Source organism: Cheilinus undulatus, linkage group 9 (genome assembly GCF_018320785.1).
Source record: "Cheilinus undulatus linkage group 9, ASM1832078v1, whole genome shotgun sequence".
Classification (NCBI taxonomy): Eukaryota; Metazoa; Chordata; class Actinopteri; order Labriformes; family Labridae; genus Cheilinus; species Cheilinus undulatus.
Window position 1 is genome coordinate 23,375,311 of NC_054873.1, and position 142,287 is coordinate 23,517,597.

The following is a 142,287-nucleotide window of genomic DNA, read 5'->3' on the forward strand; positions in this document are numbered from 1 at the left end:
TGACTGAGTAGATTTAAGTCATTTAATCCAATAAACAAATGTAATACTATATGCTACTTATGCTGACAAGTGTTTTATAATTCATTTCCACAGATTCCTTAATTATATGCCAGCGGTTTCTCCTCCGTCTAAATGTATAAAACAAAAAGGCTTCAGCTGCTCTAAAGTAACAAAGCAGAGGCAGAAGCTCTGGCAATAGTTTAATGCTGTACACAAAAACTAAATATTTTTGTTTTACATTTAATTGTGACATTTTTGGGTCATGAAAATTTACAAGAAAGAGATAGCGAAGAAAGGGGGGTTAGGCCAGGCCACAGGGAAATCATTATAACATATTAACTTCAACTTATTCCACAGAAGAAGAAATAAACAGCGACTTTAATACAATACAAACATGTAAGTCACACTTTAAAAACTTAAGTCCTAGCAGCGCAGATGGATGGATGGATGAATAGATGGGCATTTTGCTGCTTTACCCCAATTTTTGCCACTTCTCTTTGCCCATTTTTCCCTCCTCTTTTATCCTGTTGCCATTTTCGCATGTTTTTGCCAATTTTGCCTCTTCTTTTTCCTTTTTGTGACACATTTTTTCCCATATTGCCAATTCTTTGGCCCTTCGGACCAATTATGTCACTTTTTAACATTTTTTCTGCTCTCTCTCCAATTTTTGTAAAATCTTTGCTGCTTTTCTTCAAATTTCTGTAACATCTTTGTCCCTAACCCTTAAAGCTGTCAATGCCCTTTTCTGCATTTGTTTTTTTTGTTTGGCCTTTATCCCCCCTTATGAGCGGCCTTGCACTGGACCACACGATGTAAAGGTTTTCATTAAAACATAGACTCGGTTGTTTTGTCCAGCATTTCCTTGTTCTCTTAACACTGAAAGTCTCCCACACATTTTATTTGCTTTATTTGTTTGTTTATTCTATATATTTTTTATTTTTCAGATGTAAATATGTAAAAACAGCTTCAATAATTTTTTGGGTTGGCTGGGGTCAAATGTTTCCAACTTTTTACAAAACCTGAACCAAACTAACCCAGCTGGCCAACAGGCATTTCAAGCTATTTTTAGCCACATATTCACCGAACAGAGATGCAAGTGTTAGTATGTTTTCATTTTGCTGATGAACAGTAAGCAAACAAGTCTTAACAGGAGGCAAATCTATATTACAGTCTTCATTTGCGGTCCTGTTAGCATACTACGGCTTTGTTGGTATAACTCAGTGATGTTTGATAAAATCTTGATCAATTCATAAGTTGTGGCCTGAATTTGTTTAGGTGAAAAGTTGATTTAAATTGACTTTGAACAGTATAAACTGATCTGGGGATTGAGTCAGCTGTTAAAATCCAGGAGTTTAAGTTGAGTCACAGCTGAAGGAGGAAATGTCAGTGGCCGTGAGGCAGCTCATACCAGAGCTGGTGTTTTCATAAGAGCAGAACAGAAAAGCTCAGCTGAGGCCAAGGACAATGAGAGGTCACTGAGTGTTAAGCACCAGTGAGTACACAGTCACTTTACTCCTCAAGTGTTTCCCTATCAGGTGTAGGAGAGGAGCTGTTGAAGCAAACAGCACCATTTTAGTGTTATTTTGGGTACAGCTTGTCATTTCTGATGAAGTTTCAGTGATTAAGTCAATAGCTTCTTTCTGTGAACTTTCATTGGGATATCGATCTCTAAATGAGATGCCTTTAATAGCAGAATTAGTTATAAAAACACACAAATCCGACAATTAGTTGCTTTTAAAAATATTGGGACACTTGCACACATGACCTAAAATATACTCTCGAATGTACACAGCCCCATTGACCTGCCAAAAGCCCATCCCCCGCTCTGTGTTTGTCGTTGAGAAATACCAGCTTCTCGGCTCAGCCATCTGTGACACCCTGAACTGGCTGACCTTGTGGAAAAGTCGAGCCGTAAATTAGCCTAAAACACTCGGCTGAAACCTGCCCTCCTGAGGATCAGCTGTCACACTCAATGTGCTGAGCTGTGTTTTCAGGCTGTTTCCCCTCCGTCCACACCCCTTTGCTGGCATGTGTCAGAGGGACGTGTTCAATGACGTAAAAAGAAACATTTATGTTAGTTTCCGTTACACTGTGTACTTTTGGTAAATAATGACATGGTTTCCTCTGCCTCTTCCTGAAATTTCAGAGTATTATTAAAATAATGGGACCAGATCAGCACTTATCTTTTACTGCTTCGTATTAAAATGTACAGGTCAACTATGCTTTCAAACACAGACATTTATCTAAGAGTTTGTATCTGGAAAAATAACCCTCTGCACAGTCACGTTTTATTGACTAAATGAAAATACCACAGAGAGGATGGGCCTGACTCGGGTGTGCTGCACTTACACAGTGTGAAATCATGTGTTGAACTACATTCACAGGCACTTAAACTCTAAAGAAGAATTTCTTTAAGAACATGTGATTAAAAGTGTCAGGGCTCATGGCAGAAGGAAGATTTAGTGCTGGATAAATGGTGGTAATGTTGGGTGTCCTTCACTGGTGAAATCTGCGGTGATACAAAATTAGCTGTGTTAACATTTCACTGTTACCACCTAGCCGAGCACCCACCGAAGCATGCCTGAATTCAGACCTCCTTGGAAAGTTAATGGGCTGCGGGGGAGGTTCGAGCCAAAATTAGGTTACAGAGTTTCATCTTCACTGTGAGATTTGTCAAAGTCCACAGAATCCCCCCTCCATCACCCTCCCCCCTCCACCTCCTCCTCCTCGCCACCACTACTCTTTGGGCTTTTGGCAGATTCATTTGCGCTTGACCTAGTTAATGTCTCTGGAGAGATGGAGGAGTAAACACACACAACTGCTTCTCTCCAGAAAACCTGGAATTTTCCATCGGCCACACACCCAGGTCACAGGCCAGGCTAGTGTCCACAGAGGATGGGGGGACATTTTAGGCTCTGTGACAACTACAGGAAAATTCTCCAACCTAGATACCTTCATACAGCCTTTCAGTCACCATCCTCTATTCATGAAATGCCTCCTTGGCATCTATTTCTGACTATAAGCCTCCAAATTAATAATCAACGTGGGAGAAAGATTGTAGTATTGTACAGAAATGTTACGTAGTCTCCCTTTTTTGGTTCTGATTTAAATGCACACATAGAAATACATAGATGGAAAATGAATACAATGCTCAATGTAGAAAAATGAGGCAATAAAATAACAACCTAATGTGATGTGAGGGTGGATTACACTGACAAATAATTATTTCAAATCCATAAACCTAATAGTAAGAGATGAACTGGGTGGAAAACACAAAAAAGCAACATTTCTTTCAGTAATCAGTAGGGGTGTGATGACATAAACATCACGAGATTTCTTGTGGAGGTGAAAATCATCAGATCAATATTACTCAGACACCAGGAGCAGCAGCTCACCTGACAGAAAACAATACCAAAGTGGAAGTCATAAAAGATCACAAAGATGCCCTGGAGACTTTAAGATTGTTAGTCTGACAGCTAATGAAGTAAATGATCCATGACTCATTCAGAGCACCGCTCCATCCCCCACCCTCTACCCCGTGTGCACCACTTGGGGCCGCACACAATCCACCAATGCATAATAAGTTCATCATAATGGTCCGAAATTATGAAATGCTGCTGCTAGAACCCTGTGCAGTCTCAGCAAGGTCGTATACACATGCAGACTCGCTCATAGTGCGAGTGTGTCACTGTGACTTCGTAATTTTGATTCAGTTGCTGCTTGTCATCACGTTTCCTTCTCTTCTCACCGTCTGTCAGTCACACATCCATCAGCTGTTGGCTGTGTGTATCATCAATCAGAAGCTTAACATGTGCAGCACTACAGGCCATTGTATACTGCAATGGTAAACTTAGCAAAACAAACTCAGTCTGAGCGCCATAGAGTCCACTGTTAACTCCAAAAACTTAAGTTCTAGCTCCAGTTAGATGCGCCCTGTTTGTTGTCTGACAGCAGGCAGAGCAGAGACACACTTGCTCACCAATTCACACACATTAACACACACCCTCATCTGTGCGTTGTGTCCAACACTGTCAAAGTTCATATAAGAAAAAAGACCACAAAACGCTAAAATAATCTATTTCTCTTAATTACTGTAAAAATAAACAAAAACAAAAGTGTTATTGACAAAGATTTCTTTTGAGTGTTTTAAACATGGATGTTCTTAAAGAGTAAAATAAAAATTTATAAAGTTTAAAATCTCATCTAGTCTCGTGGGCCCAAATCTCTTCTCGTCTCGTCTTGTGAGATAAGCATCTCGTCACCCCCCCAGTAATCAGGCTACAGCCTCGACAACAGAATAAAAAGCACATGAATAGTGCCAAGAACTGCATTTCTGAAAATGGCCACTTGAGGCTTGCTCTGAAAGTGGAAACTTGAACCAGCTGACACAACCTACGTCATGTAGCTTGAACAATCTTCTTTTAAGTCCAGCCACAAATCCTATATCTACCACTTCCCAACATTCACCTTGTTGTCTTTAAAGTGGGGATATTATGCCTTTTTTCAAGGCTTTACACAATCTCTCTGACACCCATGTAGTAGCTTCACATGGTTTACAGCTCAAAAAAACTCCTCATGTTTCTCACACTGGCATCCTGAAAAACCGTTATTTCAATCTCCGTCTGAAATGCTTCGTCTTTGCTGCTGTCTCTTTAACACCCCCCTGCTCCATGGACCTGCTTTCCTCCGACTGGCCGATTTTCCGGAGGCTTGCCGGCAGCAGGACTCAATGTTTTGTGCCCGCCTCTTCCAATGTGGCTAATGTTGTTATGGTAGTAGTTGAATACTTTGAATGAACCATTCCGACTGAGTAAAATACGGCAAATTTTGATATATGTCCGTACGTGTTAGACCCGGAGTCTGACCCTGATAGTTTGGAGAGAGAGGGGGAAGAAAACCAGCAGCAGCAAAGGATAGAGAAGGACGTATCTGTTTGGTAAGTGTTTAATTACTGTGTTGCTAAATGCTAAATGGCTAAAAGGCCTTGTGGGGGCGGTCTGTTCCACTTTGCCGGCAGCACGGACGAACCTCCACGAACCAGTCAGGAGATCCTATTGCGATGACCTCATCAGTTTGCTGCATCAACAGTAACTTTCTCTGTGCCACTCTCCCATAAAGCTTGGATTGGTGTAGGACCCAGGCGACAGTTGTTGTATGCAGACAGTAGCTATGAGTAAACCAGTGACTGGACCTTTCAGACAGGTGTCTTTATACGACAATCACTTGAGGCACATTTACTGCTCTCAGATGATTCCCATTTCACAAACTGTGACACTATAGCACCACTATGTTAGACTTTGTTGAATTAGGTCAGTCATTATAAAGGTGGTTAATATTAATGCAGTCAATTATTTTACATTACATACTTTTATTTCATTGACATTACTTTGTAGATATCTGTTGTCACTTTAACAATAAAGAGGGTTATTTTGTATTTTGTTTGTCAAAAAAGCCAAATCGTATTGACCTTGGTTGATTTAAAAAGACAATAAAAAGGTAAAACATCCACGGTAGTGAATACTTTTTATAGGGTGCATATCTATGGGCCAAGTTTGGACACAACCTTAGCTTTCATAAACTTAAACGCAGAATGTAGACAGTAGACAGCATGCTAATTAATTAGCCTTGAGAAGAACTGTAAAAAATGTCTAACATACTGGTTTCTAGTTGTTTACTTTTGTTCAAAACAAAGAGACAAACAAAGAGAGGATGGAAACAAAATGTCAACATTAAGTCTATCACAGTCACTAATTTAAATCTATTATTGTTTCAACACATGCTTTTCTTTGTATTAATCATCAGGCGAGTTTGACTTTCCCCTGATCTGAAATGTTTTAAACCTTGTTGTAATACCTGCCTTAATCCTATTTACAAATACACTAAGTGTCTTTTAGCATGCGACCGGTGTACACAGTATAATGAAAATAATATCTAACAAGTACTCAAATATTGACATTATCATTAAAGCCAGTGGGACAGGTTTATTTTTGTTAACATGATAAAGTAAACCATTTTAATCCGTTCCAACTGTTCTTTCCTCAGTGCTTTAATGTAATATGCTGATTGCTGATCAATACACTGATGTGAGTATCAATATTTTTAAAGACTAAACAGATTTTTATTTGCTTTAATTAGTTTGGATCTCACTCCACGCATTTATAAAAGCTGCTTTGATGTGTCACAACATAAAAGAGTGACTCATGATTGATAGAGTTAATTATGGCTCAGTGTCTTAAGGTGTGTCTGTTATGAAACTCTGGTGTGGTGCACGCTTTCACACTGTCATTCTTTTCTGAAACACGTTTGGGTATCTATTTGTTTTGCATCGACTTTGTGGACAAAGCTGCACATCCTTAACCTTGCAAAGCAGATAGATAAGCCTGTTTCCTTTGTTTCTCACCAGCAAATCCATCTTGCAAATCTCCCGTCTGAACTGTTTGGGCCCGGTTACAAAGTACAGGACCAATCCGCAACGAGGGGCAGTACTTTCAGGCGCGGCGGTGTCGTGATGTATTGTAATTACCAGTGCAATTATGGCGGAAGAGCTTAGCATGGATGCGGCTAAAGCATCAGTTTTATCAGAACTTGACGACATTTCTTCGTTAAAAGAAGAACAAAGAACAGCAGTGAGTTGTTTTCTTTTCAAAAACAACAAAAGTGGTGTACTGACATGTGTACAGTCGCCATGGTTCGCGTTATTTCTCGGTAGCTGTGCACGCGCATCTAGGCTGCAGCTATGTCACGTGTTTGTTGTCTGATTGGCCCGTAAAGATGTAACTGACAGAACATTCATCCAATCACACTCTGAGTTTTTTCCAAATCCTCTGCCCTTTCTCAAACACTTAGTATTGAAGGTTTCCCAGATGGATGTTTGAAACATCTATCTAGCGTGTCAGGTTTACACATCCTATCAGTCTGCCCAACAAATCAAACTTGTATGTTTGATGTAGTTTTTTCTCTAAAAATCTCACCCTGATTGTCTTTAATTGTCTGAAAGTCTGTAAGCTGTAAAACATTTCACTGAAACTGCATTCAGTGACAGTTTTGACAAGCATCAAGAGCACTATATCTTTTAGCTGATGGTTTGGTTTGCTTTTGTACAGTACACAAAGGCATAAACATTTAGAGTAGTTCTCTCTTTTATAACAAGCTTTAACTCGTCTCAGTACAGTCAGTCCGTTAGAAAAGGCACAAAGTAGGTGTTGTCATAACAAGGGCAATTACAGGTACTATTACATAGATAATAGCTCTGCTCCGTTAAAATTCAAGAGTGAGTCAGTACGCAAAACCATGACCCTGAAACTAAGGGAGTAAGATTTCATTTAGACTTCATTCATTTCATAATCTGCATCTCTTTAATCAGCTAGATGTTAGGACTTCCTCTAAGAAAAAAGGTCAGTTTTTCTATGCTAGTGTCCTTAAATCAAATAAACTTTCTCATTAACACCTCCATTGAAAATGTAAAGTGATGTAAATGAACAGATTTGATTCTCATGCATCAACGTTAGCATCTCCTAAATCTGACATGCTTTATCTGGATGTTTCTTCATTGGTATGTACTGTAGATTCTGAATAAAACACAAGATACTTGTGCCCTATGACGAGGGTCAGCGCTCAGTGAAGAAATCCCTAATCCATTACTATCTGCCTCCACAATTCAACTCTGCAGACCAATGGGTAGTAAGAAACCTGCACTTCACCAGGGTTGTGAAGTGGGAACCCTCCTTCGTCAGTGTTTCGTCCAGTTAGTCCCACGACACTTCCAGAGGGCAGAACAGTGATCTCCAGCGTCCCAGAGCCACCACCCACCATGCCAACACGCAGACATCATCTCACCTATCTTACCACATGGCCCACACAGCCTCAACAGCATGCCACCTTCAACAGACCCAGACTCCGTACATGCAAGATCCAGGTAGTGACGATGCTGGTACTACCTTCCTTAACACTACTCATGATTACAGTGCAACAATTATAGTACAAACATTACACATGACTAAGAGTAAAAAACAAAGGGGAAAATGAGACAGATGAGAGAGAGAGAGCAAGCTTAGCAATCGTGTGTGGGAGGTAGAGCTATGGGTGTGGTACCCTGTCGTGTGCTAACACACATCTGGCCCCACTCCCTCATGAAAATGAGAACTAAGGGAAGAGAGAGAAGAGAGCGGGTTAAGTGAAACTAACAGATAAAGAAGTTAAGGGGTTTTGTCAACCTTCATTTTTGCCCCAGCTGGCGTTACTCCTCCTCATCCAAATCCACTGACTGGCCTGAGCCTGGCCTCCTTCACTGTATTTCACAAATTCTGCCCCTGCACTCCCAGCTCTTCAAGTAATGAAACAGCTGATGTCTCTACAAACCCTCTACATCCCACTTCTGCTGGACAAGTCCTAACTTTCTGCTCCTAAATCTGCGTGTCTCAGCTTCTTCCTTTCATAGGCTTCCTCCACAGAATCCTCCCACAGAACCGTCAGCTCTATAAAATAAACTACACGCTGACTGGCAGACCACAGCACTATGTCAGGCCTAAGATTGGTACAAACTATCTCCTGTGGCACAAGTTTCCCCCCTAAATCTACTTGCATCTCCCAGTACTTAGCATCCTTTAACTGGCCTAACTGGTGCCTAACTAAAAACCTGCTTCCTTCAACCTTCTTTCCTTCTCAGACAAACTGAACCACCCTTGTTCCCTGACTATGTCCTGCATTCACCTGTCAGCTTCTGTTTTAAATTCCTGCTGCTAGACTTTTCAAAACCCTGTCATGCCTCCATGTATATCTACCTTGTGACAGACTGATCTTACATCCTGTCAAAATGTGCCTCAAGGTTGCTGTCTCAGAGCACAAAGGACATGATGGGTCCCCGTCAACTCAGCACTTTAGGCTCTGGGGTGATGGTAGGACATCATAGGTAGACCCTAGCAGGAATTTGATCAGCCTATCTTCCATACTCCATAGGTCTCTCCAACTCAGCTTCATCTTCTCTACACTCTCCCAGTTCATCCACTGTCCCTGCTTAGCCTGAGCCACAGTCTTAGTACACCTTACTACTTCCTCCTGTCTACATACCTGTTCCACTACCACTCTCCTTCTATTTTGAGGACCTGCTTTTTTTCCTACCTGAGCCAAGCCCCAGGCCTCCCCGACCTATCTGAACATTGCCTACAATCTCAGCATGCCTAAGAGCTGCTACTGCCTCCTCTACTGCCTGTCTTGAGTTCCATTTCCTTCCCCTAGTTGGATTTGAAATTACACTGCTAACTATTCTATCTTTGCTCCCTACTAACAGCAACTCTGTTCTAACCTTTGAGCACTTGAACTCTTCTGTCAAGCTAGTGATCGGGAGTTGGAGTATCCCTTGCCATACAGTGCCGCACTGCTAAGGCACCGAGGAACACCCAACCACTTCCTTACATGAGTTAATTACTCTTTCCAGCTTCTCTACCTTCGATATTGGGATCTCATAAACTGACATGGGCCACATCATTGCTCAAAAATGTTCATCATGTCTTCTTATTGATACAGGAGTTTTGAGTTCTTTTGTTCAGACATAAGGTGAAAATAAAGATGTTAGTTTTGAACTTGACACTTTCGGCGAGCAGCTCTCGCCTTCTTCAGAAGCGTCTCACTGACGGCGTGTGACGTGTCAGCTGGCAGATTTTGACAGCCGGCAAACGCGGCACGCCCAGTGGCGCTGCCGAAAATAGGACGGCGGCAGGGCCGCGGTGCGCTTGGCGGAGTGGTTGGGTTCGTTTGGGCCCGTCACGACATGCCATTACGGCGTGGGCGTGATTGGCCCGTTGGATCTGGCAGTGCTGCTGGGCGTGCCGCGTTTGCCGGCTGTCAAAATCTGCCAGCTGACACGACACACGCCGTCAGTGAGACGCTTCTGAAGAAGGCGAGAGCTGCTCACCGAAAGTGTCAAGGTAAAAACTAACATCTTTATTTTCACCAAAAGAACTCAAAACTCCATGGGCCACATCAGTCTAGGAAACAGCCCAAACTGCAAACACCATAACTTTAACCTCCCTGGGAGCCCTGATTTATCAATCCTCCCTAATCCCTCCTCTACATCTTAGATATGTATCGCTGTGTTCCCACCAGATGGTCCTGTTTTGTTGAGTTCAGTTTCACCTTGTTTAGTACAGTAAACCTTGATGTTGCTAGGGTTTCAAAAGCCAATGTCTGTCCAGTCTCACTCTTTTTTACAGATCCGGATGATTTAGCTCAGCTCAATAACTGGATCCCAAACAGCTCTTTATTTGGTACCGTTTTGGCTTTTTCTGTCTATCAAACCAGTGGTTCTCAACTGGTTGAGTCACGAGACCACCACCATCAACTCCTCAAGGAGAATGGTGACCCAAATTTTGGGGAATTTTTTGGTCAGTCAGATGTATTTAATAAAAAACAGTAGAGCTTGGGCCTTGGACAGTACAGAAGGTGTCACAAAACATTGAAAAAGGACAAAACATGCATATTGTATAGAGTCTCATAAACAATTTGGTGCAATTTTTTTCCCACACACAAATCTGCGACCCACTGAAAAGGGCTTCACAACCCAATTTTGGGTCCCGACCCACCTGTTGAGAACCACTGTATTAAATAACAAAAATGGGAAAAAGGAAACCGACTCTCACACAGGAGTAATTACCAAAAAAGTGCCATAGACCATTTTTGTCAATCTCAGTCGGCCCCCATGAGCTACAGTGCTCAGTCAGCATAATTCAATTCAAACAACTTCACTGATTTCTCATGAGGGACACTGGTTTTGAGCAGTTTTTGCATACAAGATATAAATAAAACATATAAATGAGAAAAAATTTGGGGAGCAGGTGGCCTAGTGGTTAACGGCGCTCCCCATGTACGCGGGCGGCCCGGGTTTGAATCCGGCCTGAGGCCCTGTCTCTCCCCCACTCTTGACCCTGTTTCCAACTCTATCCACTATCCTCCTCTGTCTAATAAAGGCACAAAAATGCCCAAAAATAAATAAATGAGAAAAAAATTATATATAAGAAAAAAAAATCTGAACTATGGTGACAAAAGAATCCTGAAGCTAAAGATTGAATAAAAATGATGGATTGGTCTAACAAAAGAATAAAAGATCTTTGTGGTATAGGGATGATCAAATCCATAAGGAAATATATCACCTAAAAAGTATTTAGTAATCTTTTAGAGCGAACCTTTGTGGTCATCATATTTTCTATTTAAATGTTTCCCCTAGGCCAATCAATTCAGAACCACAAAGTCTTCTCTACGCAGACGACACACAGATATACCTCTAAGACCTGAGGACCCTAGAAGCCTAGCTGCTGTCAAAGACTGCTTAAATAATATCAACTTGTGGATGGCTCAACATTTCCTCCAACTTAACCACTTTAAATATTAAAAAATACTTTTTAACGCCAGAACTCCATCCATCTCATACAATCCAGTCTTGGTTCTCTGTCAGAAAACCCCAGACCCATAGCCAGAAACATAGGAATGTTTTTCGACTCTGATCTCACCTTCACAACGAAAATCAATGAAGTTGTCCAATCATGCTTTTTACTTGAGAACCATTGCCAACATAAAAACGGTACTCACCCAGTCAGACCTTGAAAAATAATCCATGCCCTAATTTTCTCCAGACTGGATTACTACAACTCACTTCTTCCTGGTATAAATTAAGTCACTCTCGCCTCCAGCTAGTTCAAAATGCAGCAGCTAGGGTTCTTACTGGTTTAACAGACGACATCACATCACCCCAGTTTAAGCGTCTCTACATTGGCTTCCTGATAGTTTTAGGGTTGATTTTAAGATTTTACTCATTACTTTTAACGCATTAATGGGTCTGGCTCCTTTAGAGCTATTGCTCCCCTATGTGCCAGCCTCCTGCCTCAGATCCTTGAGGCGGGGGCGTCCCGGTCATTCCAAAGTAAAGACTTAAAACCTACATCTTTGGAATCAGTGACATCTTTGAAATCTTCTTTAAACTCACTTTTATAGACTTGCTTTAATGGGACACAACCTTCTCATTCCTTCTTATTCTTTTATTAATCTCCCTTCTTTTTAATTTCCTTTCTGTCATTATTGTTAATTATTTATATACTAATTATTTATTCATTTATTTGTTAGAATGTTTTATTATATTTTACTCTTTTAGTTTTAACTTTAGTTTTTCTCACTTGTTTTGTCTTTATCATTTTAATTCTTATATGGCTTTTAGTGTTTGTTTCCCTTACTCATATTCATGCTTTTACTAGGGCTGTTAAAAGATTCAAATTTTTAACTGCGATTAATCTCAGGATTTCTGTAATTAATTGTGATTAATCACATCCTTCTTATAGCATTCTAAACTTCCACTATTTAGCAGTCAGAACTGTTTGTGTATCATTTTTTGGGGGGATTTTCTATTGTTTTAAACTAAGGGTCATTGACTTATAGTTTGGATACTGAGCTTTTTTATAGGCACATTAAAGACTCAAACTAGACTTTAACCATGGAGAAAAGAACTTTTTATGAACCAAAAGAAAATAAGTGAACAGAAAAAAGGTAAATGTTTGATATCACAAGGTGAAAATGACTTTTGACTTATCAGCTGTGCTGTCTGTGAGTTTTTTAATGGTGAAATAAGACATTGGGGGACAGTGGTGGACTTATTTTACATTACAATGGCTGCAGGGAGACGATGCAGTGGCTAAAGCAAAGTCTGGTTAAAGGGACATAAAACATGCGATTAACTGCAATTTTATAAGAATGCTTGTAGATTGTAGTTATTCGCAATTAATGTGATTAATCTTGACAGCCCTAGCTTTCACCTTCCCCTTTATTACTTTGTCTTTCTCATCGTTTTAGTTCTTAATACCTTTAATCATTACTTCTTTCAATCTTTGGTCCTCTTTGTCTCAAGTTTTTTAGCTGGGTTCCTGGGTGCCTATGATGTCATGTGATGTCTTGGTTCTTATTGGGTTCTGGGATGTCCCAGTTTTTTATGCCAACTTAGGACACCTTAGTTCTTACAATGTCTGTTCTTAGGATGTTTTAGTACCAATGATGTCTCATGATGTCAGGGTAATCAGACATGGGTGAGGTTTTGGTTTAGTTTAGGTTCCTCTACCTTGGGTGTTCTCTTGTTGTCTTGTGTTTTTCTGCATGTCAATGCACTGTGTAAACCCTTATTTTTAAATGTGCTGTACAAAAAATATTATTATAAAAAGACCAAAAAACAGAATTCCTATGCTATAGATTGAATGAAAATGATGATGCATCAGTCTAGCAAAAGAACATTGTGATCAAGTCCATAAAGAAATATAAAACCTAAGATGTATTTAGTAATCTAATTATAGAGGGGATGAATAATTTAGAACAGCAGTTAATTTTAAAAGTGTCAAAATGTAACAAGATCCATGCAACAACAGCAAAAATTCACTTTCAAGCCAGAGGAAGTCAAAATACATTCAGTCTTTAGAGGATCTAAAGGTCTTTCAATCTCCTTTTTCCACACCATTCATCATAATTATAGGCTTATTCCTAACTGTGAAGGCTCCCTGATCTATGCTCTCCACTGATAGGAACAAAACAGTTGCACACTCCAGCTTACATCAGATTTGCTCTCTTCATCAGCCTCATGGTGTTTATTTAATAACAGAACATTCACACTTTTTAAAATTTGTGAAGTGAAGTGAGACAAAATGTACCCAAAAAAAGCAGTGAAAGTCAGTGAAATCATGCCTCTCTTTCCAAGCTTGATTTCAAATATGTATGAAGTACTACGAGTGGTGGTGGGGTTTATTCTTAGAAGTCTTCATGTTAAAGATCACATGGCGGAAGGATGCGGCTGTTTGCACATGTATGCGCTTGTGGGCAAGTGACACGGGAAAGAGACGGGGAGGGGTTGGAGGGGGCAAAAAGAGACAGACAGAGGTGACTGAGTGGAGGATCGCTGAAGGAATTAGAAAGGGAGTGTTTAAATGTGAGAGAGGGCAACGAGGGGGCAGGAGCAGGATTAGTGCACTGTATCTGGAGTGATAGGAGGTATGTGTGTGTTTGAGAGAGAAAGTTGGGGGCAGGGGAGTGAAAGAGAGGGAGAGAGAGAGGGAGAGAGAGAGAGTCACGTGTATGCCAGAATGAGCACAGAGCTGCACCGGGGCGATCTCTGGACACAGCAGCAGCAGCAGCAGCAGCTCAGACCCTCCGTCCTGCAGTCCACATGAACTTTTGTAGCAAGAATATTGACACCTGTCCACCACTCACCTTATTTAACTCTGCCTCCAAGGCTTCTCGTCACTGTCCAGCTCTCAACACAAATCAAAGCTGTCTTGTTGTTATAACTCAGTCTGCTCCCTGTCAGTCATTCCCCTGAGGATTTTGAATGACTTCATCTCAGCGTTCTCAGTGCACATGCTGGTATGCAGAATGGTGTTGCTGTCAAATGTATGTTGTTGACATTTCAAAGCCAATGCACATGCACTGCCTCATTCCAGGTCCCTCAGGTGTCCTAAGGGCTAAATATAGGGTACAGTCATCATACAAGTGCCACTAGTGTTTTTTCTTCTTCACAGGAAGTGATGGAGTAGAAGAAGAGAGCTGCTCGCTGCAGCTGAGGTTGAATCTCAGTGCTGCTCTTCTTGGATGACAGCCAGATTTTTTCCTTTTTTTTATACACTGAAAGGTTGGGATGACATCCAAACAAAAGAGCCGTAGTCCTAATGTGGGCCTCACAATGATGTTATGCAAGTGTATGACTGCAGTAGAAAGAGAAAAAAAACACATTAAGCCCACGTTGAAGCTTTTCTGCTCCTGTTGGTGACGAGAGCAGAGAGCTCACACCTGGGGCAGGGCCAAGGACACGTGTTAGCCACAAACACCCCCAAAACTACCAAGGATCTGTTCAGGATGGAACTGAGATCTGACTTTTAAACCACGCTGTAGTTACTCTGAATGGGTGACTAATACATGTAGAGAGGTGAGACAGAGAGGCATCTGAAGGTGAAACTGCTCTCAGACTTTATGCATCATGGATGAGGACACCTACGAAGCCAGATTAACATACCCAGGGTAACTTGACCGGCTTCACTAATCCAGACATGGGAGATCATGCTAAGACAACAAGACATAAGACAATCAAAAGTTTCTAAGAGCATGTTCATATAAAAGGGTTAAAGTTAGCTTCAAACTTTCACAAACACAAGTGAATCTGCTATTAACAGCAGATCATCCTTTTTGACAATCTCAGGGCAAATTACACCGAAGAATATAAAGAAGATAAACACATAAAAAATTGTAGACTGAGAGTGACAGCTGTGTTGACAAATGCAGGAAGAACTGGCACAAAAAAAGAGAAATGGCTGCATGTTATTGTTCAATTCAAGGCTAATCTTATCTATTTCTCACTGTTATTTCCTTAACCTTTATGTGGATAGGAACCGTATATGGTCGACTTCCTCTATGGCCTCCCCCCAACTCTCTGTAATACAGCAGAACCAGAATGATTTTTCTCAGCCAATCAGTGGAGGTCACAACATCCGGCCAATCAGCAGTGGCCCAGAGCGTCTCAAACTTCCTGATTCCTCCAGAACTCAAATAAGGCAGTTTTACGTCTCTTTTGGTCCAAAACAAACTGCCCTGAAATCACAACTACCCAAGATAATTTCATAAAACACACACATTATAGAGGTGAATAGTAGTGTTTAATCTCATGATATGTTTTCTTTGTGTAGGATTTCTAGCAATTACTGAAATTTTAGTATGAAAAAAGAAGGATGGATGTTTGCAAAAAATGAAAGACTGATCCAGTGGTAAATTTCACTCATTTATAGAAATTTTCAAGGTATAAATACGTAGTAATATAGGTGTGATTTTTTTGTCTGTTTTATAACCTTTATTTTCCTGATACTTATGTGATTTATATCAGCTTTTATTTTTACCGTCACCCTTATTTCTGCTTGAATTAATTCAGACATTAATAGTTGTGATGTTTTTATGTTTTTTGATGGAATTATAAAGGAAAATTCCTGATTTTAGTCAGTTTTACAACAGTATAACTGTTTTATTACACCTAAATGGCATAAATCACTTCATACCTTTAATCTTAGTCTTATCACTGCTAAATTTTACTTAGTTATTTAATATTTGTGATGGTTAAAGGTGTCCTGTTGGACCTATAAGATCAAACTGGTGGTACTGCAATAACCTATACACTATTCTGGAGCTGGTCATGTCTCGCCTCTAAATGAGGTGAGAAATTAGACAACCTCACCATGTATTACAGCATAAATATTCTGTGTTTAAGTTAATGTGCAATTATCATTGTGCAGTGGTTCGATGGAGTACGGTGCAAAGTAGGTGAACTGCTCTACAACTTGCATGTTCTCACCATTTACAGGCACAGATCTAATGGCATCATCTAAGGCATCCCAAAATGCCTGGTTCTTTGTTTTGGCCCAGGAGACGTGCATTCCCAACGCTTCAGCATCCTCACACAGCAAGTTCAGAGCCCCCACAAGGACATCCACCACAAGGATCACAGCATCATCAATAAAGTCTAGATCAGTGATCTGGAAATCACCAAATGACACTCCACAGTTCACTGCCCCTGTTACCCACCCCGTCATATAGTCCAAATAAGTATTGAAGAGAATAGGGCGGTGATCATCAAATGGAGGCCTGGGGGTCACATGAGGACCCCCACAGCTTTTCATTCGGCCCCCAGAGGATTATCAAATTCAGAAAATTAAGTGTGCAAAAACATAGCATGCTTTTGTTTAACTTTTTTTTAAAGTTTATATAAAACCATCAACCTAGCGACTTATCACACTGAAAAAAGTAAAACATTGTTTGGACTTTAAAAAAATGAAGAAATTAATCACACGAAACATTTTGAATTGAATCAATCACATTTTTTTTAAAATTAGGTAAATGTATGTTTAAAGGTTTAGCAAACCTAATTATTTTAGATTGTCCGAAACAAAAAAAATTCCCTTAATCAACCGATATAAATATTCCGCTTCTTTGAACTTAAAATGTTTCAGTTAATACAACCATTTTATAAAGGTTGGTGTGGGCTAGAGCCTATCCCAGCCAATTTAGAGTCCCCATTCAACCTAATGAGCATTTTTTTGGAGGTCGGAAGAGGCCAGAGTACCCGGAGAGAACCCACACATGCACAGGGGGGAACATGCTAACTCTGCACAGAAAGGCCCAGGCCAGGAAGCGAACCAGCAAGAAGGTCCCACAAGTCTTGAAAGTCAACTCAACACTTTTTTTTCCTGAAAACTCTTGCTATTTTGGCCCGATAGGAGAGCAGAAATGTATTAAAGGGGACATATTTTGCCCTTTAAGAAAAGTTTATATTTGTCTCAGAGGTCCCCAAAACATGCCTGTGAAGTTTATTGCTGAAAAACAGTAGTATAGGATTCTTGCAGGAAATGGATATCGCTCTCCAGGCGCTTCTATCCAAAGTATAGGATCTGACTGGGATTTGGACCATCAATCTCCCAGTCAAAAGTCAGCAGGGTGACCCATTGAGCTACACTGAAAGCAGGAAGGTCAGCACTCAAAATGTCCTTTTTAACATTTATTCAGGCATAACAGGCCACAACGGACGCGTTTCAACACGTAGGTCAACGCTGGATGCTTGTGCTGGAGTGTAAAGGGAGAGTCACTCAGAAAGTGACGGCTGCTGCTGCATCAAGTGTTTTTTGAATCCACTCAGGACCTACGGGATGTTGTTACGAATAGCAGGCTTAATGCAATAAAAATACATTGATCTAATTTAATTTGGTGTCCAGCTGCCAGTTTAAATAAATAATATAGGTTCAACCATTAAGATAATTTAGAAGATTTAGATTTAATGAACGAATCAGTAATTTTAGGCTGTTATAAAACGAAAAATTACATCAATCCTACAACAGTATTGTTTTACTTTTTTCAGTGCAGACAAGAAGCACACAAGTATTTCTGTAATTTTAGAATGGTAAACACATACTTATAATCATTTTCTTGATTAAAGTTGCAGTTTTTTGCAACTTTCCACATAAGGCTCTTTCAGAGTGCAAATGTCCCCCTCTGAGAATTTTACAGATGATCCGGTCTTTTTGGGCAATAACGACACAGCATGTTAGCATTAAACTCAGTGATAGAAATCACAATGGCTTCAGAAATATGCAGGTAAAATACCTCAATCGCCCCCTTGTGGCTGGCTGCAGTATAGGTGATAGGGACTGATCTCACTTTTAAAAGCTTACCTGCAATTTCCACATAGGATAACTGTGCCGCGCACCAAAGTGCCGCAGGTTTGGTCCAGCCGAAGGCGAGTGACCTCGCCCACTGGAACGAGTCTAGAGCGCTGCGCCACGGCGTACAGCCCTGATCAGCAGGCAGAGATCACGGGAGAACTGCAAGTTCACACTGAAATAGTGTGTCAACAGCGGACTAGTTTACCTTTGGGGCTTAATGTATCATCCCAAAATGCTTCCGCCATTGGGTGAGTACAATAGGAAGTTAAAAGGTTAATGTTTGCTTGAAGGATCTGTGGTTTTATGCAAAATTCTTTGGCTAAATATCCCCAAAAGTTAACTTTTCCTCGTCAGTGGTTTGTAGCTCTGTGACCCACTGACCTCTCAGTGACCCTTTGCTTTCGCTGCAGGATGAGACGTAATGTTGATATAGCGAACGAAGTGGAGCAAGGTGTCAGTCCAGGCATGTGCTGCTGCCGGTCTGGAGCACCGGCTATGAAAATGCTCTGATAGACTAGAGAGGGAGCAATTTGCTCCTCAGGACGATTTGCCGGCGGTTAGCGGCGCGTTCACTGTATGTGAATTGGAGGTTAAATTTCCATTCATTTTAGAAGAAAGTAATATTTTTACAAAAATATGTTAATTAGACAAAACTATTGATTCTATTTCATTTTTATTTCAATGTCCAGCCCCCACAGCATCAGTCAAGAAAAAGCTGGCCCTTATGAAAATGGAGCTGATGACCCCTGGCATAGGGGCTAAAATGCACACTTGTTTCACCCCAGAATCAACTGGAAAGAAGCCAGAGGTGGAGTCACCTCTTAATTATGAGTGGCATTCAACAAAACTATGGACATTATTGGCTCTAGGTAATGGTACCACTGACTGCCCAACACATGATAATCTTATGATTCTTCAATTTGCACTTTTTCAAAATCATAACCCAACTTGAAGTTTGGATTGCAACGCAATAGAGCTGCAACAAATTGTGATTTAAACACACAAAAATGATATTTTTCTCCTTGTTAGAGAATGGAAACCAGTGGATCTGCCTCCACCTAGCCTTTGGTTAACTACAATAAAAACGGCAACAGCCTCTGAAGAGTTATGATACAGATAAACGGGATTAGACATAAACCACTCTACATAAGCAAATATGCAATACAATGCCATGACTCTCAGTAAAGTAAGGGCAGATGTTTTCTGTTTCAGGTCACTCCCGGTCTACTCTAAATGGGAAAAACTATAGTAGGCATGCAGATGTACTAACATTTATTAAGGCTGACAGAATCCTTTGGTTTTATGTTGGCATTTGAGTTTCTAAAAAGCAGACAAGTAAACACCTAAATATATTTTCATCTGCAATATACACGTCTATTTGTTTATGATCCTGCTTAATTCATTTTACATGTCTAATATTATTTGTTTATTTTTGTTTGTTCTTTTGTTTTTAATCAGTGGCTCAGCCTCCTTAGACATTGTTTTCTATCATCTGCTAAAAATAATTCAACTTTCATAGAAAAAGGAAGTCAGTTTGTACTGTTGTGCTGCTTTCATTGTCATATATATTACATAAACTGTAATGGAGTTATTAACTTCTCAGACTTTAGCTTATGCTGTTAAAAATATTTTCACTACTTTTTCTTTATATAACCTGTGATTTCAGAAAATACTTCACAGTTTCACTGGTTACTAAAGCAAAAACAGAGTTAAGGCTTGCAGACCTTGACTTTGGGTGTTCCTTGACGACGACATATAGACAATATATAAAATCAACAGAAGATTATGCAGAAATTTTAACCATGAAAAATATTAACCTTAATGTATTTACATTTTTCATTCGAAGTCTCATAAACTTAAACTGCCCTAAAAGATGAAAGATGCAATGTCAGATTACTGAATAAGGGCCTGTGTCCAAAGCTGGCTTTCTCAGCACTCAGTGCCTATAATCTCATTTTCAGAGCAATTTGCACCAGTTTTCATCATGCCTACAAGAATCTAACATTGTTTTTAAAAAGTGCTTCATATTTCTGATACCAAGGAAATATCACGCAGAAACATGAAGACAATTTAAAGAAATCCTGTCCTGACACAGGCAGCAGCTGCAGACCAGAAAAATTTATCCTTGAAAAAAGACAAGTCAGATTGGTTTCTCTTCCGCTATTGTCAGAAGCCCCGCCCCTTCCTACTTTTGATTGACAAGTGAGCATGGAGTAGAAAATAACTTATTACATTTATTCAAACTAATGCAATTGAGTAGTCTTTTGTGCACTTGGGACATATTATGCAAATATATGTGCCCCTGGCCTGTCAACAATCCCCTCAAGTACCAGAAACCCCTCCTCCTCCACCTTTCAGATTTTCCCCTCATGATGTCATGTGGGGAGTTAGCAACACCCCTAGGTTCGGTTGGCCCTCCCTGTTTAGAAGAGAGTTCTGCCCTGATCCTCCTGTCAGCTGACAGGAGGATAAGGAGAACCCCATCCATTAAGATACATCCACTTCCTAAGAGGGGTGGTGTCATGGGCGGAGTCAGACAGCTCAGTAACATTTAAAGCCACAGACACAGAAACAGCTCATTCTGTGCAGGGATGAAACAGAGGGATTTTTAGACACACAAAAATCCAATTTTAGAGGTTTTTTATGTTTTGTTTTTTCTTTTCAGCAACAGACTTCACAGTCATGTTTGGGGACATCTGAGACAAATATAAACTTGTCATAAAAGGGTAAAACATGTCCCCTTTAAGCAAGTTTTAACCAGAATAACTGTATTTTTTTACTTCAGTACTATACACCTGTCTTTTTGCTGCCTTTTCTGACAACACAGTAGCACATAGCCAGAGAATGATTCCACATCACATCCTCAAACAGCACACTGCAAAAACTTGAGTGTTGTTATCTCAGGGTAAAATATTTCATATCTTGGGAGATTGTGTGGGCAGGGTTTCCCATCATGCACTTGGGGAGAGTATTAGTTGCATTTGTACAGTGATCCCTGCTGGGGTTCTTTTGCTCATGTTTTTGGTTGATTGTTGTTTTTGTTATCAAACATGTTGCAGCATGAATTAAGTTTTCCACTGAGTTATAATTCCCACATACTTCAGGTGTTCCTTAAGGATGCATAGTGTATTCTTAATCAGTGTGCATTGCTTTGCTATGAGGTTGACTCTGTGCTTTGTTCTTGCCAGAGGAAACCCATCTTGCCACAGATTTACAAGCATTACTGCAGCTCTGTCGTATTGTTAAATATTTAACACTTTCAAAAGTGTAGTCTAACTACATGTTGTGTTAAAGTGTTAAAGCTGTATAGAAGTTTAAGTAACATTGTCAATTTTGCGGTGTGTTTAACTTTGTTATAGAGGTCTGACTTTACCTGAACAACCTGGTTGAAGATCTATTCTCTTGATGTTCTTGCCAATAAGGAAATATCATATTTTATGGCATAATTCCTCAATAGTTACTCAGCACTCTAGTAAACTTTGGATGAACTACTTTTTACTTTACTTGAGTAGATTTATAGACCAGTAATTTTACTTCTACTTAAGTAAAATTAACCAGAGTAGCTGTACTTTTACTTGAGTGCAATAGTCATGTACTTCTTCCATCTCTACGAGTGAGGGAGACGTGACATTGACGAGTGCAGTGCTGTTCCAAAAGTTGAGTGGTTTTCAGCTGAGGGCTTTAAGCAGGTGACAAATCAGCTGACACTGAGGGCGTCCCAGCACAAGGTCTGGGGTCAGAACGCTGGACTACATAGGTTTTGAAGCACTGCCAGCTATAGACACAGGCCCTTAATCAAAAGAATACATTCCAAAATGTTATTCTTTTGTTATCTACAAGAGTACCTTGGTTTGACCTTGATCATGAAATTGAAAGAGTGACACAACTAGGACAAAAAAAGTTTCATTCTGAAAAACAGAAGTTATTTTTACCCTGTGTTGTTGGTACACAGCTTTTAAAAAAATATTTGCTTTCATTTTAAAACCTCTTAAAAGATGTAAAAGCACTCTCCTGTGATGCCATCAGAGGCGGCCTGTGATGAAGTTTGGGGTCAAAACTCTGCTATAAAAGTGATATTATTATCAGCTCCTCTCTGAGTGAGGTTGGAGGGTTGCCTATGAAGAAATTATCTGCCCATATCTCATCACTTCTAGATAGGATCTCACACTAAAACACCCACACAATGATCCCATAAAAGTGCTAGCAGAGGGAGCGTGGGCAGCTTCTACATTGGACATAGATTTGGCGGCTAGCCTGTTGACAGCAATCTCATCAGCTCTCCACGGGGAGGGCATCGAGTTAAGACTTGATCAGCCTATTAAAAACGTATCGGTTTCATGTCCACATGTAATGACAAACCAATTACGTGCTTATAAAACAAAACATGATCACAGCCCGCAGAGAAGTGTGAGCCGAGCAGTTTCTGCTTGTGTAAGGTTCACTTTTTTGACTCCTGAGAATTTTTTTATCTCATAAATCCTCTTATGTAACCATAACCTCCACATTAAGATTATATTACACTGCCACTCACTCAAAATGTTACATCATTTGAAATCAATATTAACTCATTTGCTGAGGGCAAAGCTACGCTGCAATAACTATGAATCACAAGAAAGTAAAGTCTGTTTTTGAAGTGGAACCTGCGGCTGAAAAAGCCAGATTCTGTGAAATGCCTATTGGCCCGAACACAAGCCGAGTGAAGGAATTATTCAATGTGCTGCAAAGGCAACGCTTGTGGTGAGCTCACAGTCCTCTGCATCATGCGTAGCCCTCCTCATCTGTGCGTGGAGAGCGCAGGCTGGAGCACTTACATAACCCAGTTAAAATATACCCCAGTCACATGTAACGTTCAGCCCTGCAGATAGATATCCCACTGTCGCTTGAGCTGCTCTGGCAGCCGTTCAGACATTAGAGAGAGTATAAACACACACACACACACAAAAGATTTGACAGTGATTCGCTGCCAGACTATCTCAACTGCATGCATGTGAACTGTGTGTGGAAAATAGTCTGGGAGCTTTCTCTCTGAGTGAAGCGCATGTGACTGAGTGGAGATGGACCGGGAAGAAGCCACAAAGGGAGAAGGGAGGGTACATGACGGGGTGCCGGAAGTCCAACCCTTTAAAGTCACAAAAATGCATCCAGTATCACTTCTCCTCCGACTACATAACCTCTAACACCAGCTCTGAAATGCTATTGGCTGAGCACAGCCACACACAACTGGCAACCCTTCCACACACACATACTTAATGTTGCTGTGTGCCCACACTACGTGCAGTCACATTTCTGCTGTGTGGGCGGGGTTAACTCTGCACAAACTAGCATTTACTGTAACAGGATGACATATCTGGAGGAGTAAGCTACACCAGTGAGAAGTAGAGGACACGTTTTCTACACCAAGTTTAGAGTCCAGAGTGATGCTTCGGCCAAATTATGCAAGAAGCCCACTTCACATTTGAGGTTTTCTGTCATGTGAAGCATATGAGGCGATTATTATGAAACAAGGGCACTTGGAGCATTTTTCAGTGTTGTAATCCTTCCTAGAGGCGGAAATGCTCAATTTATTTTAAAAAAGACGAGAGATGACTAGAAGCAGTGGGGTCCAACGCCTTAAACTTTACAGGAAAAATTATGTAATCTTATTATTCAAAGCTCTGAGCGCTACAGAGACAAAAATACTCTGCACAAACGTCAATTGTGTCCAGGAGCCAATTCATGTGTCTTTAAAGTCTGATCCACAGTGTCATGGTGCACATGTTTGTGTTTATGTTTGTGTCCCTTGCAGCAGCTTGACTTGTCGTTAACACAGTTATGCACATTCCAGTCCGTCTTCTCCTCCCTCTGAGCTCATGCTAAAACCAAAAGCCCGGGTTAGCATGAAGTGGTTGGCAGTTATTATGTGAACAATGCTGCGCTGATTTGGTGTCCGAATTTAGAGTCGCACAAACACATCACCATAGGTTTTGGGTATAGGACAGCTACTGGATCACAGCCAGGGTACACTGAGCTGAGTCATATGCACAGCTCATTGCAGAGGACAGCTGCTAATAAGAAAAGACACTCACATACATGCAGCAGTGCTAAAACACTCTCACATATACACTTGTATCTGCTTGCAGCATACTTTTAGGTAAGGCCATGTTCTATCACTTTGCAGCATGAACAGGAAATGAGGGTCAACTGAGGCTATCAGCAAACCTGCCACTCAGCTGAAGGTAGCTGTTGTAGCTGTTACATTGGACACCCTGACTGACAAAAGACACATCATGCAAATATGTACACACATGCATGAAGAAACAGGCTGCAGACGTTCTAGGCCTACTGGCTGAGGTGTGGCATTGATTTTTAGACGCGCACATGTGCTGCCATTCTCTAAAAGGAGCTGATTTGAGCAGATGTTAGCTGTATGCCCTGTAATAAAGTGGGCGTGCAGCTCTGATTCGGCTTTTATTTTTTATGAATGAGAGCGGGAGACATGCAGTCTCTGTGGGATACAGAATCAGCCAGCCTCTCTGACAAATTGAAAATCACAGTGCCAGTTTGTGTTGTGTGTGACTCATCGCGCATCCTGACAGCAGAATTCACAGATAAAAGACTTCCCTTTGTGAGGAGATTGCAAATTGTCGCTGTTGTTTCTTTATGTGGATGGCAAATTGCAGCTCAACTGAGCCGAGCTGGATTATTGTTAATGCATAAGCATTCCCAAAGATCCCACAGAAGGTATTAGGAAACATTTAGAGCAATCATGTATTTTACACCTTCAACAACAGAAATGTGGTACTTATATAAATAAAGGCACTTTATATTGTATACTTTTCCTGAACAGTTAAAATTGATGCATGCTTATGCATAAACTACCTCTTTTAGCCAAAAAAAAGTCTGTTTCCTGAGCTTTGAAGTGCATGTGATGTATTCCACGGTGACATGGAGGCCTCGAAGACAAAAAAGGGAAATGAGAGTTTGCTGGGAATATGTAGGAAGTTCTCTGTCGTCACAAAGTCTGGGGTCAGCAGAGGATCTGGTCCTGGGGAGCAGAGAGCCATGAGACTGTTTATAGGATGTTTTAAAGATTGTGACGGCCCACAGGACAATTAAAATCCAACATGAGCGTCTCTCTAAGCCAGGAGGCGTGTCACCATGACTGGTTTTTATGGGTGCTCTGGTGTGGATTCCTCACAGCAGGATGTGATTAAAGGCGCAGCAGCAAAAAGAAAACCATCCATCAGGACCCCGACTGTGGTGCCCTCGTAATGCCTGCTCCTCACATTAAATAAAAGTAGCAACATCCACTCCTCTACGTTCACATGACCATAAAGTGCTCCTGGAATCCAATCAGTGTGGCACAAGCTCATTATGGAAAAGCCCTGAAGACCATCCAAGAAGTCCTTGTGCATTTTATGTCAGACAGATTTGCACCCAGTTGTTAAAACAGTCTGGGCAGCATTTTTTGGCTCAGTAAACATCTCACAGTGCCTTTACACACGTGACCTGTTCACACTGCAGAAAGGAGGGAAAGAAATGTGTGTTGTTTTAAATCCTGTTTGTTCTCATCGTCAATTGAGGGAGACGATGAGAGGAGGGCTGGTTATGCCTTTCGAGTGGGTGTCTCCCAGTCGCACGTGATCACGTTTGCTGTGAGAGGGTTCGTGACTCACCGGCTCCAGGCTCAGGATCCTCGTCTGGCCTCTGACAGAGTGCTCCTAATCCCACCCTCTCAGGCAGTCAAACGGAGGTCCTGTGAGTCATGCCTTCACTGCCAATGTGTCTAAAAAAAAAAAACAAACAGAAAAATGGTGATAAAACACACACTGTATGTAAACTGCATACTGATTTCCAGATGGACTGGCTGCTGAAATTATACACTTATTGCATAGAGTAAAGAAATGCTTTAGGGGCATGAATGGTGAAATATAACTCGCTGTTTGTTACTGGCTAAAATCTAAGATAAAATAAAATTAATAACATTGAAATTATACCTAATGATTATCTAATTTGGGGGCATTCAGTAACAAAATTAGACAACTGTTAGTTTGACAAACTAACAGTCTTGCATCCAAAGACTCTGTTCTCATAAAAAATCTCAGTTTTAATCAACAATGTGAGATAGTGCAAGTACAATTTTGAGGTACTTAACCTAAGCCCCTGAGTATTTTTTTAAGAGGCAAACATTGTACTTTGTACTTTTTTCCACTCTAGGTTTTTCCCCCAATGCCACTGTGACTCGTTCCACCAATCAATCAATCAATGCGTTTGTTTCCACAGGGGCAGAAGAGGGATGTGTACATTTAACACAGATAAAGCACAGGCCACATAAATACTACACTTGGACCAAAACAACACCACAAATCTACTACCTGTACTTAAACTTCCTAAATATAATCAAACGTGAAAAAAATTATATGTTTAGGAATAATGTGTAAGCAGATTAAGATATTAGCAAGTATGGTAAGCAGGTAAAACACAATGTATTTAACATGTACTTTAAAGCTACTGTGAGAACTTTTTAGATAGTTAGGGGACTAACTAATATTAAAACTGATGTCTTTTTATGAGCCAAAAAACACAAAAAAGGCCTCCTGCAACAACACTGACTTTACTTTTTTATGATTTATAACACCTGAAACTGCTGCCACAGGGTAGGTGGCGGATAAATAGTTGAACTACTAAAACAGCCTTTTCCCCTACATTTTCCCTAGAGGAGATTCTTGATGAGTGATGTATTGGACTTATTTCTTAGAAAAGAAATAAGAGGTACTGCTCTGTCGACAGGGGATGCCAAAAACAAAACAAAACAAAACAAAAAGAATGCTTTTCAAAGGAGCTTTAAATAACACTCCAGTGTTGTATATCATTTAATATTACGACTGAAAAAGCAATGTGTGCCGTGTTGTAACACAATCTGCCATAAATACTTTAGATGGTTTATGTTTTATTGTTTACAGTCAAATTAGGGATGCCTGGAATTGGATTTTTGTCAATATGTTAATATTTAGAAATTCGGTTTGGCTGGTACTGACATAACCTGGGTTTCTATTACAGTTTTTTCACAAAATAAAAGCGATATTTCTTAAATTTCAGCTAATGTGTTTCCATTGAAGGGAGTTTTGGGCATGAGCCTAGTCTGCAAGAAAGCTGGATGTTCAAAACCTGTTGCGTGTTGATGCGGTTATGATTATATCTACAGCGTCTGCCTTGATAATTTTTAACAAAAGACGAAGGCAACGGATGATAGCCACGTATAAGGGTATAAATATGATGTAAAGAAAGGTCCCGTCTCCTCTTCTGTCCACACATACCGTGACATGGTGTCTCAGAGTATACTGGTCATGTGACACCATACGTCACGTCCTGTGACTTGTAAATGTGGAAAAAAGTGTTTCAGTTGCAGTGTTAATTTTGGCAGCTATTTTTAGTTTTAGTCTTTAAATGGAATGCATTTTAGTTTTAGTCACATTTTAGTCATTTCTGTCCTTTTTAGTTTTAGTCTAGTTTTAGTCGACGAAAACTCAGAAACATTTTAGTCTAGTTTTAGTCCATAAAAAGTCATCACATTTTAGTCTTTACTTTTAGTCCAAGCATTTATTTTCTTGCCTAAATCTGGTACCAAATCATGGTAGTGTGTTCTATGCATTCTGCCAAACCTGGGGTCCCTGCTTTCTACAGCTGAGAGGCAGAAGAGATACAGCTGCATTGTTTTTTTGACAGATTTACCCACAGTGGAGAAATATCATGGATTTCGAATGTCCAATGAAAACTACATTACATTTTGGTCTAGTTTAAGCCATCTTGACAAAAACTTAACTTAGTTTTTGTCAGTTTTAGTCATCACAGATCCATTTTTAAGTTTTAGTCTAGTTTTTGTCAGGGAAAAAAAGGCTGTCAACGAACATTTTTAGTCATAGTTTTAGTTGACAAAATTAACACTGGTCCGTTGAACTTTTGCGTTATATCTGTTTATCGAAATTTTTGAAAAACTTCCTCATGAGAGTGTAAAAACTTTTCAGCGATATTTGAGAGGTTTTTTGAAATTTAGGTGTTTCCATTACCAGTTTTTTATTGCACTATTTAGATTTTGCTCATTTCTAAGGGTAATGGAAATGCAGCCAGTGATATTGGGCTATAAATGATGTTTGCACCTAAGACTTCCGTCATTATGATGCAATTTAAAGTTTAAGGATGAACAAAGAAACAAACTTCAGTCCTCAAAAACACTTTAAATCTAATGAATGACAAGTAACAAAGAAAAAGATTTCAGCTTACATAGGTCTGTTACTCCAGCCTAAAGCTCTGTAAACTTATTTGTACTTGTGGTCAATATTTGCAGCTGATATTGGAGTTTATTTTCATATTTGCCATTATAAATAATGAACTTTTTTAAAGATATATTTTTGTGCTTTTTATGCCTTTATTCACAGAAGAGGACAGTAGATAAATCAGAAACACAGATTAGAGTGGCAGAGAGACATGCGGGAAAGGACACATAGGCCAAACCTGGACCCAGGCTGCCCACATACATGAGGCACAATCTACCCACAAGGCCAGTGGTTCTCAACTGGTGGGTCAGGACCCAAAGGTGGACTGTGGAGCTGTTCTTAGTAGGTCACGAAGATGTGGTTGGAAAGAACTGCCTTAAAGTGATTATTGTGATTAATGGATTGGTGTAAGCACACATACACCTGTATTTAATGTGGTTTTCCATGATAACAAGTATATTTTGGTTATTTTAGCTAGATTTAAACTTATCTCATTTTCTGGGGAAACAAATCTGTTTTTCTCATTTTAAGGAGCTAGTTTCACAGAATATCAAGGGAACAACTAAAATGTACCTCTTATCAGGAGGAAATGAATAAAATACAATATATTGCAGCATGTCAGTAACTTTTCTCAATATCTTTTGTTAAATAAACTTCAGCTGTTGAAAATTTAAGACATTTGGGTAGTGATAGCACATTCAAGGGGTAGTGGTGGGTCCTGAGGCTGGACCAGTTAAGAAGCACTATGCTAGGCCATCTGAGTGCCCCAATAATGAACATTTTAAACTACAATCTTTCAAAACCAAAGTTATGCTGACAGTATTGTGCACCCCAGAATTTTTTTTTTTTTTAAATTGAATCAGAAAATTCTTTTGTGGCTAACTTCACTGTTCACATGTTTCAATTACATAATTATGTAACAATCTATCTTCACCATGTTTTGCAAGGATTATATTTATAATTAGGTATTTCTACTTTTACTTAAGTGAATGGTTTACTTCTTCCACCTCCTAACTTAAGGGGGAAAATCTGTCTAGACCAGATAACCAGACAATCCGTGTTCAAATATAGTCTACTGAAGTGTCCTTGAGCAAACTCTAGCATGAATGAGCCCTCACAGCTGCTCCTGAAACTGCTGAGTGCGCCTTTACCATGTAGCTCTGCTCAGCTGCTCTTTGACATGCCTCAAGTCAGGCATCATCACCCTCATCCCGATGATATAATGAAGAAGAATGCCTGCAGAATGACCAAAACTATCCCTGGACTGACTTTTCGCCCAGCTGCTGAAAATGTAACCGATCCGCGTGTCCACGTGTTTGTGTCATTTCCATGTCATTTGCATATGTAAACCGGCCTCGCCTATCGCTCCGCAGCTGCACCAAAGCGAGACACCCATTCGTCAGACAGGTTCATCTAAGGGGCCAATGGGAGAACCCGTGCGCGCGAGCCCCGCCCCGTCAGACACGTTGCCTTGGGAGAAGCAACACGGGCTGATCACTGGCTGTACCTCCTCTCTCACTCACACGCTGCACGTCCAACACATCAGCTGCTCTCTCCCCGACAGTCCTGCTGGATTAACCGCCGAGCACCGGAGGAGTTCAACCGGCCGCTGCATCCTGGGAAGGTAGGTCCGACTCAGCTCCATCTTTGTTTCTGCACCACCCCAGTTAACATCACCGCTTATTATTATTATCATGAATGTATCTCTGTGGATGCAAATCCGTATGCTTTAATGTCTAAAATCATCACAGGATCTGAGTCAGACACGATGCTCTCATATTAACGCTTTACCCTTGACGATAAATTAGACGACATGGCAGGTGAATGTGCGTGATTTTAGTTATTACTATCCGCGTTTGGGGTTTTATATAATCTAACAGTGCATGCTGCCAAACTTACTATGACTGATGAGGAAGTCCATTGTGTCTGTTACCAAACTGATCTGAATGTAGGCCTATAGGCGGACTGACCGGATCACCCTCTCTATTATTTCAACTGAAGAGACTTTAGTTTCAACTTCTCATAGAGGGGTTATTACATAATGCACGTTCATTACCCTTTTTCTTTCTTTGCATTTAAATCTGATCCTGTCTGTGTGTGGTGCTCGGCATCTCTGTTCATGTGCCCCACCTACACAGGTACATGGAGAGCACAAGGGCTCACTCATGGTTATTTTGTCAAAGAAATGTGCCATATGGTACATGTATGAAGACTTTGTAAGACTCGCAGCTATAAGGTTTAATTTTCTGTCTGAAACAGTGGAAGACAGCAGGCCTGGGAGATGCTTTCAAAGGCCTGGGACAAGTGGATGATTGAACAAGTGTAGCACATGATGTGTGGTGTTTTATAGGAGATTTACATCAGATTAAAACTAAATAGGGCCTACTTTGTATCAGCTGTAACAAATGTGAAAAGTTATTTAATTCTAATGTCCTTATGAACAGGGATTTCCAGCTGGTACTGTTCTCTTGGTGTAGCAAGGCTTCTTGTGTGTTTGAGGATTAGTTTGTCATAGGATGTAGGGATATAATATAGAGTTAAAGAGATTTAGATACATAATTATATGTGATGTGTAATTGCCAAGTATGATAAAGGGCACTTTGCACTTTTACTAGATTTCTATCTCACTATTAAGTAAAAATGTCATTTTCTATAAAGATGTGGTGCGTGCAAAAGAGGTATGTTGACAGTTGTATACACGTTTTATAAAATAAACTGAGATGTAACTGAGTTAAACATATCTGAACTGTGTGTTTCTAAATTTTAAACATCTTGGGTTTGGAATTCAAAGAGAAGAAATGAGATCTTTCATCGTATCTTGATGTCGGACGTTCTTTATAATTTCTATCTGGCAGTACTTTCCTGGTAGTGTTCTTCTCTTTTCTGTCTATTTGTGATATATTGGAGCGCATAAATCTTGCACATCTCCTCCACCCCTCAGCAACAAAAGGATCAGAGAGTGTTCATCCTTGGACAAAGAACCACAGGGCCATTCTCTGTTCTGCTGTCAAATTTGACTAGAGATAGCCTAAGCAGCACTCTAAAATGCCAAAAATAGTCCCGTGTGCTGAAAACGCTCCTCTCACTTCCTTCATGTCCTAATCTGTGAGGAAACATGTTGGGAGAGATGTACAGATCTCACAAGCTTCCAGTAAGAGCGTTTGGTAGGAGGAGTCTTTATCATCCTTCTTGTTGTGAGCCATTAGTGCCAGGCTCTTATTTTGTAAAATCCTTTCTTCCCCCCCTCACAAGTGTCACTTGTGTTGACGGGCAGTCTGAGGCGCTGGTCGTCATGGTGGCAGACCCCTGCTCCCTCTGAATAAACAAGCTAACAATGTCCATGAATGATTTTGGTGGTGGCAGCTGGCTGAGCTTGAATGCAGGGTAAAAGCGCTCGAGCTGGAGAGACTGTAAAATGTATAAACTTGCTCTTGTGTGACGTCATGATGTTGAGATTTATGGTGTCAGGAGAAGATTGGAGACCTGGAGCGCTCTGTAGATCACTGTGGAGACTCAAATGTTTGGTGTTTGCTTTTGATGGTGGCTGGTCTGTGTTTACAGGCTCAGGTGTTACAGCTGCAAAACAAACAGGTCATTGTGGTCTCAACAACTGTGGTCTCACCGCCACCATCTGCTCTGCTTGCTTTCTGCCTTTATTCATGCCTGCTTGGCCTTAAATGCTGAGTTTCTGTAGGTTTTTATCCAAACTAACCTGCAGTGTGCTTACCTTCACCTTGCTGTGGCAGTTTCTCATCTTCCTCACCATGCTACTTTTTTTAAACCTTTGATATGTTGGATAATAGTAACAGTGAATCTCTGTCTGCAGGTCAGTGATGGTCAGTGCGAGTTAAACCCTGCAGCCAAGGATGTCTGCTACAGATTCGGACAACTCCATTGACTGGCTGGCTAGTGACAATGAGGACAATGAGAGCGAACGGGAGTCTGACTGTTCCGCAAAGCACAGCCAGACAGTGGCTCCTCGCTCCCCCAGCGCCGCCCCCCTACACCTGGGCCCATCTGACAGCAGCTGCCGCCGGGGCAGCGAGGTGAAGGGGGGCGACAACGACTGGAGCGAGGTCAGGGAGGCCTCCAGCCGGGGATCTCCACTTGGCTGCACGGAGACGTGGGACAGCTCCATTGGACTGTATAAAACACAACAAGGAGGAAAAACAAACGGCAAGAACACTCAGCAAGCACTGAAGAGGCCTCACAGCTTCACAGAGGAGAAAAGGCAGCTCATTTCCAATGTTTCAGACAGGAAACGGCTGCTCAATCGGAAGGTGAGCGCCTCTGTAACTTATGTCTGCTTCTCACAGAAGGTGGTTGGCAGTGTCAGCTAAACTAGAGCATGCCCTGTTACCTAGATCGTCTCCCCTGCTGGTTGTACAGAGGTCTCGTGCATGACATTTCCAGTAAAAGTGGTCCTCCCCTATAGCTCTATAGGAACAGTTAGTCATGCTTTTCTCAAGAATTTGAGTCATCCCTTCACAACTCAAACTCTGTCAATCTAAAGGACAGCAGGGGAGGTGTTTGCTTTAACTTAATCATGTTTAGTGGCTGTTAAACTCACATTTTCACAGATTTATAACCTACTTTTAACCATTTTTGGTTTACAGTGCATGGAGCTACAATGCTACATTCACCCACTGTCACTGATACTGAATGGCCTTCGATCAGGGAGATACAGAGAACGTAAGTCATTGGTTTTATCTGAAGAATCTCAGATTCTCACTTTAAATAACTATCTTTGTCTCATCTTGTCCGTCACTCTTATTGTGTGTTGGAGAAAATAACAGACTGGACAGACAGCGTGCCATACTTAGTGGAATATAAGTCGTTGAGATTTGAGAGGGAGATGTTTGAAACATGTTGTTGTGATCTATCATATAACCACAAGTATTTCCTGCGTATCCTCATGAGTGTCTACCCTTTATAATGGAGCTCTTCTAAGGTGAAAGTTCACTCACAAAGTACACTGTTTTCACATCTCCTTTAAGAGTGAAAATGAACTGCAGTTTATTTTCATGTAAGAAAAACAAATTTGTAAATGAGCTGCTTGGCTAAGATGAATGAGAATGCAGTGTACTGCAGTATTCAGTAAAGCAGATAAGCTTTATATAAAGTCTATGGGAGATAATGCTTTTGTTAGAGATAGCCTTTAAAACTGCTTCATTTTGTCAAAACCAGACCTGGTGTGACCCAACACTTCCTGCCCATAGAGTCAGGGAGCCTGCCCCCCCCCCAACCACACATTTCACACAACCCATCTGCTGCACAGACTCACCGCTGTTGTCAACAGAGTTCACGCAGCTCATAGTACAAATTTCCTCTTTTGCAGGACTCAGCAGTTTCCAGGAGAGTGTGGCCATGGACCGGATTCAGAGGATCATGGGTGTCCTGCAAAACCCCTGCATGGGGTGAGTGTTCTCAGTGTACCCCCACTGGGGTTGTCACAATGCCACAATTTCAATCTTTGGCAGTATTTTTGTAAAATCCAATTATACTGATACCTCTTATGACACCACTGCAACCAAAGAGGAGCTTGTGCACCCCATATTGGGTCATTTATTTCTTGAATTGCACAAATCTGTGATTTTTGGCCAGTGTAGTAGAGCAATTTAGACAGCTTGCCTGCATTTTGGTGGATTTATTCCCCCCTTACACAACTGTCCTCTTAAAAGAGGTAGCATTGCAAAGTTCTGGTTTTTTTTTTTGATAATACTGATCACAAAAGTAAGAATTTTGCTATTTGAAAACATTGCTGGTGTCCAGCTAAAACATTGTATCTCAATTTTTCCTTTTTTTCATAAATCAGTACTACTGGTGACCCTTTACATATGTCAGTTTTAACAAATTCTAAAGCAACAAAAAGTGTAAAAAAAAAAGCCATTCCATCTTAAATTAATTGGAAAATACAGTGTTTTTTTGCATTCACTTGAAAAGAGGTGATTTTGGAGATATGAGTTTTTGGCCTGAAGCCAGCTATATTTTATCAAAAAGTACTCCAAAATTAAAAAAATTTGACAACCTCAACCTCTATAATGTCAAAAAATGTAGCAATAAGCTTTACAAATTGCTATTCTTTAACCTGGGTTATATAGCGCTTCAGTCAAAACATTTTAGAAATGCTAGAATTGTTTTTCACGGTCATGTAGGTCAAAGTGGTCTCCATCATGTCTGCGACACATGGCTCACAGCAGGTCGCCCTGCGATGTGAGGAGCTGCTGCCCCCACACACTCAGGATAAATTTTCTGCCGAGATGGCTGGCTCGCACTTTAGCGGGGCATCTTGTTAAAAATGTATCAGGCTCCACTGTGAGAGCAGCACACTTGTGTCTGCCTGATTAGCTCTCCACTGGCCAGACGGTATAATGGAGTATGATATCACCCCTCTGAAAGAGAAAGTCTTTGTCCCTGTAATACAATCATTTTGAAATGTTGGATGTTTTACTTTTGTTTGTTAGCAAATAGCTTCCACTTTAGGGCTCTCGAGCATCGTATTCTCTTTATTAAGAGAAAGGCAATTTAGTTAAATTAAGATCACAATAACATAATATTTCCTAATACTAATATTATGACATATATATCATTTACATATAGAATATTAAAACTTAAACTGTCTGACACTAATGGTCCAGACTAATTGCTTTGATTAGGGCTGCAAATGTTGATGTTATTAGCTGTTATAATTAAGAACATGTGAAATGTCTTGTGCCCGTTGACTCTAAATTTAACAACATAATCTACAAAGTAATAGCATTTCATAATCTTATCAACCTAATATGGTTATACTACAATTAGATGATTTAAATAGTGGCTCAATGCATAATTTCTTTTAGAAAATGAAGCCGAGTCTGTCTTGCATCGAGGTTTACAGATCTATAAGACAGAGCAGTGCTGAGATGGCACAGACTAATTGGAGGCCTCACCCACCAGCTGCTGCCTTCATATGGGAGACAAAGAGTGGGTGTGGCAGACTCCCTGCAGACAGCCGGGGCAGAGGCTGGAAGGTGGACTGCGCCCCCCCTTCTCTTCATCGCTCTCTGTGCCTGCTCTGTGCTGCCAGCTGGCAGCCCCTGCAGCAACACAATGGCAGATAGGATCAAAGTGACTTTTTTAGCAGTCACTGTTGCAGATAAGCTTTCGCATGAATTTAACATGCTCTGAATGGGAGTGCAGCAGGAAGGTCCTGATCATATGACACGCTCTAATCCCTACCCACCATCTGGTTCTGACGGGTAGGAGTTAATGGGACGCTGCTGTCCGCCGTCTACCTCCGACGAGGACTGCGTCACCATGACAAGTTTATTTTCACGGTGACGCTGAGACCGCAGTGGATTTGGTGTTTATATTTAGAGGCGAGTAGAACTATTATACACTGGGCCACGTGTGAGCTCAAAACATGTGAGAAATGTTCTCCACCCCCCCCATCCATCCACACACACACAGATTGAGTACAAGCGTTGCTAAGGGAGTGTGTGTTCACCCACTGCTCAAGATTGCATATTTCCTGTGTGAGCTTGATGTTGAGATAAGATTTCAGAAAAGAGGTGGGCAAGATTTTAGAGGATTACTCAGATCAACTCGATTAAATCTCTCTCTGCTTGTTTCTTTCTCTCCTTTCCTCAGGGAAAAATACATCACTATCATTCTTAAAATGGAGGAAATGCTAAAGAGCTGGTTTCCAAATGTAAAACTCCAAGACCAACTTGCTGACCCTCAGACAGAAGAAGCCGTTCCTACCAAGAAACTGAAGGTAAGTTCGAACAAAAGCTGAAGTGTTGTGTAGGAACTCTTGGGTTACACAAGGCCTGCTGCCAAGAACATATGGTGACGACGCGGTGAAAGAGGGACCAAAAATATCTATTATTATTTAATTACAGGTGTGGGACAGAGAAGGGAGGATTAAAAGCTATTTTTGCAAAGGTATTACTGCAGTCTCAGGTTCGCTAAGAACAATGACAGAGGAGAAAAGGTAATTTTGGAGGAGTGTTGCTAAGGGATAAGAAAGGTCACAATGCTCTGGAACATTCCGTTGCATTTCATTGGAAAGGGTTTATTTCAGTGGCTAATCCCGACACACCCTCTTATAAACAGGAATGTCATGCAGCTTATTTCACAGTCACCTTAAAATAAGATGTTTTCTCGTCGTAACTGTTATTTTATAACAATATATTCAATGCGACACAATACATTAGTATAGATTCACAAAAACTAAACATAAAAAGGATGACACACATTTTTACCTTACTTGTTAGTCAAAGTTTAAGCATCCCTAAACTCACTGATTTGGGGTCATGTCCCACAGATTTGCCACTGTAAAGCCTGTTTCAGACTGGGAGCTTGTTTTGCTGCTTGCGTGTGCTGTGCGTGTCTGCACTGGCTCCTGCTGGTGCGGCTTTTAACACAGGGCGCGAGTTTGCTGCGTGTCAGCCAAATCTCCCTGCTCTCAAAGCTCTGTCCTTCTTCACAAGTTTTACCTGAATAAACCCCGTACACACTACTTGATATAGTGTATAGAGGAAGTATGTCGGGAACTATTCAAAACCAAAGCATTCTGTACAAGTGGAAGGAGTTTCTTAACAGAAATGCCGAACCAGGCTTTTAATTTGAAAAGCACAAACCAGAAAAGCACTTACTGTGTTTAACTTTCTTGTGACATATTCTACCAGTTTTGAGACAGTCTCACTAATAGTAGATCGTTAGAGAACAACTTTGTCAAATAGGCGAATTTCCGCTTGTGGCCTTCCTCAGGGTTATCAAGAAACACATTGTAAACATATTCTATGTGCATATGTGCTACAGCAATGTAAATATGACTCTCCATTTATCATTTTCCTGTCTAATATGGTCCATAGCCGCACGCAGTGTGCGAAAAAAATAGGCGAGACTTCGAATCTCTCCATGCCTGAGCCACGCGTATCAGGCGTGCGAGATGTGACACGCATGCAGGCAGTCTGAAAGCCCTGACCTGTTAACATGCAATCAAACTGAAAATCCAGGAGTGTTGCAGTCAAGACGTGCATGTCACGCTTCCAGTCTGAAACAGGCTTTGGTGTTTTTTGGTCTTATCAAAGTTGTTTTTGGCCACAGCAGGCAGCTGTTTTCTCTGATTAACCCAGTGTACACAACCCCAAACAGCAGACAGATTAAGTTAGCAACAAGCTAATGAACACAGTGGAGCGACTAAAAGCCTGATCATTTTTTTTGTAGGAGCTTGGCAAGACTCAAACAGATTAAAGGAAGGAAAATGAGCAGGGCAGTCTGTGTGGTTTTTACAAGTCTTTTTGCTTCCTCCCAGTATCTAAAAAAAGATTTTAAATGAATGAGGTAGTCTATTTTTGCTTACATCATTTGTTTATTGAAAGATGAGATGCTCTGAGTGCAGATTAGTGCTTTTTGTGTGTTTTTGTCATTGTAGTGTAGTATTGTGAGGTATGCTACTATTACTGAAAGGCTGGAAAGTTGGAAGTTTTCACTTATCTTGTATTGCTACAAGGTTTCTACCTGCTATTTTAAGCTGTAAACAGAGTAGACTTGTTACAATACCAAAATTTTGAATTTGATAAAAATAAAAGTCAAACTATATCACAGAAGTCCTAGATACCCTTTATGTGGTAATTTCTTGTTTATTACATAAAAATGGCACAAGTCAGTGGTTCTTAAATGGTGTGGCAAGGAATACTTGTGTGCCTTCAGTCAAGTCTTGTTGTGCCATGGGAATTTGTACGATGATACATAATCACTATTGTTGTACAAAGACCTATGTTACTGTAATGTGTTTTAAAGAGGGTATTTAGTATAGATATGGATATGGTTTGCCTTGAAATTTTGGCTTTATTCTAGGTGTGCCTTCAGGCAAATAAAGATTTGAAAACAACTTGGCTAACTAACTCAGCTGCAGTAACTAAATTAACTAAACCAATTGCCCAAATGTTTGGGCATGGTTTCAGTACAGATGTATTTGATTTATTCAGTTGTTTCCTATGCTGCTGTTTTTAAAATGGACTTCTCAATACCACTGATGATTAAAATAACTTGATTGAATCTTTTAAAAACCAAATCTTATCAAAAACTGTACCCCGAGTTGGCAATCTAGATAGGGAGAACATGAATGTTTTTAATTCTTTGTTTCTAGGGTGCCTTCAATATCTGGCAGAGACAAAGAAGTACTGATAGATGAATTATGGCTCATTGCATTGATTAATGGATGTCTGGTATCTTACTACTATAACTGGCAAAGTATCTGTCCGTCTGTGTTGATTTGCACGCCATATTGTTGCTGTAATTGTCATTGATACCTCTCAGAAGACTTCTTGGGTGTACTTATTCAAAACTGGTACCATAGCAAAATCACTATTATGTATAGCTTTTCAATATAATCCAAAAAAGTTGCCCCGAGCCACAGTGCTACATTTCATTTACCTCGGATATTAGAGCTGGGAATGACCTCACGCCTGAGTTGAAAGCCTTCCACTTGCTACGAGATTATAACTGGGGGTACTCAGGGTTTCTCCTACTTTACAAGTTGGAATCACGAGTCCTGGGAGCATTCTTGATGATGCCAACTCCGACTTTCTGAGTTCTGAGATTAAATGTAATGCACCATCATTCATCTTATGTAGAACTGAGCACTTATTATTGTCTTTTGACTAATGGTTGTATCACTGGTAGCTGTTTAGAAGTTTGGAAGCGGTGATTTTGTACAAAATATTAGTCAGTTTTATTTATTGTGTTGTCTAGTATAATAAATTAATGAAATTTAACAATGTTTTCCTCTGTTTCAACAGCTTTCTCCAGTGACTGTCACTGCAGCCAGGAGCCCCGTCACCATCAGTGATCCTCCAGCTGGCGCCAAAGCCCTGAGAGTCACCGACCTCACTCCACCCGGAGCATACTCCGCCAGTAACCTGAAATGGCTCCACACGTCGCCCATCTGCTCACCAACAGCAGAGCAGGCTCAGGCAGGGTCCAGGCACCTGCAGTCCCCCAGAGACAGAGACCTAACGCAGGACAACGCTGTGTCCTCCAGCACAGACAGCCACACTAAGACAGACTCAGTGCCCAGGGGCCCTCCGCCTGGGAAAATCAACGCTCCCTGCCTAGAGAGGCTCCTAAAGTCCACAGAAAGCATCATCAGCCGCAAGGGAACGGGGGGTCTGATGGACAGCAGCTGGTCCTAGTCCACACAGTGAGCTGGGTGTCCAGCTGTAAGCACCTCACAGCCCAGCCTAGCCTTTGCCCACCACCCCGCCAGGAGCCAGTCAGCTCGCTTAGCCCATTCCAGCCTTCAGGGGAGACGGAAGCCTTCAAAAAGGGATGTCACATATTCCTCTTTAATGTGCAAGGAGTGTCGACGAACATGTACTCTCTGTACGGGAATGTGCCCTCTCTGACATGACGAGTGTCTGCTTTAGTTCCCTTTTGTTGACTTCTCTTTCTTTTTTGTTTGCACTCTTGAATAGCATGTGTGCGAGTGGGAAAGGATAGATGTCACATGCTGAGGTCACCAGAGCTGGTGATCTTATAACTGAATTGTTCCCACTGGCTTGTAGATGCAATAATACAGTTTGAGTATCTGTGAAAAACGCCATTTTGCCTGAAAGGGAAAAATTGCAGGAGCAGTTTGAGCTGGAAGGGAGAATTTTAGACATCCAGACATGTCAGTGGTCTACATATTGTTGTGCTGAAACTGTGGGTGAAATGTGATGTTATTTTCTCCCCCCCTGATCCCATGACTCCACTCTTAAGTTTATTGATGTGACTGTTACTCATTTGTATACTTTATAAATAAGTCTTTTGGTACAACTGTTCTACCTCAGTGGGCACCACGTCACAGTTAGTGAGTAGGAATGTGAAAGTAAGGACACCTCACCAGATCTGCAGTGAGCCAAACGGCCTCTGACAGCGAGGTCTGCAGTACAAACAGAGGACGCTCTCTCTATTGGGGATGCTCTCGTGGCCTGACTGGTGCCATTGTAAAGAATGTCAACTGCAGATTTCTTTTTATGAGTCTCCCAGTAGATGGCAAACAGTGCCTGTAACATCAAGCTGTGCCTGTAAGCCGGTTTGATACAAAGAGAGAGAACGTTCAGAATACCTGCTCCTCTGTGGGATGTACAAATCAGGAATTCTCACTCTCCTGCCATTTTCCTGTATCGAGTAAATTATTCAGATCTTGCCAACTACTTTCTGTGGTGGAGTAGAACATTTCTTTTATTTTGCCACAGAACTGGACAGTATGTTAGACCAGCAGAGAGGGACAAGGTATTTCTCTGTGTAAATCTTACAGGAAGGTTGTTGATTTACCCTGAAAAGTGGCCTTTATAGTGTGAAATTTTATACTTTCAAATAAATGTGGTTATCTTTGTTTGATGCAAATGCCTCTGATTGTCTTCTTGGGAGTTTTTACTTATACATGAGGGTGGAAGTTTACTAAAACGCAGATACTTAACTGAGCTCCTAAAACAAGCAACAACATGGGGACTGTTTGCAAATTGAACTTGTCAGGATGACATAATACATCTTTGCTTCGTTGTTTCATTCAGTCCTTTCAGTTTAGCATCGAGTGGCTTATATCGAACCACCCTGCAGTAAGACAAAAAGCTTTTTAAAGGGTAAGACACAAGGGGATAGACCAACTATGTCAGCAAAAGAAAATCTATGAAATAGCTCTTTCTTGCTCTCAATTAGGCATCAAAGAACCCCAAAGAAAGGTTGTTATCTGATTTATATCACAGTCAGACCAATTATAGGGTGAGTCGAGCCGAGCACTCAAAGGCAGCTCACTTCTCGAAGGAATAATACGATTTATTGTTTGCGAGGCAGGATGTAATTTCCATTACTTCTCTTCTGCTGTACAAAGTTAAATTCTTGCTTTTGCAGAAGTGCAGAGAAAGTACCAGCTCAGTTTCACTTCATGTTTCCCAGAAAGCTTTGAGGGTACGGTTAACCTTTGGTTTATTCAACACGAGTTAGTCTACTTTCAAATGCCTGTTAACATGGGAGACAACAGATTAAACAACTTCCCTGCTTAACACATACAGATATAATGTGGGTTTAGTCATAGATTCAGAAGAAAATAGAAAGGAAACAATAAAGCCTTTATAATAAAGCACCACATTCAAATAAATTATTAGTACTGTTTTATAAAAGTATAACATTTGTGCATTTGCATTGACGAAATCGCTCTAACTCTGCAAATGTCGATTGTACAAAATTATTTTTAAGCAAGAGCTAAATGGAACATTTTATGTGATATACAAAATTTATTTCAGTTCCCTCAGTCAGCAGACATACACTGAAATGCTGTCTTTCAGCCATATAGTAAGATTAAAGGAAAATGAACACTGCCATCTATAGGTTAAAAGTTAAACATCTTTGATTCTCATGGATACAAAGACTTCATACAGTCACTCTGCAGTTAAAACAGCAAAATATAAACGTAGTTTGAGTTACAATGCCTGGACATCTTTTTACTTTTTATTTATTTTTATTTTTTTTATGGCTTATAGGAATAATACTTTAACAACCAAATTAGACCTGGGTGATAAAATGACTTTATCCGTAAATCACTTTTGTGGAAAATGTGATTTTTGTTGGTTGAGCAAAGGACAAATTGGTTTGAACTGCTGTGTCGGAATGAGGAACATTTTGATCGTAGGTGCGCTGGCTAGCTTAAGTCGTCTGTGGACAATGACTTAAATAGGTTGATAATTGAATGGCTTCTTTCCTTTAAATATGAAAATGATACTTCCCCTATACTAAACAGGCCTGCCCACAGAATTGGCTGGGCCCCTGAAAAACCCTGTGAATGGGCCCTCCTCAGGTGTGATTTATTGATGTGTGTTGGATCAGTAGCATTGAGGCTAGTTTCCTGGCCAACAGTTATCTCCCTTTGGAGCTAAAATGGTGTCAAGCTGTTAGTGGGTTCTGATGTTCAAAGTGCTTATTTGTGCCACTTTTTATCACCTTTTCATCATGTTCCCACCCTTGTTTGCAACTCTGTTACCTCTTTTCACCTTTTTGTGCTACCTTTACTCAATTTTTGCCACTTTTCCCCCCATTTGTGCCACTTTTAACCTATTTTTGCTACCTTTTTTGACCCATTTTCACTGCTTCAGTCACAAATTTTTTTACCCTTTTGATGTTTTTAGCCACTTTTTGGCTCTTTCTTCCACTTTAACAGCTTTTCACCAATTTGTGTTCAATTTTGACAAGCTTTGCCTTTTTGCTGCTTTTATGTCATTTTTTGTTTGCTTAAACTCATTATTGCAACTCTGTTACCTCTTTTCACCATTTTCTCTGCCACTTTTAACGATTTTTTGCCAATTTTCACCATTATCTAATCATTTTTTCCCATGAAAGTTATTTCAGTTCTACGTGACTCTCATGTATTCTGATGCTTGCGCACATTTTGGCTTAAGCTATGAAGTCGGATTTTACTTTCCAAATGGTTTAGTCAATGTGTCATCAACTCTGTTAACATTATCAAAAAAGGTCATTTTGTTTTAAGAAAAGGGGTTTACATTAAAATATATATATATAATTTTACTACAGTATAAATAAATATAATCTATTTTTTTGTTTTTCTTTGATAAGAGTGTGTATTATTCAGTGATAAATACAAGATATGGTTATTACAGATTAACTTAAAATTGGACCATGAATCTCTTCATGTTCATGGGCCCCCCATTTGACCAGCCCCAGAGAGCCCTCCACTTTATCCCCTTTTATGGGTGGCATTGATACTTAATACTTAAATGTTATTGAAACAAAAAGAACAAAACTTGCATCAGTCATTTTTAGTTTTATCTATGTGGAAAAGAAAATAGATTCAAATATAAATTAGGTTTGTTGTGGAAAAAAAATTGGAGATCTTATTTTTCGGCCCTATTGTCCAACCCTAGACCAATCTAAATGAATTTAAATATTTTTTAAACCATCAATAAACCCTTAATGTGGATTAAGTGTCAGTCAAACATGAAAGACTTAACATCTTTTCTTACAGTCACTTATAAGACCATGATGGGTTCACAGAGGGTGCAAACAGACATTTTGGCTGACATTACAATCTGTCAGGAAATTAAGGGGATTAAAACACTGGAGGTTTACAGTTTTCTTTGATTTTGCCCTTCTTTGAGTTACGCGAACAGCCACGTGTCTCTTTAAAAGATTAAAAGCAGTGACTGGCAGTGGAGTTAGAGGGGTCAATTACCCAGACTGCATTGTTTTTCAGTGTTGTCGCCCCAGATTCCATCTCCTCTGGCACGGCTAATGGTCGGCCCTCACGTGTGCAGATGAACTGACAGCATCCATGTCCAAAGACAGCTGGCACAGATCTGCCTTGCACTCAGCCTGAAAAGGGAAGCTGTTATGAATGTAAGGAAGACCTGCATCAACAAAAAGGCACTTCTCTCACTGAGTGCTCCAATAGAGACAAACTAAATCACAATGTGGAGAGAGAACGATGCCAATGGTGAACATGTGAGGTGTTAGGAAACTGCATTGAAACAAAGAGCAGGGAAAACGCAAAGAGATTAAGTGAACTTTTAGGGTGCAATAAAAACAAGAATTTGAAGCGTGAGCTTATGAAGGATAAGGCATTTAAATAAGAAAGGTCTGCAGTGAGGTTGTCTCAATTTGATGTGAGACCAATCAAATACAAGTCATACAAAATACACATTTTTTCTGATGTCAGCTAAACAAAATCAAAGTCAAAGTCACCAAGTACTATATTTCTTCTTTATCAAAAAACTGCAAGCAAGCTCCTGCTCACTATCCAAATTGCACTTGCACAAATATATTGGCTATTTTTTGGTACTGCAACAATACAGACGTATCATTTTGAGAGTTTGCAGGAGCATGTCTTATGTTCGAGATGTACGTTTTAAATGTTAAAGCACATTTTGATACTATCATTGATTAAAGTAACTCTATATATTCTGCAATGTTCAAACGAGTTAGTCATGAGTGCATAGACATTTCAGCAAGTGCACAATATGCCCACAAAATGTAATGAATTTGCAATTAAAGTCCCTATAAAGTGATGAAAAAAATGTGTAATTTAGGTTTGTTGTATGACAGGTGGCTGTGTTATAAACCAACAGACTAAATTTCAGTCATAATGAAAAAATATGAAGCCTATCATTTTATGAAGTCTAGCATTAGCTCATGCAGGACACGGTAGTCATACACCTAGCTGATCCTGATCATAGCCTCCCAGCTCCCACAGCCAATCACACCTCTTACTCTCAACACAGCAGTGTATTTAAATATGAAGAATGTCTCACTAATCCCTGCTTGCATTAATGCTGATGCACCATGCTGCTGCTGGCAAAGCTCAACCTCCTCCACCCCAGCCTCCTCCTTTATAGCATAAAGCTTGCTGCGCCCTCATATTAAGATTTATGCTGCATTAGATTAATTGCTTTTGAACTGATTCTATTGTATTCAGTATGCATTGTCATAAATGTATCTATCCATATGGGGGTTTCCAGCCATGCACTTCCTGGAAAGTCAATGCATGCTGCTTGGCTCACCCAGCGAGCATCTTTCAAGCAGAACCTTCTCTGTCAAGTTAAACTGTGTATCCATTTTGCAATAAAATGGTTAAATGTATGACGAGAGCATCCCTTGCTGAGATATTGTTATAGCGTCAGGTGGGCGGGTGATTCCCATAGCGCCTAGTGACGTTATATGTATATTTGCCCTGACCAAATAAAAACAAAAGGTAAAAACTTGAAAGGTTTAAATCCAAAATGCAGTCACATATTGTTTTCACATGTTTACAGCAACCTTGTTCAACATATCTAATGTGTTTAGAAAAAAAATTTTGGATTACACTTCACAGGGACTTTAAATGGCCCAGTTATGTGTTCAACTTAATAAGTGGTACCAGAATTACCCACTAACACTGTAAAATAATATTACTGAGGACCAGAAATCATACAGTTTCAATTTTCAAAAGGTTCACAAAGGTAATGCTTTACAAAACTGATTGATGTCCTCTTCTTTTTGTGTCCGTGGTATATGTGGGCAAAACTACAAAGACCCATCATTACTGCAGGAGCAGAGATAGGAGGCCTTTGTTGCAAGCAATCAAAGGCAATTGAGAGGGAAAAAGGGGGAGGAAGGATAAGGACAGGTCCATGGTTCCAGTTGCAAAAAAAAGCATGAAGGAATAATAAATAGAGCTTCATAGCTTCATTCTCTGCAGCTACCCTTTCATCGCAAATTAGCCTTGATTTGAGCTCCAGCTGAGTGTGAAATGACAAGGCGGTGTGGTGCTGAATCCGTGCCAAGGTGGCAGCACTTCACTTCGCTATAGTTATTTATATATGCTGTATCCATGTAATTCTTTTTCTTTTCCAGTATTTCTGGAGTAAGGGAGCCAGATGTGAAGTCACGTTGCCATGTCAAGCAACCAAACCTAGAATAAAATAAATGTAGGAACATTTTTAAGTGTGAATAAAGCTCTTCATATGATAAAGGAATTAATGAGAGTAGTAAAGGGAGAGACAAAACTGAGATTATGGTGGCATCTCCACTGGATTTAAACTGAATCCCCTTTTAAAAGCATAGATGCATTGTTCAATCCTGTGATTTTAAAAAGCAGTCACGACTACAGCCGTCACAAATATTACATAATTATATGCTCTGACCAAAACTGATTTGCTATTAGCAAATTGCAACCTGCCAACATCTCATACCCATGACAGGAATGAATCACTCCACTATTATCTCCCTAGACCTTTAATGCTTGAGTGAGAGTAACGTCCATTATTGGTCACTTGAGTTTGTGGACATGAAATCAAGGACGATTGATTCACAGTGAGAAGCTGAAGTGACCATATCTGCTCCTTCTCAGGAGAAAATTATAGATAACAGTTTGCATGAAGGGAACATGAAGAACAACATGTTGTTAGAACATCCTAAAACATATCACGAGGCTGTCGTGGCTTTTGTGAGGGATGACTCATTAGGTAATCTGGATCTGTACAGCTGATTCATTCACACCCTGCAGAGATAATGGTCCCATCTGTCGGAGGACTGAGCACCTTTAATTAACAGACCTGTGAACCTAAAATAACTGCTGCTCAATTATCAGAAGGGTAGGCTATACAAATGATGAAGCCGCTACTGCAAAGACTGCAGCTGGTTTTTGACTGAAACAGGAAATTTTAAAGGTTTTATCAATTATTTACAGTTTCATTCCTCAGTATACTGATGTGAATAAAACAGCAAGGCTGTTGTTTCTTCTTGATGTTGCAGAGGGAATATTTCAGTCTCAGGAGCTGATAGAAGAGACCACTGGCAGTGGGCTTGACAATACAGTGCAGTAAAATTGATTTTGCCAATTTTCTCCAATAGGTCATCTTCAGCTCTTTTAGGCTGGAGAACAATGTTTAAAGAGTGCTGCTGCCTGTCTGTGTGGGTTTCACCAGCAGCATTTATTCTGACTATTGCCTCAGATAAAAGCTTTGGATATTTAAAACTCTAAAATATGGTTGACATTGGTAGCATGTGAAAGGTTTGAAAACTGAATCCTTTAAGATAAGTTATTAAGGAGAATAATTTACACGGCTTCACAGAGCACACTAAGAGCAGTAAGGAAATGCAGTCATTAAGGAGATATTTTAACATTTAGTAAGAGTGAATTAATGAATGCTGGCTACTTAATAGTATGCACACATCGTATTTCACAATGTGGTCATTTATCCAACACTTAAAACTGCCATGGACTTACAGTCTCTCCTGTTCTCACTTGTTAAATGAACATGAAGATGAGGATTGTCAGAGCCTCAGAGACCAATTATCTGTGTGGCATCATCAAGCTCTCACACCATAACCATCAAAATATTGCAAGCCAATTATCTGTACGTAATCCTGGAGCAGAGGAGCAGAACTGCCTCTTATGGGCTTAGATCATTTCGAAAAACACAAACTTAACTTTACCGTAACTAACAAGAGGCACTTAGGCCAGATTTATCCTTTAGGGTGAGTATATCAACCTCAGGGACCTGAAAGTCTTCCCCATTATATCCATACCAGACGTGAGAAAAGTACACAACTATCGTACACTTACTCTGATTAAAAAAGTACTGGTTGATAAATTTACTCAAGTAAAAGTAAAAAATATTTAATTTCAAGTTTACTTTAAGTACTGAGAACTGAGTGGCTACTGAGAAGTTGTACAGTAAAATCTGATCTTTCCTTATTTGCACTAAAAAGAGAATATATCTCCAAACAGGCTGTTAAGGTAAAGTCCCACCTATATGATAAAGTAAAAAAAAAACAAACAGCAAAACTGTAAGTATTAGGTGGGCTCCTTTGGCAACAACGAAGCAGAGTCAACTTCAGCAATGCACACTGATGAAGAATATGTAGTATGTGTCTTTTAGGAACACCCAAAATTAAACGCAAAACTTTAACTCGGTGGTTAACTTCAAAATGTCTCACATAAAAAACGGCAACAATCCACCAGAAAGATATCGAAAAGAACCCCCCAGCAGGGATCACTGTACAATGGGCAACATCTAAAAACAACTAAACACATTTAAAACACATCTAAACACTCTGCCCAAAGCCATGACGGGCAACTCTGCCCAAACATTCCCCAGATTTGAAATTGAAGTGGATGGAACTTATGGTTGACTTTTTACAGAGTTCAACTAACACTAGTGGATCAACACTGTCAAATAACTCTAATGAAGACCATTTCATTTCAAGAATGCAGTTAAAATTACACGTTGGGAGTTAAAATCAACCTTAAACATTGAATCCTGAGATATCAACACTCAAGTTTCTGCTGTTTTAGGATGTGACGTGGAATCATTCTCTCACTCTGTGCTACTGTGTGGTCAAGAAAACTACAAAAGCATCATACTAGAGTAAAAGTACAGTTACTCTGTTTAAAATTATGGAAATTTACTGATTTCAAAATGTGCTAAAAATATTAAAGTACCCAAAAAACTACTCATGATGGTAATTTGAGTAAACATAATTAATTACTTTCTACCCCTGGTCCATATACAAGGGAAAAAGAAATACAAAAAATGATGTAGCTTTAATACTGAGACAGCTTGAATGTAAAGAGCACAACTTTATCAACAGCTACCTCAGACAATCAGGAATTCTTTTTTTTTTTTCTTTAAAAAGTCTCATAACATGTTACTGATTCAGAGCCAATGAATACAAAGAAAAATGCAGCTCAGTCCTCCAAGATGAATGCATTCATAATGGGGTTGTCATGACAATAGAATTTTTAACCTTCAGTGAGGAACTAACCTATACCTGTTTTGATGTATGATAGCAACAAAAAGTAGAAGTTCTAGGTATGCAACATGTGGAAACCATTGTTTAAATGATCAAAAATCATAAGCAACTACACTGTTAAAAAGCAACAAAGTCATACTGTTTATTTTACAGTATTTGCTATACTTTTAATTTTAAAACAAGTGACAAAAAAGATGTACTGTATTTATCATTATTATTACTATTGCAGTATTAAGGCGTGAGACTACTTAGATGTATTGACCACAACTTTGTCAAATCCACTTCAAACAATCAGAAATTCTTGTTTTTATGCAAGGAGCCTCAAATATTCTGTACCAAGTCATTTATTCAGGTTAATCATTAGTGACTCTGTATAAAACTAAAATATGTAGCTCACTTTTCTCAAATGAAAAAGGTCATGCTTTCAAAATAAAGGCCTGAGACAAGAACCACTTAAATGAAAAAGAAGGCAATTAAATAGCAGGCTCTTTCTTACAGAGATGTACTCATCATCCTCGGTGCCTTAATGTAAGCACCTGTCACTCTCATTGGGTCTAATCTCCAAGGTACACAAGTAAACAGCAGACTATAGCTGATGCATGGGGGATGAGACCACTAACAAAGACATGCCACTCATCCACATATCAAGAGCACAGCTCCTAAATATGGCCACCCTTCATTAAGTCTCATTTCTAAGAATAGGAGGGCAGCCTGTGCTCTTGTAGGTATGAATAATGGAAGCAGCCTCCAGGAGCTCATTTCCAGCGAGTGATCATCACGCTCAAGTACGGCCTAATGATCACACAGATAAAGTGAGAGGCTGGCATTCATGATTAATGCCCCCAGGTCTGTCTCCAGAGTTACACAGTCTCCGCCATCAGAACTTCTCTTCAGTGAGCACAAAGCATCCACTACTCAGAAAATAAGATGCACTATGAATCACTGGGATGAGCTGCAGACGTGCCATTGCGCACACAGCTGTATCTTGAACATAAAAACACCACAAAATGGGTCGATAATTTATACGACTTTCATTTTAAAGTCATTGAGACTACATTGTGCCATTAGGGCACAACAATAACTCTCTCTACAGTTACAGATCAAGTGATTCTGATTAGATATTTAAAATTTAGATTATCATTAGGACTCTAACAGTAGCAAAATGTTAAATTTGATAAGAATTTAGTAACAATCAAACAATATAAATATCTATTTGGATAGCATATAAGTACAAAACATGTCCTGTGTATCCTGTATTGGGCTGTCTCTTGTTTTGATTACTGAAAACTGCAGGAAAACTGCTAATATGTTGGGCAATTTCAACAATGCATTCTCTCTTTTTCTCTCTCCTTTACTTTCAACTTTAGATCATGACTAAAGATCTGGGCCCATATTAAGAAAGATTCTTACAGTCCTCCCAGAGAGCTCCCACCTCAGTGTTAAATCTCACAGCTCTGAGTCTGGGTTCAAAAGTGATTTAGGAACATTTTCAGAGCAGCTCTGAGTAAGGAGGTGACAGAAACTTTTATCTGTGTCATACCTAGCAGAGGGTTGACCCCATTGCTAGGTATGACATATTTTTCAGGGGCTGTGATTGGTTGTTACAAAGTAGGAGAAAAAACTGAGATAAGTGTTCTCTTAGTGATAATGGGCGAAAAAAGACTGTGAAAACGGCTGGTTTCATCTTACGATCTTGTCAGAAGCTGTGTAATCACAAACACTATAAGCACACATCTGGAATAAGTTGAAAATGCTTGCTCAACTGCACATTAGAATCTTAACATGCTGATAAAACTGCCAGAATGTGGACAATCCTTAATCAGTGATTAGATGCACATGTGGAGTAAACCACATTTAGCAGGATTCATCATTAATGACTCAATTTGCACTGAAGAGAGTCCAAAATGGACTGGAATGTCTTCATAAATATTTTTCATTCATTCAGGCCAGCTATGATTCATAAAGAATATTCTTTATTGGATGTTTGGGGAACATTTCTTCATTTTCTCCTTGAGAAATTCTTAAACCTCTCAAAATTCCTCCTCACTACTCCTCACCAATAGACTAACCCCTAAAGGTGCTGCATGTAAAACTGGATAATATAAAGCAAAATCTCAGGTCAGATTCTAGATTGTGATGCTCACTTCTGGTGGTAACTGTGGCAGTCAGAAAAATGGATTTTCTGTTGTTTGATCCCTACTGCAAAAAACATGCAAGATGCAAAATAATATAGTCTGTTTTTTTCTATACAAAACTCTTATTGAACAGATAATTCCTCTAAAATGAGCTCTTATTCTTGCTGTAGATGTATTTTTTTCTGTCCCCTAGGTGGCACCAAAGTTCAATTCTTCAATTAAAAGGTTTCATGTAAAGGGCCAATGTAATTATGTCATCACACAGTGGGGCTTTAACTGTCTGATGCCTGTGAAGTGATTTATGGTTATGAAGCTGCCTCACACTTCAGTTTTATCTTGTGGTAATTTACAGGTACTCTCTCACTGAGAAGCGTGCTCAGATTAATCCACATTTAACATTATAGTTTAGCCTCACTCACATCAGTGAGTCAAGAATTACTACATGGCCTGTCTTTTTGATGAGAGCCATGGTTTTGTGTTACTCATATACTGCGTATGATTTCTGACAGCACTCCTTATTTGTCCGTATGAACAGCTCCATCAATCACATCATCCTGCCATACAGTAAGACTGCTGGTATCCCATCATCCCACAGTCCTGTCGCTGCTTGACCGCAGCATTGATCCAAGCATACCAGCAGTGATTCTGTTACATGAGATGAACTAACTGGTACAGTAAAGGGCCGACTGGAAGGCATGTCATCACACTCTCCACCAGTGACAAAGCTACAAAGGAGTCAGCTCATGTTTCAGTGAGACATGGCTGAAATATTTACAGTCACCAGCCCTGAGGTCGGCTCCATCAGGCTGGATAAAGACGAGTGACACCAGCGTGCTCTGAATGGTTTCTCTTATCTCATCTTATGCCAGTAAGTCAGAGGCTGTCACTGAACAAAAACAAACTACTATAAACTGTAGAGTCAGTCTATGATTAAATAAGGTCATTAGATGTCTAAGATGATGTGAATGTTGTCAGATTAACCCTGACAGAGATACATGCAGTCTTTTTACTTTAGTATGAAGGAGGGGTGAGAATTAAATTGGAATTCAAAATACAGTATAACAAGATAGGAATCAATGAAAACAGTCATATCACAAAACAGTTATTGATCGATGGTGAATTGATAGACTGTTATGTAAAGTTACATAACTTCCTTTCACCGTTGTCTTCATCCTGTTATCTTCTGTTCATTTTACCCATATTCAGGTCATTACCACCACCTTAAGGAGTCATGAAGTATTAGCAGCATCAGGCAAACTGGAGGTGAAACTGTTCAGCACTCCTATTTTTTTTTAACTTCTATCAAAATATCTACATTTGGCACCAGCAATAAAAGAATCACATAAGACTGGACAACAGCATTTTGCTGTATCAAAATTTTGTTCTTCCCCTTGTCTAGAGAAGGGTTGTGACTCCAGTACCAGATTTGTATTCAATTGATATATTAGTCATAACATTACACAGTGCCTGAAGTTCACAAATACACTAACAGTGTATTTGTGCAATTAAGACAGTGTGTATGAGCTTGCTCTGTAAATTAAAATGATGCAATTCTTCCAAAGTTAAAGCACTTTTGAATGTGATAGCTCATTAAAATATCAATAGCAAATGGTTTATGGTTTAAAAACAAGTGCTGTTAAAATGTTTGATTTATTTTGATTAATTAATCACAGGGGAGAAAACGCAACTTCACATTTATGCTGTTGGGGCACAGATTGCCTAGTGGGTTAAGGCCCGTCCCATGTACATGGGCGGCCTGGGTTTGAATCCCTCTCCTGCATGTCTCTCCCTGTCGTCTTGTCCCTGTTTCAGACTCTGTCCACTGTCCTCCTCTATCAAATGAAGGCACAAGAAGCCCAAACTAATTCTTAGATTAACTGCGCTTTGATACCATCACACAACTGGCTAAAGTAGCTTTGTAACCACAATTGGAACACATAAAAATTCTCTGTGGTCCTAATTCTTTATAATTTTATGGATAAAATCCATATTCTATGGATTAACACTGTCCTAGATTTACTAGTCAGTGGACAATCTGCCCTCAATCTCCACTTCTTCTGTTTCAAAAGCTAATAAAAAGTTTGATGTCATTCAGAGAAATGTCCTTTCTGATTGTTTTGTCACTATTATCATTGAATCAACCAGTAATGCAATCTTTCTCAAATTATCTGCATATGCAAATAATTGCAATTAACTAATGACAAAGCCTGTAATTCATTAGATTATTTTTCTAAAACAAATTAATAAAAGAATCTAACAATTTGACAGCTTGAGTCTAAAGCAGCCTTTCCCACACTTTAGTGCACTGCGGTCCAGTGGTCCAGAGAACCACCAAAACCTTAAATTAACCATAACATGAGACTCAGAGTATTTGCTATCTTATTTCTATTTTATGAACAAAGTTTTTTCAATGCCTAGCTTTAGAGACATTTATGTCACAATAAAGTGCTGGCATAGTCATTAAGTACAATTAATGAGCCACCAACCTTTGAATTGTACTGAACTCATAATCCCTTTCCAAGCAACATTAAAGCAGCATAGAAGAATGTTTAATGTATGGATTTTATGAGGTAAAAGGCCTCTCATGGCCCACCTACTGTACCTCCAGGGCCCAGTAGGCCTTGGCCCATACTTTGGTAAGCACTGGTCTGAAGAATAAAAGTCAGTTTACTTTCCTGAGTAGTATCTCTACAACTGTCAATTACAGTCTGTTGTTCTGGGTGAGCTTTGTAACTTCCACTTGCTTGGATGTCTTTACAGGATATTTTACTTTTTCCTACTCTCCATCTCTGTGCTACATCTGATATGACCATTTTGGAGAGAGGACGGCATCAATTTCAAATTTAAATCAGTTCACATAACTGTTAGTTCCTCATATTTACTTTTGCTTAATTGTCCTTTTTTCTGAGTGTTTTTGGTCTTTTGTTTTCTATCAGTATGTTGTTTTTTATAATGCCTGCTAATCATAATTTAATTTTGAAAAAGGTGCCATACAAAGAAAGTTATTATCATGGCAAATATGTTTGACTCACACAAAGATTTAACCACCCCCTTCCTCATAATTCTAAACTAATGCATCATAAATACCTGTTTCTTGTAACGACATACAGAAACACAGATTCATAGATTCCCTCTTGTTGGTTCTGACTCCTTTCCTGGGTAAAAACTGGCCCAATCTGTTCCACTGGTTGCCAAAAATGCATTTAGTTCAGGTCAAATTATCTCTTCAATGTCTTTCAGCCCAACTGATCCTTAACAAAATTACTGTGGTGGAACTAATTATTGACCAGTGGCTGGAGGATTAATCAGTGAAAGTGCATTGCCACAATTAGTGCTCGCTGATGTGCAGCAAACTGATAATGTATTTACTGTCAGGCACTGTTATTGTCTTATTTTGATTTGTCAGGGACACTAAGAGCATCACATACAGTAACTGTGGCAAAAGTTGCTTTTGATAAGGCCAAAAGATGGACTGATTCATTTACATATTTGTAATCATGTATTGTTATATCTATTTATTTATGACATGTAATAAATATTACCCACAGCTGTCTTAAAGGAAAAGTCCTCATCATGTTACTGTAATTCAGGTCAGCGTTATGGTGCTAAGCTAGCAACAGTCTAGCCTGACAGAGTCGGGGGCGCGTTTGTTTGACAGTCTGTCTGCAGATCTCAGACAGCACCTCTCACAGACAGTTAATATATAACATCACATCTAAATACACACTTAAGCTTTCAAAAATTAAATCAGATGTTTTAACAAGCTGAAGGATTCTTAACATATTTTGTGGATAGCCTTTAGTACATTTAAAAACAGAGTACTAACAGTCATAACAATCACTTCAGTGTTACTCAGATGGTAGTACTCTTACTTTAACCTCAAGATCATGATCACATCTTTTACAGGAAATGAGAAAGAATATTATAGAGCACAAAACAACAGATTTAAAAGCTTCACTGCACTGGCTGTAGCCTTAAATACAAAAAGTTCTCATTTTCAAATGGTAATACATTTTTACTTTACAGCACCAGTAAATAAAAACTGCATGTTTATAATTTTATTAAAACAACAAATCAGATGACAGTTCATACAAGTTTTCAGAAAAAAAATGTGTATTTAAAACACTGATACTCTTTTTTTGTGAGCTTAACACTCAAATGAAGACATCCAGCACATATATTTATAACATAAATACATCAAAATATATCAAGGCTTTACAATGGCTTTAAAAGTGACCTGTGAAGTTTTTGCATGTTTATGTGTAACATATTTATTCACTGTATCTCAATTTACAGTAATTTGACAAACATCCTTAAGAAGATATTGTAAAAGGCTAAGGTTTCATGTAAATGATTTGTGTGGAAAATTAGGAAGTTAATGGTAAACAATGTTTGAACAGGCACTGCTGTATGTCAAGAAAAAACAACATGTAAACATATTGTAAATAAGATCTGCTTCGGTCTTTTTATGCCGTGGTGCTTTACCATCATATCTTTGGACAGTAAAACTTTCCTAAGTGTCAATACGCAACCTGCATAGACAAGACATGCATGTAAGACTGCAGTTACAAAGGGAAGCTGCCTTTGTGTGTTTGTGCTGAAAGTGGCTTCTCAGTTCCTGTCAGCAACAATCCAGTTTGATTATCTTACTGTGGTAAAGAAAAAAAAGGGGTGACTTGAGTTTTATCTATTTGCATATTGTTATCCAAAGTACAGCAAATGATCTCTGTAACATCTTTGTTTACTAATCAGTTATTGAAACACTATTACTGAATGGTTTGACAACTAACTATTGCAAAATGTGCCTCAAAAAGGTGCAGTCATTGTTTAACAACTGGAAAACCACTGAACGAAACAAACTGATGTTGGTTGTTGCTCTCAGGAAGTGCTGCTTCTCTTTCTGGTCCTCGGTCTCCTCTGGATGATTTCTTCTTCTTCTCTGTCGCTTTCACAATCCCTCTGAAAAATACGAAGCTTGAGTTAATGAGCAGCTGTCGTTTGTGTGGTGACAGATGATGACAGCACTCTGGGCCCCTCAAAATAATAAAAGGAGGGTTTAGAATAACAGCACGCCAAAACAAACACTTAAACCCACTGATCCGGTAGAGGCCATATTGCATGTTAGCCACTGCATTACTTTTTTAAAAAAATACTGCAAAAGACATCTCATCCCCTTTCAAATACTGGGTCGGTATTTTGAGAAAGACATTTATTTGCTTATTGCAGAGAGACGGTTTAGAAGAAGTTCTTACACTCTCAAACATATGCCACACTCTGGCGTTACAGCAGATGCCTGGCTCTAACTGAAAATAACAAAATGCATTTAACATCACTCCCGAAGCTTTAAAAATGATCCTTTTTTGAAGGTAAAAGCTCCAGTAAGGAAATTTTGGAAAGAGTTGATAATTGGTTTCTGAAGGAGACAGTTAATCACAGCAATAGCAGATGTCACACTGGAAATGCTGCAGGTCGAATGTTTCAGGCCTTTAGCCTCTTGGTATACAGCAACAACACCAACAACCAGTAAGATCAGGCACACTGAAATTATGCATAATTCGGAGCTAAAATGTAATCAAAATGGATGAGGTACTATCTACTTTTAGCACATCTGCTGACATAAAGATATTAAGACTTGGGTATTGTTGAGTTCTTACCCCATCCTGCTCAGGAGGCTTGTGGCCCTTCTTCATGATCTTGGTTAAGTGGTTGCACAAAGCCACTATCCTGAATGATAGCTGTTGAGTGATAACATTTAAAAGAAATATGAAATCAATTGAGAGCAACCTTTAAAAAAAAACAGAGCACAGTCAAGAACTTGAAATCCTGTATTTTACCTTCCACCTGCGCCTGGCGTACTGTCTCCTGAAGTTCTCCAAGTTGACCACTGATAACCTCTTCACCATGGCCTGTCTGGGATTCAGAGGCTGCAGAGACACAGTCAGAAACGAAACAGCAGAAATAGAACATTTTATGTCAATGTCAGATGATTAAGTATGTGAAGAACTGGTTTGATTCTGTTAATGGATGTACTAGAAGTCATATCATATCATCAGAATAAGAATAGGAAACATTTAATGATGAACATTTATTTCAGTGTTTAGACAACAGTGAAAAAAATGCATAGGTGTGACTCTATCACAGCACACTAGAAATGAGCTGATCCATTTTTAGAATGTATTCTAAAACACTTTACAGTCATCTTAAATTACATCTCCAAGAAAGAAAGAAAATTGATTTATTTCTAAAATAAATAAATTCAACCTTTAGCAAAAGTGCACATTTAAATCTACAAAGAAATCTAAAAAATAACTTCAAATGTAACTTAAAAAAATGGATACCCATTTTACAAAGCATTATTAATGCACATTCTTAAAAATCAGAATGGGATTTAAAAAGTTGATCGATAACAAAAAAAAATAATCATAAATTCCATCATATAGAAATACAGCTTAGTCCTGTGTATTTTCCCCAGAACACAGTAAATACATTCATTATCAGTGTCATTCATTACCTGTCAAAAAAAGAAAGAAACAGCTTCAACTATTGAAGCTCTCTGAAAGCACGCATCAACATATTTTAGTTTACTCCATCAACACTTCTATTGAGCTCTCCAGAAGCTGACTCATTATTACAGGGAAAGACATATATAAATCAGGACTGTAGAAAAAAAAACACAATTTATATTTAATGAGAGAAACATACAAGAAAAATAAAATGAATGGCTGTTTGGAGGGCTTCCACATTGAACAAAGTCCAAAATAAAACTAGTGTATTTGTTTGTCAAAGAACCAGTGAGCTGAATTTAAGAGAATCTACTGGCATAAATGAGTTTTTATAATAGATATGTTTTTATTATCTGTGTACAATTACCAGATTTAAATAAATGTGACATTTTCATAGAATTACAACAAGAATGCTAAGGTGAGCAATAACTAACTGGTTACAACCTGCAATCTTTTCTTGAGTTTGGCCTACACACAGGTTCATTACTGTTAAGAACATTTCTGCTATCATGCAATAAAAATAATTCAAGAAATAGTTTGATATTTATGAAAAGATATGATATGCAACATTGTAAGCATAAATATAGTAAAATCGAATATATTCTAAATAAATATTAGTTAAAGAGACTTTTTAAAAAAGAGTGAGGCAAAATTCCCTCAGCTTTGTTGTTCTTAGCTCTGGGTTCACATTGATGGAATGGCCTTCCTTCAGCTTTTTCATGAGTTGCTCAAAGGCTCAATAATGACCAATATTTTTTTTTTTTTTTTTTTTTTTTTTTTTGAGTGACCTCTCCTTTAAACATTAGACCTCCCACTTTAGAGGAAGAGAGATAGCCTTGTCTACTCAAAGGGCAGAGTTCAACTGCATTAGAACCAATAGACTTTCAGAATTTAAAAAAGACTTTCTTTGGTCTTTAAGTACTTAAAAGAAATAGGAACTGAGTCATCTTTGAGCTACATACCTGATCAGAGATCAATCTTAGAAAAGGTGGGAGGGGTCTGGCTACAGACTGTACATCTCTGATGGCCACTTTCAGAGACCGTTCAACTGAGACACAATATATCTCAAAGAGGAAGTGCAATCATTTGTTGGTGCAATGTATTTCCAGTTTTAGATTTTTTTTTTTCAACTACAACTTTAACTTCAACAAAGTCTGGCAGTTACTTTCATGAAACAACCACAATGCAAACATTACAGACTAAGAACAATTTTGTAAATAACACAGAGAAAAGGGTCAGAGGTCTAATCCAGGGTTTAATTATGTATAGACCCATTTTAGAAGCACAAACAGTGGCTCACTTCAGCTCTGTAACCTTTAGCTAAAGCTTATGTACACTGGCCTCGAATTAATGTATTAATGTTGCAAGCTGCTTCTGAGCCTAGCTTTAGGTACATTAACTATGTAGCTCTGGTATCTGTAGCTAAATTAGCTATAGCAACATGAGCTTTAGCAAATGCAGCTAAAGTAGATAATGAGCTACATAACTTATGTAGCTGCTTTGGAGCTTAGCTTCACCTACGTTAGCTATGCAGCTATATGTTAGCTATGTAGCTCGGTTAGTTGTGTAGCTATGCTATCTACATAGCTTATGCAGCTAACTGAGCTATGTAAGATAAGCTTGGTGCATTAAAATGTTTTCAATGGTGACAGTTTTTTTTCTGTGAGCAGACTGTTTACCGGGCTGTATCAAATGTTTTTAATCAGGTTTTACAGGTCAGATTTTGACTTTTAGCTCTTGGTTTTCTATCCATTACCTTGACTCTTACCCTAACCCTGTACAGAAAGTTTAATGCGATTTTATTTTGAATGCTTTAGCAAGTATTTCGTTGCTGAGATATACCGTAGCTCAGATGAACGGTCTGTGAGAGTGGCCGTCAGAGATGAGCGGTCTGTTGCCAGACTGTCTTGCAAATGGCTGCCTTCTATCAGAACACTGAGGGAGGAGTGAGGAAACAGGAAAGTGACGTGCTAAAGGAGATTTGTTTTTATCTGAGAGATTAGTGTAAAGGTGCAAAATCTACTATAACAAAATTAGCATATTATACCCCTGAAATAAGAAGTAGAAGCCTCACTACAGTTAGCTTAGCTTTAGTTAGCTCAGTTTAGGCTGGAAGCTAAGGGAAACAGCTAACCTGGGAATACGTAATAAAATGTACTTATCAGTATACTGATGCTCTAGCTACATTTATTTGTTTGAGATAAATTCATACTTGCATCTTTTTGTAAAGGGGAGCTATATGCATGACTAACAGCTTTATGTAATTGTCTCTAGCAGCCTGTAAAAACACCACTCACCATTTCTATGCTGATTTTGTGCAGCTTTGACAAAAATATGTTCAGTAGTGCCAACAGAAGTGCTTGAAGTGGTTTCACCAAGCATTAGAATAGTGTAAGGTAACCTGTTTTTGTGCTATGCCAGGGTAAGCCAAACTCTGTCCTTCGTGTAGCTTAGGAAAGCAATGAAAGCACATCAATTTACTTCACCAAGACAGCCAATACACAAGTCACTCCAAAATCAAATACATACTATTACTGCAATGTAATATCACAGTACCTTAGGTTGAAAAAGAAAAGTAAAAAGGACTAAGCTATACATTTACAGTTTTGTACAGCTGAAAAACAGCTCTGATTTTTTAAGATTTTCTCAAGCATTTAAGAAAGTGTCTCTTCATATGACTTGGACTCTGACAGAGGCTGTTTTGCCTCAGGACACAGTTCCCTCTTGCAGGACGGATGCAGCAGCTCCTTTAGCGCCTGCCTCACGTCCTTATTCAGGCTGTTGATGTGGATGCTGCCGCTGGCTCCCTCTGAATGCAAGGAGCTCATCACTTCCTGCAGCCACTGCAGCTCAGAGTTCAGCTCCAGCCTCAAAGCGTCCAGCCGACTCTGCCTATGATTGTACTTGCCGCTGATGCTCTCTAGTTTAGTATCTATAGCTTTCATGTCATCCTGCAGCAGCATCCTCGTGGCCTCTATTTTACGGAACTGGTAGTGGACCTGAGACAGCTGCTTCCTTGTGGTCTCACTTTCCTCCTTATACCATGCCTCTTTATCATTGTAGATAGAGAGTAGTGCCTCTATATCCGCCTGGAGGGTGTGTCTGGCTCCTGCCACCTCTGACAATCCCATCTCCATCAGATTGACATCCTCCACTACATGAGCAAAGCGCTCAAAGTTTGCATATGTGTTGTTCTGGGGCACACTGGAATGGGAATGGATAGTGTACTCCTTTAAACGACTCGTCTTCAGCTGCTCTGATTTTCTCTCTTCTTCTGGTGCAGCATTCTCTTCCTTGATGCAGCCACAGGACTTCAGACAGAAGGGTGGAGGGGGGACACTTAGTGAGAGGCTGTCTCATTGTTGCATCTTGAAAACACACACAGCTGTGAATATCCCAGCAGATGTGGCAGATCTGTAGAGTTAGTGTGTGACCCTACAGCGGAAAAGCCATGGCAGGTAAGAGTGCGGACATTCCTGTTGAGAGCATTATGTTTCCTGGCATCATGCTTGTATCCAAACAGGATGAAAACGCCACAGCAAAAAACAACATTCCCATGCATGTGAGCAGCAAACATTGGAGTTGACCTCCTCAACTTTCCAGACTGTTAAAAACACACTTAGTGAAATCTTGCTTCAGTTTGATGACACAATGATAACATGAAACAGCAAAAAAACAGCTGTACAGATGTGTGGAGTATAGCATCACCACTGGTCAAGGGTGGGGGAAATATCCAAGGGTGTGGTGCAATGATAGCAACAATATAACTGTGACAAAGTGTCTTTTCAATAAGCCAGAACATATGTAAAAAGTTAGTGTTTTTGGCACATCATAAAAATGGATATTTCTGTTATCTGTTTTTTAATTCAAAACAGTCATCTTTTACATGCCTGTTACTGAGAACACAAAATCATGCAATAGTACTCATAAATCGAGTGCATACCTTAATCCAGTGATGGTTAAGGGCGTCTTGTACTGTCATTCTTTTTCTAGGGTAAGGAAAGAAAAAATGCAGCTGAGTAAATACAGTCCCACAGCTCCATAAGACACAAGGTATGCTGGTGAGAAGTCATGTATAAGGATATGAACCTCTCAGGAATGGATTTAGAGTAAAGTTTCACAGGAATATTTTGGGTTTTTTTTGGCTAAGTGGCCAAGTGCCAGAGTACATTTTAGGCTACTACGCATTTTAGTCAAGAATTACCTTCTAGGTTTCTTTGGGAGCAACAAAAGTTAGAGGAAGTAACATTATAGAATTACCAAACTTAAGAAAAAAGATGCTAGGGAGTTTGTTAAATGAAGTAATTCACTTTGAGGGCAATCACAGACAACCTTGTGAAAACTGGTTATAGGCCTTTCTCCATACAGTAGTAGTGATCTTAAAGCACACAATTGCTTGGTGCCTTTGTTGTTGTCCATGTATGCATGTCAATGTTTAGTATTTCATTAAAATGTCAAAATATGCTAATTGGACAACACAGAGAGGCATTCACATAAGCCCATTTAGGGCTTCTGTTGGGAAAGAGACGCTGCTGGGCAATGCAGTTTAATGCTGTAGTATAAAATTGTTTGATCATGTAATCCTCTTTTCTCAAAAGGAACCCTGCATGATCAGACAAGTTCATCTTGTTGGATAGGTTTTTGTATCTCTTTGGACTAAAAAACTCACTAGATATCTGCATTTTGAGTAAATTTGAGCTTATAAACTCACCAGGAGGCTGCCATGTTTTGGTCCACGCTGGTAGTGTGACGTCACAGTTCTGCAGCACTCCCTTTGAGCGCTCCTCTCTGTTCCTATGCAGTAACCACTGCTTCAGACGGTTTTGCTGCTTGCAGCTGTTGCTATCATGCCAGCTTTCATGCCAGGCTGAGTTTGCTGCATGTTGGTTTTGTCTCCCTGCTGTCAAAGCTCTGTCATTCCTCCTTTTACCTCCATAAAACTCCCTATAATTGACTGGATTCAGTGTATAGTGGAAGCATGCTGGGAGCTTTTCAAAATAAAAAGCATTATGTACATACGATGGGAGTTTCTACAAAGAAATGCTAAAGTGGACTTTAACTTTGAAAAGCATAAACCGGAAGTGCTTTCATACTGTGTTTACCTGAACCGTGTGGAAACAGAAAGCTTCATAAAGAGGAGACGTTTGGGGAACAACTTCATTAAACAGATGCATTTTATCTCCTGGCCTTCATCTGGTTCATCAAGAAACAGATTTCAAACTGCAGATGTGGACATAAATATTTGCTACAAGAAGGTAAATATGGCTCTGTATTTATCATTTTCTGGTCTAGATGGAAAAATAAGTGCTCATGGTGCAAATAAAAAATAGAAGAGACTTCAAATTTTAAAATTCTCCATGTGTGAGATGCAGCCCTAACACTGGCTGCCAGTCTGAAACAGCGGTTACTGCATAGGAACGGCGAGGAGCACTGCACAACTGTGACATCACACCACCAGCGCAAATCAAAACATGGCAGCCTCCTGGTGAGTTTATACACTCAAATTTACTCAAAATGCTGATATCTAGTGAGTTTTTTAGTTCAATATACATGCAAGAGATACAAGTATCTATCCAACAAGAGGAACCTGTCTGATAATGAAGGTTTCCTTTTAAAAAGGGAAACCCTTTTAAGAGCCTTTTGTCTTTAAAAGGGGTTAAAAGTGGCAAAAATGGATTAAAAGAGGGAACAAAAGCCAAAAAAAATGGGTTAAAAGTGGCAATTAATGGCAAAAAATTGGATAACAGTGGTAAAAATTAGTTCAAAGTGGCAAAAAGATGTCTACTGAACATTGCTTCACCTGTCTCAATATTTGTCCACTGATAGTTATATTGTAGCTGGTTTAATTCGGGGTATAAAGACTAAAGCAATGTGCCTCAATCCTTACTTTAGATGTCTGGCAATTTGTTCACCTTCCATTCAAATTTTAAGATAAATGAGGCAACATTATATTAAAGGTATAATATGCCACATTTTTAACGTTACTATGGCAAACATCTACCCAAATAAATCATCAAGTTATGACCTTCTAAACAGAATAGTGTTGCTTGTTCTCCCACCATCTCTCTCCTAAAGCTCAATGGCTGCATAGATCCACCAGTTGCTATTTCCACTAAATTTGGTATGTATATTAATCATCAGTAGAAACTAGAGAAATACTGGGTTGGTGTGCATGTTTGATAAGTCATTAAGTGGAAGCAGATGGAAAGGTTGAAGTTTTTTTCCATTCCATGATTCTGGGCTTTATACTAGAGTTGTTAGACTTCACATTTGATCAAGTTATTTTACCTTTTGTCCTTCTCTAGAAGTTGTCTGATGAAGCTCTTTGCCAGCTCACTTGTACTACTAAAAAGCTCCTCGTCGAAATCATAGTTCATGGCGGAAATGTTTCCCAGTGTTTCCTGCTTTGTGTCACCAAGGAACGGTGATGCGCCACTCAATCTGAAACAACATTCACATGCTCACTTAGATAATCCATGATAATCTCTTCAGGGACATTAAAATTCCCATCCATAACTGAAAATCCCTCCAAACTTACAGTATATATGTGATGACTCCAATGCTCCTGTAACAAAAAAAAAAAACAGTAAAAGGTCAGTTTAATTTCTGCTCTGAAGCTTCCTGTATGAGAGACAGCAGAGTCAGAGATAATTAAAGGCTCTTACCACATGTCTGCCTCCAATCCCAGCGGCTCGTAGTTAACTATCTCTGGAGCTGAAAATGGAAAGTACATGCTCCTGCATCACACACAAAAACCTTATGACAAAATGCCCCACATATATCTGATATAAAAAAAGACTTACCAACAAATTCAGGGGTCCCAAAAATGTTTTTGAAATCCGCCCCTGCTTCTAATTTGTGTGCCAGTCCGAAGTCTATGAGCTTGATGTGGGGTCGACGAACGTTCCTATCAAGCAGCATTATGTTTTCAGGCTGAAGTAGAAAAGAACAAAAGACAGACATATGTTGGTTTAGCAGGTTTTACTAATACCAAGAGTGGCTGATACATAAATAATCTGAAGAAAGGTAAGTTACCTGTTGAATGCTGCCTTATGTGCAAGCATTTAAGAAAAACATGATGACAGTCATACGTGTTAGTGTGATAATTATGATTTTACATCTTTACCATTCATTTTTGTCCATTCTTCTTTGACAAAGATCAATTACTGAATATTTTCATTGAGTTCTCCATCTATTTACAATGCTTGTGTTACCATGAAAGTTGGTCAGATCTTTAGATATCAAGAAAAAGACTGGGAATAACTTGGAATTACTAGAAAAATCTGTGTTGTTATTTGGAGAATAGCAATAAATGAGTGGAGATCTTATGAAAACAACAGAATAATACTTATGGTAAATGGAATAGAATAAAACATAAAAATGTATGTCCATCCAAGGCTTCCATATCTATTCAAGCCTCACCAACTTGATAAATGACTGGTACAGGCGGCATCTGCAAGACTTTGTCAAGGATGTGGGAGCTGGGGTGTCCAAGTGTCAACAGGAAATGACTTTATTAGACTCAGAGCTAGCAAGATAACAGTTCAGCACACATCCCCTTGTAATAAACAAAGTTTCATAATTCATTTCAACCTTTAGACAGTTTAAAATGAGTAAAAAAAAAACATGTTTATTCAAGAAAGAAGAGCCATTTGTGTATCTGACTTTTAGAAATAGTTGCACTTGCAGCATAGTTAATTAAGAGAAGGTGGTTTTTTAAGCATACAACTGTGAAAGTGATAGAAATCTTCTCATATGAGTCACAGAAAACAAATGAGTCCTACTAAAATGTCAAAACCTCAACATGATTGTGCAACGTGCACAGATTCAGACGTCATCATGTTGCTCTGCATCCTGATAAATCAATATAGTCAAAAGGTCACAGGACATGCAGCCCAGACAGACAATCACATTCTCCTCAGTTAACCAATCTGATTTTACAGACAACATTCAGCACAAATGAGCACACAGATCTGCCATTGTAAACTAAAGGTCAAGGCCTCAGGCAGGTATGATTTGAATTCTTTCCTTTTTTCTCCTTAAATACCAAACAAAAAGCCCCAAAAGTGAAGAGGCGCTGCAGAAAAAAAACAGGACAGCAACTATCAGAGCGGTGTGGGCGACTGCTCTCTAAAAGTGATGAGATAACCTTTTGGTGTCTGTATCTGAGTGTTTGGATGTCTGCCACAGAAAACAGGAAGGATGTGTGATTCAGACTCTACCGGCACATACATTAGACACCTGCTATATATAATTGACATTAAAGAACTGTTACAGCCTGCATGTACATTCAGTTCTGGGTATACGATCTTCTCCATAGGACATAAATAGATTCTCATTACACAGATGTTTTTTTCTTACCTTAAGATCAAAATGTGTGATTCTTTTGGAGTGGAGGTACTGGACTCCATCAAGGATCTGTTTGATGAACTGGGTGGCCTCTTCCTCACTGAGAGATTCCTTCTGAGCCAAGAAATCGAACAGTTCTCCTCCAGAAACACTGTAACACACATACACACACAAGCACACACTTAAAAGCTCATCCTGTGTGCTCAGATTATCAGGAGCATGGGCACTCTTGAATCTTATCTTAAGTGAGCGCTAAGGATTTGGATGCTCTAAGTGCTGGATGTTTTAGATATTTGCTTAGCATAAACAATTTGAGTCTGTTGACTATGAGTTGGACTGACATATTATGGCCTCAGTCACTCTGTACCTGTTTACAACAATGTATAAGAGCTAAAACCTGATTACAAAATGTTGAATAAAGCTGAGTAAACAGTCTGCTTTACGAATAGCTTGTCCTCCATGAAAATATTCTAACGCAGCAAGCTTAGCATACACAGCTCCTTTAGCTGTATGAGTTATGTAGATAACAGTTAATGTAGCTGAAGTGGCTAAAACAAAGTTCAGAAAGCAGACACATAAGCTGCATATCAATGTTATCTATGTAAGTGTTATCTTAGTAGCTTACATAAGCTAGACATCTATATTATCTGCATAGCTTAGTTGCTTAAGCTAACTTAGCTAGTACTAACGTAGCTACATAGCTAACATAGCTATGAGGCTAAATGAGCTAGCTATGCTCACATAGCAGCTATGTAAGCTGGTAGGTATGTTATCTACATAGCTACGTTAGCTCTAACTAAGTTTTCTACCAATCACATTGCTAAAGCTTACTTAGCCCCATTAACTAATGAAGTTATGCTAAAACATAGCTAACATAGCTATGTTTGCTCTGGCTAAAGCTAACAAAGCTAAAGTGACAATTTCTAATTTCTAATTTCAGTAAATCAGACTAGTTAACTCAATTCAGATGACATTACATTTGATTCTGACGCATCTTAAAATTAGTTTTGAAGTGACTTGCTTGTGTTAGCTAGCTGCTATCCTACTAGTGGGTATCGGTGTTTATGGACCTGTTATTTCATCCTAAGGTTTGTTGGAGTCCTTTGGTTTTTTATAAAATCCTGATGCTTTTAATTTGCTCAGTACACAAAAAGATAATGAAAAAAATGACTGGTTGTTACAATCTTTAAGGAAATCCGACCAGTTCAAGTTAAGCCAACATCTTACCCACCAACAGCTAATGTTAACATTTAGCACTTAGGCTATCGATAATTAAAGTTATTTAAAAAGGTAGATGAGCTTCTCTCACTGTTTCTAATGTTTCTAAATGTTGTCTTTTAGTTCCTAGCCAACAAATAATAGCTATTGGAGTGCTAGGGATGCTAGCGTTAGCCATTGTGTGATAGTGGGCGATAGGTTATCAAATCTTTGTTGTTTTAATATAAAACCTTGGCAAAGATTTCTCCATATTTCAACTGTCAACTGTATTCTAAGTTTATCAGTTCACCAGAAGATGACAAATGATCACAGTTTTTCAGGTTTACAATAGTAAACTCATTTTTAGCTTCCCACCGTGAGCATGATGTCAGAGAAAAATGACCACAGAGTGATTATGGTGAACAAACATGATGTTCTTTTATATCCACACAATGAAAAAATTATAGGCTGAATAATGTACAGTGTGTGATCCTGAATATAACAGGAACTGCTCTGTCTGTCAGTTCACCCCAGCTGCTTAGGGCTTTCATTTAGTCCTAACTGTGTCCTCCATGTTCCCAGGCACTCTCTGGACCCGGGATGAGGCCCCTTTTCAACACAAGCTTTATTGACTGTGTGAAAGATGTTTGATTCTTTGTGGCACATGATCCCGGCAAGGGTTTTAGCAAACACAGGTTCAACAAACAAGCTATGAACACAGAAATAAACTCACGTGGACATAGCTATACAAATAATGATCAATCAATATCAATATGCAAAAAATACTTTTTGAAGATGTTTTTAGCTGTAACATTGGTGTTCACACTAGCAATTCTTAATTTGTTGTAATGTTTGGTTAAATAATGAAGTAACTTACAGTTCAAGGATAAGCACAACATCTGTGCGGTTCTCAAACATGTCGTGTAGCGAGATAATGTTAGGGTGCTGAAGCTGCTGCAGGATGTTGACTTCCCTCTCAATCTCCTCTCTCTTTACTCCACGTCTGCTGCCCCGACTCTGTCTCTTCTTGATGAACTTTGCTGCATATTCAACGCCCGTGCTCTTCTCTATACAGCGTTTGACGATTGCAAACTGCCCACTGCAGACACAAAAGAGAAGTTTTTAAGCTTAAACGTTCAGTATTGTTTTGGCTCATATTTTTTAAATACAGAATGCTCCCTCATGAAACTTTTCACAGTTTACTACAGGATGCTGTAGGGGTGAAAAAAGATGTCAGGGAGGAAGTCATGTGTCAAAACCAGATGAAAAATTGAGGTTTAGTCCACCACTTCCTGTTTCCCAGACAAACTGAGAACAATCAGCCGGCTCTGTCCACCGACTGTGTAGACAGAGCTGCTGTCCTCCTACTCCAACAACCTTCCTGCCAAATTTCAAGCCATCTTTGGCTCATCAATCCAACAAAAAAATCCCAAAACTCTTAAGTATTTCATTACAGAGGTGTGGCTGGGAGATTATCTTTCACTAGACTATTGTTTCACTTGGCTCTTATTGCATGAGTTAGTTAAATAAATGGTTGTTACATGTATTTCATGAATTTCGATCTTTCTATCTAAATCATTTATTGACATTCTTGCATAAATGACAGAACACATAAAAAAACTGAAAGCACATGACAGATCCACAAGAGTCAAGCCAATAAATTGGGAGCCTCCTCGACCAGCTGGCTGCAATACAAGTCATAAAATCCTCCTTCATGTCAGCAAATAGGACATGCATAAAAAAAAGCAATTATTACATGTAAAAGTATTTTTATGTCTAAATCATAGCTTCAGTGGAGAATTCTGAGTAAAATCAGTCAAAAACGCCTATCCAGGAATAGCCACACTGGGTTCAATACTGGGTTTTAACCATTTGGAGTACATTCACGAACAAGATGTCTTTAGAAAGGTAATGCTCTAAAGTTTCTTCTCAAACTGTGAACTGACTCACTGTAGCTTCTTCTGGTGTTGAATAACATGAGGAAAAAAAAAAAAAATATATATATATATAAATATATATATATATATATATATATATAAGTTTCCTGTCTGAATTTGTATTGTGAAACAGAGCCCTGTAGATGGCCATAACTGGGAGGTATTAGCTGGAAAACTCAACTGGACCAAAGTATGAAGTCTTAGCTAGTTCAGGTTCAAAGGCTTCATGCTTTGGTCCAGTTGACCTGTTTTTATGAGACCAGAATTTTTTCAACTGGACACTCCAAAAAGATCCAGGTTGGCAGACATTTTTCTATACAGCATTGCTAATAATTGCCTGGAAAAAAATTACAGCAAATACAGTGGGGTATGGAGAAAAACAAGGGCAAATTTGAAATTATACAACACCAGTCCATGGTTTAAGATTGTGGGGACTTGCTCTGATCTAGCAGGACTGTTTTTGATGCAATATTATGATCAGGAGAGTACAGGGAAGCTTCTAATGGTGAGCTGTGGCCCTTTAACTATTGTTTGTTTGTTTGTAGCCTGACAAATGCATTAATTGAGGCTGCTGGGGTTGGTTTTATCCTGAAACAGTTAACATTGTCAGAATCCTGAGAATCTGAACTTTGTCATTAAGTAGCTTGTGGTATATCTATGAGCAATCACTTCTTAAATAACTGAATAGTTACAAAAATCTGCAGGCCTGCCAGTGGGCTCCTCAGATTTTAAGTGGTTTTAAAGTAGGTTTTTATAGTGCTGATTTATATCCAAGAGTTCAGTTTTTCTTAGATGCTATGATGCTACATAAAAGGTCAAAATGTAATGATAGACAGCTTTGTTGACACATGGGGCCCCTGCAGTACTGGTTTAAAAGAGCAGAGGAAAAACAGCCACAGGAGACTTATAAATACCCACAACAGCCATAAGAAGATGGACACACAGTGTACAGAGGGACTGACATGGTCAGCAGCAATACTTACGTTGGCTGTGGCGTTCAGACGGTGCTCAATCAATACTAAGGTGCCCAGGATAGATCCATGCTTTTATGTTGTTTGTGCTGAATTCTGGCCCTACCATCTGAATGTCCCTGCTGAAATTGAGAATCATCAAACATTTTTTCAATCTTCTATTGTTCAATTTTGGTGAGCCTGTGTGAACTGTAGTCTCAGTTTCAGTTTTTTGAAATAAAATCCCTGCTGGATATTCTACAGTCAGCTGTAAGTGATATTATTAGAAAGTGGAAGCGTTTAGGAACAACAGCAGCTCAGCCACAAAGCGGCAGACCATCATAGAGCAGGGTCAGTGACTGCTAAGGTGCATGGTGTGTAAAAGTGGCCAACGCTCTGCTGAATCAATAGCTGAAGTGTTCTGAACTTCCTCTGTCATTGATGTAAGCACAAAAACTGTGTGGTGGGAGCTTCATGTAATGGGTTTCCATACTTGCAACCAGGTCCAGATAAACGTCAGGAAACTTGATTTGTGGCCAGAAATCAATATCCACGGACAAGGAAACGATCGAGTCCAAATATCCACAATTTAAGCAGATATTAGTCTGCTTTTCACCCGTTTTCGCTTGCTCCTCACTGAGCTGACTTCCGTGTTTTGCAGCCCGGAGCCAAGCAGCTGTGTTGCGCACTGATGTAACATCAGTGCAACCCCCTTTTGTTGTTTGTGTAGCTCCACCTTTTTGGGATGGTTTGGTGAGATTGGTACCCCTATGGAAGGGTGCCAAAAAGTGAGATGGTATATGGGTCAGTTTTTTGGGACCCTTTCCATCTTTTGCTCTATGGAAACGCAAAAGAAAAAGCGTGCTGTTCCACACCAAACTGAGCCGGACCGTTTGGTGGAAACAACCTATAACTGTGCTCCAGTGCACAAAGCAAGGACTATAAGACATAGTTTGATTCATGGAGAAACTTGACTGGCCCACGCAGAGCCCTGACCTCAACCCCAGGAAATAGATAGATACTCGCCATAGCTGCACTGTCATTTTACTCATAATTGACCCACTGGCAGACTGAAAGAGAAGTGCACAAGTGTTTTCCAGCCCTGCTGCCCAGTCAAATACGTGTGCTTAGTCTCCATGGCTTTACTATCAGACTAGCACTTGTTATCTCAGACCTGACTAAGCCCTGCCGCTTTACACACTTCCTGCTGCTGTGTGCTAACCTGCCCACGCTTTATATTAAAACAATCCTCTCAGTCAGAAATCCCTCATTAATGGGCCACTGAGGGAATGGAGGGCGATGGTGTTGGCAGAGCTGGCAAAGACTCTCTGAGTGGGGAAGATGAACATTATCTTTGACAGAGAGAAGAGGAGCATTAAGTCAAGTATGCAAACAGTTTACTCTTCACTTTCTCCCCTGCTACATTCAGGCACATTGTATTTTTAGACAGTGTGAAGAAGACACAGAAAGGAAATAGATAATAACTGGCAGGCTTTTCATATATTTGGGACATAACTGTCCTCACAGAGATTTCAGGGTGGCTGTGAGAGGCTGTCCAGTCTGTGTCCACTATCATCTCTTTGTCTAGAGGGCTAAGAATAGCTTCATCCTACAAGTTAGACCTCTACCTGCTGCCTCTTTGCTGAGCTGGAGCTGTGTCCAGATGCACCATGCAACAATAGTTTCACAAAGTTTACCCCTTTAAACAGCTGTCTTGAGTTCATTGCAAATGGATGAGACACAACACTAATAGTAGTTTTAGTTTAAAGAACCCCCTCTTACTCTTTTAAAATTTTCTTTGCTGCATTAATGTGGGATTTAGAGCCAGTGTGCTGTCTTTGAGGCACACCCTCTCCTCTTCTCAGTCAGTTTTACAATCACATCAGCGAACAGCTCCACTGGAGACTGTTAGCTCAGTTACCTCACTCAAAAACAACAAGACTAAAGGGACCTTTGACCATGCAACCCCCATATCTTTGACAACTTTTACTTTGGAGGGACAAAATGTTTGGAAGAACATATACTATTATGAAATCAAATCATGGTCTCAGTCCAAGACTCTTAACATGTGAAAACTGCCTTCGAGTTTGTTTACCTACTACAAGCAATGCAGGCCTTATTTCTTGTTTTTTTTTTAATGTACATTATTAATTGTCTTAGGACATGAGGCCCAGTTGGCCTGTATTGTAAGGCAAGATTATTTCCTTGCTGCTCTCACTGTTTCAGTCCTGAGCCCAGTTATCTTTTGTACATATGTCATCATATGACACACACAAGATTTTAGTCGCCCATGCTTTTGCTTGTGCATGAGAAGCACACTGTGCTGAATCCCACTTCTTCCATCGATGCCAGAGCCAAGGAAGTGTACATTGTTTAAACATGGTAAAGAGCACTTACATTAGTCAAGCAGGAACTTGGGGTTCAAATGTGCTTGGGCATGGCACAATTTGCATAGTGTGAGTCCACTCTAATACAGTTCCTATCAAAAAGTATTTTCCCCCTTGGATGTTTAACCCATTTATTAATGATATAAAGCTGTCATAGTCAATATAGTTAGGCTTTTTTTCCCCAAAAAAATCTCTTTGATGTCAAAGTGAAAACAGATTTCTGCAAGGTAATGCCAATTAAATAAAAACATGTAAAGTACAATAAGTGACAGCATTAATATTCACCCCCTTTAAAATGATGGACCTAATTCAACAGATGTCCAGCCAATTAGTGCTAGTAGTCTCACAATTTGTTAAATAGGGATCACCAGAGTCCAGTGATATTGTCTCAAGTGATTGTAGTATAAAAACACCTGTGTTTGGAAGGTCAAGTCACTGGTTAACCAGTATTCCTGGCAACCATTACACCATGAAGACAAAAGAACACTCCAGGCAACTCAAAGAAGAAAAGTTGGTGAAAAGTATAGTAAAGAAGGAGACTAGTAAGAGAGGCTCCAGCAGCTGAGATGGGAGAGACTCCGCATACAACTGTTGCCTGGGCGCTTCACTAGTCAAAGCTTTATGGGAGAGTAGCAAAGAAAGAGTTACTGTTGAAGAAAACTCATATCAAATCTTGACCAGAGTTTGCCATAAACACGTGGGAGACTCCATGGTTAAGTGGAAGAAAGTTCTGTGGTCTGATGAGACCAAAATGGTATTTTTTTGGCCATCTGACAAGATTCTATGTTTGGCAGATACCATCCTCACCATTCTTACTGTGAAGCACAGTGGTGGCAGCATCATGCTGTGGGGATGCTTCTCGGCAGCCAGCCCTGGAAGGCTTGTGAGGAGAGAGGGTAAAATGAATGGGGCAAATGTAGGAAAATCCTCGATGACAATCTTATTCAGTTGCAAGAGAACTACGGCCTTTCCAGCAAGACAATGACCTGAAGCTTACAGTGAAAGTTACACAGAAATGCTTTAAAGACAACAAGGAAAATGTCCTGGAGTGGACGAGTCAAATTTGTGTCAATTTGTGCCTGGATTTCAAAAGGGCTGTTCATGCCCAATCTCCAGGCAACCTGACAGAGCTTAAGCAGTTTTGCAAGGAAGATGTTACTTTAGAAAATCCATATTTACTTTGACATTAAATAGGTTTAATTTTGATCATTTTTGTCAAAAAAGCCAAGTTATATTGGCCATGATTGATTCATAAAGTCAATAAAAGGGTAAAACATCCAAGGGGGTGAATACTTTTTATAGGCACCATATGCAAACATGTTATGTAAGTGGGTAATTTGATAGTAGGAGGGTATTATGACATTTTATAGTAGAAACCATGCAAAAACACATGCTTAGGTTTGAGTTTGCAGTGTAGGACAGAGATTGATTACATTCTCCCACATATAAAGCGGTTTAAGTTGCAGAGCGCCTGCACTTGATTGCATAAGATGAACAGATGTTTCTGTTAAAATTTTATATCATGTTTGGTTACATTCCAAGTTTTTAGCAATCTAATTTGTTTCATAATAAGATAACAAAAACAATAATGAGATCAGATTTCAGTGTGAACATGTGAGGCTCTGCTAGTAACAATAGTCTCAAAGAGTCACTCATACTCATTGTGCAGAGTGTGGGTGGAATCTGAAACGCTCCCTCTATCTGTTCTATTCACAGGACATTTCCACCCCTGAGACATCCCTAAAAGACTGACCCTGTTAGACATGAGTACGATAATGTGTGAACTGAAGAGGTGGGGATGTCACTCAATGAATTCCTCCTGTAAAAACATGCATTGATCACCCCATAGGGAGCAGCTTTGACATAGTAGGAGCAGCTACAATGCCCTTGATTTGTCTGTAGATCAAGACTGAACAGAGATACCTGTCCTGGTGAGTGTTGTGGATCTAACGTGAAAAGTGCAACACCGTAAATGTCAATGCATGGACTCTATATGATGTTGTTATGAAGGGTAGATAGATCATGATGCTGGGAGTGGTATTCCACACCGGGCCGGGCGTGCCGTCTGTCTTAGCTCTAAGCCAGCCAGTGGGGCTGAAAGCACTATCTCCCCACAGAGTTTCCACTTTCAACAGCTGAAGGTCATTATCCACAGCCAAGGTTGGAGGAATTCTTGGACAAGTGGCGCCTGCCCAGATTTTAAACACATTTCACAAGTGAACAACCTTCAGGACGGCAACAAAGAAAGCTTCAAAAACTGACCAAGGCGGGTCCCCTACTGCCCCTGACATTGGTGATTAAACGTGACTCATCTTTTCAGAAAATGTATTTTCTACTGTTAAAACCAAAACAAAGTGTAACTGTCGCTTTATCTCCTTTCATTGCTAAATAACTCATCATTCATGTCATGGAAGTGAGCAGGACTCTCTGGATTCCCACTTGTTTTGAAGTTGTCCACTGCAATCAGAGCATCATTGCAGTAGCAAGGTGTCAGAAACAGGATGACCTCTGTCAGTTGGGAACTCTGGGAACAAGTCAGCGAGTTCCCTCTTTGAGACTGTACTGAATAAACGCATCTTTCACCCACTGAACAGCAGGAATGTCGGTTCCTCGGAGCCAACTCCACGCTTTCTCATTCCTCCTTGTATATTTATGCCTGCTGTCTGTGCTATACATACTCAGCATACAGTAAATCCTTTTGGAGAAAGTATAGCACTTTACTGTCTTCATCTTTAGCACCTCTCTGCATCACGACTGTCTGCTCTTTTCACTTCAACACCACAGAGTGTGAAGGCTGTGGTCTTACACGCTTCTCTCTGCCGTCATGCTTCCTGTCAACGGACAGCTACTTCTGCAAAATACAAACATTTCTCTAATTCATTTCCTTTTTCTCACATTTGCATGGTATGTCTAGAAAATAAAAATATCATAAAGAACAATTCTGGCCTATGTTTGTTCTTTCCCACAGATGGACTACAATGTACAGCCAACCTCTCTTTCCATGTACGCAGGTAATGGATGTCTATACTGTTTACCTACAAAGGTAAGAATGATGCCTCCAAGTGTCCAATGCAAAGTGAAAGTGGATAACATAGCTATGCTAGCTACATAATTAATGTTACTGCATAGCTGGTGCAGCTGAGTTAGCTCTAACAGTGTGAGCGTTAGCAAACATAGCTAACTTAGCTGTGTAGATAACTTAGTTACGTAGCTGCTTTTTGAGCTTAGCTTTAGCTACATTAGCTACATAGCAGCGTTCTCTATGTAGCTTTGCTATCTATGTAGCATATGCAACTTAATGGAGCTACGTAAGCTATGCTTGCGGCATAAGAGTGTTTTCGTGGGGGACAAGTTCTTTCCTGTAAGCAGACTATTTACAGCTTTATTAAACATTTTTGTAATCCTTACCCTAAACGAACATTTATTCCAATTTTATTTTTGAAGTTTTAGCATGTTTTTCTGCTTTTACAGAGATGGCCTCTAAGGTCCCATCAACACGGAGACGAAAACGATATATTGCTGTTTCGTTTTAAAAATTTTTTCCATAAAGACGGAATCATTTCAGGAAATATCCGCGAAAAAACACGGAACCACTGAAATGACTGAAAATGCTGTAGCACATATGCCAAGCCTGTAAGTGGTGCTGTAACGCTGCCACGGAAATGCAACAAAGGAGAAGAAGAAGATCACAGAAAACTGACACAAACTTTCTTCTAGTTGCCCTTCTGGTTGTTCTCCGCATTTGATTTAAGAACATATGGTGTATATGCTTTGCGGTGGTGGTAAAGGAGCATCAGATTTTGCTGTAAAAGCCATAACAAGCTCAGTAGCTTCTGCGGCACGAACACAACCCTGTAGTCTGCCATTATTGTTTTAGCCGGACCTGCGCAGGTACCTTAAAGAGAGCTACGCTGTGTGACGTAATCGTTCCAAGAAAGATGCGGATAGCCATCCACATGGAGACAAAACGGTAGTCATTTATGGATTTATGCACTCTGGGACCCATTTTCAAAAAGTATCTTTTACAGTCACCCAAAACACTGTTTCCGTGTGGATGAAACACTGATAGGACAAAAAACTTTTGCATATACACCTGAATTTGTTTCAGTGTGGATGGGGCCTAAGATAAATGGCCCATGAGAGTGGCTGTCAGATGCAGTCAGACCCCTCTCAGATCATCAGTGAGTCAAAGGGGTGTCATTCACATGACAGAAGTCAATGGGACAGCCTGCTTTAACATTTGGGCTGAAAAAACATAAACCCATTCAGAGACAGTGCATGTTTTTCTTCAATATACCTTCTGTTACTACTACAGGTCCCACCAAAATTCAAAGTAATGTGTTATAAATAATTTAAAAAATAATAAGAAAGGGCTGGTCCAGCCCTGCCTTTTTATACCAGCAGTTTCTGACCCAGTCAAAAGCTATCAGTTTCTTTTGGTTGATTAAAAAACAAACAAGAACAATATTAACCTGATCATGGTTCTACAGGGACCAATCAGCTGGGTGTGTGTGGATAATAAAGGTCTATGAAATATGATTGCCACCAATCTATCATTTGTTCACATTTAAAACTTGGTCCTGTGAGTGAGCCAGGTTCATCTTCAAGAAGGATTCATGATCAATATGATGTCAGCACAGGTTTCAAAATAAGGCAGAAGTTCACAAGCCTTTCATTTTTGTCTAGGCGTGTAAAGACAATGGTACTTCCTGTCCAGCTGTGCATCCTGTGAATTTCTGTCGTGACTTGAAGATGACTAAAGAAGATGATGTTTTCTCACTCAGAGCCAGTGACTTTGAAGCTTCATGCAAATGTTGCTCAGCTTCATGACCAAACATAGACAAGAGAAGAGTTATTGCTGACAGGCAGGTCACTTAGCTCACCTCTTTATAGGAACCACAGCCTTGCCTTGACGCTCACTTGTGTAACAGTCTACCAGTCTGGTTGGGGGTCGGCTGGTAGCAGCTGTGGTCTCAAGCTACAGCACTTCCTACTGTGTGTCAACATGTGTGTCATCACTTGTACAGTATCAGTAAATGCCTCACACGCTAAGTAAAGGGTTGTTCTATGGATTGGTTTACCAAATGTCTCCGTCAGAGGTGGAAAGAAACACTGAGTACATCAGCCTTTATGTTAAAATCTGTCAGCTGAAGGACAGGATGATGAACTAACTTTCCAGTGCCTCTAAACATTTCCACAGAGGAAAGGACATGTTAAATACCCCACACGGATCATTTATTGCCCCCCGTCCTACATTAAATTTCCTCAACCTCCCAAGGGGGCACTGAGTAATATTGCGCAACATTTTCTTTGTGACGTTAAATGAGAGATAAGAACCCATGATGCTCTCAAAACATGTGGGTAGGGTGGGCCGCCACCTCCTCCTCAACATATTACAGAGCTTTTAAAACACCACACAAAAACTACACGCACAAACTCCGTCTGATACTTGGTGACAAAATTCTCAGAGACCTTTTATGACTGAAAAAGCAGTTCCTCTTTCCGCTGCGGCTTTAGACCACAGAAAGTTTCAGTTTATCTTGACAGAGGTATTAAATACTAGTGTTCAAACACTACGTTTACATGCCTTTCATGGTCTGTCTAAAGATACCCCTTTTAGGGTTTAATATGATTTTAAATACATTTAAATTTTACAGAGCAATTTGATGATCCCCAATGCAATAAATATGAGGAACTATACAACATCAAAATTAAAAATGATTACATAAAATTACAAATAAGAAAATAAATATTTTTTTGTAAGCAAATTGAGCAAATTATGCTTAACCAAGAATTCACCACAATCTCTGAAAAAATATGGCTAATTTTGTAAAATGAGCCCAGTATAATGATACATATTATATATTAGGTTGAGTATCTATTTACATACCTACTTATAAAGGCAGCAATGAATGTATTTATTAAGGAAAATCACATTTATGATTTGTGTAGAGTCAGTAATAAGAATGAATTTTAATTTGAGAACAGACTGGCAATGTTAAATGTTACAACGTTCACGTAGAGCAGTGGTTTTCTATTTGTCTAGCTTCAGGACCCACCAGTTTCTTCAATTACAAATTTGCAACCCAAATTAAAAAAAAGTTTGTTAAAAAAAAGGTTAAAAAAAAAATGCTTGTTTATTTAATGACAATAAAATATATGAGTGGAAAAAGAGACAGGAGAAAATCAACATGTTTTACATCCTACTTCCGAATGAATACAGGTAATTTTTGTCAATTTCCAGAGATCTTGAAAAATTACCATATTATCATAGGAAAAGCAGCTTGATGTTGCATAAAATGGAGGTAAATGAATTGAAATACTGAGAAAACATTCAAATGTACCCATTTTCATGAAAAAAAAGAGTAAAATAAATTGTATTGGTGCATGTCCACAAGGACTTAGGTGCTTTATAGATATTTTGCCACCATTTTTCCCAAACACACAACTTGAGATTTGCTCTGCTACCCAGTCTTGGGTCCGGACCTAGAAGTTGAAAACCACTGATCTTGAGTAAATACAACCAAAGCAAAGAGTTAGACAGGAGGAAATAGAATCAGTATGTGAGATAAGCTGCTGATCAAACACAGGTGCTTCCATGCAGCAAAAAATCTTCAAAAAAAATCATGATTATATCACTGTCATCACCAATCTCTGATGTTTTACATAATTTAGAAGGCTGTTGGGTTGGAAAATCATACATTTCTGATGTGGTATTAACAAAGGATCCTTGTAATATTGCATATTTTATGTTATGGCAAATTAATACCAATCAAAGTCCATGTAAAGCCAGTTTAGAAACTGATTTCTAAACACACTATGTACAAGGAGTCTCCAATAAAACACACAGTGTAAATGTAGGGCATCAAACCCCTCTTCTGTAGATGACTAAATGCAGCTTGATCTTCCATTTCACAAGCAGGCCTTGGTTTGTCCTGTTTGGGTGTGTCATAGAAGCTGTACAGTCAATCCCTCGACACTGTGTATATTTTGACTGGTGCTAAAAGGTCAGAGGTTATACACCCTCCTTTCACAACCTCTCAATCTGTCACTAAGTGCCGCACATGCCCAAGCTGTCCCTCTCTGCAAAATGGATTTGCAGCTTCCTCAATTCATACTGCAATCTGCGAAGTTGCTTCATTCATTTCCCCAAGGGGCAGGTACCTTGATGTCTGCACAGCACACACTCCTCCTTCACATGTAACTTCAACACACTGATCCACCGCCCTGAATCAGCCTTTGCAAAAGCTGTAAATCAAACTGGATTCTCCTTCCTGGATTGAACATGGCGTGCCCAAACCCAGCCTGTTTTCTTTGAGTGCATTTGACTGTTGTACTTTATCTCTTATTGTAAACTTCAGCCAACTTAAACACAGAGACACTCCCTGTTTCATGCTTTAACAGGCCACATGCTGTTTGCATACCAAAGATCACACACGAGGACCACTTTTTCAAGGCCAGAGCTGAATCACTCTCTGACTCATACAAATTGAAGAGGATCATTTTCTCTGTATTCGCACTCACCTCCCCAGAAGTTCCCTCATTTCATAGAAGTCCTCCACATTCTGTTGTTTGAACACAGCCATGCCTGGTGTCTTCATTGACGTAGTTTTTCTCCTCAAGATTCGCCACTAAAGCCGGTCTCTGTGCCTTTCTCCACCAGTCCAACCCTAGAGATGCACAGAGGAAGTTCTGTTCACTTCTGACCCAAGCAGTGAAAATGTGCAGTGCATGTTCCAGCTTGCTGTAAAAGCATTCTTTATCAGAGTTGTACCTACTTTCACCTGCTTGAAGAGGGCTTGACAGCAGAAGAGTAAAAGTATAAGCCTTTTTCTTACACTAAAATGCTGATGCATTTTATTAAACTGTAAAGACAGGAGTGTATAACTTGAAAGAAATTAGGGAAGGACACCTGAAATGTTCTATAGTTGAAAAACATTTGTCTGATAGAAAAAGGCAGCAACATGCTTTGTAACTATAAAAACACATTTTTTATGACAATTCAAATTTCCCTTAAAAGAATGTTGGTTTATCTTGTCTTACACTGTAAACACAAGCAAATACATTGGAAAAAACACTCAAAAAACTCAAACTTCCTATCTGCTGAAGTTTCTTGTCACACTTTGAGCCGCTCCACAAGCTAGAAGCAAAGAAACCATCTGTCTCACCTTCTGTCAGAAGCAGATCTGATGCTAAACTTGCATGAGCTCCCACATCTCCTACAGCCGCTCTGCTCCCCTCATGGCTTTAGCTCAAACACAAGGCTGCTCCTTTGGGCGTCTCTGTTGTTTTCTGACACTTGCAGAAACGCCATCAGGCTTTTGAGTCGGCAGAAGTCCCTCCCCCTGATGGCTCTATTATGAAACTGCAGCATGACAGAGTCAGGCTATCAATAAATGTGACTGGCATGTCTGCTGTTTATTCTGAGCAGGGATTAAGACAACAAGTGTCACTGCAAAAAGAAAAAAAAAAAAAAACAACAGAGCAAACTCACACTCATTCAACCATTTGGTTAAAATAAATCTATATCTGTAAACAGGTAAAATAACAAAAAATACAGAAGCCTGAGGAGGACATGCTTCTATGCATTTTATTCCATTCAATTTTTCTGTGACAACTAAGCTTTGTGTGTTTTCGTGTGATCTCAAGGAATTTTTCTTCTTACTATCAATAAACAGCGCTGGTTTACCATTAAAAATCGGTTGATTTCTCAAGATATCACCAGAAAACTCATTGATTTTGAAGTAAATAAAAGATCAAGAAAACAACTGAGATGTACTGATAATTACAGGAAAAGGGTGTAAAATCAAATGTTTAGAATTGTGTCCTCTCAGGGCTTCCATAAGCAGTTATTACTACAGCAAGTGCTTTGTTTTTCTTTCTTTTAAGCACCTGAAAATGTATGGAGGAGGATTAGTACCAGTGGCGAAGATAAAAACAACGTGAAAAAGGAAATATTTTGAGAATAAAGTCTAAATTTTGAGAATAAATTTGAAATACAATTTCCATGAAAAAAAAAGATATTAAAGTAAACCCTTATTAGACTATGACAAACAACAGATCTTAGACCAGAGGATCCCAACCTTTTCAGCCTGCCACTGCCAAAATAAAGGTGCCAGGGGCCCGGGACCCCCACCATGCCTGGGGGTGGTTAAGGTATTTTTGAACATAGTCATAAACATTCAGTAACAGTTGTGCCCAGACTAACATTTTAAGGATTTTTAAAATATTTCTTTGATTTTAGTATAAATCTCACCAAATGAACATGTTTTTTACTTCGCACATTTAAAAAATTCTATATAAATCTTTGTAAAAATTGGTAAAATGTACAATTTGAGGCATTTAAAAATATTTTTATTTTTAGAGAGCATCTGGCAACCCCCTTTTCACTCTTAGACCCTTTCTAACCAAATTTGAACTTTTTTTAATACCTTGTCCTATTTATCTCAGTATCTCAAGCTAACAACACTGATTTTACCATGATAATGAGTTCTTCTGATTTTTATTTTAAGAATTAATAAAACAAGAAAATTAAATTATCATCACAGGAGGCAAGCAATGTTTTCCAGGGATAAACGATACAAGATCTGAAGAAAACAACTGAAATTCAGCCTTAATTACAGGGAAATGGAGCTAAGTAAAGTTTATAGAAGCACATATTCAGAGGGCTTTTGTGAACAGGAACTACTAGTAATCTTAAATCTTCTATTTCTTCTGAATACCACAAGAAAGAACAGACTTAGTCTTTTCAAACTCAGCCTGCCATATTTTAAAATGAAATTTAGTTGGTATAATAATAACAACTACTGAAGCCCTAGGTGAACATACAGTCACTGTTTTTATTTTACTTTGATTTCCTGTGATAATGGGTAAATTTGGTCTGTTTTTTTTTATATTTTGACTTACAAAGCTGATTCCCTTTTGTTAATTTCCCAAGATCTTGAGAAAATGACCAAGAATAACCCGTTTAGGGAAACAAGTGTTAAAAACCCAAGATAATGAGATAAATTAGAAATGATCTCCAGAGGAAAAAGTCATTGGCACTGGAATACTGAGAACATGTATGAATGCATGTCTTCTTTGAGCCTCTGTATACAAAGATTCAAGCTTTTTTCCTTGTTGCTTATAAACGCCTGCGCATGGGACAGAAGGCACTCAGAATCAAGTGAATTTTGAATCTTTCATCTTGCATAATTATAAAACACAGTGGCATATATTCAATGCTGTAAAATAAAAGCTTAGCATTTTGGCATGAGCAACTGATACAGATTAACAATGAACACAGAGATTTACACACAAGAAAAAGAAGTGCCTATCATATATATTGGACACATCACTTGTGCAATACACTGCTGTAAAGGAGAAAAATGAAATAAAATATGATGGAATTAAATGTAGCTTATTCAATATAAAGTTTCTACAAACAGCCAATATCAACAGAAAGACGCCGTGTATTAAAAGACACAGAAAGTGGCCATATGAGCAGTTTGACAGAGCAAATGGATTAAAAAATAATTATTTAAAATCAGATTTTGTTCTCCGGAGAGACCTGCTCTCCTAAGATACAGGAATTTTTTTTTTCAGTTCTGCACACTTCTTTCATTGAAACATTTGCAATTCTGCCGTTTGTTCACAAGTTCAGTGAGAGAGTCACAAACGTTCAGGGAGAGGCCTTTGCAGGCAATACTGTAACAAAGAAGTGAACTTTTTCTCTTTTACTTAAGGCGCAAAATCTGTCAATAGTTACATGTACAATTAATCCTCAGGGGATTAAAACTTACAACAAATTGAGAAAAACAAATCAGCATACAAGAGAGGGAAAAGCAAGAAACTTGTTCTTCAATACAACAGTCTAGTTTGATCTGTTTGTTGAACCAGTCTGAAACATCTTTACGAAAAGACTTTTAAATGGTAGGAACTGTTAATCAAAAACAATACGGAATGTGGTCACAATCCTTAAAAGTAAACTGACACAAGAAGTACCAAGGTTTGGATAACAGAAATGTCATTACACATGTCCAGCAATTCTACTTTAAAAAAAACATCACATCTTTTCCCCGCAGTCATACAACCAGTCTTCATCTCCAATGCTGAAAACAGAAAGAAAAAAAAACAGTGGAAATCCCACAGTGTGGAGGGTACCTGCACTGCTGTTAGCGCTGAAGAAATGCAACACTGCCACACTGAGGACGACACATGCAATTACATCACAGAGGGCTCAAAATATTAATACCAGCATAATGAAATGTAAGAACTGAAAAAATCTTTCAAATTCATCCTTTTAGTACGGAAACCCAAAGTGGACACACATATATACAAAATATTTTACTCTGTTCATCCGTTTAATTACATTTTGGTTGTTTTCTTGGGATCTTGACATCTATCTTGTTATCTCAACCCTGACTCTCCTCTGATAATGAGTTACTTGTTGCTTTTTTGTTTTTCCAAGATCAATTAACTTAAAATCAGGTAACAAACCAGTTTTACTACCCAAATTAAACAGGGAAAATACGTCAAAATCTTTAGAGAATAGTTTTAAATTTGCTTGTTATCAGTTTAGGTTTAGTCAGATTATCAAGTTTAGTGAATAAAATAAAATGTTTAGATGCATGTCCACTTAGGACTTCTGTATTTTAGGAAATAAAACCTCTGAAACAGAAAAACAAAACAATAATACTTCACAGTAGAAGTGTGGAGATATGATAAGGACATTAAGATGTCACATTTTTAAACGGTTACAAAGTCAAAGTGGAGTGACGTGGAAATTTTCAATTATACTTCAAACCAGACACCAGGCTGGTACATGTCTTTAAGTACAAGTGTAGATGCTAATCCACTTTTCAGATAAAAGTTTTTGGGGACGTTTAAGTGGCACTGAGGTCAAGAAAAACTGTGGGATAACCAATATTGTTGAAAAGAGGCCACACTGACGCAGTGTGAATCTGCTTGTTATAAATGAATCCTAAAATTAAAAAAACGTCTTGAAAATTCTTCAATAAAAATGGGACAACAGTGCAATAGGAAATTCTATTTTTGGTCTTATTGTATTTATCTGGACCACAGACACTTATTTAAACTGGAATGATAACCATGTTTGATGTCAGGTGACTTATATGGCTCTAAGACTTGAACTGTAGGTTCAAGAGAAATTGAGTCGCAGCATAAATGATTTAAGTGCATCGAGACACAAAGGGAGCAAACACAGGAGGTCGGCAAAATACTAAAAACTAAAAAGGAAATATAGAACATTTCAGAAGAACTGTATGCAGATAAAGCAGAAAAACCTGAATCATGAAAAACATACAATCAATCCTTCGACAAGCATAAAATCGCCATCTCACAGCCATGCTTTTATTTTGAAATACTGATTTGGACTGTAAGAGTGTAGTTTTAAATCAGAGGTCAAAAAGATGTAGATAAAGTGAACTATTTTGGCTGTCACATCAACACAAAAGCATAAAATAAAGAAAGTGTTTACAGAAAAGACAGGAATACTGACAAAAAGCCATTCAGCTTTGATGTTTTGGTCTTCTTATATGATACTAATCCAAAATTCTATAGAAAACTGATTGTTCCAGCTCTGATCGGTGAACAAATCCAGCAATCCGTTCTGGAAGAAATCCCTTTTACAATTTCAACACATCCCTCGTGTAGTCCTCGCTCTTAGACCTGGAAATGTTGAAATGCTTCAGGTTAGTTATCTTCCTCATCGTCACTGACGAAGCTCCGTCCATCCTGGCTCGTCTCTCTCTCCCTGAGGAAGGTCTGTCTGATGGCCTCCAGCTCGGTCAGCTCCAGGCGGACTTTCTCCAGGTGGAAGGAGCGGCGGTTCTGGATTTGCCGCATGGGGAACGGGTTCATGTCCACAAAAGCGATGTTCATCAGCTTCCTGCACAACAAAAACAGGGATATGTTCTTACTCCAGGGTTAACACTCGCTTCTTATCATTGCAGATGCAGTGCTGGAGTCAGAAATGTTGGGCTTTTTGCTGTTTCTGTACCTTGAGTCCAGGATTGTGCGTGTGAAGTATCTCAGATATTTAAAGATGGCTGTGGAGTCTTGCAGCTTCAAAAACTCTTCCTCTTTGTACTTAAAGAGAGCGAGGGCAAACCGAAATATGATCTGTAGAGAAGAAATAACCAACGCCATGAAATCTGCCTCATGACTGTGTGACCTTTTAGCATAAGACATCATCTCTTTAACATACAGAGCCACTTAAGAAGACTTAATCCAGTTATTGAAACATTTAGAGGGATGTGTGGAATTTATTCCCCATGAAGTAACAGTACAGTATACTGCTCACACCTCTAAATCAGGCTTTTAGATCGACTGAGTTCAGGTTTTTATAATAAGAAGATCAATATTTTTAATTACAATTACATATAATTAGTGAGAGTGGATACCTGTAGTAATGACCAATCTGAGAAACATTCAAACTCTTTGCTTCACTTTACATTTAAACTAAGGATGTGACAAAACCTTGAAATACAACTAAAACTTCACATATTTTCACTAGTTTTTCTTATTTTACTTCTCAAAAACATTTTATGAAAACTTCAGGAGATACACAGATGAGGAAGTGTTGTGTCTTTGAAAAAAATTTCTCTCCTTCAGTGCTTAAACAGGCTGCACCTTTGTTTGATCAAAGAGATTTTACTTATTTGTGTTATCCTTTTTTAAAAATTATTTACAGCAGGTTTTTTGGTGTACATATTACATAAACTTTTAGAATGGATTCTACATACTAAGACCCCAAATATTTCCCTCAAGAGACAGTAGAACAACCAAAAATTCTTAATAGTAGCTCTTATAATGGACTCAGGAAACACTTCTTTAGCTTGTTCATCTCTTGAAATTGTAAGTTAATAAAAACCAAAAGTTGCAAATTTGACAGTGTTCTTTCAAATGTTTGTTTCTAGCTGCCTCCAAGTGGTCAAAAACATCTATAACAGGCAAAGCGCTGCTTAAATCAGTGTTTCCCTGCCTCCATGTATGTGCTGTGGTCATTTTTTGCTTTAACAGGTACCCACTGCAGCTAAAGACTGTGTTATTAAGTACTGGAGTGAGAATTTTGGGCTATAATAGTTAAAAAAGGGATTAATACTTAAATAACTGGAATCAATAAAGATTTTTTCTTGAAGAAAAAGTAAAAGATTACATAGGCAGGAAAACCAAATTTGTGTAATTTTTTTTACATTCTAAATCTCATTTTTAGTGTCCTTGAAAACAGCAAGAGCAAACATGAATCAAAGGTATGGTTTCTGCCTGTCTTACCTTTGGACCTTCAAACAGAAAGGCGTCCCAGATCTTAAAGAGGATGTCGCTCACAACACTGTCCACAAACACCACCAGGAACCAGTTGAAGGTGATGAGGGAGAAGTCGACCTTGTACTGCTCAAAGTGGGCATGAAGCCGGGGGAGCTTCTCACTCATCAGGTCCTTGAACACTCGCTGGTCGACCTGCACGGAGGCAAACAGCAGATCTATTTTTCCAACTGCTAACACAGACCTTTATTTCTATAGCAGGAGACAGATGGGAATGAATCCATCAGAGCACAGTAATGAGCTGCATTCTTTCTACAATCAGTCATGAGCTGCAGCCTCAGTCACAAGAAAATGGCATCACTGACACCACAGAAGACTCTGCTAAGGAGGCTTGAACTTGTTTCTTGAGCCTATGTCGCACATATCTATAAAGAAATTTCATATCTCAAGAAATTTTAGGACAGGGTGCCTCTGATGTGGAATAAATAGCATGGTGCAAAAACTTCAGACGGGGTAAAAACAGTCAGATGCTACACTGACAGTTTTTTTCTTTGGCATTATACTAGGAAAACAATGGCAGAAGCAGCAAAAGAACAGAGCTGTGAGTAGAAAAGAGAAGGAAGCAGCTTCATCATTACGTGTATGAAGATAACATTGTTTGTCAGTTAGTTGAATAATTTGTCTGTTTTTAATCCTGCCATGTCACTTGCAGTGAACAATAAATGAAGTTGAGCTTGTGTTATGCTTTTCTAGCCTTTTGGCTTCTCAAGGCATTTTTACTCTGCAAGTCATTTTTGACCAATCAAACCACATTCATACATGAATTGCCAAGGATGTTATTCAAAGTGTCCATCAGTATTAACTAGTACTGTCTCAATAATGCATCCATTTAGATTAATTTCACAAAAGAATGCATCAAAAATGTACACATTTTGATATTCTGTTATTTAATCCATCTAAAAGGTCAATGCAATCTGAAACATTGATTGTTTTTCCACATCTTTTTCAATTCCATACAAATGTACTCCTGTCACTGTTTCAAAACCTTGTAAAAAACAGTTCTGAAATTGTAGAGGCCTTTTTGACTAAAATATTTTATTAACGTCAAATTGAAAACAGATTTCTACATTGTTATGTCAATAAAATAAAAATATCTAAGTGACTGCATAAATATTCAACCCCTTTAAAGTGACTAACCTAATTCCACAGAGGTCCAGCTAATTGGTGCTAGTAGTCTCACGATTAGTGAAATGGGGATCACCTAAGTGCAGTGAATGTGTCTCAAGTAACTGTAGTATAAAAACACCTGTTTCTAGAAGGTCCAGTCACTGGTAAATCAGTACTCCTGAATGAGCATGCAAGAGGGAGACTAGTGAAGGAGGCCACAAAGACACCTATGACTACTCTGAAGGAGTTAAAAGCTTCAGCAGCTGAGATAGGAGAGACTCTGCGTACAGTAACTGTTGCTATTTAAAGCTTTATGGGAAAGTGGCAAAGAGAAACCCACTGTTGAAGAAAACTTGCATTAAATCTTGATGGTCAAGATGAAAAAAGCTCCGTGGTGTGATTGGACCAAAATCGTGCTTTTAGGCCATCAGACCAGACACTTTGTTTGGAGGACACCAAACACTGCACAACACTACACCATCCTCACTGTGGAGCAAAGTGGTGACAGCATCATGCTGTGGGGGTGCTTCTCGGGAGGCGAGCCTGGAAGGCTTGCAAGGGTATAGAGTAAAATAAAGGCAGCAAAATATAGGTAAATTCTGGAGGGCAATCTTATTCAGTCTACAAGAGAATTAAGGCTTGTGAAAAGAGGGAGATAGTTGCACACAAAATTGTTTAAAGACAACAAGGGGAATGTTCTGGGATGGCCAAGTCAAACCCCAGACCTTAATTCAATAGAGCTTGTGGCTGGACCTGAAAAGGACTGTTCACACCTGATCCACGTGTAACCTGACAGAGCTTGAGCAGTTTAACAAAGAAGAATGGAAGTGAAAACGGCAGTGTACAGATGTGCAAGCCTGACTGAGACGTATCCACACAGACTCGGTGCTGTGATTGTAGTCAAAGGTGCATCTACTAAATACTGACTGGAAGGGGATGAATATTTCTGCAATAACTTATTTTATATTACATATGTTTATTCAATTGTCATTATTTTGTTGTAATCTGTTATAACTTTGACATTGAAGAGGCATTTTTTGTAATTTTTTTGGTCAAAAAAGCCAGATTATATTGACCATGGCTGATCTATAAAATCAATAAAATGTTTAAACATCCAAAGGGGAGAATACTTTTTATAGGCACTGTAATTACAGTTAATCACATACATCAACAATAGGAGAAGGACTGCATTACACGATTAACTGCATTAAGTTAATTAGTTATAGCATCACCCTTATCATCTTTGGCCAATTTAACTCTATTTTTCATGCTACTAAGAGTGAATTAACTTATTTTATCTGATCAAGTTCCTTCTTGTAAGTCCACTCTACCTCTGAGCCACAGTGTCTCATAAATATTCCTGAATATTTCTTACTGCATCCATCAGCTCACCCCAAATTCAAACAAATTTTACAAGGACTGCTGGTGGGCAAAGCCAGACTGATACATTTTGGCATTTTCATTTTATACTTGATTCCAGATGATTTTTTGCATATTTGAAAACAACTCAAGTCTTTCAGATCTAATGTATAACCTTGAATCATGTTTACCTGTGAGCCGAGGAGAGTCTTGGTGTAATAGTCTCTTGGCATGAAGACCTCCACGATGGCTATGAGGCACCAGAAGGCATCCTCTTGGTCCAGATACAGCAGAGCAATAGCTGCCAGCCTGAAGGAACCACATACAAATAAAAGTAAATGTTAAAACGAATTAAGAAAGCTTTTAAAGTAGAAAAAGCAGAAGCTGTCCTGTACCTGTTGAGCCCTTGGCAGTACCCAATGTCTGGATTCCTCCAGGAGAAAGCCATCAGGACATTCCTAAGTTTCTGGATGCCGCCTGCACTTGTGGAGGCATAGTGCTTGTTGTTTGGCAAAGTACGCAGCAAATCCAACTCAATCTGCTTAGAGGCCGGGTTGGGCTTGTCACGGGCTACATTTAGTAAGGTCTCATAATAGTCAGGTGCCAGGTGGTCCCGAAACTTCTTGACGTGGATGGAGACGCACCATCGCCACACCTTGGAGCGGTGCTCATGAGGAACACCGCTGCGGATGAGGGTTTTGAGCTCAGGGGAGCGCACCAGGTCTCTGTTCATGGTGCTAGCCAGGTAGTTTTCCCACTTCACCCCAACTGAAACCTCCTGGTCTGTCATGGAGAGAGACTTGAGCTCCAGGGCTCGCACTTTTGCAACCAGCTTCTCTTCCTCTTCCTCCTCCTCAGGGACCGTCTTGAAGCCGTACACATCGTACTCACTAAAGTCAAAGCAAAACAGATAACAAAAACAGTCATTTTGCTCAATTATGTAAAAAGGTTATTCTTGTTTTTGAGGGTTCCAAGATTTACTCACCCTACTCTGGACTCTGATTTACATTAATATCACCCCCGAATGACATGACTGAGCTTGCATTAAAAGACTGAAATAGTAATTAGCTGAGCTAGTTTTTCCAGTCAAGGATAACCTGAGTGCACTTATTACTTAAAGCAAAACTAGTCTGATGTCCACTAGTCTGAATTTATGAATCAAAGTAATAACTACACAAGATTAAAGTAATACATTTATGGAGATGGAGTGACAAAATTAGAATTTTTTAATGTTAAAGGGGCTCAGGTAGCCTCTAAGCCCATAGACTCCTCAAGACTCCCTTCTTCTGGCTAGAGAGCGCTAGGAGGTCTGCAAGACTGGGTAAATTGTGTTATTGAGCATCTCCATGCCAGGTAAATATGGTAAACTGTGAAAAAAATAATCAATTTTTTTAAAGTGTACAGATTGTATTCAATATGTAGAAATTTTCTGATGACAACTGCGTAGAGCGGACAGATCCATTTAGAGCTTTTAAGTGCTAACTTTTCTCCACTCCTATTCATTCCTTATGGATCACAAGACTGCAGACAACCTACTGGCAAGTATGATCACGAGAATGCTAATGACGTGAGCGCAAGGTGAAACAACAAGCAAGACACCCATAGTAGACACAGAAACCCATATTGTGTTAAGTATTGTTTTCCAAGAAAACTCCTACACAGCTAAATTCAAGATTTTTTAAAGGTTTTGTTCCTTTGATACAATGGTTGATTGAAATACAAAGGAGGTATCATTTTAAAACATTTCATGACAAAAAGATGAACCTTTTCTGACAATCTTAAGGCATACCTGACAGTATTTGGTTTAAAGATGGGATGGTCCTGCTGATCAGGGCTTTCAGCCTGCAGTGCATCCTCTAACAACCTTGAAATCACCTCGCGGGCTGGGCTTAGCTCTGAAGACGAACACACCGGGGTCTTCACCTCTTGAAGCAGCACCAGATACTTGCTCTCCACCTGACACAGCTTGGCTTCCAGGGCCGTGTACTGCAGCATAGACAATTAAAAAAGACACTGTCTTTATCACACCTGATGATTACAGGATTATTGTCATTTATTGTTCTGTCCTACTTTATGTTTTAAGATAAAGAGGGCACCAGTTAAGGTTAAGAGTGGACTTCCCCTAAGAGCTACTCAAGACTTCCTGTTTCCATGTGCAGAGTGAGGCAGCATTAACAAACAAAAACAACACGATACCTTCGCTTCTAAGGCTTTTTCTCTACTTTCTGCATTCCTGCGTAAGACTGTCAGCTCCAGGATCTCTTTGTTCAGGAATTTATTCTGGGTTTTGTAGCCTTGCAGACTGTCCTGAAATTAAAAGAAAGCACAGTATTATCAATCAAATCCTATACGAAAGCTACTTTCCTTTCTTAAATAAGCCCTTCTTTTTCTTATCTGCATTTTACCATTTCTCAGTACCCTCTCTCATTTACATGCTAATGTTTATCTGTTTGTCATTATATCTTTGCTACATGCATACAGTGGAACAAAACTGTGTCACTCAGGGCCACTGTGCAAAGAAGAGGACAAGTAAATATATAAATAAAGCTAGCAAACCCCTGGTCTCTAAGGCCCAGCATTCACAATAAAAAGATTTTAGTTGTTCAAATGATAGTCACTCATAGTTTTCTAGATATACAGCTCGTTGTACCTTGAGGATGTCGAGCTCCTGATCTTTGTTGGGAGATGTTGGACCTCCATCGTTTGGATTGCCGCTCTGCTCACTGTTCTGAGACAGCTTCATAATAACTTCGTCCTTGGCCTGGATCGTCTCCATCAGCATCCCCAGCTGATCGTTGATCTCCCCCACCTTTATTTTCAGGCCCTTCAGCTCTTGTTGCAGGCTCTCCTTCTCCAGAGCCAGGCGTTCCATGTGACCACACAGAGCCTGGATCTGTCCATCTTTCTCCTGAAGAAGAACCTCAGACTGGCTGATCTCTTCCTGGGTCACTGCTGAACTTGGAGTCTGTTCTGATGCTGCAGCGGGATCTGGAGCTGTGGAGGGACGCTGAAATGGCTGCCTGTCACACTGGGATGTTCTTAGGGTTTGCTGCAGGAGTCTCACCAGTTCCTAGTGGAGGAAATGAGATTTTTAAATCAGAACACTGACGATCAATTTAGGATCATGCCGTACATTTTAGTCACATCAAAAACCCTGATATTTTAAATTCAGTTTTAGTTTTTGTTGTTCTTTGTGAGAAAAAATCATAAAGGTGTTTGTCTTCTACACATAGAACTAAAATAAATTTGTCATATTTGCCCTTCTAACAGACACCTTTACAACTGAAAATCAACATATAAAAGACTACTTAAATTAACTTGGCAAAAATGTATTCATACTTTATTGTTTTTGAGCCTGTATTTCTTTAATATGTTGAACAAAAGTGTCAAAAAGGTCTTTTTGTGATGTATTATTGGTGTTACTTTTTATAAACTAAAAAAAATCTGTTATGGTGGTAATACCACCACTTCAAAATTAAAAATCATTCCTGATAAAAAACCAAAATAAGGGAATTTATATTTTGCATTTTTGTTTTCATAAAATCGATTAAAATATTAATTTCCTTCTAAAATAGACTTCAATCTGATGTCCTTGGAAATTATGAAAATGGTGATAAATGGTAGAGTAAGTCCAGTGTATGATATGTATGGTATTGTAAGTGTACTGTGTAGCCAGAGTTGATTTTTTTGTGCGTTTTATAATTAAAGTTGGGCCACCTCAGCTAAAACATCTAAACAGCATAAATCACACATTGTCTATCATATTTGAGCTTTTAATTTTGTTCAGACAGAGCTTGCGCTTCTTTTTTATTTCAGTCAGATTTGACTTTATACCCACTAAATGATAAATATCAGGATGCATCAGGATCTCAGTGATTCTCTGTGTCATCAAGCTGACCCCCACATGTAACAAATCCACCACAATGCGAACAGCACCAAATTTAAGTAATTACAGAGCTTTGAACACAAAAACAAAAGTGTACATGAAGAGCAGCCCTGCTCTGAGAAAACATGAACAATGTGTAAATGTTAGGCTCACACATTTGCAACAATGTCTGTGTGAAGTTTACACCCACACAAAAACACCCTTGTGTACATGGTCAGAGGAATGCAGACACACTAACTGTGACATTCGGTTAAACATGATTTTTTTATCGGTAACTGTCACACTTTAGAGAGACAAAATTATACAGACTCTGAACAGGGAAACTTGTTCAGCAGTTTTTTGGAATGATTCTGTCTTTCACCAAAGTTTCTTATCAGTAAAACGCCGGAGAGGGTGCCAAGGCACATTTAAGCACTGACAAACCAGGGCAAAGTTAAATATAGTTAGTTTTTCTTCAATTTGCACAATTTTATTATGACAAGTCAGCATTTAAATTATGCCATGGTTGGTCAAAAATGTGGATGGTCAAGTGGTTTAAGGCGCACACCATGTACGTGGGTGGCCTGGGTTCAAATTCGGCCTGTGGCCCTTTGCCGCATGTCTCTCCCCTCTCTTATCTCTGTTTCCAAGTCTATCCACTGTCCTCCGCTATCTAATAAAGGCATGAAAAGGCCCAAAAATATATAAAAAACAACAACAAAAAAAAAAACCATTGGCATACTAGCAGTCTTACACCAAAAGAAGTGATGAAGAAAAATCATTATCAGCTGAAATGCTAGGTTAAACATCAGTATTGGTATCAGCCCTAATTCACACAATTCCCTTATCTAAATATCTTCTTAAGAACAAATTTGAGAAAAAAAACTTTCACTAATTTCTTATACTAGTGTATTGATAATTGTCCTAATATTAGTAAAAAAAAAACACATTACATTGCTTTTTTCCAGACATGAAAACCCCAAGTGTGTTGGAATATCCGGTATCTCTCTCAGCAACCTGGACTAACTTGTCATGTAAAACATGTGTTATGTTACAGACAAATTCAGCTATTCTCAACATCATATGTGCTTTGGTCCGCTAAAACTGAACAGTGACAAAATAATTCCTGGAACAGAAGCAACACGATGACTCACAAACCCATAGTTGCTCAGTTCATTCTTGTTAAAGGTTGAGCTTGCAGTAAAACCACTTTACAGAGGAAGCACACCCACTTACATTATGTTTTCATCTGGAGAGTGTTGCTGTCATTCTGACCAATCAGCTGGTCTGAAAACGGCCAAACAAGAACAAAGTAATGGGGGACGACACAGCTGTGATATTTGTTAGCTGAACTACTGTTTCCTTGTTTACCATCTGACTGGCATGACTAATCATTTCTGTCTTCATGTAATAGTGAGAGCACTGGGATAACACCAAACCACTCAGTCAGACACCATAACCTAATGCTGGAGCTGAATGAAATAAAACAAAAACAGGGGGAATAAATACAGCTCAGAACTGACCCTTATGTAAACAATTCACACATTATAAAATTAATTGTGAGTTTTTTTATCCTTTTTTAGAAAACCGTCAAGTCTTTGCTAAATTTTAACACTTGTGAAAAAGTTTTTATAGGCACACTGACTAGCAGGCTGCATGGACAGGAGAACTTATGCACATTACACTGGAGAAAATGAAAAACTTTAGTGAGTGAAAATTAGTTTTTTTAAAGCCATACAAGATGGCACGAAAAAGAAAACAATCATTTAATCTATATATATATATACAGTGCTTAACAAATTTATTACACCACCACCCAAAGTAAGGTTTATGCCACAGCTGACCTAAATTAACAGCACTGGTAATTACCAAAATCATTTTTTATGTTTCTGCAATGGTTAATACACCAATATGTAGAAGCTCTTTCACTCTTTCACTCAAAAAAAAAAACATGAATGAAAACTTCAATAAAGCCAAAAATCCCTGAAATACAAGCTGCTACTCAGTTCATTTTTAATGATTTCCTACTTTGTGCTACATTTTAGATGTTTATTTGCTTAAGGAATTGAAATCAGAGGGCATTAATAAAATGTACAAAGACACATAAGAAAAATATTTTGCCGTGATAGAGAATTAAAAACACTGAACATTTTTTAATCAACCCTTTTATCTCTTAGCTTTTTTTTTAAAACCAATTTGTCTTTCCTAAACTTGTCTTGCTTGTAAAACATCAACCCTGTGGTGCACAGTCAAGCTCTAAACATCTTTTGTTTTCAGGACATCCTAAGCTTTGAGAATATGTGTGTTGCGGTAATGTTACTTACATTCTAAAAAAAAGTTATGGGACTAAAAAAACAAAAGAAAAAACTGAATGGAAATTAAAACAAAAAAAAATTGTATATGTGACACACAGTAAACAAGAATGAATGACGGTAAACTTGTTCTCCCATCTCTTTGGGACCAAAAAATGAAAAAATAATCTTTCTATGATAAAAGTCTTCATAATATCAACATAAAAAATCCTTGCACCTTTTTGAATTGGCTGAATTTGAGGCATTATTTAAAGCAGTCCCCATATGCAGTGACACATCACAGGCTCTCTGTTCTGTGCTATTCAGGCCTTCCCCAACAGGATCAAAAGTGTTAAGACGTGCACAGTTTGGCAAGCATGATGTCACAACGGAACAGCTTTCCATTGGTTGTCACAGCCCATGTGACAACCATTCTATAAAAACATTATGGTGGCTAATACTGAACTCGCAGCAGGAACAACTGAAAATTGGATTAAAAACGAGATATAAAGATGTTCAATATCTGAGTTACTTGAGTAGATTTAGCCCTTACATACCCTTGTAAGTCACCTAATTTCAGAATTAATATACTCTGGCTTAATCCAGCAGCATGAGGCTGATACAGAAACCAGTTTACTTGTAATTTACTTGCAATTAACAGGGATTAAGTTTTCAGAAATAAAAAAGATGCAAGTTTGTAAAAATAGGATGACAACTGGATAGACGCCATGTCGATCATTTCTGATGTATTTCTAGAAGTCAGGATATATGGGCACTGATTAACTTTAGGTAAAATGTTTAATCTAAATTGGATTATTTAGTTTACTTCAATGCAGATATCTGGTTATAGAAACAAATAAAAAATGTTCCAGCTTCAACTACATATGCACCAGAAGAAGAAAAAAGAACATTTCTGGCGCTGAAAATACACAGACTCTATGTTTTTATGTACAAACTATAGATAGAGATTATGTAGCAAGTATTACTAAGAGTGATTGACTGTACCTTCTGACTGGCCAGCTCCTCTCTGAGTTTGGTCTGATCCTGCTGCATGCGGCTCAGTTCTTCCTGCTGGCTCTGTAGGCGGAGCTGCATCTCAATAGCTTTGCCCCCATTGGTCTCAATGGGAGAGCTCTCAGCACTGCGTGTCTCTGCACTTCGTCCAAACCTCCCAGAGCCCATCATGTCACGAAGCAAAGGCCTCCGAGGCCGGGAAGAGTTGCGCACAAAGTCGAAAGTAAATGCTGATCCGAAGGAATCTAACAGAAGGAAGAATTTTATTAATCTTTGTCTTCAAAAACTGTCCATGTATTATAAGTATTGTGTCGTCAGACTAGTCAGCAGAGATTGGGCATACGTCTGTGTGTGTCTGGATGATGTTTCACTTCAGGGAAGTCCTTGGGTGGAGCGTCCACCAGCTCCCACTCCTCCGTGCTGCTGTTGCCAGTGTAAAACACGCTGCGCCTGCTCTCTCCACCTCTCCCTGGCCGCAGCATTGACATGGAGTTCCTGACAGCACAGAATACCAGATAAAGGGATGAGTAAGAGCAACACTATGCTGGTCACGAAGTGGAACACAAAGTGGAATGACAAAGGCTTTCAAATCCACGGGGAAGTCTGACTGTGTGCTACTTTTTAAAATAAAATGAGCACAAACAGGAATTGCTGAGGTATTTCATAACAGGACCTGTGAACCAGAACTGCTGCTACAGCAAGTAAACAGGAACAGCACAATATGTTAAGGTTAGGGGAGCACAACTCACAAATAAAGAGGTCATGGGGACAAATCAGTTATCAGCTAACAGAGGGAAAAACTCAAGCCTTTATTGTCACAGCATTCTTGAGTGTAAAATCAATGATTCAATCAATCTGTATTTTTAAAGCGCCCATAAATACCAAATATTAACCTGAAACACTTAACAAGAAGAGCAGGTCTAGACTGTACTCTTTAATTATTTACAAAGATCTAAAATTAGTTCACCATGAGTAAAGCACTTTAAAAGAAGTAGCAAAAAATCCTTTCTTTTCCTTTAGTATTTAACATTCACCAGCTGAGACTTAGGCTGTCAAAAATTTCCCATACTTGCATAGATTTGACCATGGCCCATCTTATAAAACATTAAGAATCACACAACAAAAACACAGAGGATAACATTATTATTTCATTATTAGTGTCTTTCTTCTCATTACCAAGAAGATGACAATGTTCTCCTGCCTAAAACCAAAGCACACTGACACAGTAAACAAAGACTGAAAGCTGTCTATAGTTTGAAATTCATCTCAGCAAAGCCCAACTTAAAAAGAATTACAAAGCAATGCAAATTACATAAAAATATGTAACGTTAAATAGTCTAGCCAACTTGTGTTAGTTGTCTCACAAATAGTGAAATGGGGATCACCCAAGTTCAGTGAATGTGTCTCAAGTGATTGCAGTACAAAGACACCAGTGTCTGGAAGGTCCAGTACCTGGTTAATTAGTATTCCTGGCTACCACTACACCATGAAGGCAAAAGAACCCTCCAAGAAACTCAGAGAAAATGTTATGCAAAGTATAAGTCAGGGGATGGATCCAAAAAGATTCCAAAGACCCTGGAGACTTAAACCGATCATCAAGAAGTAGAAGTAATATGGCACATACAGGTATGTAAATCTGCCTCAATCAGGTTGTCCTCACAAACTGAGTTACCTTTCAAGAAGGAGACTACTGAGAAAGGCCACTGAGACACCTATGACTACTTAAAGGAGTTACAATGAGAGAGTGGCACACAGAGAGCCACTGATGAAGACAATTCATATTAAATCCCCACTAGAGTTCACCAAAAGGCATGTGGGAGATTCCATGGTCAAGCGAAAGAAAGTTCTTTGGCTTAATAAGAACAAAATTGTGATTTTTGGCAAAGAGATACTATGTTTGGCAGACACCAAACACTGCATATTACCATAAACACAACATCCCCATTATGAAGCACAGTGGTGGCAGCATCATGCTGTGGGGATGCTTCTCTGCAGCTCGTCCTGGAAGACTTGTAAAGGTAGACAGGAGCATGAATATGCCAAAATTCAGGAAAATCTTGGAGGACAATCTTATTCAGTTTGCAAGTAAAATTACAGCTTGGGAGAAGATTTATTTCCTAGCTACACAATGACCTGAAGCAAACAGCGAAAGCTTCACAGAAATGGTTTAAAGACAACAAGGTGATGTCAAAGCCCAGACCTCAATCCAATAAAAAAACTGTAGCTGGATTTGAAAAAGGCTGTTCACACCTGATCCCTGTGTAACCTGACAGAGCCCGAGCAGTTTGGCAAAGAAGAATGGAGTAAAATTGCAGTGTCCAGATGCACAAGCCTGACTGAGACCTATCCACACAGACTCAGTGGTGTAATTGCAGCCAAAGGTGCATCTACTAAATGCTGACTTGAAGGTGGTGAATATTTATGCAGTCACCTATTTCATATTACATATTTTTATTTAACTGACATTACTTTGTTGAAATCTTCTTTCAATCTGACATTAAAGAGGGAGGGTCTTTTTTTTTTTTTTTTTTTGTCAATAAGGCCAAGCAATGACCATGAATGATTTATAAAATCAATAAAAGGGTTAAACATCCAAGGGAGTGAATACTTTTATAAGCACTGAGGAAAACACTATAGGGACAAAGAAAACCACCCAATTTTGGAAACTGTAAAGGAACACTGTATGGAAAAACAGTACACATACTCCTTGGACAAAAAAAAGAAAAAAGTAAACAAAAAATCCACATTTTGTCACTTTGATACTGCACGCTTTACTTTATACAACCTTTGCTTTTTATGATCAGTAAAGTAAAATTATATGTTTTTCATATAGGCAGGCAGCAAACACCTGCACACTGCACACATATGTTGGTAATGTTTCAGGGACAAATTTAAATGAATTAGCAATTATTGGGTTCTAAGAACTTAACTGTTTAGCTGCTTAGGTATCAAATCAGGCAAGCATATCATTTCAAGAGTATCAAGAATATCATGACCACCATGGTGGCGACTGTGGCTTAGATTAACAGGGTCTAAACATAAGCATATACAGACTTGTGTTTTTCACACCTCTGAATGTGAGATCAACGCAAACTCACTAATGTGTGCAGCTACATAAGTATTTTGGTCATGTTATATCTCACATATTGCGACATACTGTTACAAGAAGGCAGTCCAAAGTCTCCAGGACTCCTCTGCACCTTTACAAATAATCTTTCCTTCAAAAGGGAATAAAAAGGTTTCAAGCCATGTCACATTTAAGTCATTTCAGAGTGTTGCATCATTTCAGAAGATGTGTTGCATGGCTCAGAAGAGGAACCACAGATGGCTGCATACTCGAGCAACTGAGCAAAGCAGGAATATAATCATTTCCTCTGTGGCATGGTGAAGTCGAAGGGCTATTTTCTTCCTTAAATACAACTAAAACTAGTTGTGCCTGTTCAGCTGGGACTCAAACAAAGGCTGGAAATAGCATGGCCTTTAAAAAAAAAGTGTTGACAACAACATACTACCAATAGGGTGGCAAAGCTTTTGTTGCTGCCTACCTGAGTTCTGTACCAAAGTTTTTGAGGGAGAAGTTGAGGGTGTTTGCAGACACAGCTGATGGCCCTCTGGAAGACTGGATCCCCACGTTTCCCACGCCGTCTGATTCTGCCTCCATGGCAAAGTCACTGCGGATGTTCTCCAGGCTGCTGCTTAGCTTCTCGAGGGCTAACAAATCTGAAACAACAATAAGAGTCCGTTGGAAAAAAACCTAACACTATCCAGTATCTTATATCAACCCAAGTGTTTCAAATGAGATGACTTTTATCTATTGCTTCTTAGGGGGACGAGATTAAAGTTACTCTATTTGGATATTGAGAGTGTATTTTTAAAGTTCCCAAGAGATACCTTCCTTTTTTCTTGATTTTGGTGCCCCTGTGGGCAAGGCAGATGATCTTATCACTTTTCTGACTGTAGTGTATATGTGTAAATTGTGCTTTTAGCATCTAATTTCCTCCTGCTTTCTTAAACAGTTAAGTTGAGTCTTTGCAGAGAAAATGTAAAGAAAACAAAACAAACAAACCCCCCTCCTCAGTTTCTGGATGTGCAGTTCAACAATTCATCTGACAGCTACCCCCCAGATTTAATTTCGAGCATTAAAATAACTAGAGCGATACAATTAATGTTGTTGCTAATTGGTCATGTTTGCTTGGTGAGTCACATGGAGGCATCAGGGTTAAAAATTCCTCATAGGAGCTTTAAAGTCACTCGGATGACTTTTTATAGCTTTGTATAACATGTGTGCATGCATAACAAACATGTATTTCCCTTTAAGTATGAAATTAGCTGAAACACTGTGTTCCCTTTTTATAAACTGTGGCGTTGCCTCAGAATTCTGATCTTCACTCTGATAACCCCTCTGACTTTACATATTTAGACCAAGAAAATTCACTATTCAAGTGTGTGTTAACATGACCCAACAGTAATCAAACATGTTATTAGGCTTTTGAATGGCAAATGAGGCTGACATGTACAGAAGGGGATTAAGGCCAGAGGTGAAGGAAAAAAATAACATTTGTTTTAAAATTCAAATGATGAGAAGAAAGTCAAAATATCAAGAATTAAGTTGAAATACAAGTTCAAGAAAAAAAAGTCAAAGCTTTAAACAATCAGTGGATCTCAGACAACCGAGCTAAAAGAGAAAGAATCTCATTGTTGTTAAATCCATTTCTGAAGTGTACTCTCATATGATTGTCAATATAAGGCGATCTGCAGAGACAGCAAAGACCTGCTGTTTGAAACAGTCTGATGTACTATTCGCATGGTGTTAGTATTACATGTTGGCCTCTGATCAGTGCTTGGTGTGACAGCAGAAATAAAAACACATGGTGAATTTCAACTTCTAAATTACATATAAAAATGCAATGCAGCACCCATTGCGTTTTGCAGGTGACTTCTTCATTTATCCTATATAACACTGTTAACTACAGTTTTCAATGGACAAATGTGCCAAGGTGTTCTGTTTTTCTCCTTTTCTACACTTCATGTTTTGCAGCAAGCTATCCATGATCAATAAACAAGTGGACATGCTCCCTTTGCATCAAGGTCAAGTCCAACACCTGTGCGTATCTGCTGCTGATTAGACGGAAAGAAAGATGAAATGAGACGAGTGCTTTGTCCCTCCTGTTAATACATGAGAGAAGTAATACAGTTTTATACATGAATGCATGGGGTTCAATTTGTTTATCAAATTAGCCAGCCCAAGAATAACAAGTCAGTAAGACTAACTACCTATATTTTTTAAAAAATGGGCTTGAAATTCTGGGCTATAATGCTCTTTTAAAGCGTAATGTACCTCCTGCCTCTAGAAGCTGCTGTAGCTTCAGTTAATGGCCGCTGTTTTCCTGTCTGAGCTTTCCCAGACGTAAATATGAGATGCAGTTAGCTTCAAGTAGGAACAGAGTGGTATGACCGTTTTTGAAGTAATAAATAGAAATAAAGTTGTATGTAGGCTGTAAAGGGGTGAACTCATGCATAACTATTCAGCTGGAGTGAAAAGGCCACATATCAAAGCATGATATTAATCTCCAAAGAGGAATGAAGGCTGGCGGCACAAGCTGCTAACATTAGCAGGTGTGATGTGAGCCTGATATACTCTGAACAGCATGGCTAACACAGTGACCCTGTGGTGAATTTGACGGCTTTCTAAATAATTTCTTCTTGTTAGACTAATAGGTTAAACGCAATTTAAATAAGCGTTTAGCCGGATGGGGAAATAGAAGCATAGAAACATATCTAGTTTCCTACATTTGATGTTGTCAAAGTTACTGTGCACTCTTTCAATTTAGAATCGTTTGCCCTAGAAATTTTTACTCCTCAGGTTTCAGATATGATCAATATACACAGGATTTACAACAGATAGGTCTTGCACATTATCATAAATGAGCAGAGGTCCCTGGGTAATACTGACCCTGTGCGAGCAGGGCTTTACGCTTTGACTTTATTCTCAAAGTATTAACTTTTTCCTGAAATTGTATTTCAACTTTATTCTCAAATTTTTTTACTTAATCTCAACTTTTTGACCTTTTCTCATCTTTATTTTAACTTTAACCTTGAAGCCTAGCATCTGGTCATTTCTTGTTCTTAACCAAAAACTGTAAGCAAACTCCTGCATAAGAATTGGAAGATTTCATTAGCATCACAGTGGGACAGTGACGCTCTCTGTTTAAGGCAGCTTTTAGTTTAAAATTTGATACAAGTTCTTTATTACTGTTTTGATACTTCAATACTGTTGATCGCTAAAACTGGGATTTAAGCATTTTCAAACAATTTGTATCAAAATCGAGTTGAAAATTTGGACAACCCTGACCAAATGAGTTCATCTCCATCTCAAGCTAACAGTAGCTCATACATGATGATCCTCAATCTTGCTTTACTGTGAAGTTCAGTTAAGTGAACTTAATTCCTTACTATCCATGCAACATAAAAAGCAACATAAAACATTAATGTCCTCCTCACAGCTAGAGGGAAATTTCCAGTTAATGATACACCACTGACAGCATTTGCTGCTTTCACATTATCTTCCAGCAACCACACGTTTCATTAGGACTCACTCCTTGAAAGGTCAAGGGCTTCTGAGTCAGAAATTACACAAGATGGTAAGAAGTACACCATAATTCAATATCCAAATACTTTCAAGCACTTCTATCTTCTGAATCTTAACTTTCTGAATCAGCTTCTGATTATAGGACTTGAAATGTGGGATCATTTGTCCTGAGTGGTTGCTGAACAAGGTTGACAACTAGTGAGTGTTTCACACACTCAGTACTCCTGAAAATTTCCAAGATGTTTTTGGAATGAGCAGAATGTGTAAATGCCAAAATTGTTACCCTAATTTTTTTTTTTTCACCAGCCCACATAGAAAGATTTCCACATGAAGTTGGGCTGAGCTGATGAGTTGAACATAGTGGGTAATATTCAGCAAATTTAACCACGAGCGAGGGGGCAGAGGTGATGACGTTTACATTATGTGCAATCACCATGCATGTAGTGAAGCTGCTTCTCACCCTTTTCTCCTTGCAAGTACTCTAAGCCTTCGAGCACTTTTGTGTTGGTACTGTGAATGTGCTGAATTAAATGTATATGGAGTCATTATCCTTGGAAAACTTAAGAGCACATTTAACATTTTGAGAGCATAACATTGATTTTGAGGCTGAAATATTTCTTCAAACTATCAATTTAAATGTGCCTTTGTGCTCAAAACTGCCTCCCTGTGCTTTTTTTATGACTGTTTCAATGCAATGAGGATTTCTGGCTCTCAGACTTTTATAATGTGTATGTGATAGAATTTTGAGACTCAGTGAGGTCAAAGCAAGTGAACATTATTTGTGTGTGCAGAGAAAGTTTTAGGTTTATGCAGAAAAACTGTCGCACGCACCCACTGATACAATTCAGAGTAACAGTTCAACAAGCAAGCAAAAGCAACTTCAATGAGAGGAGAATGAGGACGAGTCATTTGAGCAATCAACCAAAGATTTAAGAGCAAGCAGATATGATAAGCACAGAGAAAATCTAAGCATAAGTGGGCAGTTTGAGCAGGTTTTCATGTAAAGTTTGGAAAAAACTCAGAGCCGAAAAATCAATAAGTCATGCTCTCAAATGTCAAAATATGCTCTTGAATTTTGCAACAATAATGACTCCATACATGCGGCATTGATTTAAAGGATAACACTGTCATTATATTGTCAAACTCTGTTGCTTTGACAGGCCTTTCTACTTCCTCCTCCCATCAGACTGGGAGTCTCCCACTATGATGTGGGTATGTTAACCAAGCAGCAGCCTCCATGGTTGAAAAATGAAGCCAATGTATTAGTGAGAAAAACTGCTAGCTATGCATTATATTGGGTTTTTGCCAATATCCAATATGCCAGTATTCACAAATTAATTTTAACAATATCAATCTGATATTTAAATGTAGTTCAGACCTAACACTTCGGTCATTAAAACACTTTAAAGTTTAAGGAATGATGATGAACAAAGAAAAAAAATTCTGACATACACTACCGCTAAGGAGTTTTTTGTTTTCCATGGAAAAGCTTGTGAAATTAGTCTCATAGGAAATACAGCAAATGAACTGGACAAGCTGACATTGTCAGAGTTAGAAATAATGATTTTAATGAAACTGTTCTTTAAACTTTGCCTTCATAGAAAAAATACATTTTGTGCAGACCTTAGGCATTCTAGCCGTCAATTTTTAAGGTAATCTGATGAGATTTCACCCCATGCTTCCTGGAGCATCTCCCACATGATGGATTGGCTTGATGGAGTCTTCCTTCGTATCATACGGTTAAGCTGCTCCCACAATAGCTCAATAGAGTTCAGATCTGAAGACTGTGCTGACCACTCTATTACAGTCAGAATTCCGTCTGTTCTTTAAATACTTCGTAGACATTTTGGAGATGTGTTTTGGGTCATTATCTGGTTGTAGGATGAAATTGGCCACAAGCAAGTGCTGTCCACAGGGTATGGCATGGCATTGCCGTCTTGTGATAGCTTCCTTCCCTAAGGTCCCTTCCACTCTATTCTACCACCTGCAAAACCCCCAGATCATCACGCTGCCTCCACATTACTTGACTGATGTTTTAAGCACTGCTCTTATTTGTTCTCCATCTCACAAATGTTCATCTGTTTGATCCAAAAGACCTCAAACTTGGACTCATCCATGCACAACACCTTATTACAGTCTTCCAGTATCCAGTCTTTTTGCTCCTTTATTAGTAGAATGTTTAATAGCTGTGTAACATGATTAACTTGGATTAGCAGCCATACTAGGAACTTGATGCAGAGGACTAACAGTTGCTGATAACCGTTTGTGGACTGCAACGTCTGTCTGTCTGTTGATCCAGCCTAAAACTCCACAAACGTATTCATTCATAACGCCAATATTTACAGCTGACATACGCAGATTTTTATAGCCAACATACCAGTTGTAAATATTGGCTGAAATTTTCATATCTGCCGATAATTCACTTTTCAGCTAATATCTGCCAACACTGATATCATACTGATATCATATTGTGCAACCCTAAAAAAATGCAGTTCCTTGAGAGTCCACTTGCACTTGATATATAAAGCCTTATATAATTTATGGTTGTCATGGTGTTTGTTTGAAAAGGTAGGATAACTTGGAGGATGAGGAGAGGCAACATGCTTAAACGGCTGTTTCGTTGAAGATTTCACTCCTCAATAGCCCTCTTATTTAACACTAGCTACAGATAAAGGATGTCACCTTATCATTACATTTGTTTATTTTGCACATATTTTTAGTGGTTTTTGTATAGTAATGGCAGTTCATTGAATTTATATTCACAGATTAATCTATTCAGTATTCAGTGGTTAGTTAGGACATTTTAGTTGTCTAGTTACTGTGAACCTTAGGTCCCTGTGGCACTAACTAAGAATAACACCACTTAGATTACAAACTTATTGGTTTCAATGTAAACTTCAAAACCATAACTTAACGGAGAACTTCCACAAAGCTAGTGCAACGGACCATAGCAAAAAAATAACTTCTAATCTTGTTTGTCATCACTGCCATTGTCTGGGAGATATCAAGCATAATTTCTGTCCCATCTACAGCCACAAGTTAAGTCTCATGTATGCTCAGAATGAAGCAGAATTCCTATATAAAGTGAAAAGTCAGAATTATTTTGTGAAACTGGATCATAAAAGCCTCACGTAATCCCCAAAATAACATTTATGAAACGTTAAAGAGAAAAAGTATTTGATAACATTTTACAGTCAAACCCCATGTCTAACCTGTGTGACTTCAGAGTTAACACTTTGATTGTTAATAGCATTAAACTGGTGTGTAATTCTTAAACATGGAACATCAGTGTTATGCTGGAATGGATTTAAATAGTTCAGCTTCTTCTATTTAGAGTTGAGATGCAGCTGAGCTGCATTCTTTTGTCCTGTTACAGTATCAGATGTTTCTGAGTACACAACAACACCACGCAGTACAGGATTTCAGTTTCTTTTAGTACACTTGGAACAAAAGAGTATTTGACTCTTCAATTTTTTTGAGACTGGTGAAAAGCAGAAGGAAGAGAGGTTCCAGAGTTACAAAAGGACTTCAACACACTGTCTAACTTGCATTCATACAATCATTTACAACATTTTGGTGCAAGAACTTTATCTGGGAAATTAACTGATTATAAATGTGTGCATTTGTTGATAAAGACACTGAAGTGCTGCAAAGAAGTACATGAAGGTGGGAATCTTTTGGCAGTTCATGACAATTTAAACTATTTAAACTCTCAGTGTTTGGTAGGTTCTTTCTTTTGCCATGTGTTTAATTCTTATATAACCAGCCTTGGCACTGGCCTGCCCTCCCTCTCTTCCAGCAGGAGCTGCCATCAAGACAGTTTGTTAATTATCAATCCTTTAGATACTGGTGTTTACTTACAGCTCATGTTTGGGGGGCTTGTAAGTTAAAATAAGCATCAAAGGGTGCATAACTCATAACTCACAATGTCCACAATTGTAACAATTTATACTGATCTTAAAAAATACAGTGATTTAATTAGCTAGGTGTGTAAGAGAGGAAATATACAGTCAAAAAATTTCAGGCAGACTTTTGCACATTGTCTAAATTGCAAAAAAAAGACAAGCAATATTTAGGTACTGATATGTTGCCAATGTTTTGACCCATTTAAACAGTGTGTATAATTTGGTGGCAAATTTTGTTACTGAAAACAAGAATTACCTGATACTGGATGACAACCTCAATACCTAGTGTGTTCTGTTTATTTGCATATATAGTACAGGGAAATTATAAAGTGGGTTGCTGTCTGTCTACATATAGGCCTGTACTCAAAACATCAATATGGCGATATAGTCTTACAGGCTCTTTGCCGATACATATATTGATATAGATGTTACAGAAATGATTTGGCCCAATACTGTGATGGCAGTTTAAAAACACACAGCCCCTACAGCGCAGTTGACAAAAAAGCTAATAGGTAGTAGTAGTAGCATCAGCTTACGGCATGATGCAGCTCACGGTTCAGATCCAAACAAACTAATGGGTGGTAATATGGATGAGGACGTCAACCAGCTGCCAGTAAGACTGAAAGCAAAGATTCTGGATTACTTCAAATTTCTTTAAACACCACAAAGTCAAAAGACTTGAACATCAGCTACTTAATATGCAAGCTCTGCAAAAAAAAACAAGGTAAAATGCTGCAGCAACACAACCAACCGCCATCTCCATCTACATGACAAGACACCAGGCTAATTGGCAGTTAGCAAACACAGCTAGACTCGTAGGCCAGTGTGTGCCATCACATCCAGCACTGACTGAAGCTTTAAAACCAAATTCCCCTCAACTTCTAAACTGGATCAGAAGATTACAAGCAGTGCTTTCTATTTCATTTGTAGAGACTTCAGTTCAAACAGCATAGCTGGTAATGAAGGCTTTCAGAAACTGCTTCTAGAGTGTGAGTCACAATGCTAAACCTCCACTTGTCAGTTCATTATAGAAACTGTGGTGTCACTTTCATTCAGATGCAAAGCAAAAAGACATCCTTGCAAATACAAGTAAAGCTTATAGGATAATGAGACCAGAATATTATTATTGTATGAATAAACATTAGTAAGAAAGACAACAGAGAAGACTTTATCAAACGTAAAAAGTTAAATATTACTGTATTTGCATTTATTAGTAGCTCAGAGATTATGAACAGGAAATTATAATTTGCTTCTTGGATCTCTGGGGTCCTGAAATTAAGTTTTCTCAGCTTTTGCGGCCATTCTCTTCAATAAAGATGAGCTGCTGTAGTGAATTCTGTGTATGACATGTTTATGATCCCAAAACAATTTGTATCGCAATTAGGGATGGGGATCAACACACAGGTCCATAAGAGACCGGTTCTGTATTTTTCAAAAACCAGAAAATCAATAACGTTTTGGCTTATCTATTTTGCTATCGAGTCTCACAGGATCCATGATGTAACGTCATTTCAAGATATAACTGGTGTAAAAACATACATCAGTTCTTGCAAGGAGAGAAAATAAACCAAAAGCACATCGGTATTGTACATCACATTAAACCAGAATGTACCTTCAACTGTCCGCTTGAGGAAGACAGACACCGCCTGCGCTGCTCCAAGACAGTTTTCTTTTTCATGTGTTTAGATGAATGCTGAAAAGTGCTCCCAAACTTTGCAACAAGTCCTGTTTGTTAAAAGTATTAACCCAGTGTAGAAACGTGAGCCGGAATCGACAGAATTGAAGTTAATTAGTGAACTTTACAAGCTGACGGAAAATATGGTGCGTTCAGGTAACCTCAGTAAATTAGACGACTGTATCCTATATGTTGATATATTCAAATGTCACATAAAAAAATAGGAAAATTTTGTTTTTGAGGAGAAACCTCAATAAATGCAGCTGTCAATATTGTTTGTATTCGGAGATATAAAATACAACTCTATTGTAGGTACTTGTCCTTATTTTGTCTTCACCCCACACTATAAAAAAGTATCGTTAGTGCTATCAATAAGGACTCAGATTGATAAGGATCATTGTTAACAGTATCACTTTCCATAAATATTAACGATCCCCAGTCCTGATATTGCAATATCTATCATATCCTTACCTCTGTATTATGATACGCATCATATCATGAGTCTTTGGAAAGTACCCAGCCCTAGTGCATTATGTCTAATCCAAAGAAAACCTTCAACACCATTCTAGTAAATACATACATATCTAATATCATGGCAATAAACATACAAGTCCTAGGCCCTTTATGCTGCATAATATCATTCAACCACCTCAAATTGCAGGCAAACTCATTCGTCAATACATTGGACACTTTTTTGTGCAGTTTGAAAGCAGTGACATGAGATTAAAAATATGACCGGACATCATTATTTTTTTTCTTGTCAATACTATTGTTTTTATTCTAGTCTTTTAAGATAAGAACTGCTGTTTACTCGCTTTCTAGTTCTATTTTCCTCTTATTTGTTTCTGTGAAACAGCTGTTCAAGTTTCCTGTAAAAGTGACCCTTCTCATCAATAAACCTGATTTAGATTTTGATTCTAATCCTGTGTGTGTCCGTTTGTGTGCGTGTGATCCTGCCTACCGTTGTCTTTGCCTACGAGGCCTGTAGGTGGGCACGCAAGGGTCGGGGAGCTCCAGCTGTCTCTCTGACAGGACCCTCGGGTGTTGCTGAACTCCCAGCGTTTCTGCTGGAGCTGCTGCAGCCAGTAATGCATCACCTGTCTGCTGGGAGCCTGAACACACAGACATATATGAAGCTGTTTACACACAATCCAAAGGCTAAAAGCAAAAAATAATCTGAACTGACTGACACTTTAGTTAAGGATATGAACTCTGGTGGATAAAATCTAAATGGCACATGAAACAATCAATGAGGCCTTTAAATAGCAGGTCAGTGTTTAGATCTGTCATGTGAACCAGGACACAGACACTAGTTTCAGTCTCATTTCCAGCCTTGGGCTCTGCAAGCTGTTTTGGTATTAACCATTCAGACCATCTGCTACAAATAATGTTGACAAAGTGAAACCAGACGCACCTGTGTTGTTGGCATAGTGGGCTTATTATATGACATTATATGACAACACAAATGACCAACAATTCATCTCATGATGTGCTGTGACCCTCTGCAGAGCTAAGAGGTCATAAGGCCTGATGAGCTCATGTCAATCAGAGCCTGAAATTATCTCCAAACACTGGACTCAGTGTGTTTGGCTATATCAGCTAAATTTTGTGCTGACTGAGTTTAAGTCTAACATAGAAACCTACATGTGGGATTGATTTCTCTGCCAGATTCTTCTTAAAGTTGACAAATCAGAGCAGAGACAAGGCAGAGAATAAATGGGTGTGTCTGCACAAAAAGAAAGGAAGTGACAAATGACAGCACAGTGCAGCTGGTGTTGCAAAAACAGAGCTCCCAAAATGCTGGAAAAGTTTCTACCTTGAGTAAAAACTCCTTTCCGGCAGTGCGGATCTCAAACTGACCCTCTTCCCCCTCCACATCGTAGCTGAAGCATGCGTCGCCAATCTCGATGTGTCCGAGCGGCAGGGCGTCCTGTTGAGTCTTGAAGTAATACAAGTAACATTTTCTTGGATCATACACGAACCACCTCGGCTTGTACCCCCTCAGTGGCCCCTTGCCGGACAGTTTGTTCAAGTAGCCGCACAGTTTGGAGGCCTGCTCCTTCGCCCCCTCGACTTCCGCCACATCCACAGACCGGGAGGAGACGATCCGAGCAGACGAGCACGAGTTTGCGTCGCTGCCATCCTCCTCGTCGTGCATCTTTCCTCGAACTTTCTTCTTCGTGCAGCAGCGCAGCGGATGCCCACTCTTGTTTCCATCCGCATGACTGCCTGCCTCTTAGCGAGAGGGAGCATGGGAAATGTAGTATGCTTCAGCGGTGACGTGGTGAAAGGGCGTGTTGTGAGGCAAGACCACCGCTAGGTGGCGGTGTTTGACCAGAAGTCCATCTAAACTACTGAGACTTAATTGCCACTACAGCGGTCGTTAACTGAACTACAGAGCATGTAACAGGACAAAATTAAGTGGAATTAAGGGGAACGTTCCTGTTTTTTTGTGTGTGTGTCTCTCTGTGTGTGCGTGTGTGTGCAGGGGAAAAACTATAGTCTTTTATGGCCACAATTCAAATTCCTTCGAGGAAAAGTCAGCTGAAATGATCTTCTATTATTTGTAAATATTAGAAATAAAGTAAATATAATATAATCATATACTATAAACTCATCTTAAGTTTTAAAGGAAGTGAATTAATCTTAAGTTTAATTTATTTGATAGATTTTTCAAAGATCAGGCAGGATGTTTTTATGTCTCAATAGTATTTAAAAATATTATTTCTGTAATACAGGTGCATCTTAGTAAATCAGAATATGTAAAATTTCATTTTTTCCTGGGATTTTTTTAGAAAGTTATTTTTCTATGTGTCCTAGATTCATTTCATCCAAAGTGCAACATTTCTATACTTGTGTAAAATCATCACGATTATGCCTTATAGCTCATAAAAATTAATATCCACTGTCTCAAAATATTAGAATATTGTGGAAAACTCCACTTTGCATGTTTCCTGAGCCTCTCACTATGGTTCAGTACACACAACCACAATCATGGGGAAGACTGCTGACTTGACCACTGTCCAGAGGACAATCATTGACATCCTTCACAGTGAGGGTGAGGGCAGGCTGTTCTCAGAGGCTGTATCAAAGCATGATCATGGAAAGTTAACTGGAAGAGAAAACTATAATAAAAGGAGCACAAGCAGCAGGGATGAGCTCAGCCTTCAGAAAATTGGCAAACAAAGCAGATTCAAAAAACGTAGGGAACCTTCACAAAGAGTGGACTGAGGCTGGAGTTAGTGATCAGGAGCCACCACAAACAAATGTGTCCAGGAGATGGACTACAAGTGGCATGTCCCCAGTGTCAAGCCACTCCTAAAATGCAGATGTTTGAAAAAAAAAAAAAAAAGCTTCTCCCCTGGGCTAAAGAGAAAAAGATCTGGTCTGTTTTCAGACAAAAGTACATTTTGAATTTTATTTGGACATCAAAGTCCCAGAGTCTGAAGGAAGATGAGAGAGGCACAGAATCCAATGTGCTTCAAGTCTAGTGTAAAGTTTCCACAGTCAGCAATGGTTTGGGATGCCGTGTCATCTGCTGCTGTTGGTCCACTGTGCTTTACCAAGTCCAGAGTCAACGCTGGCTGCCGTCTACCAGGAGATTTTAGAACACTTCATGCTTCCATCTGCTAAGGAGCTTAATGGAGATACTGATTTCCTTTTCCAGCAGGACTAACCTTGGCACCTGATTTTTTTTGATATTCTAATTTTTTGAGATAGCGCGTTTTTGATTTGTGAAAGCTGTCAGCCGTAATCGAGATTAAAGCAAAAACAGTCTTGAAAAATTTCACTGTGTTTCTAGAATATATGGAAGTTTCACTTCTTGAATGAAATCACAGGAAAAATAAACCTTTTCACAATAGTCTAATGTTTTGAGATGCACCTGTATTTAACAATCATAACTAGTATTTCAAGTCTAGCCAATTGGTGTATTAAAACCACATATCATACCTCAAAGATGTCACTAACTTTGCAACGTGTGCCACTTCCTGTCACAGCTAGGACACTCTTGTAAATGAGATCCTTGAGGTATTCCTAGATAAACAAATTCAAATGAATATATAAATGAACAGAATGAGGTGTTTTATTGCATTAAAGTTCAAACCCCAATTCCAATGAAGTTGGGATGTTGGTTGTTGTGACACAAGGCTAAAAGTTACTGGACTTCCCTGTGAGCAGTTTCGTCATCGTTGGATACAAGACCCACCATAGCTGTATCATCTGTGAACTCAAATATGGAGTTGGAGTGATGAGTGGGTGTGCAGTCGTACGTGAAAAGAGAGATGAGGAAGGGACTGAGAACCCAACCATGGGAGGTTTCATTTCATGATTGCCAGTGTCAGCGCAACGCAGGTCATCATTCACTAACAGCTGGGCATTTAGGCACAGGGATGATGGTAGCAGTCGTCAGGCATGTAGGAGCTGTGGTCTCCTTAAGTGACTTTTGCAAATGTCAGTAAAGACGGCAGCGAGCTGGTGCTTTTAATGCCAGACCTGGAACCTCATAAGGTCTAGATGCCTTCCTGCTGTTGATGTTTTGCAGAGCCTGCAGAACTTGATACTGTTAGAGTGTGATTGGCTGTCTGCTCCCATGATGAGTGGGAATGGCGGTCTGTCTTGGGTTGGAGCTTTCTTCAAAAGTGGGTGAAGAAGGAATTCATCTGATCAGGGAGGGAAGAGTCGACTGTAATTTTGTTTGGCAACACTGATCAGGTCTGCCCTGGTATTTCTGCAGGCCTCCTGGTCACCTGAAAGCAGTGCGGCATCCCGGGCATGAAGTAGTGCACTTACAGTACTATTAAGCCAGGGCGTCTGATTTGGGGACAACTTGATGTGTTTTTTCATGCCGATGTTTTCAACACTGAATTAAATATTTGACAGAATAGTGATGGTATGTTGCACGATGCCTGAGTAGTCAAAGAGCTCCTTTTGTGTGCTCGGTGCCATGTGCCAGCAGAGCAAGATCAGATAAATCCAGACCTTTGTTGAAATAGAGATGATAGACAAGGTGCATGAACTTAATATTTTTAACAGTTAAATGGATACAGAAAAAAATAGGTTTAAAATCCATTAATTATCAAGCAAAGTCAATGCTCTTACATTTTGAGTTTAATATATTGCTATAAATATGTTGTGAATTGACTTAAGCAGGTATAAAACATATTTTTTTCCCCTGAAGTGTTTCACTAACCTCATAAATCATTTCTTAAATGTGTAGTATAATTCCCTCAGTAACTCCCTGTCTCTAATTGATGGACTGCGTTTAATAGGACTGTCTTTTCCATCCTATCTCAACACTGGCACTATTTTAGGGTCAGTCTTTCTTTCCATTGCTAGCCGATATAGTGCCTATAAAAAGTATTCACCCCCTTGAATGTTTTACCTTTATATTGATTTTAGAAATCAATCATAGTCAATAAAATTTGGCTTTTTTGAAAAGAAAAAAATCTTTAATGTCAAAGTAAAAACAGATTTTTACAAAGTAATGCTAATTAAATAAAAACATGTAATGTAAAATAAATTACTACATAAATATTCACCCTCCTCAAGTAAGCAGATGCACCTTTGGCTGCATTCACTTCACTGAGTCTGTAGATAGGTCTCAAATAGATTTGCACAATGGGACACTGCAATTTTACTCCATTCTTTTCTTCAAACCTGCTTAAAGACACTTAATAAGATTGTCCTTTGGTATTTTATTATATTTTGCCATTTCACCCCCCTTGATCCCTTTTACTTTTACAAGCCATCCAGAGCTGGTTGCTGAGAAGCACCCCCACAGCATGATGCTGCCATCACCGTGCCTCACAGTGGGGATGGTGTGTTTGTGGTGATGTGTTTGTCTAATGGCTGAAAAACACCCTTTTGTCTCATCAGACCAAAGAACTTTGTTCCGCTTGACCATGGAGTCTCCCACATGCCTTTTGGCAAACTCTGGCTGAGACTGAGTTTTCTTGAACAGTGACTTTCTCTTTGCCACGCTCCCATAAAGCTTTGGCTGATGAAGAACCCAGGCAACAGCTGTAGAGGGTCTCCCATCTGCTGAAGCTGGTCACTCCTTCAGAGTAGTCATACTTGTCTTGGCGGACTCTCTCACTAGTCTTCTACGGTTACTCAGTTTGTGAGGACAGCCTGATTTAGGAAGATTTACACATGTGCTATGTTTCTTCCATTTCTTGATTATGGATTTTAACTGAACTCAAGGGATATTTTTTTGTATCTATTCCCTGCCTTATACTTTTCAATAACATTTTCTCTGAATTGCTTGGAGTGTTCTTTTGTCTTCATGGTGTAATGTAAACTAGGATCACTGATCAACCAGTGATTGGACATTCCAGACAAAAGTGTCTTTATACTTACATATCTTTATCAAATTGACATTACTTTGTATAAATCTAACATTAAAAAGCAAATATTGATCATGATTGATTTATAAAATCATTAGAAGGGTTTAACATCCAAGGGGGTGGATACTTTCTATAGGCACTGTAACAGGTTAAGCAGATGGAAAAACATTGGTTTGCTGATACACCCTTGCGCTGTGATCTAAATCCTTGACTGCAGATACATAAGCCAACACAGGAGGGTGCTGGTGTACTGCTTTTGCAGAGTAGCTCTCTGGTTGTCATAGTGTAAGCACAGGGAACACACATAGCAATGACACAAAGCTTTTTTAATGACATCCATAAGTATAGAAATGCAATCAACTTAGAATGGAGAAAATAATACAGAAACCATCAATCAGAACAAACGTGCAGGGTCAGTCAAAGTCACTTCAAGTTGAACCGTAGGAACAAGCTTTATTAATCTGTGTTACAAGAACCCTTACCTGTCAGTTAAAGAGCCCTCCAGCGTTTCTCCACCTGATTAGTTTTTCCAAATATTGAAGAAACACTGTACGCTTAAGATGGGCAATATGAGTGTGCTTAGAATAATTTAGATATTGTTATCATTATAAAAAAAATGGGTAAAAAAATTAAGAAAGAAAAACAGCGAATTTTTCAATATATTAACTCCAGAATAAAAGAGATGATACCTCTTCTATCCAGAAAAGCAAAGATATGTCTCACTTTGTTCCAAAACAGTGCCGTGACATGCGAATGACGCTACTTCTGAGTCTTGCTTAGCTCTGCTGCCAGCATTTATTGTAGTTTCGAGGCAATTAGACCATGCAAGTGTCTATGTTTGCTTTAAAATAATTGGTTTATTCTTATCATCTTTGACCAACAAGCTCCTTCTCTTTTTGCACTTGGATTGTCCCTTCAAACAGCATCAAAAGAGTAGTATAAAAAGATGCAATTAAGAAGTATGCTCAACTTTAAAGGTGACGCTGCCCTCAAACATCACCTTTCTATTGATCATTCCTGTTACATAATGTCCATTCTAAATTTGCCACACCACAGAAAGCATGACGTGAAAAGCCGTGTTAAAAGCAGCAAGCATTGGCTCATCCTCTCCTATTCTCATGGTAACTATGGAAACTATGTGTTTTAATTAAGACCTTGATTTTTGATCTTTGACACACTCTGGGATAAATTTGGGAATCACTTGCACCTCCTGCCTGCATGTTCCTAATACAATCGTATGTAATGACATGTGTTTTCATCTATAAAGGTCATGCAGAGTTTATTTGTGGACTGTTCATGAGAGAGGGAAAATCAAACACTAAACACAGTTTACCACCAGCCTTGTCTGTTTCTGATGGGTTTGGGCTGCAAGTGCACATTTCTAAAAAAAGATTGACCGCTGACGACACAAGCACAGGTATTGGAAACGAGATCACTGAGTCAATACATCTAAAGCGCCCTCATTAATTAGACACAAAGACGACACAATAAAGAGACAGGGGTTGGTATGCATCTCTAAGGGCGCAGCATGTAACCATACATATGGCTGTGGTTTTTGATAGGATCTCTGTCCTATGAACATCTGCTGCTAATTTATTTTGACACAGTCTTTGAATTAGCCAGGACCACACCGTGACACATGATGTCCTTTTCCATGGATGGCAGAGAAGATATAGAACAGTTAATGAGATATGATTACCTTCAGGGTATTGGAGTGAGAAACGGCCAGTTCATCATTTTTAAGGAGGAGGGGGGTGTGGGGGGGATTAAGCACACCTTAAACTGAGCGGGTACACATTTCACATCGTATCAAGCCAACGACAGACCACCCACAAACGCTTGGAGCTCCCTACTACCATCTGTTGCCATGTGCTAAGTGTTTACCCAGGCATCCTCTCCCTCAGACGCTGTGATATGAAAACCTGCCTCTTCAGACCTGCATCATCAGAGAATTCAGCCAACCACCAAGGAGAAGAGCTGGACATCAGATCCCATTGAAATGATCCCAGGTTGGGTTCAGGACACCTGCAGAAGAGGCCCAGTAATTAACATTTGGACTGAGCACCATGCCCACTGGGATTGGTTTGTATCCATGTGCTCAGTATGGAGCTCAGCTGTTACTATGGCTCGACATGCAGCGAAAGACTTCTGCCTTTGATTGCTGTGCATTCTTATGTCAGAGTGTTACTCACAAGATGAATATGTGACATGAAGGATAAGGCTGCAGGGCTCAAACTCTTCCAGCACAGTGTTAATTTCATGGACAAAAGTGATGACTAAAAATGCTATAACACCAGCCGAAAATAAATTTTTGGTGATAAAACTCTGATGAAAAGTACATAAGAAACTAAAATGAGACTAAAATGTTGGTGCTGTACATTTAAAATTCAGAATATTTATCCACTATGCGTTCAAGAAATGCCAGTATGTTCACTAGTATTTTTAAAAATCAATAAGAGTATTGATAGTGCATTTATGAGTGATTCAAATTGATAATAATTTTACAATTTGGCAGATTAAATAAGTTAAAAGAATATAAATGCCTTGATTAACAGTAAAGATTAAAATGTAAGGAATTTTTATTGACTGTAACTAGACTAAAATGCTTTTGATATTTGTTGACTTAAACTTAAACCTCCTGAGACCTGAACTTTACTTTGGACTAGGGGTTTAGTTTCTCCCTCTCTTCTCCCTCTTGGATCAGTTAACCTGACACGCCAGATGGATTAGTTTCACACATCCATCTGGAAAACCTTCAATACTAAGTGTTTGGGAAAGTGCAAAGGATTTGAAACACTTTGAGTGTGACTGGATGAATGTACTGTCTGTCACATCTTTTCGGGCCAATCAGAACAACAAAACACGTGACGTAGTTGCGACTGCGGTGCGCATGCGCAGCGACAGAGGAATAACACAAACCATGGCGACTGTAGACATGTCAGTACACCACTTTTGTCATTTTTGAAAAGAAAACAACTCACTACTGTTCTCTGTTCTTCTTTTAACAAAGAAATGTCATCAAGCTCTGATAAAACTGGCGCTTTAGCAGCATCCACACTAATGTCCTCCACCATAACTGCACAGGCCTCTTGTTGCTGCTTGCTTATGTCACGGCTCTGCCGCACTCTAAAGCACCGCCCCTCATCGCTGATTGGTCCTGTCACTTTCTAACTGGGCCCAAATGGTTCAGATGGGAGCTTGCAAGATGGAGTCACCAGTGAGAAACAAGGAAGCGGGCATATCCATCTGTTTTGCAAGGTTAGGGATCAGTAGGATCTGATCAGTTTAAAAGCTCTGCCTTGTCTTTGAACAGGAAGTAGTCGGGACCAATAAATATGTCCACAAATCTCCTGAAGATCCTTTGACAGGAGAAAATCCAAGAGGTGTCTGGCTGCAGACCGTTCATCTGAGACGCTGTATATCTAAGAAAGGAAGTGCTGCAATATGCCAGTACATCGTTTTATCAGGGTTTTTTTTTTTTTTTTATGCAGCTATATCCATAAACAAAGCCTGGCAGTCACATTCATGACATAACAACATACATTACAGACTTAGAAACATTTTATAAATAATGGAGAAAAAGGTCAGAGGTCTAATCCGGGATTAAATTATTTAAAGACCCATTTTATTTGCAGTTCTATGAGTGGTGGCTCGCTTTAGCTTCATTAGCTTTAGCTAAGACTAAGATAGTTATGCTAGCTGTGCAATTAATGTTACTACATAGGCCAGTGTAGCTAAGTTAGCTTTAGCAACGCAAGCATTGGCAACATAGCTAAAGCTAACTCAGCTACACAGATAACATAGATATCTATTAAACATTTTAAATAATCCTGAATTCCAGGCTGTTGGTCATATTAGGTCATTAAAAATGCACCTTGAACTTGGAATTCTGACATAAGAGCAATCCCCAGTACCCTGAGTTACGTCCGTCTAGCACACTGTAGGCATTCAACTCTGGTGCGATGTCATTCCCAGCTCTGACATCCAAGGTAAAAGGTTAATGGAATAGCTCTGTCATCTATGTAGCTTATGCAGCTATGTAAGTTACACTGACTACGTTAGAATGTTGTCATGGAGGAGTAGCTTTTTATCATAACTCTAATCCTTATCCTAACTCTAAATCTAATTAGAAGTTTTAGCATGTATTTCTGGTCTGGGATATCCTACAGATACACTGCATCTTAAGAAATCAATAAACAGTACCCTGCTTTCTTCCCCAAATGTTTCAGTTCTTTATCAAAAAGCCTGAACATTCCAACAAAAGTTCCCCAAAAATGCCATGTAAATATGTGAAACTTCTCAAGCAATTTCCCCCAAACTAACAAATACATTCTCCAGAATTACCATGAAAATGATGGAAAATTCCCCAAACAGCCAAACAAATTCCCAGGACATCCCCTCCTCATTTTCCCAATCAAATTTTCCTAAATTTCCAAATACAACGAGTCACAACATCACAGCACAAGCCAAGGAACCACTAAAATGGCTATTTCTAGTTTCAGGTGTATTGATCTTTCACTAACCAAAAGCATAAATCAGTTGACCTTTACAATACGTATGACACAAGAAAGGTAAACAAATCTGGTCAACTCATCAGTATAAATAGAAAAAAAGGACACAACTTTGCAGGCTTTTCAAGCTACAATACAGACTGTTTAACACTGGAGCAGGTAAATCAAAGTAACGTAGCAGAATGGTTTTGTGACCGTCTTGCTTTTCATACCATACCTCATCTCATTATGGTGCTTGTTAAAATAAAGTGGCTGGTAAAAAATGTGAGCAGCTGGAAGATTTTTGAATCCACCAGCCAAGTAGTAGGTAGGCAAAAAAGCCTATTTCCAACCCTGGTGTATTGTATCTAGGGCTCCAAATATTTTAATTTCACAATACTACACACTTCTGTAATCACAATGACCTCCGCACTTGCAGATGTCTCTGTTCAGCAAAGTTTGCTCCTAAAGCCCAGAGCTGTGGCTAACCACAAAGAGAGCGTGTCTGATCTAAATAAAGCAGTCAAAGAAAAAAAATGGTATGTTGTATGTCTTATAATCAAAATGAACTCATAAATATGTCTTCAGCCATGTTACAGACAGGGTCACTGGAGAAAAACATGTTTTTAAATCAATTTGTTTTCGTGCAGTCCTGACACACAATGACTTACATCAGGGACTGTATTTTTTTATTGAAACAATTTACAAATAATCAGACATGCCAATACATAGAAATGACATATAACAAGAGGAAAGAATTCACAAATATTAAGAAAGGATGAGGAAATACACAAAACATTAAACACTTGAATAATAAAGTTAAGAAGAAAAAAAGACAGAATTAGTTACAAAACAATTCTGTATAAATTGACATTGTTGACAAGGATTTGCTGTTGGAGGTTAATTTGAGAGGCTCAAAGTAATATTTAAGTCAATTAAAAATGATTGAAAGCAAGGTGCTAAGCTGGGAAATTTAGATTTGTGGATGTGAAATTTGGCTAACAAGAAAAAGAGGTTGACAATGGTAGGAAGTTTTTATAATACATTTTATTTATAAAGTGCTTTTCATAAAACTCAAAGACACAGTACAAAGCAGAAAAGATAAAATCACATTAAACAAACCATTAAAACAAACAAAGTCAATACAAGCAAAGCAGCAACAAAGGAAGATCAGAGTCACAGATTAAAAGATAGTCTAAAGAGGTGTGTTTTGAGGAGTGATTTGAAAGTAGGAAGGTCCGTGCAGTTTTGATATGAGTTGGGAGTGAGTTTCAAAGGGAAGGAACAGCTAGGTTCAGGGCTTTAATCAAAATACAAAAATAAATTTTTTACCTCAGTGTTGATCATAGTTTTGATGTACATGGTATATAATTTTCGAGGTCTTTCAAAAATATTTTACAAAGGGGACAATAAAAGAATAAGTAAATTATGATTTCATGTACACTTTTGCAAAAGGTACAACGATGATCAACATCAGTAAATCTTGATATATAAACTCTTGTTGGATAAAAAAATGTGTAAGATTTTAAGATATAATTATCTGATTTTTTTTGTAATACAAAATTTAAAGGGAACAAGACATCAGGGACTGTAGAAATACTGGACGATGCCTGAGTGAGATCAGGCTTGTGGAGCCATGCACAGTGGTCAACATATTGAAAACACCGACTCGCTGACTTTAGATTCACTGAGTGATAGGCAAGCAGGTGGAGATGAGGTTGGTTTTAAGCCTCCTGACAAACATCAAAACTGTGCTGGTCATCTTTGCTGTGCCCCTAATAAGCATAACCGGTATCCTTCTTAGAACTAAAACAGACAGGTTACTTTAAAAAAAACCTCCATACAAGTGTGTGCATTTAAAGACATGTATAATTTATTTATATATGTATAGTATATATATACATACACCCCTCATATAGTGTGTCAAAAAAGAAAGTGGGCTATTTAGACTAAAATAATTCTTTTTGTATTAGATGGGAAACACGTTTATTTTAGCTATAAAACTGAAATTTTAATATGGCTGTGTACTGGCATTCTGGCGATTTGGAGTCAGCCTCAGGTTTCGTACACACACACACACACACACCCCCACACACAAAATCTGAATGGTAGTTTGACAGACAAGCAGAAACAATTTCAATGGGAGGAAACTGGTTTCAGCACCAGCTCCGGAAATTTGTGCAAGCAATGAAAGATTTGAAGGCTAGCAGACATTTTGACTACAAGCAGAGGAAATCTGAGCAAAAGGAGGCAATTTTGAGCACACAGGCAGATTTTAATGGAAAGTTTGAACAAAAATCTGAACCCAAAATCCATAAACATGACCTCAAAACATTAAAAATTGCAAACATGGGGCACGCAGATAGTTGAGTGGTTACGCAGGTGGTCTGTGTTCGAATCTGCATGACTCTCCCCACTCTCTGGTCTCTGTTTCTGAGTCTATCCACTGTTGTCCTCTATCTAATAAAAGTGCAAAAGGCCCAAAAATAAATCTAAAAAAACCCATTGCAAACTTAAAGGGCTTAACAGTGTAGTTCTGGAAGTAAAAATCCCATTACTGGAAGATTAGATTATTTGCCATATTGTCAGAAGTTTTCAAGTTGACTTATCACAAGCTACCTGAGAATGAGAATGAAATGATATGCTTCTGTGGAAGACAAAAGTTAGCAAGATATCAAGCTCATTTTAGGAAAAACATGATTTATCCACAATCAGCCAAAAATTATTACAATACCCACAATCACTGATTGTCAGAGAATGCCTCTGATTGGTTGAGTTTCCAGTTTGTATGGAAACACCTAACGAAACCAGCAAACAAAGGCTGTTGACTGCTTATGACAACAATACATGCCACAACAGAATGAAGCAGTAAATCCACAAAGGTATATTACATTAACATTTAAATGTAAGCTAAAGGCAAGTGTAGAAAAGAGGTACATATATAGTTTGAAAGCTTCACAATCAAAATGGATTGTGGAATATGTCGTGCCTTCCTCCTTGTAAAGAAATATGTACACATTCTCCTACCTTTGCCTTTTCTCTGTTTTCGAACGCCATTTTTGCACCAAATAAAATATTTTTACAGTCATGAGCATTCAGATGGCTAGATAGTTTGGTTCATGAGTTTAAAAGCTTTGTAATAAGGACTTTTTGAAACATGAATGGTGAATTTCACTGTGGGCGGACATTGTTGAGCTCTATTCTTGCTTATGCTTCTGGTGGTCAGGAGCCCCACGAGAAGCATTTTAGGAAGCCGACGCAGGGCAAGGTCAGAAAGCATTGGCACTTCTTTCTCAATATGTGAAATTCATCCATAAAAATGAACCGTTGCTTTTCTCTATGGTGCCTACACCTTATGAGGTTTCCTATTTTAATGAAAAAGACGCCTCAATTTAAAAAAGGCAAGAAAGCTACAGAGGAGCATGGGCGGATTCAGTACCATCGTACCTTAATGCATCATTATCTAACAAAACATGCTTGATGAGATGATTGATTTTTTTTCTACTCAGAGATTATCGCCATGACAGTTGACTGTACTGCCAAGTGTCTTTTTCTATTTAAAATCCTGATGTGCTGTTTTCAGAACAGATTAAAAATTGAGCCCTGTTCGGTGGTCTTGGCTGAATGAGCGGTGCAGCGTGTGGTCATCTCACCTCAGAGACATGATCAGAGCGCAGCTTCTCTCTAATGAAGCTATTCTGGGCTGACTCACCTCCCAACTGAGAGACAGTGCTTTATTAGTTTCTACAGGATAAACGGTGGCCTTTCCTCTGCTTCCAAAGCCACATCTCAAGGGTCACTGACGGCATGCACATTTATTTGGTTTATTTATAAACCCTGTCCCTGTGCTGCACTGAGCTTCTCCACACACCAGGCTGTGCATGGCTGATGACATTGATTGAGCCAGACCTCTTCTAGTGCTCAGCAACAGCCGCGCTCCGTCAACATCCTACACTGCAAAAACGGAAATCCAGGCAATTTTAGTTGAACCATTTCTTATAAAAATCTTCATCAATAACTCTTTTTTTAAGGCCTGAAAAACATCTTGTTTCAAGAATTAATATTCAATTATTCATGGGGGTGTGACATGATCAAAACTCTACGCGCTTTCTCGTCGCAGAAAAATCAATCTCGCGAGAACAATATTGCGCAGACACTTGGTGCAGCAGCTCTCCTTACAGAAAACAATACCAAACTGGAAGTTATAAAAGCTCACAAAGATGCCCTGGACACTTTAAAACTGTTGGTGAGAGAGCTAATGAAGAAACTGAGCTGATCCGATGTCCATTAAGATGACCGCTCATAATAATGTGAAATGATTAAATGCTGCTGCTGGAAACCTGTGCAGTCTCTATGAGGAGATACAGCGTTTATTTAGTTTGTGTATGTGCGCAGACTAGTGCCGGTATCTGTGACTTTGTAACTTTGATTCAGTTGTCATGTCTTCTCGTCTCACCGTCTGTCAGTCACACATCCATCAGCTGTTGGCTGTGCAATCATCAATCGGAAGTTTAACATGAGTAGCCCAACAGGCCGTTGTATACTGCAGTGGTAAACTTAGTTAAACAAACTCTGTCTGAGCGCCATAGAGTCCACTGTTAGCTTCTAGCCCCAGTTAAACGATCCCTGTTTGTCTGACAGCAGACAGAGCAGAGACACACACTCGCTCACCAATGCACACACATTAACACATACACTCATCTGTGCGTCATGTCCAACACTGTCAAAGCTCATGTGAGAAAAAAAGACCACAAAATGATAAAATAATCTAATTCTCTAATTTACAGCAAACGTGTTATCGACAGAAATATTTATTTTGAGTGTTTTAAATATGGATGTCCTTAAAGAGGATGAGAAATAGTTTGATTTTACTGATGCAGCTCTTTATATTTAGGTCTGTTGTAAACAGTGCTTAAAGTACTTTCAAAATAATCTAAATGCTTTTATTATATATGATTAAATATGATATTAAATATGATTATTGCAGTTGTCGAGATTAGTGCATAGTGTAGTAAATTAAAGACATTTGTAGACTGTTAAATGAAAGGTTTGAATTGAAGAGCATTAAAATGTATAGTTTGAGTCAGAGTTTGACAAGAAAAATTGTTTTGAAGCATTGATAGCCTATTTAGTACAAAAGGAGTTAGATCAAACATTTTTGAATAGACCTGAATACGTTGCAATTATGACTTTGTATAAAGGACATATTATCCAACCATGTAATTTTTTTTCCAAAATTAAAAAAGTGTAAAATCTCATCTCATGTGCCCAAATCTTGTCTCGTCTTGTGAGTTAAGTGTCTCGTCACACCCCTAATAATTCATAATTCTTATTTAAAGACACTCAACAGATGAAATCTGCACGCTCTGCCCGAAATCTTATTTCTTACAAGCCTTAAGTTGTAATATCATGCAGTGCAGACCTTGTTTTTCTTATTTATTTCCTGAGAGTCTAATGAGACACACACAGCCTCACACTGTGGCCCTCTGTAACTGCTGTTTATTCAAAACAAATATTTTTCTACAAAGAATGCATTATTTAAGCAAAAGTTGGATACCTCTTTACATCATATCTATGACATGTAATGGAACTGTATTCATTCCAATGCCATATGAAAAGTTATATTGTATTTGTGTTGTGAATGAAGGCCATTTGTACTAAATCAGCTAACTGGGATACCCTTTGAGTTTCCTTTGACCATTACAGATCAGTGCAACACAAGGTATATCAATTGGGCTACTTTTTATATACTCCCGCAGGTAAATTATTTTGTCTGTGGGTTGAGCAGACCCACTTTTGATGTCTTATGTGTGAGTATTTAATATCCCTAGCAGAATACACAACTTTATTTACACCCAAATACAACTAAATCCACCAGTAGCGAAGCAGGAAAACATAGAACATCGCACACAACCAAAAATTCGGTCTGCCACACTGGCACACAGACAGATACGCCTCACACACAGAAGTAGCACACCTGCACGCACAAAAGCGATTCATGTGGTGTGTCAGAGGTAGAGCCAGGCAATTAATCGAAAAATAATCAAAACCGACATTTAAAACTTCTAACCAACATAAACCTGCCTTGGTGATTATTTCAATTTTTTCCCCTTTTCTTGGAAAAATTTGACTTTTTATGAAAAACATTTTCATTTCATCTGATCTGTGTTTTGATTTCAATTTTTTCAATAAATAACCATAAATTGTCAATCTGTGCATGTTGCTTTCAGTTGTTTGTTTTAAGATTCTACAAATATCTACAGAAGAAACCGAGTCAGAGGTTGGGGGTGGACTAATCATTCATTAATCATAATCAAGGTAATACGTTCAATTAATTGTGATTTTGATTATTGCTATAGTCGCCCAGCCCTAGTCAGAGGTTTTACTGGCTTATTATGAATTTGAGCATTGGGTTTGGGTTTTGGCTGTTTTTGGGCTAGTGTTTAGCGGCCATTGGACTGGTTTTGTCACACAGACCTGGCAACCTGTGCAGAAGCACAGAGGGCCACATCACAGGCTCTCTGTCTCTTTTTCTCTCCATTAAACAGTCCTCTGCATGATCTGCCCAGTCTGACATGGGTACAGCATGATGCAACAACATAACAGCCTGCCATTGGTGGTTGAGGCTGTCACAAAGCATTGTGGGATAAAATATTGCAGTTAACATGCACAGCTAGTGGCAGAAATGGTAGAAAATGGATAAAAAATGGATAAAAACACATTCAGTATTGGCCAAAACTGTGGATTTAATCTTTAAATACCCAGGGGAGTAACCCAAGACTTGCTGGAAAAGCTTCCATAAGGGCTACGAAGGCGTGGATAGCATCACTGGAATTGTACAATAGCTGGCTTCAGTGGGGAAAAAAGAGAGGACAGACTGTCAACATCAAAGTTATTGAGGCAGGTAAAGAGGCGTTTGCAATGGTCCAGGCAGGAAGACACAAAAGCATAAATTGACATTTCTACCACTGCTTGTGAGATGACAGATTTCAATTTAGCGATGTCTCCTAACTGATAGAAAAACTAATGAGTTAATGATTTGATGTGTCGATCAAACAGCATTGCCTGGTGAAAAATCAATGTGTACATCAAAAGGATTATTCTGTGTAAGCCAGTGTTCAAAGGGATGTCAAACTTTGATTTTGCAGTGCAAAGGACAACCTCATTCAAGGTTCAAGTATGGTTTGATTTTCTCAGTGGAATTTGGGGGAGAAATGGTCAGTTAAACTGTCAGTCACTGGTCAGTTGACTAAAGTTTACACTCAATCTTAGAATAAAGTCAAGGAAAGGGTCAATAAATGGTAATAACTGTGGAAACTGTTAAGAACATGGTGCAGACAAAAGGTAAAAAATAGGCTGATAAGAAATATGACCTAAGATGAATGAACAGCTAAGCAGCTGTTTCCTAACATGTTTACTGATGAACTAAAAAGTTCAAAGAGAAATCACAGTGGTTGAAAATTATCTAAATACAATAAAACAATATGTTGCTCTACTTTTAACCTATATATATATATATATATATATATATATATATATATATATATATATATATATATATATATATATGAAACATGGATGCATCATACTGAATGTATTAATCCTCTGGCTGTTTTTGTAATAATTTTCTTTTAGTTGACCTCATTCAGCCCCATCCACTGTCCCTCATGTGCTGTGCTCTCCAGTCGACTGTCCTGGATTGGGATTCACATAAATCTTCCCTAAAAATAAACAACACATTATTCTTGGTGTGTCTCTCCTGTTACTGTGAATATTCATCATATGCTTCTTTTTGCTCATTGTAAAAAAAATCAAATATAAGCAGGTGCTCTAAAGTCATTTCTGGTCGGCACATATTATTTAAAAGAAACCTCCTGGTTACTCGCTACCATCAATCCGGTACCTTTTTGTGTTCTATATCTTGAAATGTGATGTTTATGTGCACTTTTCAAGCAAATGCGACTCCAAATATTTGATCGTGACAAATGCGTTGTCTAGATTTGAAGTTTCAGAGTGCTCAGTTTTCATTATTGTGAGGCAAACTGAATGTTAATCTTTTATTTTCAGACATTTAAATCATGTATTTCTAAAACTGCAGTCTGAATAAAACTTGATTATTTTGTTGGAGAAAGAAGCCAAAATCTGAAAATGCTTGATATTTATGAAATTGATGTGGACCAGATTTGTATATTTGTGTTTCAACAAAGAATGAATCTTCTCTTAAACAACTTCTGTAATATGTGTCTGCCTAATAATCTAATTCACACTTATCCCTCCTTCTCTTGAATTCCGTCTGAACTGCACTCTGCCTTCTTCAGGATCACATGCGGTCTATTTCACCATCAAGGCCCATGGCATTGGAATCAGTCACCTACGTGTGTTGAAAAATAGAAATAATGAGATTTAAAAAATACAGTATACAGCATAGTTTTACTATAACATTGTTTGCTCACATTACTTGTATTTTTGTCTTTTTTCCCCATAGCTTGTATCTTCACTAATATTAATGTATTCTTATTGTTCATTTATTATGATGTTTTACTAGGTCCCCATTTTTATTTTTATTTTTTCTTTGAAGGAAATATTTCTTTTAATTTGATCTCCTCTTGAAGAAGGTCCTCACTCACATAAGCCCTATGTGGTTTTTATATCTCTCCAGCACATGTTTAAAATTTTATATTTTTGTTTTCTGTGATGAATATGAACTGTGTATGTGCAATTAAAGAAAAAAGACAAAATAGATTTAAATCATGAAATTGTGAATTTAAATAATTTAGATCTTTGCTTGTGTTGTTGTTGCTCTCGAATGTACGTCGCTTTGGTCAACATTGTAAAAAGGGTAGAAATAATGGCATGAACCTGAGTCAGATAGCATGTTGTTTAATCTTACTTTTACTTTAAAAGTCTTTTACCTTTATTGCAGATGCCTAACCTGGCACGTAGACAGTGTTTGGGAAAGGGCAGAGCCTTGAATAAAAACTCAGAGGGTGATTGGATTAATGTTCTGTCACATCTTTACGGGCCAATCAGAGCAACAAAACACGTGACGTAGACGTTACCAAGGTTTGCCACTGCGGAGGAGTAAACTCCATAGAGAGTTGCATAATGCGAACTATGGCGACTGTAGACATGACAGTAGCCTACACAACTTTTGTCAATTTTGAAAAGAAAACAACTCAATGCTGTTCTTTGTTCTTTTAACGAAGAAAAGTTGTCACTTTCTGAAAAACAAGATGGATTTGCCAGTGAGAAACAAGGAAAAGGGCAAATCCATCTGCTTTGCAAGGTTAGCAGTTCCCCATATCAGCTAAAGAACCAGTTTATATTTTACGCATGTAAATTCCTCACATTGTGCTGGGTGCAATACTACGCTTCCAGCTCGAATGTGGAAGTGCTTTTTTGAGTTCATTTCTCCCTCATTATGATAACTTTTAACCTTACAAAGCAGACGGATACACCCATTTCCTTGTTTCTCACTGGTGAATCCATCTTGCAAAGCTCCTGTCTGAACTGTTTGGGCCCAGTTAGAAAGTGACAGGACCAATCAGCGACAAGGGGCAGTAGTTTCAGGCGTGGCGGAGTCGTTACATAGGCAAGCAGCAACAAGAGGCCGGTGCAATTATGGCAGAAGACATTAGCTTGGATGCTGCTAAAGCACCAGTTTTATCAGAACTTGACATTTCTTCATTAAAAGAAGAACAAAGAACAGCAGTGGGTTGTTTATTTTCAAAAACGACAAGTCTACAGTTGCCATGGTTTGCATTATTCCTTAATAGCTGCGCACCCGCACCTCGGCAACGGCTATGTCATGTGTTTTGTTGCTCTGATTGGCCCGTAAAGATGTGACAGACAGAACGTTCATCCAATCACACTTTTGAGCTTTTTTCAAATCCTCTGCCCTTTCCCAAATGCTTAGTACTGAAGGTTTTCCAGATCTGACCTGTCATGTTAGGGCAGTTCTGCATGGATGTGAATATGATGTGCCTTGAGATTTTGGCTTGATCTTCAGTGAATCTTGAACTAGAAGAATTGAAAACTACTGATCTATTGTATTCTTTACCAATGCAATTATGCAACACAGCACAAAAAATTTAATTGCATGATTAATAATAATAATAAATTTCATTCTTGCTTGCACAAGAGTATGAGGAAAATATCTCCAGTAAGGAGACTTAAGACTTTTTTTGCTGACTAGTTCCAATGAGAATGTCTCAGTCAAAGCATTTGGACTTTAAAAGAGCAATTAGATCAATAGCATCAGTGCGAGCAGCAGGAGGAGCAGGAACCCAGCATGGCTACTTACATATTTATTTAGGGCACATCCCCTCCATCTGTGCCTGTATTAGCAGTGCCACTGTAACACTGAGTAAGCAACATCACCTCATGACTGTGGAGGTGCAGCACACATGAGTCATGACATGACAGATTTTTTTTGTCTGTCAAAATATAATAATAAAAGAATAAATTGAATGTGTAGGATTTTCGGCAAAACATAATATCAAGAGCCATGTTCAAATAACAGCAGATGAGAGTTTGTACTTAATGCTTAACTTAATGCTGTAGAAGCAGATTTAGAGGAAGAAGTGCTGGATAAATCCTGTCTTTAGGGCTGTGTTGCTGCAGCAACTGAAGAGTGTGTAACTGATTTTACATCAATGACCCAAAATCGTCCTCGCCGGTATCTACTTAGCACCTTATGTGCTAAGGCGACTACAGCTGGTGGTGTGTATTTCTAAGTTTTCTCAGCAGGAGTGTCTGGTCTAAATACAGACCGAACACACAACAGAGTTCTGCAGCTTCTGTGTTTAATAATGCCCTATCTGCTGTATCATTTCCAAGGAAACACAATTCTTTGTCCTCTTATGTGGATCAAATGTGTCGCCGTGATAAAACCACTGCAGCAGATTATGCTTTGTGACCATTTTTTCAAGACACACAGGGACAATGAAATGCATGATGAACCCTTTGATCAGTGCTAATGAAATCCTACTCCATTCAGCTTTCAATGTGTTCCTCTGAATAGAAAGAAGCATCCCGGGTTGAGTCTGAGAGTAACACATTTCCAATGTGTCGCCAGACAGAACACATTATAGATCAGTCAATAAAGGGATCGTTACGCTTTCTGACGTTTCCAAAACGCATCACAATTACCCTGTACCCTCAGTTTTACACAAAATATAGATTTTATGCCAATAATATGTTTGATGACACACGGGTAAACACAGACACATTTAGTCACTCTCACAATTTAAGCCAAATCCTTGATACGTCATACTAGAAGGAGGCAAAACATGAGAGATGATGACAAGAGTGAGTCACGATGTCCTGACACTGACACAATTATGCCACAAAAAACATCCCAACAGCATCCTTGGTGACTTCAACTCCACAAGTATGTTTCAAAAGACATGCGAGAGGAGAAGAGATTCAAGATTCCTTGAAATTTAAAATGATTTGTATGAAGGGGTGAAAAAGTAAATAAGAAAGCTCCAAAAGGGTAATCAAATCAACAATAATGTGACTGAAGAGGAGCTTCATTTGAAAGGTCCTCTGAGAAAAGATGAGCTTGATCACCTTCCTTTTATGACCCTTCAGAATAAAGTCGTGATGTTTTACTGAGCAGATTTCTCTCCTCTGTATACCTTTGAAAGCCTTTCAAAACAATAGACAAAGCCTTCATCCTCTCAAACTAGATATCGCATTTAAAATGTGCCAACTGGAGCTCTGTGTCCTATGTTTAGAGCCAAACTACACTGACTCCTCTTCACACAATCACTGGGAGAGCCCAGAGTAATGAAAAAGGCCTACATCAGTTCATCCTCCATCTGTTTCAAGACTGAGTCATTATGAAACACTTAAAGCCACAATAATCAATATTTTTCACATTAACAGAAGATCATGTTAGAAGAGGTACAACACTGAAGTTACCCTGGTATCAAAGAGGAAAATCCCTAGATTTTGAGTATGTTTGTTATTTTTGGCAAAAAAAAAAATTGAGGCAAAAATATAATAGCTAGATCCTGCCAAGTCAAAGATCATATTGTTCTATAAATGCTGTACATTTAAATATATAAATAAAACTGTGCAACCAAATGTATTTCAACAGTTTTTTACAGGGATAATGTATTAATAAATTGTGGCAAATAAACTGATTATCTAGCTTTGCTGGATGACGCTTAGATTGGTTTAAGAGATTTCTGTTTGGTAAATGTATCAAGTGCAGCTTCAGGTCATCTATCACTGTTCTGGATGTGAGATTTTTATCTGGATGTGGGTTTTTGTTTTTCTTCTAGCCCTGTCAATCATCTGTGGAAAAAAAAAAAAAAAAAGTCTGTTTTTCTAATTAAGCTGAAAAGATGAGAATGTAGAAAAAATCTTAAATTTCATAAATGCATTTCTTAAAATTATAAAATGAGGGGGTACAAGTTTAGCTTGACTGATAAAGCAGGGGACCTATATTCAGAGACACAGAGATAAAATGCAGCTGCTGTTCAGTGCATGTCAATCCCCTCTTATTTCCTGTCTAGCTTCAGCTGTCCTGCTCAAATAAAGGCAGAAAGCCAAAAACATAATCTTGAAAAATAAACTGAAAATTAAAACAAGATTCTCTGGCTTTAGGAGATAAAAAAAAAATAGGGCTGGCTTTCTGTTGTACAGAACAGCTGATGTAGAACTGGCTGGAGTTAAATTAAGCAAGAAAAAATTTCGAAATTTCCCTCCAGGTTGAAGTGCCATGCTTCACACAGATTGAATACAACCATGGACGTTGCAGTATACAGGAATAAATTGAACTCAACTGAAGCCAAAAGCAAACCAGGGTAAGGGCACTGACATGTTGCTGTGCTGATGTCATTTTAAGCAATGAAAATGTGCCTACATCTTGTTTGTGTTGTACTTGCTCTCAGATGCATGTAACTTTGGACAAAAGTTACGACACTGCAACATTTACATCTATGCATGGTAACGAGAACACTATGTAGCTAGCGAAGTTGTGTTAGCTCAAGCTAAAGCTAACAAAGCTAAAATGAGCCACTTTATCTGTACATCTGAAAGGTTTTATTTATGAAATGTAGCCTAGTCCGTAATGTTTGCTATGCAACTGAATGTAACAGCCAGACTTTGTTTATGAATAAAGTTGAATAAAAAATAAAAAGAAATACTTCTAAAATGTAGAGAATATGGAAAAATTAATAAAGCTGACAAGTGGAAATGTGACAACCTGTGCAATAAAAGCATGGAAAAGTTAAAATTAAATGAAATTATGATCGTAAATTTACAGCATATTGAGACGTCAGGTATGACATCAGTTCTACTTGCTCCCGTTGCTCTCTTTCCACGGATCTTGCAGCTTCATCATAATTGTGCACCTTCAAGCCTGCTCAAAGGGACTCCCTGAAATACTAGCAGTAAGCTTCATCTTCAAACTTTATGTCTTATCTGCAGGTCACTGTGCAGCACAAAAGCCTTTAAGATTTAGCACACGCACCTTTATTTTAAACCATTTGCTGTGATTTCCAGCAATTATTTCAATTATTGCCCATACGTGACTGCAGATAGGCATTGAAGGTGCAGAGTATATGCTGTTCTAGTGTGGTTGAATCTGGGGCCTCTGTACCTAATGGAGAGGCGGTCTCCCAGTGGGATGCAGAGTGCTGAGGCAAAGATAACAGGTTCTTATCTGGATCTGCTCAGTCAGGTGTGAGAGATGCTGGCCCAGAGAAACACCAACAGGTATTTCATCGCAGCTGGCTTCATCAGCACACTGGAAACCAGGTTGCAGATTAATTTCCCCTTCTCTTTACTGGACAGCTTTTTCTTTTAATCATGTCTGTTATCTTCCTCACATCCCAGATTTTAGCCAACAGGCTAGCAGCCAGACTGCTACATTGGTGTTTTATTGTCATGCCTGTTTTGAAGTGAAATCAGACAGGGGGATTTAAAAACAGTTGAGTTCTGATTCAAGCAGGGAGAGACCTTGCTCCTTTTACCTCCTGTGGGAAACTCTAATACGAATCCTGTCTGATCTGCACGCTCCAACAGTAGGATACAAACACAGGCACCGCTGCCAAATATGTCAACTGAGCCACCAAGATTCAGAGAAAGAGTTTAGGTGAGAGCTACATGGGATTTAAAAGAAGAATTTGTATTTAATTCTTATCTGACACTTATGGTCTCATGAGGATAGACCTAGCCATTATTCATTGATTTGTGAATGTGTGACTTTACCATTTATTTTAAGTTCACTTTTTGTATTGCTAAATAGAAGATGTCAGCATGCTAAAGTGCTATACTAAAGCCTTATTCACATGGAATTAGTCTTACCTGGGACCCTCAGGAAATTTGGGAATGAGTCCCTAACATCGGTGTTTGGTGCAGTGCATCCAGGGTATAATTTATTCGTATTTACTCATTTCAGATTGAAAATGTCGAAGCACTGCATGACATTCACATTGTCTCTAGGCAGCCTCTTCACACTTTAAAGCTGAGAATTTAATCACTTTAGGACATCTGATTCTTTTGATCTGATCTTTCTGTGAATGGGTTCTATAAGGTGCAATGAGCAGAACTGACCGTCTGTTAGTCCATAAATCAATGATTATCATCTTGAGTTTAATTAATTTCTAACATGAACATCCATTTAAAAAAAAAAAAAAAAAAAAAAATATATATATATATATATATATATATATATATATATATATATATACTTACATCTTACAGTAAATTCCGTTTCTGTTAGCAAAACTTTTGTTACTTGAATTTACTTGTATAATGTGTAACACTCGCCCAAGAGGGGAAAGGAAGAAAGAAAGTCTGTGAAAGATGTTAAAACTTGTAGCCTCTATGTGGTGCTGGTGCTTTTATTGTGAAATGCTGTTTGCCCTACTTGAAGTTACGTTCGCCACTTCATTGAAGACAGTGATGACTGATCAATAAAGTTTATATTATTTGTGAATTACCGTACAGAGGAGTGTCAGGCGTCTTGACTACTCAAATATTAACTATGCAAAAAGCTGATTTTCTTTATTTTTTATACTGATAATTTATTATCAGTGAAATTACTGGATTAAATATTATCAAAGTTATTTTTGGTCAACTGTACCCATCTCTGTAGCTCAATTTGCTCCCAAAATGCTGCCAAAACCTTTGCTTACATTCAAATTCATCCTCCAGTATACTCGACCAGAAATAAAGTGGCACAAAAAGCCGCAGAGACCTTAAAAAATTACCACTCAAAATTATTTTAGTGCAGATTTGAACTGTAAGAATATTAGCAGAGAATCATTCTGTATGCTAAAAAACAGTAAGTTGTTAACCCTGGAATTTTTAGTGTACCATTGCAGATGAGTCACATTAAAAGCACAGACATTCTCTGCAATTATCCAAGGTACACAGGTAATAACAGCTTATCCCGTGCAAATAGGGCTTATAATGGAGAACATGGTCATTTTTATAAACATCCACATGTGAGCATTGTTATATGGAAATTTCCAGCATTCAAACTGTTGCATTTAGCTTGAAACGTGTGTTTTAGTGCAGCTTTACAGAGTTTTACTGTGAAGCCAACTAAATAATGAGTTCACCATTTTGTTGTGCTATCGAAATGTTAAGTGAGAGTTTTACTCACTAATTCACACTTAATCACTTTTCTCCACAGATGAGCAGACATTTGGAAAGTATTCCTTTTTCATATCAAGTCCACACGACTTAAATTGACAGGGAGAGAACTAGAGATGTAATGGTATTATTAATATCACAGTATCGTGGTGATACTGTCACAACAAAATTATTGATAAGCGTCCCAATACTGTCAGGGACATGTAAGGATTTCAAACGATAAGTCTTCAAGGCAAAAAGTGTTTGTTTTTTTTTTTTGGCCCTAGCATACCCATCATCCTTTGTCCTCCACTCCCTGGCTTGCTTCAAGAGCGCAAAAATGGTGGATGCAACGAGTGGTGAGGGAGAACTGAGATTGTGGATGCTCTAGCGACTTTTAAATCTGATGAGTGGAAGCATTTTCATTTACCAGTAACAAGGTGACGGTCGAACAAAAAAACAAAATGCAGACGCTGCCAGACTGTGGTGACACACTTGATGGTGAATGTGGGTAACATAATGAGCCACTTTGCAAATCATCACACTAAAAGGATTTGCAAAGATGCAAGGGGCAGGATCTGGCCAGGCCAAAAGACTCTGAAGGAAGGATTCACAATCCCACTTCCCAACAACAGCATGAGGGCTCAACAGATCACAAGGTGTGTCTACAAATTTCTCACCAAAGACCTGCAGCTATTTTCAGTGGTGCAGGGGGTTAGTAAACACGCTAGAGCCATAGTAAGCGTATAGATTTTAAGTCTAATGCTCATCCAAGGCACTTTTTTACACATATTGTAAAATTCAAATTGCAATTGTTGTTTGATAAATGTAGAACTGTAACTGTTAAATGCTTTAGCAATGCTCTGTGTAACACACCTGCAGTAGCTACCTTGCAGGTATCTAGTGCTGATGTAACTCTTGTGCAAAGGTAAAAGATCAATGCAAGTTGCATAAGATTGAAGATGCTGAGCGAAAGCATGGCGGAACAAGCTATGATAAACAGCAGACACCCAGAGGATCAATTTCTAACATTAAATTTTTACCAATCCAGGGCTCCATGGATCAATCAATGCGCTTGGATCTTTGACACAAAGACTTCTTATCCGACTCAGATTGGTTTATCTTTACACCACTAGTACTTCTCAGTAAGTCACCTGTTTGTTAGTTCCCCAAGGGCTTTCTGCTAGTTAAGCTATTGCAACAAATACAAAACAAACTAACAGGTTAGCAAGCAGCAAACTGGCCCATTGTCAAATGGTGAAACATAAAGACCTTTGTATATTCACAAAAAAAAACTGTAGCCCCTAATCTGTCTTTAATGATTCTCATTCTAGCATTCACTGTGATGATATCTCTGTGATGTTTTCTTTTTCCTGTGCGTATCTGCTGTTGGGCCCAGCACATGCAGTGCTTGGTTCTTTTTAAAATTTTGTTAATTAACTGATGATAAAATTCTCTACATAGAGCTCCCAAGACACTGAGTAGGAAGAAGGGTAAGAGCGAAGGATTTCAAACTGGATGGTCAGTCTGCAGTCCAGTTCAGCGTGCAATGGCACTTTCAATTGCAAACCAGAATGTGTGAATAAAAGCGCTTAATCTCTTGGGGAGTAGAATGCACTCGGTGAGACAGCTTTCATCGTCTCACAGCTTATTTTTTTTAGCACCAGGCAATAATTACTGACTTGTGTTTGTCCTCTGGTACCTGCTTGGATCTTCCCACCTCCTGACACAGCCGAGCAGACCCAGCTGCTGGCGCCGTCTTCCACTTACCACGTTTATCTTATCAGAACCTGAAGAACAATCGCCTCTGTGAACAAAAGCTCCACTCAGCAGCCCTTTTATTGTCAGAGCGGGGTTAAGATACCATGATTAAACACTTAAAATATATATTTAGAAAGATGTTAAATTCAGCCCACTATGTGATGACAGGGTAACACTCAGTGATTAATTGCAGATGTAACAAGTGGGACATTATTTAGTCTTAAATAATAGGTGGCAGGTATCTGCCTTGCAGCCATGTTTATGAAGCTTCAGGTCTATTGTTAGTTCTGTCACTACATGAGGACTCATTTTACGGGGATCCTGTTTGGCTGTCATGTCAGATTCTGCAGATGAGCCCTGACATCCTCAGGGACAGACAGACGGGGATGATTTGACGTCACTGACGACAACAGATACAGAAAAAGCTCCTTTCCCCCACCTTGTGCTGCAGAGGAGGTGTATTTTGGTCAAAGTGCCTCATGGTGTCAAAGACGTCACAGCCTCATGGGTGTGAACCGTGAGCAGAGTGAAGTTCTCTAACTCGCTGTCAAAACATGCACTCATCCACACAGATGTACCCACGTACTCCGACAGTGCTGAACTTCTTACAGATACAGCCATGAGACAGTGTGATGAACTCACAGCACCAAAAACTGTTTGCACTGACATTTATTTATAGACACATCAACATTTTCTGCTTTTTCCTCAGATCCATAGCTATATCAAACACTATGAATGCAGTTAGTGGAAGGTTTAGATATGTGAGTAAAAAAGGCATGCAATGCTCAGTCATCTGGACACACACATTGGACATATATTGCTGTGTGTTTTTTTCGCTGTAGTGTTTCATTAGATATCTTATTTGAAAGCAGGGAGAGCTTCAGCTCAATGGGGGGCACACTCTTGATTTGACGCCGTGAACAGAGGTGTGACAGATCCCACCACAACATCAATTTTGCCTCTAATTACTTCTGTGGTTCGTAGGGCGCCAATAGAGAACCCCAAGCTCTATCTGAAACTGCCCGAGATAAATGTGGAAACACTTGTGGATTTGGAGAGATTGGCAGGACTCATGAAGAAAAATGCAGGATTGAGAATTGATTTTGAAACTCTTAATGGTGTTAAAGTGTGGATCCATCTTGACTGCTTGATTACTGACAGGCTATTATAGCATCTACCATTCCAACACCTAATTAAAAGCTCCATAACAACTCCTAAAAAGTGGGATGCAAAGTTGATAAGCAACTAATTCTGAAGCTTTAAGCCCTCCGCTTCATTAGGAGGATATTGAGCAAAAGCAGAAAATTCAACACCAAGGACATCAAAGTGCCCACTCTGCAAAATGAGTAACCAACTCCTTATTAGATATGCACCAATCTCCTAGGATACAGCCAACTTACACAATGATCACCAAGCAAAACTGTTGTCTGTATAATGCTCTTGGATAATGCTCCACTCAATTATTGCTCGCCTGAAGAGCAGGTGTTGGTTTGCATGGAGAGATGTGAAAAAACAGAGGGAGGCAGAGGGGGAGTGGAACCAGTTTTGAGATTTTTAAGTAAGGGAAAGTAACGCTTTTCAATATGAACGATCAAAGTGTCTGGAAATGTGCTAAATTTAATGGGACATAATCATGAGTATATGAGAGGGGAAAAAAATCCCTTGCAGCATATGTGAGGGGTTGCAGGTTTTTAAGCTGCAATGGAGGCATTCTGGTGAATCTGTCGAGGTAGGAGGGAGGCATAGAGCAGTCCAGTGCAAAGCTTCAGCAAGAGTTCGTGCCAGTTCATCGCTGTCGCAGCCCACACATTTGCTTGATACAATCGCATGAGACACCAAATGCCATGAGAATGTCAAACTCAGTCTTTAAAGAGACATTCAGCACGGAGGAAGAAACAAACAGCAACACAACAGCAGAGAAAAATCAAGATGCGTGTGGAAATAAAAAAGGAGATATCAAAATGGAAGAGAACGCAGAATAGCAATAGATCTCCTGAATGAGCTAAAGGTATAAAAAAGCCTCAGTGTTTGATTTGATCAAAAATCCTCTTTTAAACACAAATACAAGGGAACACTGCAAGAACTTACATTTCAACTAAAGTTTTAAAGTAATTTCTGGTCAAAAGTATCTCACAGTGCTTATTTTATGATTACTTCAATATATGAAACATAAGTAAAATCTGCACATGGGGCAATAATGTTTCATAGATGAGTGTCTACATGTATTAAATAAATCAGACAGAACATTTCAGTTTGAGAAACTCAACAAGAAAAGTTTCTTTCCTGATTGCCAGATTTTTTTTTTTACTTATTAAAAGTAATTCCAGCCTTTTGTGTTGCCAAGAAAAAATTCTTGATTATGATTTTTTTTGGAGTTGTCAGATTGCAGAAGAGGATTAGTGCCAGAGATGAAGGAAAAAATAATACACTTCAAGATTAACGCCAACATGATGACAAAAATGTCACAATTTGGAGTATAAAGTTGAAATAATGTTTAAAGATTAAAGTCACAAGTCTAGAAATAGTGAAAGTGTCTAACCTTGCAAAGCAGATGGATTTGCCCATTTCCGTGTTTCTCACTGGTGAATCCATCTTGCAAAGCTCCCGTCTGAACCGTTTGGGCCCGGTTAGAAAGTGACAGGACCAATTACCGACGAGGGGCAGTACTTCTGGGTGCGGCAGAGTCATGACCTAAGCAACCAGCAACAAGAGGCTGGTGGAGTTATGGCAGAAGACATTAGTGTGGATGCTGCTAAAGCACCATTTTCTCAGAACTTGACGACATTTCTTCATCAAAAGAAGAACAAAGAACAGCATTGAGTTGTTTTCTTTTCAAAAACAACGAAAGTCGTGTACTGACATGTCTACAGTCGCCATGATTCACGTTATACAGTTCTCTATGTATACTCCTTCGGTAGGGGCACAGGCACAGCTTGGTAGCAGCTACGTCACATATTTGCTGCTCTGATTGGCCTGTAAAGATGTGACAGACAGCATGTTCATCCAGTCACCCTCTGAGGTTTTTTTGCAAAGGCTTTGCCCTTTCCCAAACGCTGTCTATGAGTGGTTTACCAGATGGATGTGTGAATCAAATCCATCTGGCGTGTCAGTTTAGAAAGTGTCTAGAATAAAGTCGAAATTTTGCAAATAAAGTCAAACCTTATTAGACCAGAACAAACAGCCTTGTATTAACTGGTGAAACTACACTACAGAATTTTATTTAGTAATATTTTAGCTCATAAACACAGTGTAGTTGTCTAAGATCCATTGTTACCTCTGCCAAGGAGGTTATGTGATCGGCAGGGTTTGTTATTAGTTAGTTAGTTTGTTCGTTTGTTAGCAACATAACTCAAAAAGTCATGGACAGATTTTAAAGAAATTTTCAGGTAATGTTAGAAATGGCATAAGGAAGAACTGATTAGAATTTGAGAGTGATCCGGATCACCATCTGGATCCAGGAATTTTTTAAAGGATTCTTCACTATTTGGAGATAGGGTTAATGGTGAAGTCTGCGCTCTCCAAGTGCTTTTCTAATTTGTTATGGGCTTATACAGTTTTACTTTTTCATACAGTTTCAATTTCATTGTCAAAATTTTGATTTTATTATCAACATTTTTACCTTTTTTCTTCATCTTTTCGACTTGTGTACCACGTTATTTTTTATTTTCTTTTTTATTTATGTTTAAACAAGTGCGGCTAGCTTTTTCATGTTTTCATTTAACTTGCTAGGCTAATTAAAGCTACAGTATGTACCTCAGAGCAAACCTTACCATCCCTCTCATTTTCTGCTCTTTACACCTTTTTTCATGAAAATTGGCATGAAATCAGTCTGAGACTCCTAGTTCCTTTTTTTTCAAATCTTGTATGGCACTGCTATGCATACCCAGGATGTCAGTACGTTTTCCTTCAGTTTCCTCAGGGAGGAAACTTTGTCAAGGTGCTTAAGTGAACACATTATTATTATTCCTTTAATTAAAAGTCTGTTATTCTGATTATTTGACATAGATTGTCAGAATCCTTGCGTGATGCTGGCAGGATTTTAAACACCTGTTGCAGGTGCAGGCAGGAGTGGATGGCACGCCCTGCAGGAGCAAGGGGTAATGGTTAGAAATCAGCTGACGCGGGTTGGGATTACGAAACAAGTCCCACACAGGGCTCTAGTAATCATAATAGATTCATTTCTTTAAAGATTACCCGTTGTTCAGTGTTTATCTCAGCCTTTTAAAAGTGCCTTTTTGAATGGGTTTGGGAGAAACCTTGGGGGTTTTGCAGCCATTGGACAACTGAGGGACTGCAGGTTTGTGCAATAGTAGTTGCTGCTTGGTTAAAGCAAGCAAGGTGAGCTATTTCAGTTTCTTTAGTTTCCTTGCTAAGGTAAGTTTACTCTTTACTCTTTATTTTATCCCTCAAATATTTGTGATCTACCGCATACTCCTTTCTCCTGAACAATTAATGCAAAAAAGCTTTCTACAAATGTTACCATTGATAAGGAATTAAAGGCAGCTTTGTTCTGTATTTTTTTCTGAGACATTGACAGAGACTGAAAATGTAAAAAAGGCGGATAACTTTTACATGTCAGGATCTATTAATAGTCTCAGAGCTACTGTAGTCAGTTGAGTAAAAAATCTCACAATGTGGAGGGAAGAAAAGGTTATATTTAGAAAGGAGGGGTGGATGAGCAGCAGCTGCGATGTAAGATAACTGAAAATGGAAACTGCTCCCAGGGGTGACAGCGCTTATTCTCTGTACTTTAATTATTTATTTTCCCCCTTTAATATACCGCCGATGACAGCATCACTGGGGCAGAGATCATGCTGTACGAAGACTGCTGACGTTCCTGTGGCTCCTCGTGCTAATGAACGTGAGCAAACCAGCGAGCCCTGGCCTTGTTCTGGTCTGTGGTCTAGCAGGTCCCTGGGAACAGCAAGTCCCTCCATCATGCAGTGATGTAATTTCTAAACAAGCTGTCTAGATTCACCCTGCATTATACACTATTAAATTGATGTTTGTAGATTTTCAATGTCCAAAAACATTGAGACACAAAGTCCTCATTTAGGGGTAGGCCTATTTATACAAATACCATCATTCCTATGCAAGTCTGTGGTCATTTAACTGACCAATAAGACAACTTTTTTGGCTTGGTGGCTACATTATATTCTGTTTATGAAAGCCACCTTCTCTGTGTATCTTGTAAACAACATTTCCCCATGGACTGAGGAGGCAATCACAGGTGAGAAATCACTGCAAGCTTTGACGGCTGGAATCCAGAGACGTCAAGTGAGTGAATGGACCATAAAGTGATTAGTCCAAGTCTCAGAGGAAAGAGAAGGGGTCAGAGGACTAATGATTGGATCTGGTGGTGGGGGGGTAATGGCAATGCTGGTGGTAGTGGTTTGCTTTTGCAAGTAAAAAGGAGAAAGAAAACATTTTAAAAAAAAAAGGATGTGAGTAAATATGGCAAAGCCTCGTGGTCATGGTGAAATATTATGTGTCTGATTTACCTGTTCCTTGCAGGGCTGAGAACATCACTGTTCTCATTAGAAACTGCTTCGGTGCTGTCTCATAGCAACCTAAAAATAGAAATGTCCCTATTAGGCTGTAAAGCTGTGATAGCTGCTATGAGTTTGGCATCTTTAATTGTGCATATATATATATATATATATATATATATATATATATATATATGTGTGTGTGTGTGTGTGTGTGTGCAACTCCATATTGGTATTCCTACTAAACTAAACCTAACTAACTCCATTTTTTAC

The 142,287-nt window shown here is 38.9% G+C and overlaps 3 protein-coding genes across 4 annotated transcripts; 1 reads left to right on the forward strand and 2 right to left on the reverse strand.

The window, feature by feature from the left end:
- The first annotated feature begins 29,955 nt into the window (after positions 1-29,955).
- Positions 29,956-40,840, forward strand: LOC121514731 (circadian-associated transcriptional repressor). Its single transcript, XM_041795000.1, has 6 exons — positions 29,956-30,089; positions 32,292-32,745; positions 33,082-33,157; positions 33,804-33,882; positions 36,095-36,221; positions 39,256-40,840. The coding sequence occupies exons 2-6, from the start codon at positions 32,332-32,334 to the stop codon at positions 39,646-39,648; spliced, it is 1,089 nt and encodes a 362-aa protein (XP_041650934.1). The 5' UTR covers positions 29,956-30,089; positions 32,292-32,331; the 3' UTR covers positions 39,649-40,840.
- A 13,639-nt stretch (positions 40,841-54,479) lies between these two features.
- dapk2b (death-associated protein kinase 2b) lies at positions 54,480-80,504 on the reverse strand. Of its 2 annotated transcripts, XM_041796300.1 has the most exons (12): positions 80,369-80,504; positions 79,725-79,870; positions 67,804-68,025; positions 65,742-65,880; positions 64,184-64,313; positions 64,046-64,094; positions 63,919-63,945; positions 63,669-63,821; positions 61,324-61,369; positions 56,712-56,801; positions 56,532-56,612; positions 54,480-55,836 (listed from the first exon to the last, which is right to left on the reverse strand). In XM_041796300.1, exons 2-12 carry the CDS (start codon positions 79,799-79,801, stop codon positions 55,756-55,758), a joined length of 1,095 nt encoding a protein of 364 aa, XP_041652234.1. In that variant the 5' UTR covers positions 79,802-79,870; positions 80,369-80,504; the 3' UTR covers positions 54,480-55,755. The 2 variants fall into 2 exon arrangements, with proteins under 2 accessions (XP_041652234.1, XP_041652233.1); XM_041796299.1 differs by lacking the exons at positions 54,480-55,836; positions 56,532-56,612; positions 56,712-56,801 and adding an exon at positions 58,623-60,691.
- Positions 80,505-82,190: 1,686 nt separating this feature from the next.
- On the reverse strand, positions 82,191-110,545 carry tbc1d2b (TBC1 domain family, member 2B). Its single transcript, XM_041795738.1, has 13 exons — positions 110,147-110,545; positions 109,292-109,442; positions 99,707-99,881; positions 96,505-96,656; positions 96,153-96,406; positions 91,642-92,061; positions 91,188-91,298; positions 90,781-90,977; positions 89,387-89,881; positions 89,183-89,300; positions 86,475-86,660; positions 85,201-85,322; positions 82,191-85,089 (listed from the first exon to the last, which is right to left on the reverse strand). The coding sequence occupies exons 1-13, from the start codon at positions 110,486-110,488 to the stop codon at positions 84,894-84,896; spliced, it is 2,919 nt and encodes a 972-aa protein (XP_041651672.1). The 5' UTR covers positions 110,489-110,545; the 3' UTR covers positions 82,191-84,893.
- Positions 110,546-142,287: the final 31,742 nt, after the last annotated feature.

What these genes read in the sequence shown, in the direction of transcription:
- LOC121514731 (XM_041795000.1), top strand. Translation starts at nt 32,332, where the DNA reads ATGTCTGCTACAGATTCGGACAACTCCATTGACTGGCTGGCTAGTGAC. An exon ending in ATCAGGGAGATACAGAGAAC is followed by an intron (nt 33,158 to 33,803) that starts GTAAGTCATTGG and finishes CCTCTTTTGCAG; the next exon opens with GACTCAGCAGTTTCCAGGAG. An exon ending in CTGCAAAACCCCTGCATGGG is followed by an intron (nt 33,883 to 36,094) that starts GTGAGTGTTCTC and finishes TCCTTTCCTCAG; the next exon opens with GGAAAAATACATCACTATCA.
- dapk2b (XM_041796299.1), bottom strand. Translation starts at nt 79,801, where the DNA reads ATGAAGACACCAGGCATGGCTGTGTTCAAACAACAGAATGTGGAGGAC. An exon ending in GGAGTCATCACATATATACT is followed by an intron (nt 63,822 to 63,918) that starts GTAAGTTTGGAG and finishes ATGTTGTTTCAG; the next exon opens with ATTGAGTGGCGCATCACCGT. An exon ending in CTTCTAGAGAAGGACAAAAG is followed by an intron (nt 61,370 to 63,668) that starts GTAAAATAACTT and finishes TCCTTACCCTAG; the next exon opens with AAAAAGAATGACAGTACAAG.
- tbc1d2b (XM_041795738.1), bottom strand. Translation starts at nt 110,488, where the DNA reads ATGCACGACGAGGAGGATGGCAGCGACGCAAACTCGTGCTCGTCTGCT. An exon ending in TTTAAACCAAATACTGTCAG is followed by an intron (nt 89,882 to 90,780) that starts GTATGCCTTAAG and finishes CTTTGACTTTAG; the next exon opens with TGAGTACGATGTGTACGGCT. An exon ending in CGCACAATCCTGGACTCAAG is followed by an intron (nt 85,090 to 85,200) that starts GTACAGAAACAG and finishes TTTGTTGTGCAG; the next exon opens with GAAGCTGATGAACATCGCTT.